Here is a 131,794-nt window from a genome sequence, read left to right as displayed (position 1 = left end):
CTGGAGCAGGGGGAGGGGGAGCCCTGGAGCTGGGGGGGGGGTGCGGTTTTCTGCTCAGACCGTCCATCAGGCCTCGCTGAGGACACGGACACGGGGCCCTGTCATGCCCTGGGGGAGACGGGGCGCAGAGAACCCTAAATAAATAGAGCCCACAGAGCACCCCCTGCCCCCCAGGGGCTGGGAGCCTGGTCCCGAGCCCGTGTGCTGGGCGCCCCAAGCTGGGTGTGGCCTGACAGAGGCCCCAGTATGGAGCTTTGGGGCAAGCAGAGAATTTGCTCGGCCCCAAAGACCCCCCCCAGCAAGACATGCAGCACCCCCCCAGACTATGGCCCTAGTCCCTCACACCCCGGCAACCCCTTCCATGCCCCCCAGCCTATGGCTGAGCCCCCCAGCAACGCCCCGGCCCGCTTTATTCCCAGTAGCACCAGCTGTTCCGGGTTCTGTCCTGTACTGACGCCCCCGTGCAGAGACCCCCCCACCCACCCACAGCGCCCCCAGCCCGGCTGGATGGTCCCATCGGGCCTGGTCTCTACAGGGAGGCTGGGCCATGTTGGACGCCCGAGGCAGGAGCCTGGGAACCTGGCTGGGCCAGGAGGAGGAGGGGCTGGAGGGAGTTTCAGTTTGGGGCTGGCTGGGACATGGAGTGAAGGGCAGATGGGGTTGTCTGGCTCACTGCCCCCCAAAATGGACCCAGCTGAGGGGTCCTGTTCTCTGCACCTACAAGCTCTGTGTTAGACCATGTCCCAGTCGTCTAATAAACCTTCTGTTTTATGGGCTGACTGAGAGTCCCGTCTGACTGCGGAGTTGGGGGGCAGGACCCTCTGGCCCCCCCAGGACCCCGCCTGGGCGGACTCGCTGTGGGAAGCGCAGGGAGGGGCAGAGGAGGCTGAAGGCTCCGAGGTCAGACCCAGGAAGGTGGAGCCGGGTGAGCTGTGTGTCCTGCAGACAGGCTGCTCCCCGAGAGGAGACTTCCCCAGAGTCCTGCCTGGCTTCGTGGGGAGCCGTTCCAGAGCATCACCCGGGGACCCCGTGACACCATGGCAGCGACTGGAAAAGCCCCCGATCCAGCCCGTAGCCCCCTGCAGCCAGAGGGACCAGGACAGCGAGCTCAGACCCCCTGCTCTGGGCCCAGGGCAGGAGAGACGGGGAGGGGAGTGAGGAGCTGGAAATACAACCTGGGCTGCCACTGCGCCAACCTGGGATGGAGAACGGGCCTGGGGAGGGACGGGGGGCAGGACAGAGCCTGGGGAAATGTGGGGAGGAGGACGGAGCCTGTGGGGATGGGGGGGAGGGCAGGACAGAGCCTGGAAGGGGCAGGGGGAGGGCAAGACAGAGCCTGGAGGAATCGGGGCAGGGGGGGAGGGCAGGACGGAGCCTGGGGATGGGTGGGAAGGGGCAGGACAGAGGCAGAGCCTGGGGAGGGACGGGGGGGGGGACAGGGCAGAGCCTGGAGAGGGCAGGGGGTCAGGACAGAGCCTGGGGGGGCCGGGGGGGCAGGACAGAGCCTGAAGAAATGTCGGGTGGGGTAGGACGGAGCCTGGTGGGGTGGGAAGGGGCAGGACAGTGGCAGAGCCTGGGGAGGGATGGGGGGGGGGCAGGACGGAGCCTGGGAAGGGGTCTGTAGCAGAGCGCCCACTGCAGAGCTGTTAATGCAGGGGACAGACTGGGGCCCCATGGGCCTGGCGAGGCGTCTGGGCAGCGCAGCTCCCAGGGGGTCACCCCACGGGTGTGACTCAGGGTCCCCAGCTGAATAAGGCACGTCCCAGGCAGCAGAGCCCCTCGGCCCCTGACTGGGGGGAAACTGAGGCCACATGTCAGGCCTAGTTCCTGCCTAACGGGGCCCGGTGGCAGAGGCGACGCGAGTGTGTGTGCGGGGGAGTCACACGAGATCACACCCCCCCCGATCTCTGCCAGGGTTTATACGCCCTGCCTTGAACCCCACTGTGTACCCCCAGAACCCAGACAGCTGCCCGCCACTATCGACAGTGAGGGGCCGCCTGCCCGGCGGAGCTCTGACATGCAGGGCCAGCTCAGCGTGGAACACGCATGTGCGTCTTAACACGGGCGCACACAGGACCGGGGGGCACCCACATTGTCCCTCACACACACACCCACACACCCCCGGCTTTGCGACCACCAGGCAGCCACCCTGTAACCGCCTTGTGGGTCTCTTTTCATCGGCAAGGGCTACACTGAGCCCCTCAACCCGACACGGGACTCCCCTCCTCTGCCCCCCCCGCAAGGGCAGCCACCTCTGGGGAGGGTGCTGCAGCTTCTCAGCGGGGCAGGGCGGTGCCCCGGCCGGTGCAGAGGCGGGGCTGGGGCCAAGTTCACACCCTGGATCTCTGAACAGGCTCCGGCCCCGTTTGTTTCCCTGGAGCCCCAGCCCAGGAGCAGGGTGCTCGGGGCTGTACATCCCGCCCACAGGCCCCCAGCCCGGTCTCAGACCCAGCCCCACCCCCCGCAGAGGGGATAGTACCCAGCAGAGCGGCTGGGGGCGGGAGCAGGGCAGGGGCGCCCGCCCAGCCCAGCTGCCCGGGGCAGCGGGTCCCTTACCGGCCCCGGGTCCTGCCCTGATCCCAGGCTCCACTCGGCTCCAGCTCCTCTGCCACTTGTGACACGTGCGGCAGGGGCAGGCGGGAGGGGAGGAGCCGCATCGCCCGCTCCCCTGGCAGCTGGGAGCCAGGGCAGGGACCGCCCCCAGGCCGGGACCCCCATCCCATGGAGGGGCTCATTGGTTGACTAAGCGGGGCCGGGGGAGCCCGGATACCTGGGTTCCGCCCCAGCACAGGGGATTGGGGAGGCGGGAAATCCCCGAGTCCCTCCCGCCTGCATCGCCCTGGCTGCTAAAGGGGTGGTGCTGGGTCCCTCGGGGTATGTTCAGTCTGTGAACTCCCCTGGCAGGGATCGCCTCTCGCTGGGTCTGGGCAGCACCCCGGGGCCCTGATCTCGGTCAGGGTCTGGGCAGCACCCGGCATGACGGGGCCCTGGTCTCGGTCAAGACATCTTGGTGCTACGTGTACAAATAAGAATAATGCTTCCTGGGGGTGGCTAAATCAGAGGAAATAAACATTCCCTGCCCGGGATACTGAAGCTTTGGAGCCAGGGAGCAGAAAGTTTGGGAGGGGGTGGGGGACGAGCGCTGCGGGAGATTTAAAACCGACCGTACCGCTTAGCATGGGCAGTGCCCGTGGGCAGCAGAACCCTGCCGCCGGCAGCATGGCTGCTCCAGGGCCAGTATCCGGTGCCTGCCGGTGCCAGCGTGGGCTTGGTGGCCATGCGGTGTTGGTGTGGGGGGAAGAAAAGGGAGGAGGGGAAAGGCTTGGCCATAGGTGGCTGCTCAAGCTGCCCCAAGGCGCTCGGCGTCTCTGGCTTTGAACCCAGAAAGGGGATGTGGGTTCCGGGGGCTTGGTCGCGGGGGAAGCAGCATGTCACCGAAATGCTGCATCCTCCATGACGCCGTCGCCCACATCTGCTCGGCTGGAAAATCGTAGCGGGATTTTCTGTGAACGCTGCCAGGGCACCCGAGGGAGCAGCGGGTACCGAGCCGGCTTGGCAGCCTGTGGCGTGGCCCTGGCTCTGATAACGGGGCCGGGGGGGGTTGCACCTATCGAAGGGGCCAGGTGGGAGGAAATCAGCAGCATTGTTCATGGCAAATGTTAGTGCCGAAGCCTGCCCCGGTGTGGGGGTGACTAGCGGGTGCCCGGGCTGGGAGGCGGGTAAACAGCCACGGGAAAGGGAGCTCAGCCGTGCTCACCAAGGGGAGCTCAGGGACTGGGATCCGACTCTGCCCCGGGGGCTGAGAGAGACGGGCAGGGTGAGCTCCCCGGGGACATGCCCAGCTCCCATGGGCGGGGGACCCATGGGAGCTCCAGGGGTACGAGTCTGCCCTCTGCCCACCCCCCAGTCACTGGGGCGCAGGCGTCTCCCTTGGGCCCGTCCCACGGCCTGTTGGAGCCTTTCCTCTGGGAGTTGGGATCCATCCTTCCAAAGCGCCAGTCTGGGCTCTCCTGAGGCTCCCAGGGTTCCTGCGGGGGTTGCTCGTTAGTAACACAGGGAGCCTAGACTGGCTCAGCTCCGGAGCCGCCCCCCACCCCTGTCTCCTCCCCCCCACTCCGCCCCAGGGACTCTCCGGGGGGCGTCCGCGGTTCCTGTTCTCCTGCTGGCCCGTGGGCCTGAGCCTGCCATAGCTGGTGTTATCCAGGCCCCTGCTCTGCTTCCCAGCCCCCTTCGCATCAGCCGCCAACCTCGGCTCTGTTTTGAATATCAGCCTCTTGGCCCCCAGCCTGGCTGGGACGGGAACTCTGGGGGCGCAGCCGGGGCCGGGGCCGCCTCCTTCCGCCGTAACTCTCCCCGGCGGGTTTATCCACCCGGGCTCACAGCAGAGCTGTGACTTGCCACAGTCCCCGCAACTCCCATCGCAGGGAGGGAGGCGCAGAGACCCCAGTGAACGTCCGCGGGGTGTGCAGAGCCCCCGGGTGCCAGCCCAGAGCCCCCCAAGGGCAGGGGCTCTCAGGTGACCTGTTCAGCCATAGGGAGCCCATCTCCTGCAGGAAAGCCTCTTTTCCTCCCTGTTGTCTGTCCGTCTGTCTGCTGTGGCAGGGAAGGGTTAATCCCCACCCACCCACGCACTCTCACTGCCCTGGCAGCCCTGGCCTGGGGGGGGGGCGTGGAACCGAAGGGGGGCCTAGAACAGCAGCCAGGGCTTCCCAGGCGTCTGGCAGACGGGGCAGGGGTGGGGGGAGCTGTCGCGGCTGCTGGGTCAGCACATGTGCCTTCAGTCAGCCCAGGGGGAGCCAGAAAGTCCCTGGCACGGCTGGGTCCCGATGACTCTCCTGCTGGGCTGCTCCACACCCTTGCTGGGCCGAAGCCCCAGCGGCCAGCAGGGGACATCTATGGGCCCCAGGGCCCCAGACATGGGCCAGACGGAGCCCCAGCCCTTTCCCTGGGGCGGGAGCCCATTGCCACCCACGATGAGGGGACGGAGCCCGGCATCAGGGTCAGCGCCTCCCCAAGCGGGATGGAGAAACCTGCCCTAACACTTCCCCAGGGCCAGCCTGTGTCCCCCCTCCCCGCCAGGCAGAGGATTCCTGCCAGGAGCCAGCGACAGACATCTGGGTCCATGCCCTGGCTGCTTTCCCCCTCGCGAGGCACCTCTGTGTGCCCATGTCCCAGTAGTGTCTGGGTTGCTGTGGGACGGGTAGGTACGAGGGAGTGCAGAGAGCAGGGAGAGGGTGGGGGAGATGGGAGGGGGGCTTGCCTGGGCCTCTGGAGACCAGGACTCAATTCCCAGCTCTGCCCCAAACTCCCTGTGTCTCTCCGTACAACGGGGATAACAACGCCTCGTCTAGTCACACCAGGAGCAATTTGGGTCCGGGGCTGCCTCACGCCTGGTCTGGGCGGCACCTGGAGCAGTGGGGCCTGGATCTCAATGGGAGTCTGGGCAGCGCCTGGCGCGACGGGGCCCTGGTCTCGGCCAGGGTCTGGGCAGCGCCCGGCAGGACGGGGCCCTGGTCTTGGCTGGGGTCTGGGCAGCGCCCGGCGCGACGGGGCCCTGGTCTTGGGGGGGGTCTGGGTGGCGCCCGGCGCGATGGGGCCCTGGTCTCAGCCGGGGTCTGGGCAGCGCCCGGCGGGACGGGGCCCTGGTCTCGGTTGGGGTCTGGGCAGCGCCCGGCGCCATGGGGCCCTGGTCTCAGCCGGGGTCTGGGCAGCGCCCGGCGGGACGGGGCCCTGGTCTCGGCTGGGGTGTGGGTGGCGCCCGGCGCGACGGGGCCCTGGTCTTGGGAGGGGTCTGGGCAGCGCCTGGCGCGACGGGGCCCTGGTCTTGGTCGGGACCTCAGGGTGCTCCCCTAACAGAAAGGGATAAGTGGCTCTCTCCAGATGGGGTTTGACAACCTGTGAACGCAGCAGCAAGGTTGAAAGCGCTTCCTCCCCCGCTGCTCACAGATCTCCTGTGTTGGAGCCTCTGACCCAGCGAGAGCCGCAATTTGGGGCTTTCCGTTTGGATGGGGAGCAGGTGACAATCTCGGGCTGGTTCCTAGGCGGGAGCCGTTTAATTGCACCATGTACACAAGTTCCTCTTTCCCTGAACGGCGCTAGGCAGGCGGCTTCCGTTCCCAGCCACCCCCGTTAGGAGCTGCCTCGGCTTCCTTCACTCACTACAGCGGCCCCCCAGCGCCACGGCCCTGAGCGAGAGCCAGGTGAGCCGGAGCCTTAGTCCCACGGTCACCCTTGGGTAGGTGTCACGGGGTCCCCGGGCGATGCTCTGGAACTGCTCCCCATGAAGCCAGGCAGGATGCTGGGGAAGTCTCCTCTGGGAGCAGCCTGTCTGCAGGACACACAGCTCACCCGGCTTCCACCTTCCTGGGTCTGACCTCGGAGCATTCAGCCTCCTCTGCCTCTCCGTGCGCTTCCCCCAGTGAGTCCGCTCAGGCGGGGTCCTGGGGGAGCCAGAGGGTCCTGCCCCCCAACTCGGCAGTCAGACATGACTCTCCGCCAGCCGGGGAAACAGGAGGTGACGACAGGACGACAGGAACATGGTCGAACACAGAGCTTGTAGGTGCAGAGAACAGGACCCCTCAGCTAGGTCCATTTTGGGGGGCAGTGAGCCAGACAACCCCATCTGCCCTTCACTCCTCGTCCCCAGCCAGCCCCAAATTGAAACTCCCTCCAGCCCCTCCTCCTCTGGGCTTTGTTCCTTTCCCAGGCCAGGAGGTCACCGGATTCCTTTGTTCTCCAACCCTTTAGCTCTCACCTTGCAGGGGGGAAGGGCCCAGGCCATCAGTGGCTACGAAACAGGGTGTCGGCCATTTATGTTCAAACTGGCCCTTTGCTCTGCAACAATTACACCCCCTGCCTTATCACACCACCTAGAGACTTAAGAAATGCCTAGGGGAAACTGAGGCACCCCGACAGTATTCTGAGGAAACATTAAGAACAGTCCCACTTCGTCACAGTAGGACCCTGCTCACATCCACCCTCGAAAGAGATTCCCCTACCTCCGGGCCCCTCTGCCGCCCGGCAGGGTGATGGAGCTAGCCGGGGCCTGTGCCTGTGGGCTCTCGCCTGGCCCACCGGCTTGCCAGCCTGAGCTAACACACAGACACACAAATACACACAGGTCGGTGCCCCCCAGAGCCAATGAGCAGCCCGGTGTCACCCGGGGAGCCGGGACACCCTCAGGGCTGCGAAGGCCTTCGGCTCTAACCAGCCGCTGGCTCAGCAGCGCCCGACGGGGCCAGGCCACACTGGCTAACACCCACAGAGGCCTGGGCGCCCGGGACGGGGCCCGTGGCCAGGGCGCAGAGCACGGGCACCTTCCCACGCATGTGTATCTGCAGCGGGCCCAGCGTCCAGCCCCAAAGTCCACCCTGTGGCCCCCGACTCAGGCCAGCCTCCAAGCTGGGCACCCGGCCTGCAGCGGGAGCCCCGGGGAGCCGAGCTCAGCCCCGCGCCCAGACGCCTGCAGGTACTTTTGCTGCTGGACTTTCCGCACCCAAGTCTGGATGTTGTGGCTTGTTCACCTGTGTGTGTTCCTTTGCCGTTAACCCCTCGAGCGCTGCAGGGCGCCCGTCCTGGGGCCCTCACGCGTCTCTCGGGCTGCCGCTCAGCTCAGGGAAGGGCAAGGGCCTGGCTGCAGTGCCAGGGGGCCGGGGCGGCGTCTGTGCTGGGGCAGTTCGGGGGTCGGTAACTTGGCAGAGAGAGACTGCCCGTGGGCGCGTGGGAGCGCACGGGCTGTGGGTTTGTGTATGCGCGGCACACAGGTGAGCGTGCGCACGCTGCTTGTGCATTCGCACGTGCGTTGGTTCACACGCCTGCGTGTGTGCAAGCGGGCACACAGCTGCAGCTGTCGCTGTGCCGGCAGCCGGGCGTCTGGGCGTGCGGCTGAGCGTGCCCAGCGGGAGGCGTGACTAGGCGGGTGCGTGTCTGCAGGGCAGCAGGTGCATGGGCACACCTGCGAGCGGCTGTGGGCGTCGGCGTCTGCAGGCCGGCTGGCGTGGGCCCACGCCACCCTCACACCTGCCGGGGGGGCTCGGGCCCACCACGCAGCGAGAGACTCAGGCGTCTGGGGCCGAGGCTCCTGCAGGAAGCTCCAGAGCTCCGCGGTTCGATCCCACCCGCCGGCGTTACGCACCCAGGGGCGCAGGTCCCGGCCGTGCGCTGGGGCCCAGCTCCTGCCCCCCGCCGCGGGCTCCCGGGAGTCAGGGGAAAACCCGCGCAGCCTCCGTCAGCCCCGGGAGGGCATGAACCCTGCGGGGGGAGGGGACCCGGCCCCAGCACAGCCACCCGGCAGCTGCTGCGCTCCTCTTTCCAGGAAGCGGGGGCTGCTGTGTGGGCGGTTTCCGGCCGGGGGTGGGGGGCTTTGATCCTGCCCCAGGCACTTGCTCTAGTCTGTGGGCGTCAGGTGTTTGTCTGGCACCGGAGCTCCCGGCCGGCCGGGAAAGGCTGACTCAGCTGCCGAGCAGCCCCGTCACGGGGAGTCTGACGAGGCCGCTGGCTCGGCAGTAACGCCCCCGCCCCCCACCCTTATGGAAAGGTGGGCGCTGCCAAGGGCTTTCCGGGCTGCAGTCCTTCGGCCGCGGGCCCCAGGCAGTAACTAGCATTCTCCTTGTTATGGGGCGGGGAAGGGGCCTGCCCGTCAGGGGCAGAGCTGGAACCCGGGGGTCCTGGCTCCCCCGCTGCTCTAACCCACTACACCCCTCTTCCCTCCCAGAGCTGTAGATAGAACCCAGGAGTCCTGGCTCCCAGCCCCCCACCCCCTTCTCTTCAGAGCTGGCTGCGCTTTAGCTGCTGGGAGCAGTGGGACCCAGCTGGGACTAGGTCTGTGGCCCTCCTGTGCCTGCCACAGCAGACAGCTGAGAGCTCCCAGACCAGGGCAGCCGGGCAGGGTACGTGCTCAGTGGCTCGAGCGTTGGCCTGCTCAACCCAGGGCTGTGAGTTCAATCCTTGAGGGGGCCATTTATGGAGCTGGGGCAAAAACTGGGGATTGGTCCTGCTTTGAGCAGGGGGTTGGACTAGATACCTCCTGAAGTCCCTTCCCACCCTGATACTCTGTGATTCTGTGTGCTGTGCCGGGCCGGGCCAGGAGGGCTGCGGTGAGTGCGGTTAGCAGCAGGCAGGAAGGTGCAATGCACAGACAGGAGGAGACATACATGGAGGGTGTGGGTGTTGCCTGGGGCCTGCGAGTGCAGAGGGCTGGGAGTGTGTGCAGAGATGGGGGTTTGCATGGGGTTGTGTGGCTGGAGGAAGGGGAGGTGGGGCTGTGGGTGCGGGCAGGGGGCTGGGGGGACGGGAGGAGGTGGCAGGGGGGAAATGGGTGGTGGAGGTGGGACACGCTGTTGCAGGGGGCACTGTGGGTGGCTCAGGGTGCACAGCCCCAGCACTTAGAGGCAACCCCTGTCATGGCGTCCCGGGGCGATGCTCTGGAACTGCTCCCCATGAAGCCAGGCAGGACTCTGGGGAAGTCTCCTCTCTGGGACCAGCCTGTCTGCAGGACACACAGCTCACCCGGCTTCCACCTTCCTGGGTCTGACCTCGGAGCATTCAGCCTCCTCTGCCCCTCCGTGCGCTTCCCCCAGCGAGTCCACCCAGGCGGGATCCTGGGGCAGCCAGAGGGTCCTGCCCCCCAACTCCACAGTCAGACGGGACTCTCAGCCAGCCAGTAAAACAGAAGGTGACAGGAACATGGTCTAACACAGAGCTTGTAGATGCAGAGAACAGGACCCCTCAGCTGGGTCCATTTTGGGGGCCAGTGAGCCAGACAACTACGTCTGCCCTTCACTCCATGTCCTGGCCAGCCCCAAACTGAAACTCCCTCCAGCCCCCCCCCTCCTCTGGGCTTTGTCCCTTTCCCGGGCCAGGAGGTCACCTGATTCCTTTGTTCTCCAACCCTTTAGCTCTCACCTTGCAGGGGGAAGGGCCCAGGCCATCAGTGGCCAGGAAACAGGGTGTCGGCCATTCTCTGTGTCCAGACCCCTGCACACACCTGCCCTCTAGGGCTCTGCAACAATCATACATGTATGCATCCGACGAAGTGAGCTGTAGCTCACGAAAGCTCATGCTCAAATAAATTGGTTAGTCTCTAAGGTGCCACAAGTACTCCTTTTCCTTTTGTGACTACAGACTAACACGGCTGTTACTCTGAAACCGATCATACACCCTTATCCCACCACCTAGATACTTAAGAACTGCCTAGGGGAAACTGAGGCACCCCCACACTATTCAGAGGAAACATTAAGAACAGTCCGACTTCGTCACAACCCCACAATAACAAATCACTGCGTGTAGCATCCCAGTGCTCAACCCTAGAATAACATGGGCCCAGCCGGCTTCCCCCGAGGGGCTAGAACTCCCCCTCCCCACAGGAGAACGCAGGCCCTGCCAAGGCTGGAGCCAGCCTGGACGACCCAAATATTGACAGAGGTGGGGGTGGAGTGGTGCTGGGCGTGGCTGGAATGTCCATGGCGGGGCCCCCGATGGTCTGGCCCCTGGGTCACAGGTGGGAATCCAGGCGCTGGCTCCCTGAGCCTTTGGGCTGGAGTCCCAGGAGCAGGGGCTGCTTTAGGGTCAGGATTTATTGACCCTGGTTGCAAACCCGACGCACGGCGAGGTCTGGCACTCGGGAGCACAGCTGAGCTGAGGGGCCTCGGGTTGCCCCCAGGCTGTATTTTAGGGTCCCCCAAAGCATATCCCCAAAGGCCCGAGTGGCCAGATCCACAGCCAGCACAGGCTCCATTCCTCACAGCCCTGAGCACGCCCCACTGAGAGCTGCAGCCCCATCCCCCAGAGCAGGAGCTGGAGGGAAGCAAACAGCTGGGACCTGAGTCCCCTCCGCAGCCTCCCGCAGGGCAGGGCGCCTCGGTGAGGGACATTTTTTGTGCAGAGGAGGAAGTTGAGGCAGCTGGGATCCTGGGACCCCCCTATGCACCCCTCGTTACCAGCCTGATGGGGCGACTGACGCATGGGGCGTGGGCTGGATGCCAGAGACACCCCATCCCTCCAGGCTGTAGCTCCCCGTCCTTCCCTTGTTCAGTTAGCCTGTGAGCTCTACAAGGCAGGGATGAACTTTCGTCGGGGTCTGGGCAGCGCCCGGCACGACGGGGCCCTGATCTCGGCCGGGGTCTGGGCAGAGCCAGACACAACGGCTTCCCCCGGGGTCTCACTCAGAGCCTCTCGGCACTACCAGAATGAGTCACAGATCTTGCAGGGAGCCCCTGCTGGGGCCAGCCGAGAAGCCCCAGAGCCCCAGGGATGCTCCAGACAGCAGGTCCCTGCAGGAATCTCACCGCCGAGCGTGTGGCCCGGGCTGTGTTGCCCTCCTCAAGCAGTGTGGGGAGATAATGAAGGGGTTGGGTTTTGCAGCTGACCACAGCTGGAAACCTGCGGCCCCAGCTGTGCCAGCCCAGATGTTGCTGTGCGAGCAGCAGGAAGTAATTCATTGTACACCAGTGCCCCTGCCCTGCCCTCCCTCGCCAGCCGGCGAGAACTCCAGGCTTGGTGCAGCGCCCCCCACGCTGCTCCTTGGCCAGTCCCACACGTCGGACCGCCCCGGGGCCACGGCCGGGGCGCAGCCAGGGAGGTTTCCAGGACAGTCGTTTCATGGGGGACCCAGGGGGTTCATGAATTGGTGACAGGCCACCAGGCATCTGGGGTCACCTCCAGGTCCGGGCCCCATCACAAAACCAGCCCATACTTGGCCGTCTGCTCCGAGGGGGACTTTGGGGAGCAGAGGAACGGGGGCTGCGGGTCGGGATTGAGGGGCACCAGCCGAGCTGCTGGGGGAGGGGTGAACCCAGGACACTTTGGACCTGGTGTCTGGGGCCCTGATTCTCCAGGACAGGGGGTGGGGGCTGGGGAACGCTCAGTCCCTGGGAAGGCCGCTGAGTGTGTGGGGATGAGCCTGGGTAGGGAGCGTTCCCCTCTCCCTCGCTGGGGCCTTGTCCCCTTCCTGCCTTACCCCCTGCGCGGCCAGGAGCCGCCTCCTCCCCGCCTGGGGTACGGCTCCCTCCCTGCCAGGCAGGCCCAGGAACCGGGACAAGGGGCCGGGAGGGGGGCTAACCCCTGTGCCAGCACTGGCCTCATCCTGCCAGGGACAGGACCACGGGGCTGAACCTGCCGCCGGGGGCCTGACCTGGGGAACCACCCACACCCAGTGCTGTCGAGCCTGGAGGAGCCGTGGGGATTGGGCTGGGGCTGCCAGGATCTCTGGGGGGAAACTGAGCCTGGGGAGGGGGCCCTGGGGCTGCCAGGATGTCTGGGGGAGCCCAGGCCTGGGGGAGCCCTTGGGTGCCTCTCTGCCCCGGCTGGCGAAGGCCCTGGGCTGAGGCTGGGGTCACTGGGCAGGGAGGTGAGGGGAGGAGCAGGGAGGGGAGCAGAAGGTGGGGGAGGAGCGGATGGGGAGGTCAAGGGGGGATGGGAGCAGGAGGTGGGGGGAGGAGTGGACGGGAGTGTGATGAAGTGGGACTGTTCTAATGTTTCCTCTGAATAGAGTGGGGGTGCCTCAGTTTCCCCTATGCAGTTCTTAAGTATCTAGGGGTTGGGATAAGCGTGTATGATAGTTGCAGAGCCCTAGAGGGCAGGTGTGGGCAGGGGTCTGGACACAGAGAATGGCCGACACCCTGTTTCCTGGCCACTGATGGCCTGGGCCCTTCCCCCTGCAAGGTGAGAGCTAAAGGGTTGGAGAACAAAGGAATCGGGTGACCTCCTCGCCCAGGAAAGGGACAAAGCCCAGAGGAGGAGGGGCTGGAGGGAGTTTCAGTTTGGGGCTGGCTGGGGACGAGGAGTGAAGGGCAGACGGGGTGGTCTGGCTCACTGCCCCCCAAAATGGACCCAGCTGAGGGGTCCTGTTCTCTGCACCTACAAGCTCTGTGTTAGACCATGTCCCTGTCGTCTAATAAACCTCTGTTTTACTGGCTGGCTGAGAGTCCCGTCTGACTGAGGAGTTGGGGGGCAGGACCCTCTGGCCCCCCAGGACCCCGCCTGGGCGGACTCGCTGTGGGAAGCGCACGGAGGGGCAGAGGATGCTGAATGCTCCGAGGTCAGACCCAGGAAGGTGGAGCCGGGGGAGCTGTGTGTCCTGCAGACAGGCTGCTCCCCGAGAGGAGACTCCCCAGAGTCCTGCCTGGCTTCGTGGGGAGCAGGTCAGAGCATCGCCCGGGGATCCCGTGACAGGGGGCTGAGAAGGGATGGGAGGAGGAGGTGGGGGGCCGAGCAGGCAGGGGGCCATGGTAGGAGGGGAGCAGGAGGTGGGGGAGGAGCGGGCGGGGGGCCGAGGGGGGAGGGGAGCAGGAGGTGGGGGAGGAGCGGGCGGGGGGCCGAGGGGGGAGGGGAGCAGGAGGTGGGGGAGGAGCGGGCGGGGGGCCGAGGGGGGAGGGGAGCAGGAGGTGGGGGAGGAGCGGGCGGGGGGCGGAGGGGAGCAGTCAGGTGTCTCAGTTCCTGTCTCGGAAGGGAGGGAGTGGGGCTAATTGGAAGCAGACGCCTCCCTCCAAGCGCCGGTTCTTTCCGCCCTCTCCTTGGGGTGGGTGGGGGCCGGCAGCCTGGGCCCCGTCCCAGCGGGGGATTGGGGGGGCTGTGGGGCGCTGCCCGGCTCCGACAGACGCACAAGCAGACACTGGCAGCGCGTCGTCGTCTGTCCCCCGGCACGTTCACACCCAGCCTGGCGGGCGGGGCCGGGGCCGGCGTGTTAGCCCAGGGTCGCGTCACCCGTCCTGGGCCGGCTCCAGGCCGTCACAGCGACTCCCTGGCACGTCCAGCTGGCTCGAGAACTGGGAGCTGCTTCGTCCGCGGCCTGGATGACGTCCCCCAGCCGTGGAGAGCAGCTGGCTCCAGGTTGCCTATCACTCCCCCCTGCCCCTCCCAGCCCCACGGCGGGCACCACAGAACCCTGCCCCGATGCTGGGAGCGTGGGAGACGGCGGCAGAGGGAGAATGGCAGTGCTTGCCCCCCGGGGATGGGCTCAGACCAGCTCGCAGCCGAGTGACCCAGAGATCCATGGGGGCTGAAGGCGTCATGGGGGTAAATGTAACCCCCGGCCGAGCATGTGGTCCACTAGCAGATAACAGCCTACTACTGTTAGCAAGGAGCGGAGCTGCTGCTTTAGCTCCAGGGGTGGATCTTGGTGCTGGAGGCCCTGGCATTGGCCCCAGGGGAAGGGTAAAAGTCCAGCCTTTTACCAGCTCAGTCCTGCCCTCCAAAGCCCGGCTGGCTCCCTCGGCCGGGGCACATGAACTGTCCAGGGCACCGGGTGGCCGCCTTGGAACTCGCGGGCCAGGGCTGGGACTAGCTGTGGGGTCGTGGGGCCACCCCCTCCTGTCCGGAGCCCAGAGACGGCGAGCGCTTCGGGACCTTGCGCAGCACTCCCAGGGCACTGTACAAGTGAGGGACGGCGGGCAGCCGCAGCATGGGGCATCGTGCCCTGTCCTGGGGATCAGGTCCTGCCACGCTGGGGAGGGCAGGACCCCAGCAAAGGGGTCAGGGCTCCTCCAGGATCTGTCTTGTTGTCTGATTCCCGGCTGGGGACTGATGCCCCCGCCACGCGGACAGGGCTGGGCCCGGGCCCCAAGAGCCGCCTGCCTGTTTCAGCCTGCCGAGGGCTGGGGGCCGGGGGGCCCTAAGCGAGGAGCAGAAGGAACGGATTAGGGGCAGGAAATGACAGTCAGACCACCAGCCATGTCAGGCTGCACAGAAATCGTTTTCCCTCCGCCTCCAGCTCCGGGGTTCCAAGGCCAAGCCACGTGCAGGGAGCAGAGCGAGATGGGGCCGGGTCCCACCCGTGGGACGGGGGCGGTTCGGGGGGGGAGAGGGGGAGGGCTCCTTAGCCCGACGCTTTGGGATCCTTGCGGCACCACCCCGAGAGCCTCTCGGTGCGGACGGGGCTGGAGCATGCCAGGCCGCGCGGGAAGCGGGTTCTGCAGCGCTCCCTCGCCCCTGCCATTACCCAGCTCACATGGAATTCATTTGGCACTGGCCAGGGCCTCAACACTTGGGATTTATCTCTGCTTTGCCGAGCGCTGAAGTCAACAAACCCAGACGTGAAGTGGTCCCAGCTGTTTGCAGCCCCCACCGCAATGATCTCACCCCAGCCAGAGCGGTTCCCGACGAGGCGGGGGGTGGGGGGAGAACCGCCCTGACTCTGGGGCAGGGCAGCGGGTTTGGTCGCCAATCATGGTGCGGGGCCGGGGGGTGGGGGCAGGAATTACCAGAGTTCTGCAGCCCCACAAGCGGGGGGGCCAGTCAGGGGGCTGGGCCAGCTCCGCACTCGAATGGGAGAACTCAGCTGCGGGTGCTCTCCCCTTGCAGGCAATGTTGACCCTGGGGTCCTAACCTGGCACCCAGGGTATGGTGCTGCGGGGGTCAGTGTGGGCCCCGTGCTGCGGGGAGCCGGGGGGCTCAGCGGGGGTGCGACCGCAGTGTCCCAGCCTGGCACTAGGGGGGCTGTGCTGCGGGGAGCGGGGGGGCTCAGCGGGGGTGCGACCGCAGTGTCCCAGCCTGGCACTAGGGGGGCCGTGCTGCGGGGAGCGGGGGGGCTCAGCGGGGGTGCGACCGCAGTGTCCCAGCCTGGCACTAGGGGGGCCGTGCTGCGGGGAGCGGGGGGGCTCAGCGGGGGTGCGACCGCAGTGTCCCAGCCTGGCACTAGGGGGGCCGTGCTGCGGGGAGCGGGGGGGCTCAGCGGGGGTGCGACCACAGTGTCCCAGCCTGGCACTAGGGGGGCCGTGCTGCGGGGAGCGGGGGGGGGTTCAGCGGGGGTGCGACCGCAGTGTCCCAGCCTGGCACTAGGGGGGCCGTGCTGCGGGGAGCGGGGGGGGGGTTCAGCGGGGGTGCGACCGCAGTGTCCCAGCCTGGCACTAGGGGGGCCGTGCTGCGGGGAGCGGGGGGGCTCAGCGGGGGTGCGACCGCAGTGTCCCAGCCTGGCACTAGGGGGGCCGTGCTGCGGGGAGCGGGGGGGGCTCAGCGGGGGTGCGACCGCAGTGTCCCAGCCTGGCACTAGGGGGGCCGTGCTGCGGGGAGTGGGGGGGGGCTCAGCGGGGGTGCGACCGCAGTGTCCCAGCCTGGCACTAGGGGGGCCGTGCTGCGGGGAGCGGGGGGGGCTCAGCGGGGGTGCGACCACAGTGTCCCAGCCTGGCACTAGGGGGGCCGTGCTGCGGGGAGCGGGGGGGCTCAGCGGGGGTGCGACCGCAGTGTCCCAGCCTGGCACTAGGGGGGCCGTGCTGCGGGGAGCGGGGGGGCTCAGCGGGGGTGCGACCGCAGTGTCCCAGCCTGGCACTAGGGGGGCCGTGCTGCGGGGAGCGGGGGGGGGTTCAGCGGGGGTGCGACCGCAGTGTCCCAGCCTGGCACTAGGGGAGCCGTGCTGCGGGGAGCGGGGGGGCTCAGCGGGGGGTGCGACCGCAGTGTCCCAGCCTGGCACTAGGGGGGCCGTGCTGCGGGGAGCGGGGGGGCTCAGCGGGGGTGCGACCGCAGTGTCCCAGCCTGGCACTAGGGGGGCCGTGCTGCGGGGAGCGGGGGGGGCTCAGCGGGGGTGCGACCGCAGTGTCCCAGCCTGGCACTAGGGGGGCCGTGCTGCGGGGAGCGGGGGGGGGCTCAGCGGGGGTGCGACCGCAGTGTCCCAGCCTGGCACTAGGGGGGCCGTGCTGCGGGGAGCGGGGGGGCTCAGCGGGGGTGCGACCGCAGTGTCCCAGCCTGGCACTAGGGGGGCCGTGCTGCGGGGAGTGGGGGGGGGCTCAGCGGGGGTGCGACCGCAGTGTCCCAGCCTGGCACTAGGGGGGCCGTGCTGCGGGGAGCGGGGGGGCTCAGCGGGGGTGCGACCGCAGTGTCCCCAGCCTGGCACTAGGGGGGCCGTGCTGCGGGGAGCGGGGGGGCTCAGCGGGGGTGCGACCGCAGTGTCCCAGCCTGGCACTAGGGGGGCCGTGCTGCGGGGAGCAGGGGGCTCAGCGGGGGTGCGACCGCAGTGTCCCAGCCTGGCACTAGGGGGGCCGTGCTGCGGGGAGCAGGGGGCTCAGCGGGGGGGTGATTCCCTTGCGCTCCGTGCTGGTCCAACGGTCACGGGTGTTGCGGGGGGCGATGGGTTGTTCCCACGGGAGCCTTGGCGCTGCTGGTCCCAGAGGAGGCGGCCGGGGGGAGTCACTGGGGCAGAGAGCGGGGCGGCTGTACCCGGAGCCGAGCGCGGAGAGCGCAGGGCTCTTTGCCCCTCCACGGGCTCAGCGAACGCAGCAGCGGCAGGAGACGCACTGCAGCCGAACTCAGACTCCCGCCTCGCCCTTTGCCCCAGCGGGGGGGGCCCTTTCGGGGCAGCTCCGCCTCCGTGGGAACCGGGGGACAAACCTCACAGGGCACAGGAGAGGGCAGGGTCACTGGGCCCCACACTGCCCCTTCCTCCATGAGCCCACGGTCCAGCTGCCCACATGGGTCCAGCAGCTGGCACAGCACTGGCAAGGCCCTGTCTTGCCCACAGCTGGGTGCCCTCTGTGGGCCCCCTGCCCTGGCCGCAGAGGCCCCCCAGGCAGTTTAGAAAGCCCCGAAGAAAGCCCTGGCTGTAACCGCAGCTGGCAAGCCCAGCCCAGACAGGAGACGGGGGGGGAAGCTGCAGCTGGTGAAATCTCAGCTTTCTCCAAACAAACCAGCTAAAATTAGCCCCCCGTGTGCTCCGCTGCACAGCGTGGTCACAGACAGAAATCAGAGCGGGAGCCAGCCGGCCAACAACCTTGCCCAGCAGCCCGCTCCGCGGGCTGGAGGGTGCCACGCGGGGTGGAGACCTCGCTCTGGGCCCAACTCTGGGAAGGGGCCGGGAGCATCCCGCTCTTACCCCTCACAGTCGTGGGCCGATTCCCGGCTGAGGTGGCTGAACTGCAGGCCCCTGGGGAGAGGAGCCGAGATTCTCTTGGACCTGGATTAACAACGGGCACCAGGCCTTCTCTGGGCACCTCACAGCCTGTCCCTGGGATCCGGCGTCCCGCTCAGCTCCCCCCACTTCTAGGTGGACATGACAAAGTGGAGAGGGCTCCAAACCAGCGACAAGAATCTCCGTGGGGAGACTGAAGGGAGAGGCAAAAGACACTCCATCTCGTTAGCGTCTCCAGGACGGGGGTCACAGGCCCGTCTGGCGAAGAGATTTCTGACTGTGGACAGCCCTGGAATCTTGCAGACAAAGCTGGCTGGCGTATTTTAAGAGTGAGAGGCATTAAGTCTTGGAGTAACTCACCCCGGGTGTGGTGGGTTCCCCACCACTCGAAGGCTTTAAATGGAGACTGGGTGCCTTTCTAAAGGAGGGGCTCTCTCTCAGCCAGAGGTTCTGGGCTGGCCGCAGGAGTCACGGGGGTGGATTGCTGCCGGCGCTCTGCAGGAGGGCAGACCAGATGAGCAGAACAGTCCCTCTGGCCTCAGACCCAATGAACATTGGAGGGTGTCACAGCACCGCCTGAGGACTGTGAATCCCGAGATCGGCACACCTCCTCCTCGTTTTCTCACCCTGCCCCCCACCGACTTAGCTCATCCTCTGGCTACGGCTTGTCCTATACACCTGGTGCTCTTTGGGGCAGATCTGTCATTTTCTAGATGTCTGGGCAGCATCCTGCCTGGAGCGACAGGCCCTGAACTCAGTTGGGGTCTGTGCAGCGCCCGGTGTGACGGGGCCCTGGTCTCGGTCGGGGTCTGCGCAGCGCCTGGCATGATGGGCCCCGGGTCTTGGTCGGGGTCCAGGGAGCGCCTGGCACATCGGGGCCCTGGTCTCAGTAGGGGTCTGGGCAGCACCCGGCGTGATGGGGCCCTGGTCTCGGTCGGGGTCTGCGCAGCGCCTGGCATGATGGGCCCTGGGTCTTGGTCGGGGTCCAGGGAGCGCCTGGCACATCGGGGCCCTGGTCTCAGTCGGGGTCTGGGCAGCATCCGGCGTGATGGGGCCCTGGTCTCGGTCGGGGTCTGCGCAGCGCCCGGCGCGACGGGGCCCTGGTCTCGGTCGGGGTCTGCGCAGCGCCTGGCACGACGGGGCCCTGGTCTCGGTCGGGGTCTGGGCAGCACCCGGCGTGATGGGGCCCTGGTCTCGGTTGGGGTCTGCGCAGCGCCCGGCGCGACGGGGCCCTGGTCTCGGTCGGGGTCCAGGGAGCGCCTGGCACGACGGGGCCCTGGTCTCGGTCGGGGCCCGGGGAGCGCCTGGCACGACGGGGCCCTGGTCTCGGTTGGGGTCTGCGCAGCGCCTGGCAGTTTGTCCCTAGCCAGTTGGCCTCTCAGCACTTTTGCAATCGAAACGCTAAACAAATCATCACCACAATGTGGATGTACTGGAGCTGTCCCCAGGGCTTTGTCCAGTCCAGGGTCATTATAATGATCTGATAGTGAGAGTTCACAGTAAGGGTTCATGCAGTTTACAGAGGAAGAGGAAACCACACTGGTGTCAATAGGAATTCTCTAATAAGATGCTGTCAACCGATTAGGTCCCCATTTCTGGTACAGGTCCGGCCAGGCCCCGCATGACTCTGCATCAAAATCCTTGGCATTGTGTCAGCTGCAGAAGGACGCAATTAAAATGCTCCTTGTATCAAGGAGCTGTTTGGAGGCAATTCACAGGCTGGGGAGAGGAGCCGGATTGACAGACGTGGGGCTGACGCCTCTCCAGCGCTGGCAGCTTTTCAATCTGGCCTGGAGGTTTGTTTAAAAGCTCTGCTCTAGTTCAACCAGGCATTAACTCGGGGCGTCCTACGGCTGGCGTGGTGCCGGAGGTCAGACTGGATGGGCCCTGCAATCTAGGAATCTTTGTTCCTGACTGTGTAAGCGTCTGTGTCACCCTCCTGCTGGTGTGCCTCACTTGTGCACTAAAGGGTCCCCTAGAGGGCCAGCTTAGTCTCAGTGAACTCTGGAGATATTTGCCTTAGTGTCCTGCAGCCATGAGTTCCGTAGCTACTTGTGTGCTGGAGTCTAAACAGCTAACGATAGCATGCGGAACGGCCAGGCTGGATCTGACCCCAGGCCCATCTAGCCTGGCTTGTCTCTGACAGCGACCAACACCAAAGAAGCTGGAAGAACCCTACAGTAGGAGATGCAGATAATCTCCCCCGGCCCCCCGCACGTCTAGACGTGAGACCACCTGCTTATCAGACAGCAGCTGGTTTGCTGCACAGCTACCCCGAGCTTCCTTCACGGATCCTGTTTGCCTCATCCACCTGTTACAGCTCGCCATGACCTAGATTATGAGGTGTCTGGGGCAGGGACCGTCGATAGCCCTGGGCATAATAGGGCCTGGTCCTCGGCAGGGGCCCCCGGCTCCGGCTGTGTACAAGTAACAATCCCGCATACATGCGCTGAGTCCCCCGAGTGCTCCTCTACCACCAGGCAGGCTCGGAGGGGCTCTCTCGGCTTCAGGACTTCAGATGCTTCTCGCACAGCAGGGTCCCGCTAGAACACCGGGACGTTCATAATATGGCTGGAGGGCCCTCTGCTGGCGGGCGCTTACTGGAAACCGGGCTGGTCTCCACAGGGAAGTGTCACCGTTTATCCCAGGATAATTAGCCAGGCACAGTTACACCGGCACATGGAGACCTATTCTGGGATAGAAGCGCCCCTCCACAGTTTAGCTTCAACCCCTTCCGAGGTGGCATCGTTCTGTCACTGATACTGACCTGCTTTGTCAGGCGCTCGGAGACCCTCTGATGAGCTGGGCTGCAATCAGAGCAGGCTATGAATTATTATTATTGTTATCCTCAAACAGGGAAATCAGACCAGCAGAATTGTGACACTGCTTAGGGTTACCTGGGGTGTTCAGGGGGAATCACTACCACCTGCTCATAGCGGGGGGAGCCCTGTCTGCCCACCAGAGGAAACTCTCCCCAGCCACCGGCTGGCGGCAATTTTTTTCCTCGTCAGGCGAGCTATTCACACACCCCACTTCGTTACACCCAAGGTCCAGTCCATTGTCTGGACCCCCACAATGAACACGGATCCACCGCCTCCCTGGAAACAGGGCACACCAGTTCAGTGGTGTGGTTTCATCTCAGACCAAGACTCTCCCTTAGCACAAGGCACTTAGGGTTACAATGAATATACAGAAGAGAGCTTGAGAGAAAGCTTCAGATAAAAGCAAGTGTCAGGATTTGGAAACATACGGTGAGAAACTAAGAAAAACATAAACCACAACCTAGAGCCTCTATTGATGACCAAGTGACTGTCTGGTCTAATGAGCTATTTCTCACCCGTGGCTCTGACTTAGGTGCTGCTCCGGCCCCATCCCCACCGGCCCATGCTCTGTGCTCACTCCCCCTGCAGTCAGGAATAGGGTGACCAGATGTCCCATTTTTATAGGGATAGTCCCGTTTTGGGGGGGCTTTTCTTATACAGGCGCCTATTACCCCCCACCCCCGTCCCATTGTTTCACAGTTGTTCACCGTAGTCAGGAAGCAAGGCCCCCTTTCTACAGATGGCAGCTGAGCCCCCCCAGAGCCTCAGTGCTTCAGCCAAGGACTCGAACCCAGGGCTCCTGGCCCATCCTCCTGCTCTGCTCCTACAAGCTTTTCTTCAGACGCACTCAGCTGGGACAGTGACTCTCCTTGTGCCTGCGACCTGGGGTGGCCATTCCTGTGCAGCAGTGGCCAGAGAAATGCTCTGGGTCATTGAATCATAGACTATGGGGTTGGAAGGGACCTCAGGAGGTATCTAGTCCAACCCCCTGCTCAAAGCAGGACCAATCCCCACCTAAATCATCCCAGCCAGGGCTTTGTCAAGCCTGACCTTAAAAACTTCTAAGGAAGGAGATTCCACCACCTCCCTAGGTAACGCATTCCAGTGTTTCACCACCCTCCTAGTGAAAAGTTTTTCCTAATATCCAACCTAGACCTCCCCCGCTGCAACTTGAGACCATTGCTCCTTGTTCTGTCATCTGCTACCACTGAGAACAGTCTAGAGCCATCCTCTCCCCCCTCCCCCCCCATCCCCCACTCCCCCGCTCCTCCCCTCCCCCTCCCCCGCTCCTCTCCTCCCCCTCCCCATCTCCCCCCATCCCCCGCTCCCCAGCTCCTCCCATCCTCTCCCCCTCCTCCTCTCCCCCTCTCCCCCTCCCCTGCTCCTCCCCTCCTCTCCCCCTCCCCATCTCCTCCTCCCCCGCTCCTCCCCTCCTCTCCCCCTCCCCATCTCCTCCTCCCCCGCTCCTCCCCTCCTCTCCCCCTCCCCATCTCCTCCTCCCCCGCTCCTCCCCTCCCCATCTCCCCCCATCCCCCGCTCCTCATCTCCTCCCATCCTCTCCCCCCTCCTCCTCTCCCCCTCTCCCCCTCCCCATCTCCTCCTCCCCCGCTCCTCCCCTCCTCTCCCCCTCCCCATCTCCTCCCCTCCTCTCCCCCTCCCCATCTCCTCCTCCCCCGCTCCTCCCCTCCCCATCTCCCCCCATCCCCTGCTCCCCATCTCCTCCCATCCTCTCCCCCTCCTCCTCTCCCCCTCCCCATCTCCCCCCATCCCCCGCTCTCCAGCTCCTCCCATCCTCTCCCCCTCCCCAGCTGCCCCCTCCCCTTGATGGGCCCTACCCCAACACCTCCCCTCCCCTGTCCCCGCCAACCGGAAGTGCCTCCAGCCCCGCCCCCTAGAAGCCCAGCGAGAGCGCCCCGCCCCCTATACGTCATCGGCATGCGCCGGAAGCGGCTCTGTCTCACCCCCCGCCGCCGCCGCCGCCGCCGCCGTTCCTGGGCGCTCACGTGGGGCCGGCGGCGCCTCTTGCCGGGGCCGGGGCGCCATGATCCGGGCTGGGAGCCGGCTCTGGGGCCGGGGCGCGGCCGCGCGGGTGAGGGGGCCAAAGGGGGCGGGGCAGAGGTCAAAGGGCCCTATGGGGGTCAGAGGGCGGAGGTCAGGGGGCGCTCGGGGTGAAGTGGCCCTGTGGGGGCAGAGGGCACTCGGGGTCAAAGGGCCTGTGGGGGGCAGAGGTCAGTGCGCTCAGGGTGACGGGGTCCTGTGGGGGGCAGAGGGCACTCGGGGTCAAAGGGCCCTGTGGGGGTCAAAGGGAAGAGGTCAGAGGGTGCTCAGGGGTGACGGGGTCCTGTGGGGGGCAGAGGGCACTCGGGGTCAAAGGTCAGAGGGCGGAGGTCAGAGGGCGCTCGGGGTGAAGTGGCCCTGTGGGGGCAGAGGGCACTCGGGGTCAAAGGGCCTGTGGGGGTCAGAGGTCAGTGCGCTCAGGGTGACGGGGTCCTGTGGGGGGCAGAGGGCACTCGGGGTCAAAGGGCAGAGGGCGCTCGAGGGTGACGGGGTCCTGTGGGGGGCAGAGGGCACTCGGGGTCAAAGGTCAGAGGGCGCTCGAGGGTGACGGGGTCCTGTGGGGGGCAGAGGGCACTCGGGGTCAAAGGTCAGAGGGCGGAGGTCAGAGGGCGCTCAGGGTGAAGTGGCCCTGTGGGGGCAGAGGGCACTCGGGGTCAAAGGGCCTGTGGGGGTCAGAGGTCAGTGCGCTCAGGGTGACGGGGTCCTGTGGGGGGCAGAGGGCACTCGGGGTCAAAGGGCAGAGGGCGCTCGAGGGTGACGGGGTCCTGTGGGGGGCAGAGGGCACTCGGGGTCAAAGGTCAGAGGGCGCTCGAGGGTGACGGGGTCCTGTGGGGGGCAGAGGGCACTCGGGGTCAAAGGGCCCTGTGGGGGTCAAAGGGAAGAGGTCAGAGGGTGCTCAGGGGTGACGGGGTCCTGTGGGGGACAGAGGGCACTCGGGGTCAAAGGTCAGAGGGCGCTCGAGGGTGACGGGGTCCTGTGGGGGGCATAGGGCACTCGGGGTCAAAGGGCCCTGTGGGGGTCAAAGGGAAGAGGTCAGAGGGTGCTCAGGGGTGACGGGGTCCTGTGGGGGGCAGAGGGCACTCGGGGTCAAAGGTCAGAGGGCGCTCGAGGGTGACGGGGTCCTGTGGGGGGCATAGGGCACTCAGGGTCAAAGGGCCCTGTGGGGGTCAAAGGGAAGAGGTCAGAGGGTGCTCAGGGGTGACGGGGTCCTGTGTGGGGCAGAGGGCTCTCGGGGTCAAAGGTCAGAGGGCGCTCGGGGGTGATGGGGCCCTGTGGGGGGCAGAGGGCAGGGCGTCGCCCCGCGGGCGGGGAGGAGGGGGCTGCCCCTTTGCGCCCCCCGCCCCGAGCCTCCCTCTCCGGCGGGGTAGCGAAGTCCTCCAGTGCGGGGTTCAAACTCTGCGCTGGTCCAGTTCTGCCAGCCGGGGACCGGCCCTGCTGGCAGCCCCCTCCTGTAGGGGCAGCGTACACGGCAGGCAACCCCCGCTGCTCCAAGGACAGCAGCTGTGGGGCCGAGGGGTGCGATTTCCCCCTCGCCGGGACCAGGGTGGCCCTGGCAGCGCAGCGTTGGAGCAGGGTGCCTGGGGCCGCACCAGTGCGACGTGCGACTCCCACCGCTGCGCCGTTCCCCTCGCTGCTCTGTGCTTGACTCCTCCCTCCCCTTGTCTTTCCTTCCTCTCCAAGGCTCTGTCCACCGTGTCTGGCCAGCCGGGGCATCCCGAGGCTCCCGCAACCTCCCCACGTCTGCAGGATGCCGCATCCCAGGCGGGTGAGTGCCGTTCGTGGTTCTAAAATCCTGCCTCTGCGGTTCCTGTGCCCGGACTCTGTGTGGTGGCCGGGTTTGAGATGATATCGCAGGTGCCATGAGAAACAGAAGTGCAGGGATTGCGCAAGACCCAGACGGCTGGAACAGGCCAGGGGAGCCGGCTGGATTAGTCTCCTGGGTCTGACAGTGGACAGCACTGGCTGCTGCAGGGTGGGGGACCCTGCAGGAAGTAGCAGTGGGATAACCGCCCCCCAGGGGAAGTGTCTTCCAAACCTCCGTTAGAGGTCAGCTCATCCTCTGATGGCGGGGTGGGGGTGGGGAGTTTGTACTGTTGTTTATTTGTATTACAGTAGCACCCGGAGACCCTGACTGTGGTTCAGGGCCCTTGCGGTGATGGGCACCGCAAAGGCCCCTGACAGAGGGTCGGGGCCCACAACGTGCCGGGCGCTGCGCAGACTCAGAGTGAGAGGTGTTCCCCTGCCCCAAAGAGCTCACAGTCTACCGGGGTGGTCAATTATTTGTTGTCACGGTCCACGTTTCTTGTTCAAGATATAGTCAAGGTCCAGACTCCAGATAAAATAATTCAAACATAACAATCATGATAATAAGTAAATAAAAAGATTTTGGGGTCCATTCAGAAGCATCTGGCGGTCCAGATTTAGCCTGCAGTCCGTCTATTGATTGCCCCTGGTCTAAACAGACAAAGGCAAGAGGGGAAACTGAGGCGCAGAGGGGCGAAGGGACTTGCCCTTGGTCACCCAGCTGGGCAGCGGTGGGAATAGGTCTCCTGTGTCTCTGCCCTGTGCCCTCGCCACTAGATCCAGGTGCTGCCTGGTCACTGTTGCAGGTAGACTGTGCTCTTGGGTGTGTTTGGTAGCTCTGGCCAGCGAGCGTAGGGTGGCCAGAGAGCCAGTGTTGCTCTGGCGCTCTGTTGTCTGCTTTGCTGTGTGTGTGATGGTGCCTGGCTGGCTGTTGGAGTTGAATTATGCAGTGGGTTGTGGTTCTGCTGAAGAAGAGCACCTGGCCTCTGCTACCTGCCTTAGCAGAGTGATTTGTTATGTGTTGTCAATCAGGGATGATCAGTTTAACCGGGACGGACTGTGACCATCACGTACCCTGGGCTGAAAATGGGCCAGTTATTCCTGGCCAGAGGCTGCTGTGATCTGCTTGTGGCTGCACAAAGCATGCGGGCTCTGCAGTGGCTGCTCAGACCTCTTTTGTTTGTGTCCCCTAGAAAAGCCGCCCCCGATGACCTCCAGCGCCCCTGTCCTCCGGGATTGCCGCCTTGCAATCCCCTCTCACCGCACAGCCATGCAGGCCTGGGTGGAGTCCCTGAGGCACTACGATGACAGACATGTGGGCCTAGCAGACCTGCATCCCGATGTCTTTGCAGTAATGCCCCGGTACGGTTCAGAGACGCGTCGTCAGCCCGGGGAGTGTCTGGGTTAAGGACGAATGAGCCGTGGCAACACAGGGAGAGAGGATTTTGTTACTGTTGCTGCTGTAACCAAAGTCCAGCTTTGGACAAACGACCTGGGGGCCTGGCTGGCTCAGAGGGGGTTGGGCAAATGGGACACGGGACCATTCCACTTAAGGGGACACCAGCTCCAATTCAGCCCCAGCACAGGGGAAATGGGGCAGGGAACGGGATACGGGACCATTCCACTTTAGGGAAGTCAGGCTCCAAACTGGCCCCAAGGTGGAGGGGGGCTGGCTGGCTCAGGGGGACAGGGGATGGGACATGGGGCCTTTCCCCTCTAGGGGTGCTGGCTCTGATCCGGCCCCAAGTCAGCACCGATCTGAAGGTGTTGTTGTCTCAAAGCTGTTTTCTGGCCTGGGCCCCACAGTCACCTTTGCGCTGAGATAAAGCCAGCCAAACTGAACAATGGGGACAGAACTGCTCTCGGCCCCCCCAGGGGATCACCCAAGTGCCGGCCTTGAGCTTAAACACAGGGATCCTGTCCCCAGGGCTGCTGAGCCGGTCCCTTTGGCCAGGGCTAATTTCAACCCAGAGCAGAGAGAAATCCTGAAACCCTGGGGTGTTCGCTCCCCAATGTTGCTTGTTAAGCTGCCGCTCTGCCCCCTGCTGCGTGCTCCCCAGACACTCAGCCCAGCCTGTGCCAACCCCCTGCTCTCTGTGCTTTCCCTCTGCAGGGTCGACATTCTGCACTCGGTCGCAGTCTGGCAGAGGAACTACAAGAGGATAGTGAGTGTGTACAGAGCCAAGGGGTGGGGACCTGAGAGGAATGACAGCTTCTCAGTCTGAGGAGGGGGCTGGAGAGTGCCCACAGGCCAGTGACACCTGGGTTCTGTTCCCAGCACCAGGAGGGAGCAGGATCTAGTGGTTAGAGGTGGGGGCCTAGGAGTCGGGACTCTTGGGTTCAATCCCCGTCTCTGTGTGGCGTCGGATGAGTCCCTCCCCTGTGCCTCAGTTTCCCCCATTGAGTGGGGGCGTGTTGGGTCAGGCGGGTCCGAGGTGCTCACTCCCGCTGGGCGCTCTGACCCGCACTCTCCTTTCAGAGCTATGCCAAGGTGAAGACGCGAGCGGAGGTGCGCGGTGGCGGCAAGAAGCCCTGGGCGCAGAAGGGCAGCGGCCGGGCCAGGCACGGCAGCATCCGCTCCCCCCTCTGGCGCGGTGGTGAGTGGCTCCCAGTCCTCGTGTGTTCTGCCCCCACCTGGGCAGAGGCCGGCCTGACCCTGACGCCGGGTGAGGGGCAGGGGGCAAACGGAGACAGGGCCCCGGAAGCTGCGTGACTCTGGGCCCTGCTCCTGTTCGTGTGCCAGGGCGCAGACGGGGCCACGGAGCCCATGACTGGTGCTGCCTGGGGGCGCTGCCGCAGTGCGTGTGGGTTCAGCAGGGGGCGGGGCGCCGGGCCGGGCTCCCTGGATGGGGAGTCAGTGCAGGGCAGTGTGGGAGCAGGGGGGCTGCTCAGGGCAGAGCCTGTTGTGCCCCTGAATCTGAGGTGGCCTCCTAGCCATATAGAATGCAGCCTCCTAGCCCCCGCCTCCGGGCACTGATCCCTCCTGACCTCCCGCTGCCTCTCCCTTCCAGGCGGCATCATCCATGGCCCCAGGGGCCCCACCAGCTACTACTACATGCTGCCCATGAAAGTGCGGGTCTTGGGCCTCAAGGTGGCGCTGACGGCCAAGCTCATGCAGGTAGCGCGTGTGCGACTGTCTGTGTACAGGGCCCTCGTGGGCCGCTGGGCTTGTTAGTGTGGGTGGGTGGGTGGGTGGAGTGCCAGGACTCCTGGGTTCTGTCCCGAGCTATGGGACTGGGTTAGATCGGGGGGGAATAGGAACTGGGACTCCTGGCTTCTGTCCCTGGCTATGGGACTGGGTTAGATTGGGCAGGGGGACTGGGAACCAGGACTCCTGGGTTCTGGCCCCTGCTCTTGCCCTGGCCTGTTGTGTGTACAATCCCTTGGCTTGCTCACAGATAGAAGAGGGGTGGGCTGGGGTCCCCAGGATCTCATTCAGCCAGATGCAGGGCCCTGTTGCCAGGCGTTCTGGTCACTTGGTAACTAGGAGGTTGAGGGATTGTGACCCCTTCCTAGAAGGTCCTTTCCTAGCCAGCTGAAGGGGGTGGGTCTGGCTGGCTCAGGGATGGGAAGGGCCTCAGCTGGCTTGGAGTGGGGATGCGGGGGTCACCCTGGTTCCGGGGGATGGTGGCAGGGGGGTAAAGCAGCTGAAAGGTACCGAGTGTGTTTTGTGTTTCCAGGACAACCTGCACATTGTGGATGGCCTGGACATGCCGACCTGTGACCCCCAGTACCTGGCAGACCTAGCGCAATACAGGCACTGGGGCCAGTCCGTGCTGATTGTCGACGTGTGAGTGGGAGTGGGTGGGGGGAGATGCAGCGCCTCCTTCTCTGGCCTCCGCCAAGGAGAACCGTAAATCCCAGACACCCAGCAGAGGGCGCGATCTGGGGGCCTGGCGGGAGAGGAGAGCGCTGGGGAAGAGCGCCCCCTGCTGGCAAGAGATCTGGGAGCGCTGCAGGGGTGGGGTCTGGGGGTAGCACTCGCAGCCTTCCCCAAGAGAAGTGGGGACTGGTCTCCTTGCTGCCCCGTGCCAGTGCACCCGGCTGGCGTCGGCGCTCCAGGCCCTGCTTGCAGCCTGGAGGAGGGTCTCGGGCATGGGGGGGGAGTCCCCGGGGCAGCCTGGGGCTGAGCTCACGATTCCTTCTCTGCCTCTGTTCCAGCAACAAGATGCCAGAGAACATCATGAAGGCAGCAGCCAGCCTGAAAACCATCACGCTGGTGCCAGCCCTAGGTGAGTGCTGGAGGGGGCGGCCCCTCAAAGTCACCACGCTGGCCTCCCAGAGTGGCCCAGGCTGGGGGTGTTCACGAGAGCCCTGGCCTGCGGGACGCGGTGCCTTCCCTCCCTGCTGCATACTGCCCTGTAAGGGGAGTTCGTATTCCTGGCCCTCACCTCGTCCCCCGCCTGCAGTACCGCAAGCACCAGCCCTCCATGACTCTCATCCCGGCGTGGGTGGGGGGAGAATCCCCTCACCCACTGAGATGCAGCTGGCTCTGGGCTGGGGCGTGGAGGCTGTTTATAGAGGGATCCCTGGCCTGGTGTTGAGATGCAGCTGGCTCTGGGGTGGGGAGTGGGGACTGTATGTCAGCACACAACAATGTGCAGAGCCAGAGAGGGGAGGAAGTCCGCAGGGGTCAGGAACCATCGCAGGAGTTGCCATGTGGGCAGGGAGTGCTGGGCTACCCTGCACCGCCCAGAGTCTGGCTGGGCTGGGCACGCCTTGACCCCGCCCTGGGTCTCTCGCAGGTCTCAATGTGCACAGTATGCTCAAGCACGAGACGCTGGTGCTCACGCTGGACACGCTCGCCTTCCTGGAGGAGAAGCTGCTGTGGCATGACTCCCGCTACACCGCCCTGTACCCCTTCCGGCTGCCCTACAGCGACTTCCCCTAGCCCCGAGGGACGGCGCCCGCCGCAGGGAGGCCTCTTGGGCAGCTAGCTCGTTGAGTGAGTTGGCCCCACTGAGCGCATGCGGAAAGGGGACTGGCACCGAGGCAGCTTCCCGCTGCCCTCCCACAATGCAGCTGGGGGCCGCAAAGTGGCTTGGAAGTGACTGTTCGCTGCCCGGTGGACAGGAGAGAGGCTGGGCCGTGCCCTTGGGGGGGGCGGGGGGGGGGGCTGCCTTCTCCTGCTTGCTGGGAGCATGACTGTTAAACAGCCCATCCTGCCGATGCACGGCCATTAAAGAGCTGCCGCTCTTGCACTGCCTGGTGCTGGCTTGTCCTGCCTTCTGTGGGGCTGGGGCGCCAGGGCGCCCGAGCTCAGCGTTCCGGGCAGGGGCTGCCAGCCCAGGGGGGTGTTTTCCTTTTGCCCGAAGGGTTTACCCTAAACTGGGGGAGGGGAGGAAGCGAGCAGGAGCGCAGTCCCCGGGGGGGCCTCACCCCTCGCCCTGCATGTGGCATGTGGCCACGCAACCCGTGTGCTGTGCTGGGGCTGCAGGCCAGGAGCAGCCAGCGCGGGAGCGAGGACTGGTCTGGCCCTTGGGGCTGCCGCGGATGGAGCTGGGTTTGTCCAGGTGTGACGGTGTCCCCGGGGTGCAGCCTGGATTGTGGGAGTGTTGAGCCCAGAGAGACTCTGCTGTGTGACTGCTGATTGAGCAGCCTGGGGTCTCCCCTCTTACCCTGTGATGCTGTTGTCAAGTTACCAGCCTCTGACAGGCACTGCATTTACACAGCCATCCACAAGCAGGGACACGCCCAGCTGCGGTACACGAACGATCTCCCAGTCACTTGAACCAACAACAGAAGGCTCCAGCCAATTCCTCCCCAGCCGTGCACCCCAGAGCTGTTCTGTCTTGCCCTGGTCAGAAGCCTGGCCAGCGTAAGTTCATTACCCAGTCCGCCCCTCCCTCGATGTGGCGAGGACGCGCACCAGCCTTTGTAAAGTGAGCTGAGATTTCCCAAGCTCTTCAACCAAAACACCCTGTTGTAGGTAAAATATAAAGCAGATTTATTAACTGCACAGAGAGAGATTCAAGTGATTACAAGTACCAAGCGTAGAGATCAGAGTGGGTTACTTAAGAAACAAAAATAAATTTGCAGTCCAAGTTCTGCAAGCTAAGCAGGAGATGACTCAAGCCATGTCTCACCCTGACCGATGGTACAAACAGGTCACAGATCCTCAATACACAGGCTGGGACCATCCTCCCCCAGTTCGGTCTTTGCCTCCAGCCGTGTTTCCAGGTGTTGAGTTGTGAGGGGAGTGAGGCCAAGTGATGACAGTCACTTCCCTCCAGCGTGCTGGAAAGGTCTATGCAGTGAGGTGGGAGTTGGTCAGTCCCCGTTGGTCAGGCGTCTCCGTTGCACACAGTCTCTAGGACGGTGGATTCCTTCCTTGATGGGTGTTGATGAGCCATTAACTGCTGTCTGGCTGCTCCCTTGTACCTGAAAGGCTGGCTGTGGGTGTTCGCAGCCTCACAGGGGATTTCAGTAACACACACAGCAGCGTGTCAGACCCTCGCATGCAGTGACAACACGTACAATCCAACAGGTTATTAATGTTCAATGACACCTCACCAGGCGTGCTTAGTACACCACAGATCCTCATTACAAGACTGGGGGATATGTGGTGTCACGGAGTGTGGGGGAGTCCAGGCCCTGCACCCCTCTTCCTGGGATCCACTGAGACTCTCAGCCAGCCAGTAAAACAGAAGGTTTATTAGACAACAGGAACACAGTCCACAACAGAGCTTGTGGGTACAACCAGGACCCCTCAATCACGTCCTTCTGGAGGAGCAGGGAGCTTAGATCCCAGCCCTGGGGTTCCCTGTGTTCCTCCACCCAGCCCCAACCTGAAAAACTAAACCCACCCAGCAGGCTCCCTCCTGCAGCCTCTGTTCACATTCCCGGGCAAAGGTGTCCCCTCCTCCTCCCCCTCCTGGCTCAGGTGACAGGCTCTCAGGTCTCCCATTCCCAGGTCAACACTCCCCCCTCCCTGCTGAGTCACATCGTCACATGTGGGGTCCAGGATGCTACTCTGAGGTGCCGTGTCACACCAGGTACTGCGGGTGCTGGGAAAGGCCATGTCTGTCACGGGTGGGGGGGCTCAGGCCAAGCATAAGGGCTGGCCCCCCTGGGCATGCGAAGGGTGAGTGCTGAGTCTCAGGACCCACCCCCCGCATCACTGCTGGCTGAGCCAGTCTGTCTGCACAGCATCGCTGCCCCACATGTCCCCCAGCCCCTAGGCTTCCCTGCTCTGTGGTGCTACCCACGCCAGGCAGGCGGGAGCCCTGCCCACCAGGCCCCCCAGGCAAAGCTCACAGCAGGGGTGAGGTTAATGATCCCCTGCACCATGAGGCCGAAGGGCAGACCTGTTTCAGGTGCAGGAGGCATGGTGTGTGGGAGACAGACGGAGCATCACGCGTGCAGCCAGGGCAGGCTGGGCAAGCTTTCCACGCAGGGCAGGAGGGCAGCGCCTGCCCGGGGCAGGGTGGAGGCTGGGCTGAGTCATGCCACCTAGAGCTGCACCCACAGTCACTCCCAAGGGCTAGTTCCTCTTGGGTGGGCCTTGTTCCTCATCCGCAGGAGTTGAAGTTTCTAAAGAATTCATGCTCTGGAACCCTTCTGTAAAATACTGATAATGAACAGCGGCAGGTCAGTGCTTAGAAGACCCTGCAATAACCAACTGGTGGGTGAGGAGACCCTATGATAACAAACCGGGGGGAGGAGACCCTACAATCACAAACCCGCCTGTGTAGCATTCACAAGAGGCCCTACAATAACACACTGCTGCCTGCAGCCTGTCCTCTCTGAGACCCTACAATCACAAACCAGCGTGCCGCCTCCAGGCCTGCTCGTGTAACACGCTGGCCCATCGCCCCCCACAAGTGAGATGGGATCTCTCAGGCCTGCAATCGCGCCCTGCTGCCAGCCGGGCCTGGTCGCGGGGCCTGCTCCCGCTTCTCACACATGTTCTGGCAGTGGAGGAGGCCAGGGCTGCTGGTTTCTGTTCCTGGTTGTGCTGTGTCACGCCGACTACTGCTGGAGCCTGGGCAGGCTTGTGGGTACGTCCATGCTCCCTCCAACCCCACCGCCCCTTGCTCAGCTCCGGGGCATCGCCCGCCTCTTCCCCCCCCCCCCCCAGCAGCCGCTCCTGGGGCTTCAGGGAGACCAGTGCGCTGAGCGGAAAGTGCTGGGTCCTTCCTCTGCTGTGTGACTGCTGATTGCAGCTTCCTGCCTGGGTCTGAGCACACGGCTCATGGGAGGCCTTTGGTGCCAGAGTCTGCTTGTGCTTCCCTCGTCTGTGCAGTTACCCCGGATCCTGCCTGGGGCAAGGGGGCAGGAACAGGCCCTGGGTCTGTTTTCTTTGGCTCAGAACCACGATTTCCTGGTGGCTTCTGTGCAGTTTTAAAAAACGTCACGTTCGATGCCATCGTCCTGTCCCCTTCCAGCCTCTGCGTACCCGGCGTTCACCATGCAAGGCTGCCTTGTTAAATTACTGTTAGGTGTATTACGATAGCACCCCCAGCCCCTGGCCAAGATCAGCCCCGTTATGCTGGGCACTGCCCCGACCCCAGCCAAGATCAGGGCCCCGTGGTGCCAGGTGCTGCCCCGACTGAGATCAGGGCCCCATCATGCCGGGCGCTGCCCAGACTGAGATCGGGGCCCCGTTGTGCCGGGCGCTGCCCAGACCAGTGCTTCTCAACTGATTTACCATTGTGGGCTGCATCCACACAATATCCTGCCTGTATGGCCCTGAGGATGTCACGTCGATGGCAGCTGTGTGCTGATTGGGCCACCAGCGGGCCATGGGTTGAGAAGCAGGGGCCTGGAGAGACCGTCCCAGCCCCGGAGAGCTCGTGGCAGGACAAGGCAGGGCCGTTCTCCCCATGTTACAGATGGGGAACTAGAGCCCAGAGAGACTGAAAGGGCTGGATTTTCCCGTGGGCTGAGCCCCCATGCCTCCCCATTGAGCTCCCCATTGACAATCCGGCTCCAGAGGTTGTGGCAGGACAAAGCACTGGGTTCCTGGAGTTGCAGCCCATCTCCCTGAGCACGAGGCCAGAACATTTTAACCTCAGGCAGGATGATCTTCCAGCACCTTCCTTCTGGCAGTCTCAGGCCCCGGGCGGCTGGGCTGGGAACTCCAGAAAGCCAGGTTGGTCGCAGCAGGTCTGGAGTGTCCACGCAGGGCCCAGCCCCTCCCTTCTGCTGCTTTCGGTGCCTGTTTGAAGACTGTTTTTTTCCCCAGAGCAAAGGCAGCCACAGAGAGCAACGGGCCCAGGTTACCACAGCCAGCGCCGTGCACACGACACAGGGCCATGCCGCGGTGGAGGTGCAGAACACAGAGGGGCAAGTCAGAGTTAAACAGCTGGATGTCACTCCGTCTCTCCCCAGAACTGCCTATCTCCATACAAGAAAAGGAGGACTTGTGGCACCTTAAAAACTAACCAATTTATTTGAGCATAAGCTTTCGTGAACTGCAGCTCACTTCATCGGATGCTGTAGCTCACGAAAGCTTATGCTCAAATAAATTGGTTAGTCTCTAAGGTGCCACAAGTCCTCCTTTTCTTTTTGCGAATACAGACTAACACGGCTGTTACTCTGAAACCTCTCCATACAGACTATACAAACCCCTTCCCCCGCCCCTTATACAGACACCTCTGATTCATCATCCGGGCACCTGGCTTCTTACACTGGTGCCCATCACCATTGCAGCTGGGTTTCTGAGGCTGTGTGTAGGGCCATGTGAACAGACTGCAGGCAACAAGTGACCTGGCCAAGGCCAGACTGGAACCCCTCCCCTTGCTCTCAAGGGTGCAACTGGCCTCCTTTGACAGACCCTTGTGTCTGCCTAATGGTGTTAGCCAAGATTTTCACACATCCGGGCCATGTGATGCTGTCATCATGTTTGTTCTTGCAGAAGCTTCTGTGGCAGTGTGTGATAAGAAGCAGCTTTGCCCTTTATTGGTGGTTTTAGAAAAAGAACTCAAGGCTCCCCAACCTCAGGGGAGGGGCTGACCGGGTCCTTTCCCTCACCAGGGAAATGCAGCCACCTCTGGGGTGGAGCACGACAGCTGCACAACAAGACTGCCCCACAGTTTGGGACAGGAAGTGAAGTAGAAGCCTGTATGCAGCTGAAGCCAAAGAGAGGGGGCTGAGTTAGAGCCAGGACATCTGCCCGGGTGGAAAGGTCTCGGATACTTCACTGCCTTTAAGGGGTCAGGGCATGGATCAGCCACCCTGTCTACCCTCCTACTGCTTCTCACCCCCGGGGAGGGGGGCAGCATCTGGCTCCCCCAGGGGTGCACCACAGGGGTGGGGAGGTCGCGTCCCCTTGAGAGGCCGGAGGCATCGGCACCATGGGGATTGAGTTGCAGTTTGGGGAGACTGGGGGCTGATGCCGCTTGGGCAGCATAAAAGGGGTGGAAATGCCCCCTACGAGTCACCTCCCAGCCCAGTGTGGAGTGGACATACAGGCCTGCACCCAGCTCCTGGTGCGGGAGGCAGAGGGGTGCACGGCCAGCACGCACGGTGCCCAGTCTCTGCTCCCCCGGGGCCCGGGGGAAGCAGAGGGTCAGAGCAGCATTGAGTCTGCGGGGTGGGGAGTGCCAAGGTGGCTTGAACCCATCTTGTGCCAGCCCCAAGGAGCAGCATCACTGGGACCAGCCTGCCTGTGGGCCTCGAGGGATTGCCCCTAGCAGCTGGGCTGGTCGCTCGCAGAGAGCAGGGAGAGCACGCCAGGACGTGGGGCCCACCGCGGAGCAGGAAGGGGTGGGGCCTGCCCTGCGGGTGGACTCGGCGCACAGGCCCGCTCCGCTCCAGGCGCACGGTTCTCCTGGTGCAGGATGACAGGTCGCTGCCTCTGTCTTGGCCTGACAACACTGGCTCTGCTCTGCTGCCTGCCTCTGGGTAAGCTGCGAGGTCTCCGCTCCGCTGGCAGGGGGCTGGCTGGAGCTCAGGCCGCAAGGCTGGGGAATTTGAAGATGAGTGGTCGAGCGTGGGTTCAACCTTCTCTTCCCAACTTGCCCGTCGTATCGCGGTGCCACACGCCAGAGCCGCTGAACCTGCCTGGCAGGTGCCAGCTTGTGCCTTTGGCTCTGGAGCCGGGACGGGGTAATTTGGAGAGGGGCACCAGGACCTGGCTGGAACTGCAATGTTGTCACAGCTCGCACTGTGCACAGACGGGGTGAGGCGAGCCCTGACGGGTGCCTCCCACAAAGCAGGGGCTCCGAAGGGCTAGACCGAGCGCCCCACGGGCTGCGGCTGATGCTGCAGGGGAGGGAGCATCAGGGCCGGCCGGGCGGCCGGCTTTGAAACACAAACCCTGAGAGTAGCAGAGACGCTCCCAGGCTGGTAAAAGCGTTTGGCGGAGTGGCTCTGTGTTGGCTGCGGGCCCCTCCCAAGCACTAGTGATGGCTGGAGATTGTGATTCTCTGCACTGGGGAGATTGATGGAGCATATTCTGGTAGCACCCACCAGCCCTGGCTGGAATCGGGGCCCTGTTGTGCCAGGCACAGCGCAGAAGCAGTGTGAGAACCAGTCCAACTGCAACAAGCTCCCAGAGACTGAAGGAGGAAAACAACCCCATAAAGGGGAAATTACTTCTCCTAGGTCAGGCTTAAGGCAGGAAACAGAACCTCCTGCTCAGCACTCTGCCAGCTGGCATGCTGCCCCGTGGGCTTCCAGCCCCCGTTCCTAACCCGAGCCCGGGGGAGGCTAAAAAGTTAATATTTTCAGACCCGTAGGTAAGACCCAGATCTGATTGGTGGGTTACAGCCGAGCCACAACCCTTAGCTTTGACTCGTTATTTGTAATGATTTTATTCTTGGTTTCTTTGTAACGTTACCACCAACCCCCCCAATTTACAAAGAAAGGCCGAGCCGTCCCTGGGATGCGACTGGCAATTTTCTGCTGGGTCTTGCGTCACGCTGAGTGAATCAAGTTTAAACAGCTTGGGGGGAGGTCCGTTGGCGTGGAAATGCCAAGTCTGCATATTGGTGTGGGATGTCTGTAGCATCTCTCGCTGGGCAACAGGGGCAGTGTAGACCTCAGAAGTGGGCTGAGCATCAAAGGACAATTTTAAACTATGTGCCAGACAAAAAGGGACTTTGGGGATAAGAAAAATTCAGTGGGTTTCCCACAAAATAGCTGGGGATGGGTGGGAAGCAAATTCCCACCTGCAGACCCAACTTTCAGAGGCTACGTCCTGAGCAAAGAATCACTGTCCAGCTGACTAGCTGTTCCCAGACTCTGAAGACCAAAGACCCGAGCGGTGTACAGGGGAGATTGACCTGTCACTCGGGTGCTTGTTGTTCTGAGTGTGGGGTGGGGCTTGCAGGACTGCATGGGGTGGTCTCCAGGATGCTTGTGCCGGTCCTTTCGTTTCTCTGTGTCTTCTCTGTAGCGCTTTCACCTGCAGAATAGCAGCGCTAGGAAGGGCCGGGGGAGTAGCTTGTATTTGGGGCCAAGACGCCTATGACAGGTTCCCCCTGGGGTGCTACCTGGAACTGGGGTACCACTGAGCCGCCCTGACCCACCAGCCTGGCCTCCCTTTACACTGTACTAGCCTGCCAAGCCCTCTCCCAGGCTCCAGCCTGCACTTTACCAGCACACATACAAGTAGGGACACACCCAGCTGCAGTTACCCCAGAGTGTAAACCCAAAATGATATTGTCTTGCACTGCACAGAGAAATGTACAGTGCAAGCTCATGAAATTTGCCCCCTCCCTCAATGTGGAGAGGAAATACACAACAGTTTTCTGCCCCGAGTTATTACACCCACACACTGGTTTTAGACAAAACAAAAATAAGTTTATTTAATACAAAAGATAGATTTTAAGTGATTGTAAGTGAAAGCAAATAGAGCAAAACAAATTACGTAGTAAATAAACAAAACTGCAAACTGAATTTAACACACTCGATAGGATATTAATGAGCAAATTCTCACCTGAGTGATAAACAGGCTGGCAGATTCTTAAGGCACAAGCTGCCTTGGCTTTCTCAGGTTTTCACACACAGGCTAGAAATCACTTTAACCTGGGACCATCATTCCCCCCCGTTCAGTCTTTATTCATCAGGTGTTTCCAGGTGTGGTGTTGTAGGGAGAGTGAGGTCCCCCCATGATGTCATTTCCCCCTGTCACGGAGTCCCAAGGCGATGCTCTGGAACTGCTCCCTAGGAAGCCAGGCAGGACTCTGGGGAAGTCTCCTCTCGGGGAGCAGCCTGTCTGCAGGACACACAGCTCACCCGGCTCCACCTTCCTGGGTCTGACCTCGGAGCATTCAGCCTCCTCTGCCCCTCCGTGCGCTTCCCACAGAGAGTCCGCCCAGGTAGGGTCCTGGGGGGGCCAGAGGGTCCTGCCCCCCAACTCCGCAGTCAGACGGGACTGTCAGCCAGCCAGTAACACAGAGGTTTATTAGACCACAGGGACATGGTCTAACACAGAGCTTGTAGGTACAGAGAACAGGACCCCTCAGCTGGGTTAATTTGGGGGGGGGGCAGTGAGCCAGACAACCACTCTGCACTTCACTCCATGTCCCCAGCCAGCCCCAAACTGAAACTCCCTCCAGCCCCCCCTCCTCTGGGCTTTGTCCCTTTCCCGGGCCAGGAGGTCACCTGGTTCCTTTGTTCTCCAACCCTTTAGCTCTCACCTTGCAGGGGGGAAGGGCCCAGGCCATCAGTTGCCAGGAAACAGGGTGTCGGCCATCCTCTGTGTCCAGACCCCCCCGCACACACCTGCCCTCTAGGGCTCTGTGACGATCATACACCCTTATCCCACCACCTAGATACTTAAGAACTGCATAGGGGAAACTGAGGCACCCCCACACTATTCGGATCTGATGCCCGAGGAGCCGGGACCCGAGTGCAGTGCCCTTGCTGGACCACAGGGCGGGGGGGCAAACACAGGTGAAGTTGCCCTGAACTGTGACCAACACTTTGCCAGGCATGTTGCCCCCTTGTGCATCCCTGAGGCAGGCTCCTGGGGATAAAACAGCCCAGGGCCCAGCTAATTAACGGCTGTATCACAAGGCGGGAGGAGGGGGGTGAAGGCTGCCAAGGCCCCCCCAGATCTGGTATTTCCTCACGCTCTGGGGCTACATGCAGCTGTCACCCCACCCCCAACCCCCAACCAGCCCTGCAGCTGGAGCCGCAGGCCGATGCCCCAGAGGGAGGCCTGGGCTGTGGGGCCAGCTGCTGAGCCTGGGAGGTCCATGGGGGGAGCCTGGTCTGGCCCATGTGGTGTCCCCAGAGGGCTGCTGTGGCCACGTGGGCTGGGGGGAGCCTGCCTGATTCTTGCCCTGCTCCCCAGTGTACCTGGACCCATGCGGCCTGAGCATCGTGCCCAAGGAGCCGGCGGTGGCGTTCCGGGGCCACGTGGTTCTGAACTGCAGCAGCACCTGTTCCACTCTCGCCCACCTGGGCTGGGAGACGTCGGTGCCGAAGGTGACAAACGAGGGACCCGGCTGGGCGTCTCTGCACATCTCCAGCCTCGCGGTGTGGGACCTGGAGCCCCAGTGCTACGTCACCTCCACGAACATCATCGAAAAAGCCAGGCTCCACGTGTACCGTACGCTGAGGGTTAACCGCGCGCTCACTCGCCCCCCCAGCGCCGCCCCTTCCCGGTGGGGTGTGCCCAGTGCTGCGGACGGGATACGGGGCATGGGGAGGGGAAGGACTTTTCCAAGAACTAGAAGTCAGTACAAAGAGTAAAACCCAGGAGTCTGGATTCCCAGCACTCTGCTCCCAGCACCGGCTCCCCCCACAGCTGGGAACGGAACCCAGGAGTCCTGCCTCCCAGCTCCCTCTGCTCTAACCACCAGCCCCCACAGTCCCCTCCCACCCCTGGGAATGGAACCCAGGAGTCCTGCCTCCCAGCTCTCTTTGCTCTAACCACCAGCCCGCACTGTCCCCTCCCAGCCTGGGAATGGAACCCAGGAGTCCTGCCTCCCAGCTCCCTCTGCTCTAACCACCAGCCCCCACAGTCCCCTCCCACCCCTGGGAATGGAACCCAGGAGTCCTGCCTCCCAGCTCTCTTTGCTCTAACCACCAGCCCGCACTGTCCCCTCCCAGCCTGGGAATGGAACCCAGGAGTCCTGCCTCCCAGCTCCCTCTGCTCTAACCACCAGCCCCCACAGTCCCCTCCCACCCCTGGGAATGGAACCCAGGAGTCCTGCCTCCCAGCTCCCTCTGCTCTAACCACCAGCCCCCACAGTCCCCTCCCACCCCTGGGAATGGAACCCAGGAGTCCTGCCTCCCAGCTCTCTTTGCTCTAACCACCAGCCCGCACTGTCCCCTCCCAGCCTGGGAATGGAACCCAGGAGTCCTGCCTCCCAGCTCCCTCTGCTCTAACCACCAGCCCCCACAGTCCCCTCCCACCCCTGGGAATGGAACCCAGGAGTCCTGCCTCCCAGCTCCCTCTGCTCTAACCACCAGCCCTCACAGTCCCCTCCCACCCCTGGGAATGGAACCCAGGAGTCCTGCCTCCCAGCTCTCTTTGCTCTAACCACCAGCCCGCACTGTCCCCTCCCAGCCTGGGAATGGAACCCAGGAGTCCTGGCTCCCCGGACACCAAGCACAGTCTTTACAAGAAGGCAGAGCCCCTGGCCTGTTATATGCAGGGAGAAGCTTCAGGAAGGTCAATTCCCCTCTGTTTCCCCCTCCCCCCTGCACAGGATTTTCACCCCCCGAGATCCACCTGGGAGCTGAGATGGTGGCTGGTCGCCAGGAGCAAATCACCTGCAACGTCTCCAGCCTTGTGTCCGGCTCCAGCCCCTCCGACATCAACGTCACCCTGAGCAGCGGGGGCAGCACCCTCAGCGAGAGCCGCGGCAGCCCAGCCGTGGGGTACAGCTTCGTGGCACAGCCCACGCAGCACGGGCAGGAAATCGTGTGCCAGGCCTGGCTCCGCGTGGGCCCCCAGGTGCTGAATGACAGCACCAGGGCCACCCTGCAGGTCTGGGGTGAGGAGCTGTTTGGTTACTGCAAGTGGGGATCAGTGCGCTAAGTCCTTAGCGTGCAGCTTCCTGACCATAAGAACTTCAGAGCGGCCAGACTGGGTCAGAGCAAAGGTCCCTCCAGCCCAGTGTCCTGTCTGCCGGCAGCGGCCAGTGTCAGGGGCCCCGGAGGGCATGACGAGAACAGGGAATCTCCCAGTGATCCATCCCCTGTCGCCCATTCCCAGCTTCTGGCAAACAGAGACTCGGGACACCGTCCCTGCCCATCCTAGCTAACAGCCATTGATGGACCTATCATCCAGGAACTTATCTCATTCTTTTTTGAGCCCTGTTATAGTCTTGGCCTTCACAACATCCTCTGGCAAGGAGTTCCACAGGTTGACTGTGCGTTGTGTGAAGAAATACTTCCTTTTGTTTGTTTTAAAGCTGCTGCCTTTTAATTTCATTGGGTGACCCCTAGTTCTTGTGTTATGAAGAGTAAATAACACTCCCTCATTTACTTTCTCCACACCAGGCATGAGTTTACAGACCTCTGTCATAATCCCCTTAGTCGTCTCTTTTCCAAGCTGAAAATTCCCAGTCTTATTAATGTCTCCTCATACAGAAGCCGTTCCATCCCCCTCATCATTTCTTTGTCCTTTTCTGAACCTTTTCCAATTCCACTAGCTCTCTTTTGCGATGGCGTGACCACATCTGCACGCAGGATTCAAGGATGAATACTGGATTTGTACCATGGATTTCTATAGAGGCAATGTGACATTTTCTGTCTTATGATCTCTCCCTTTCTGAATGATTCCCCACATTCTGTTCACTTTTTTGACGACTGCTACCCACTGAGCGGATGTTTTCAGAGAACTCTCCACTGTGTCTCCCAGATCCCTCTCTTGAGTGTTTACAGCTAATTTAGACCCCATCATTTTAGAGGTATAGTTGGGATTATGTTTTCCAATGTGCATTACTGTGCACTTATCAACACTGAATTTCATCTGTCATTTTGTTGCCCAGTCACCCAGTTTTGCGAAATCCTTTTGTAGCTCTTCACTGTCTGCCTGGGACTTAACTCTCTTGAGTAGTTTTGTATCATCTGCAAATTTTGCCACCTCACTGTTTACCCCTTTTTCCAGATAATTTATGATTATGTTGAATAGAGCTGGGCCCAGTACAGACGCCTGGGGGACACCGCTATTTACCTCTCTCCATTCGGAAAACTAACCATTGATTCCTACCCGTTGTTTCCTGTCTTTTAACCAGTTACTGTTCCATGAGAGAACCTTCCTTCTTATCTCGTGACAGCTTACTTTGCTTATGAGCCTTTGGTGAGGGACCTTGTCAAAGGCTTTCTGAAAATCTAAGTACACTGTATCCACTGGATCCCCCTTGTCCACATGTTTGTTGACCCCCTCAAAGAATTCTAGTAGATTGGTGAGGTGTGATTTCCCTCCACAAAAACCATGTTGACTCTTCCCCAACAAATTATGTTGATTTATGTGTCTGACAATTTTGTTCTTTATTATCGTTTCAACCAGTTTGCCCGGTACTGAAGTCAGGCTTACCGGCCTGTAATTGCCAGGGTCTCCTCTGGAGCCCTTTTTAAAAATTGTCATCACATTAGCTCCCCTCCAGTCATTCGGTACTCAAGCTGATTTAAATGATCAGTTACAGATCACAGTTAGTAGTTCTGCAATTTCACATTTGAGTTCCCTCAGAACTCTTGGGTGAATCCCATCTGGTCCTGGTGACTTGTTACTGTTTAATTTATCAGTTTGTTCCAAACCTCCTCTATTGACACCTCAATCTGGGACAGTTCCTCAGATTTGTCACCTAAAAAGAATGGCTCAGGTTTGGGAATCTCCCTCATATCCTTGGCCGTGAAGACCGATGCAAAGAATTCGTTTAGTTTCTTTGCAAGGACCTTATTGTCCTTGAGTGCTCCTTTAGCATCTCGATCATCCAGCGGACCCACTGGTTGTTAGCAGCCTTCCTGCTTCTGATCTATTTAAATTTTTTTTGCTATTTCTTTTTGAGTCTTTCTGTGACCATGGAAATAAGAAACAAAATTACTTCCCACAGCCAGGGATAGAACCCAGGAGTCCTGGCTCCCAAGACCTGCCTATAACTACTAGACCCCCCCTCCCTTTGCAGCAGCCCCAGCAGGGTTCCCTTTTCTGATCCCACCCCGAGCTGGGACTCTGACCCTGGAGGCCCGACTCCCAGCACTGCACCCACAGTAGTGCCAGGACAGTGATACCCATCGCCCCCTTGGCAGGGCGGCCAGGAGAAAACCGGGGCAAGCCTGATGGTGTGGGGCACATGGGTGGGAGGTGGGGATCAGCCCCCCCCAGGCCTACTCCCAACCGGCCCATCCTTGCTGACCCCTGCCCTCCCCCTGCCCTTCCAGCCCTGCCCCACAGCGTGAAGATCTCCGTGGAGCAGCTGGAGTTCAGCGTCGGCGCTAACTTCACGGTGCGGTGCAGCGCTGAGGGGAACCCCCTGCCCAAGCTGCTCTGGGATCTGCCCTCCAACGCCAGCGTGGAGCTGTCTGACTGCCGCCGGACGGTGACGGTGCACTCGGCCCAGCGCGCCCACAGCGGGACCTACCAGTGCCTGGCACAGAACAGATACGGGGCCAGCTCAGGGCACGTGAACATCAGCATAGGTGCGGGCAGTGGTGTCCTATTGGCTTTCCCTGGCCATTCCTCCTTCCCGGCCGCGTGAAGGGCTGAGCAGGGGGTGCGGAAGCTGCACCAGACCCCTGGGGGCCAGGGCTCCTTCCTTCCCCTCTGCGGAGGGGCTCCGTGCCACCCCCAGAGCCGGGCCCAAGGCTGGGAGCACTGTCCCAGCTTGGGACCCGGAGCCACAGGCTCCAGGCCTGCCTCGGTCACTGGCTCCCTCGTGACGTGTCTGTGGGTCCTGGCGGTGGCTATTCCTTGGGCCGGGGGGTGGTCTCTGTCTGGGGCAGGGTCCCCAGCCCTGCCGGCTTGGTCTGACCCCCTTCTTGTCAGGGCAGACAGCAAGGACTGGCTGGGGGCCACCGAGACAGGGCTACCGTGTCCTGCAGTGCCCCGGGAAGGGCGGCTGGGGACGGCAGGCAGAGAGGCTCCCAGGCCCTGTGTGTGCTGGGGGGCAGCTCAGGGGCACCCAGGCCCTGTGCGGGGGGAGGCAGCTCAGGGACACCTGTGCCCTGTGGGGGGGGGGAACAAAGGGGCACCCAGGCTCTGTGGGGCTGGGGTAAGGGGCACCCGGGCTCTGGGGGGGAGGGAGGGGGAGAGGGAGGCAAGCTGGGGCTCCCCCCTGACTCCTGTTTCTCCTGCCTACAGTTGAGCAAAGGCCCGGGATCATGATAGTCGTAGCTGTGCTGGGGGTGATTTTGGTTCTCGGCGGCGCAGGCCTGTGGCTTCTGAGAAGACGCTTCATGAAGTCGTAGCTGCGGCCCGGGGCAGCTGCGGTCCAGGGCTGCCCCCGCCAGCCCACGGTGGGGAGGGCGACTCAGGGCAGGGGGAAGCGCTGGGCAGTGATGGGCCTGAAGCTTTGGGTGAGGCGAAGGAGGAGCCCAGAGGTGTGCGAGCCTGTGACGAAGTGGGACTGTTCTTAATGTTTCCTCCGAATGTTGTGGGGGTGCCTCAGTTTCCCCATGCAGTTCTTAAGTATCTAGGGGGTGGGGTAAGGGTGTATGATCATTGCAGAGCCCTGGAGGGCAGGTGTGTGCAGGGGTCTGGACACAGAGAATGGCCGACACCCTGTTTCCTGGCAACTGATGGCCTGGGCCCGTCCCCCCTGCAAGGTGAGAGCTAAAGGGTTGGAGAACAAAGGAATCCGGTGACCTCCTGGCCGGGGAAAGGGACAAAGCCCAGAGGAGGAGGGGCTGGAGGGAGTTTCAGTTTGGGGCTGGCTGGGGACATGGAGTGAAGGGCAGATGGGGTTGTCTGGCTCACTGCCCCCCAAAATGGACCCAGCTGAGGGGTCCTGTTCTCTGCACCTACAAGCTCTGTGTTAGACCATGTTCCTGTCGTCTAATAAACCTCCTGTTTTACTGGCTGGCTGAGAGTCACGTCTGACTGCGGAGTTGGGGGGCAGGACCCTCTGGCTTCCCCAGGACCCCGCCTGAGCGGACTGGTTGTGGGAAGCGCACAGAGGGGCAGAGGAGGCTGAATGCTCCGAGGTCAGACCCAGGAAGGTGGAAGCCATGTGAGCCCTGCAGACAGGCTGCTCCCAGAGAGGAGACTTCCCCAGAGTCCTGCCTGGCTTCATGGGGATCAGCTCCAGAGCATCGCCCGGGGACTCCGTGACAGAGCCCGAAGCCCTCACTGCGGGGGACTGGTTCTGGGGGCCGGTGGGGTCACGGCCCTTTCCCTGATGTGCCCCGGCTGGTGGGCTGGGACCGAGCAGAGGAGCCAAGCCAGGCCGCAGCTCTCCAGGGTGTCTCGCCCCGGTGCCCGTGTGCACGCGTGTCTGGCACAACAGGGCGTGTGCGAATTTCAAAATTTCACCCATTCCAAAAATCTGATTTTTTTAATTTGAAATTGTTCCATTTTGAGCCCTGCTGAAGAAACACTTGGAAATTTCAGTTCTTTTCAGCTTTCCCCAGTTCCAGCGTTTTTCCTGGGCCCTGGGGCCGTTACATTTACCGCGGGGCCAGTCCAGACGCCCAGGTCACACCATGCTCCCCCGTGGCTCACGTTGGTTCTTGGTTTTGATGGGGTCAAATAAACCGACTCTCTGGGCACCTTCTGTTCTGTGTGCGGCTCACGACCCCCCACCCTGGAGCAGCCCCCGTGGGCACCCATGGAGGAGTTAGCGCTTGGCACGGTAAAGCACCAAGCCTGTCTCAGCTCCGGGCATTAGTCATTGTTAATGACGCTTAGTATTGCTCACGGGCGTTCGAGGGGCCCCGCAGTGGGACACGGGCCCTTTCCCTTGATGGTTGCTGGTTTGCAGCCAGCCCCAGCTCATTAGGGAGCTAACTCGTCTGTGTCCCCTGCATGGAACGAGCTGGGGCGTTTGGGGTGGGCGCAGCTCAATTCTAAGCAGGGCAGGAACCTCCCGATGTTGGTGACCCTGAATCATTCAAAGTCTAGATTAAAACCAAACCCAGGCACCACGAGCCAAATCCAGCCTCAGGCCCCTGCACCTCTGAGTAGCCGCTGCTGATTCTTCCGCTTTGGGCAGGGGTGGCACCGATTGGCACCAGTCTACGTGGCATACCCAGAAAGGAACTGCCCCTCTGTCGCCCGTGCACCTGGAAAGGGCAAAACCCTTCCCAGAACAGAACAGCGATGGGCTGGGAATCATGGGAAGGGACCTCGGGAAGTCCTCGAGCCCACGTTGGAGAGGGGGCAGGGCAGGGATCCCGTTTGGCATGGCAAGGGGGCTACAAGGCTTGCACTGGAGGTGCAGATGAGTCAGTGTGACAGAGGGAGGGAGGGGAACAAGGTGTGAGCAGAAGGTCTAAGGCGGCTGTGCTGTATCCCTGCCCCACACGCCCAACCGAAGGGGACTAGCTCAGGACTCGGAGTCAGGTGAAAATGACCCCGTCTGGGCCTGAGCCGGCCCTGCTGCTGGCTGCCGGCTGGTGAGTCTAACCGCTCCAGCCAGGCTGGGCGCAGGAGCCGTTTGCTTCTTTGCAGAACTCCAGAGTAGATCCAAGTCTCTTCCTAGCTGGCAGGATGAACACAGGGAGGTGGGTAACGTACCGAATAACGCAGACTCACTAATAATAATTCCCTGATAGCAGCGGTGTCTGAGGACCTCAAAGTGCTGGGCAAACTATTGTACCATGAAAGTGATCATGAAATGGTGGCGTTCACGATTCTAAGGAATTGTAGGGGGGAGAACAGCACAATACAGACAATGGATTTCAAGGAGTTGGACTTTACCAAACTCAGGGAGTTGGTGGGTCAGACCCCATGGGAAGCAAGTCTAAGGGGGAAAATACTGGAAGCCATTTGGCAGTTTTTCAAAGAGACATTATTAAGGGCACAAGAGGAAACTATCCCACTACATAGGAAAGACAGGAAGTCTGGCAAGAGACCACCCTGGCTTACCCAGGAGATCTTCAGTGATCTGAAACTCAACAAGGAGTCCTACAAAAAAGTGGAAACTTGGTCAAATGACAAAGGATGAATATAAACAAATAACACAAGTATGTAGGGACAAAATTAGAAAGGCCAAGGCACAAAACGAGATCAAACTAGGTAGGGACATAAAAGGAAACAAGAAAACATTCTACAACTACATTAGAAGCAAGAGGAAGACCAAGGACAGAGCAGGCCCGTTACTCCGTGAGAGGGGAAAGACAGTAACAGAAAATGTGGAAATGGCAGAGGTGCTTCATGACTTCTTTGGTTTCAGTTTTCACCAAGAAGATTGGTGGCAACTGGACGTCTAACATAGTGAGTGCCAGTGAAAATGAGGTAGGACCAGAGTCTAAAATAGGGAAAGAACAAGTCCATACTTACTTAGACAGGTTAGATGTCTTCAGATCACCAGGGCCTGATGAAATGCATCCTAGGTTGTTACAAGGAAGAGGGAGAAAAATTGTTCTTCTTAACCTCTGAGGATAGGACAAGAAGCAATGGGCAGAAATTGCAGCCAGGGAGGTTTAGGTTGGCCATTAGGAAAAACTTCCTGACTGTCAGGGTGGTGAAGCACTGGAAGAAATTGCCCAGGGAGGTTGTGGAATCTCCATCACTGGGGGTTTCTAAGAGCAGGTTGGACAAATACGGATGGTCTAGATAATACTTAGTCCTGCCTTGAGTACAGGGGACGGGACTAGATACCTCTTGAGATCCCTTCCAGTTCCATGATTCTATAGTAAACAGGTTTGCTTGGTCCTGCCTCAGCACAGAGGGCTGGACTCAAAGGTCCTGCCAGCCCCCACCCCCACCCCCCTGTTTTGGGTTCTGGGATTAGTGACAAGCCCTGGCAGACTGTGTCCATCTTGTCCCAGGCACACACGTAGCTCCTCGTATTTCCATAGCACTGAACAGGTCATAGCTACACACATTTCTGTACAAGGCAGATCCATCGAGTGGCAGGAAGCCGTCATGGGTGCAGAGGATACGACCTTGGTCCAAGTTTCCACTCCCTGTAGTTCGTATGAACAGTAGAAAGCCAACCCAAAGGTTTGAAGCCGTAAACACAGTGGGGAAAAGCGTCTGTGAAGGCAGGATCTGCTCTGCACATGCTGGCGAGCGTGCCAACAGGAGGGAGTTTGCATGGCAAGAGGGCACAGGAAGCAGGTTAGAGCAGGTGCTTCAAACTGTTCAGCATCTTGCGGATTTTCCTCCAGTTTGGGGAATCTCTAGGGTTGGGTCCAGGGAGGTTTCACTGAGGGGAAAGAGAAAGGTTTTGTTTATAACTTCACACCGTGCTCCTCTTCTGCTGGCATGTACCAAGCCGGCAGGGCAGTTACACCCACATCCTGGAGGGGAAGCCTTGAAGTCGGCTGGCACAGAGCAGCAGGGTTCTGTGTCCAGCAGCATTTCCTGGAAAGAGCGGCCGCTCCCCGCATTAGCAGATATGCCCCAGCTTGGTTCTCTTCTAAAGGAAATAACCCCCAGTCCGAGCACCCCGCAGTGCCCCAGCAAGGTTCATTCCCACTGTGCAAAGCCAGGTTAATCCTCTGAGCCTCCCCTGGGTGAAGCAGATAAGGGATAAACAAGGATTGCTGCACCTGCCACTGGAATGCAGCTGCCTCTGGGGTGGGGATGGCAGCAGTTTAACAGCCACAGGGCAGTGCTGCTCAGGGAATGCCCGCACGGTGTGGCGAGGTGTGCACTTCTGGGGTGAGACACAGGAGGTGTTTAACAGCCATGCAGCCCTGCTGCACAGGGCTCACTTGCCCAAAGCTGAAATGCACCCATTTCTGGGGTGGGACATGGCAGCTAGATAACAGGTGCACAGCAATGCTGCCCAGGGAGCGCTCTCTCAGCGCTGAGATGCAGCCAGCTGGGCTCCAGGAGGTGTTTCCCGGCTGCCCTGTGTTTTGGGACAGGAAGTGATTTCGCTGCAGGGATGGGGCTTGCGGGGCCTGTTCAGGGTCCTGCCCTGTGGGGATCTCACCAACATTACTCTCAATGGAGGGAGTCCTGCAGCAGAGGGCAGAGGCAAGGGGCTGGTGCAGACGGTGGAAAGCCCACTGAAGCCAGCAGAACGGTCAGTTCACCGCAGCTCGGGCTCTGGCCCATGGGTATTCAGGTGCATCACAGCCCGGGGCCCACAGTAACTTCTCACACGATCCCGCCCCACGGGCTGCTCTTGCGGGGCCTTTAGGGGTTTTGGGGAGACTGTGCCTGCAGCATCCCCGAGAGCCCTGCTGGTGCCCTAACGAGTCCTAACGAGCCCCTTCTCCACCCTTCTGTCTCTTGCGTCTGGCCGCCCCTCCCCAGTGCACCCTGTGGCATGAGGATCGTCCCCCAAGGCCCCGCCGTGACCTTCGGGAGCGCCTCGGTTCTGAGCTGCTCCAGCTCGCGCACCCGTCACACCCGCCGGGGCTGGGGGACATCGGTGCCGAAGGTGCCGGCTGGGGGGCCCTGACTGTCCACAAAGTTGAGACGTGGACCCTGGCGCCCCTCTGCTTCGCCAGCTACGGGGGGCACGTGAACATCGCCTCAGCAGGGATCCACATTGATCGTAAGCGGCCGCGTCTGGGGCTAAAGCTGGGTTAGCGGCTCGACACCACGCGCCCTCCCAGGCTACACTCCCCTCCCCCACACACCCTGCAGGGATAGCATGCTCCGACCCCCATCCCCGCCGGGCAGGTAGGGTCCAGATATTACAGACAGGGAAACTGAGTCACAGAAGGGCAGGCCTGTTTCCAACATCTCACAGCAAGCCAGCGTTTTAGCAATGGAAACCAGGCGTTCTAGAGTCCATTTTCCGCTCTAACCACTAGTCCCCACTCCCCTCCTAGAGCTGGGAAAGAACCCAGGAGTCCTGGCTCCCACCCTCCTGCTCTAACTCCCTAGACTCCCCCCGCTCTCCCAGCCCTGCCCCACAGCCTCTCCCCGCTGACCCCGGGTGCTGTTTAAAATACATGCTCAGATCTGCACTTCTTGCTTCTGAGGCCTATTGAAAGTGATAAAGAGTGAACCTTGGCAGGTCACAGGGTTTGCGATTGAAATTCCTACTGTGAACGTGCTTCTGACTAATGCTTTTATTGGAAATCATGGACACGCCACATCTGATAGGGGCAAAGGCTGTGAATCAGCAGAGAAACGCCGGCCGGGAATGCGCCGCGTATCGCTACTGGGCTTGGGATCCCCCGTCTGACCTGCTGGGTAACCCAGCGATTCCTGCACGGAGCCCAGCAACGTGCGGTTGAACCTGAGCAGGGTCTTCGCCTTCTTTGTATTTTAGTAGTGCCTGGGAGCCCCAGCTGTGGCCCAGGCCCCCATTGTGCTGGGCTCTGTAAAGTTTACTAGGTGTATTACAGTAGCACTTAAGAGCCTCAGCCGTGGCCCCGAGCCCCCGTCATGCTGGGTGCTTACGTTATTTATTAGGAGTGTTACAGTAGCACCTAGAGCCTGTCACAGAATTGTAGACTAGCAGGGTTGGAAGGGACCTCAGGAGGTATCTAGTCCAACCTCCTGCTCAAAGCAGGACCAACCCCCAATTTTCGCCCCAGATCCCTAAATGGCCCCCTCAAGGATTGAACTCACAACCCTGGGTTTAGCAGGCCCATGCTCAGACCACCGAGCTATCCCTCCCCGCCGTAGAGCAGCCCCCCATTGTGCGAGGTGCTGTACGTTGTTTATTAGGTGTATTACGGTAGCACCTTGGCCCGCCCGTCATGGGCCAGACACAGAGCGAAAGGCAGGTCCCTGCTCCAATGCGATGATGCCGTTCTGGTGTAGGACCCCGTTCAGGGACAGCCTGCGTTGCCAAGAAGGCCCTGCCTTGAGTGGGCTGGGCGATTTAAAGAGGGACAGGCAGCTGGGCAGGTGCAGGCTGCAGCTGCCTGGGAAAGGGCTGGGAAAGCTGGAGAGGGCAGGGCAGGGCAAGGCAGGGCAAGGCAAGGCAAGGCAAGGCAGGGCAGGGCAAGGCAAGGCAAGGCAAGGCAAGGCAAAGCAGGGCAAGGCAAGGAAAGGCAGGGCAGGGCAGGGCAGGGCAAGGCAAGGCAAGGCAAAGCAGGGCAAGGCAAGGCAAGGCAAGGCAAGGCAAGGCAAGGCAGGGCAAGGCAAGGCAGGGCAGGGCAGGGCAAGGCAAGGCAAGGCAGGGCAGGGCAAGGCAAGGCAAGGCAGGGCAGGGCAAGGCAAGGCAAGGCAAGGCAGGGCAGGGCAGGGTAGGGCAAGGCAAGGCAAGGCAGGGCAGGGCAGGGCAGGGCAGGGCAAGGCAAGGCAAGGCAGGGCAGGGCAGGGCAAGGCAAGGCAAGGCAGGGCAGGGAAGGGCAAGGCAAGGCAGGGCAGGGCAAGGCAGGGCAGGGCAGGGCAAGGCAAGGCAGGGCAAGGCAGGGCAAGGCAGGGCACCCAAATTGCTAACGGTGATGCTCTCTCTCCCCAGCTCCAGAGGACTGTCCCGACCAGTTTGTTTTGTGGGTTTGAAGTTTGGGAGCTTGGAGCCTGGGCCCTGCGGGGAAGCCCTTATGGACCATACGTTGTGATGAGACCTCGTGAAGGGAGACACGCTGTTTTGTTAGTTTGCTTTGGCTTCCCCGGGCCCAGATCTGCTGGTGACGCCCCGTGGGGAATGGCGCTTGGGCACACCTGCAGTGCCGCCGTGGGACCGCCCACGGATCACAACCGTGTTCATTTGCCTTGTCGGGGGCACAAGCCAACTAGTGCCCGGCGCTAGCAAATAAGTTCCCCGAAGGACAGATTGTTCCATCCTTGCCCACCAGGGGGTGCTGCTGCACCCTTGCCAGGATACAGGATGAGCTGGCGGGGTCTGGCCTAGTCCCGTGCGACGCGTTAACTATAAAGCACGGGGCGTGCAGTGCTAATAGCTCGTCTCCAGCGCATCTCACAGGAAGGCTGAGTCCTTCCCGGGCCTGGAGGGACCCCTGTGATCACGTGGTCTGAGCTCGGGTACAGCGCAGGCCTCAGACCTGCCCCTGCAAGAATTCCTCTTTGAACTAGAGCCGAGCTTTGAGAAAAATATCCCATCTTGGTTTCCAAATTGTCCGTGAGGGGGAATCCCCCACTCCCCGGGAACCTTGTTCCAGGGGTTCATTTCCCCTCTTGTGAAACATTTATTACCATTTCAGAGTAGCAGCCGTGTTAGTCTGTATTTGCAAAAAGAAAAGGAGTACTTGTGGCACCTTAGAGACTAACCAATTTATTTGAGCATGAGCTTTCGTGAGCTACAGCTCACTGCATCGGATTACCATTATCCTTGTTGTACAGGTGGGGAAACTGAGGCACGGAGCGGCAACTCACCCAAGGTCAGACCTGTGGCAGAGCTGGGACTAGGACACATATCTCCTGCGTGCCAGGCCAGCGCACTACCCATTAGCCTGCACGGCCTCTCTGCAATACAGTACAGGTGCCAGGCGTGTATAGAACTGTCCGGCTCATATCTCTGCTCTGATGGGCTCTCGCCCCCAGCTCTTCATCCCGGACTAGGGGAATGTGGGAGGTAAGCTACGGCTCAGGAACGGGCGGCCATCGGGGCTGCAGCTGCCTCCACCTGACTCTGAGCAACCTGGGACGCGGTTACCCACCCGCCCACAGCCTGCCTGCGAGGAGCAGCTGGCTCCCACTGGATTCCCCTCCACCCTCCCGGCCATCTGCTGTCGCAAGCCAATGAGCTCCTGGGCCACCTGGGGTGCACTGGGATGTGAGAGGGCTCGGGCTGTGCAATCCGCAGCCGGGCTCCTGGAGGCTTTGATGGGGCCTGAGGCCTGACCCTTGCCAGCCTCCGGGAGATGGCATTTGACAGGCCTTTCTCACCGCTAGTGCCAGGCGTCCTGTCGCCACGTGGGGCAGCAGGCAGCTGGAGAACAGTCAAGCCACGCAGCAAGCTCCTGTCCATGCGGAGGGGCGGCGGTGACCCCGAGCCACGACGGGGGCCCCTCACGCCGAGGTTCTGAGGGGAGGGCACCAGCTGCCCACATCGATCTGACCTGAATTCCCACCTTTCGTTCACTTCACACAGGCCTCCGAACACGAGCAATCTACTAACTGGGCCGCACGTCCCAGTCCCCATGGCCCTGAGCCACAGTCCCCTGCCCTCGGGCAGATTAGAGCCCATGCCCCCGAGGGGGGAGAGGCCCTTGCGTCCCATTCCTGGCCCCCTGAACCCACCTTCAAGCTACCCGTAACCCCCCACCCGATAGTGACACCGCCCCCCTTGTGCAGTGAGTGCAGGTTACGTCTCGCTGAGGGCAGTGTGGGCTGCTGGGGTGGGTGTAGGGCAGGGCAAGGGGCTGTGCAGAGCCGCCGGCAATGCAGAGCAAATGTTGTGACTCTTCTCGGGGGCGGGGGGGGGGATTTCCCAAGATTGTCCCAAAGCCGATGTCTGTTTGCTGGCTCTATATTTAGCCGGGAGGCCTTGGAAGACATCCCCTGGCCACAGGGAATTCCAAGAGGGGTAGGCTGTGTCCTGTATGACTTCCTTTCTGTTCGCTGGAAGAAGGTGAAATGGCTCACGGGGCGGGGGTCAGTGTGGGAAGTTCTGTGGAGCAGCCTGAAAACGAACATTCTCTACATGTGAATCAAACAGGCAGGAACAGGTCTCGCTCCGGCTGACGGAAGGGTTTGCTTTCGATTCGGAGTGATAGTAACCCTTTTCTTTGAAAGGAAAGGGAATTTCGAGCTGAAAAACTGAAACCGTTCCACTTTCTCAGACTTTTGGTTTCTTTTATTTTTTGGTTTTTCTAAAACAAACCATGCGGCGAGACTGGCCCGAAGTCGCAGAATGCCTCTGGGTCACCCAATCTGTAGCTTTCGCCGGGAGAAGGGTTTGGTTGAAAAATTTTGCCCAGTTCTATTGGCCCCTTATTTGCGGTGAAAAACTTTCCCACACACCTCTCCCCTGCGCCACCACACAGTTACCGGAAGAGTAAAAAATGTGCCCAGAACGAATAATGGGACAGCTGCTCCGCTGACATGCGGGGAAGGCACTGGCTGCCCGAAGTCACTCGGAGGCTCGCTGTTGGCCCCAGGATATCACCGAGTGATCTGACCTCTTCTTTCCTTCGCTTTAGAATTGTAACAACATTCAACCCCCTCGCGCTGCCCCCGGGGGTCATGGCCAACTGGGTGAGAAAGTCTGGTCTGGATTTGTTAAGACTATTGGTCTGAGCAGGGGCCTGGGTGCCAGGACTCCTGGGTTCTATTTCCAGCACTGGGAGGGAAATATTGTCTAGTAGTTAGAGTGTGGGGGCCTGGGAGTGAGGACACCTGGGTTCTACTTTCAGCAGAGGGCAGGGGAATGGGCTCTTGTGGTTAGAGCAGGGAGGGCTAGCGTAGGTGCCAGGACTCCTGGGTTCAGTTTCCAGCTCTGGGAGGGAAATGGGGTCCGGTGGTTAGAGCAGGGGCCAGGAGACAGGACTCCTGGGTTCTATTTCTCGCACCAGAAAGGGGATTATGGTCTAGTATGCTAGAGCAGGGAGGCCTGGGTGCCAGGACTCCTGGGTTCTATTCCCAACTCCGCTACTGACTTACCATGTGGCTTTGGGCCTCATCTGACTTCCCCCTATGTCAACCAGAGACAAGAAGCCCGGTCTGTCTCCCCGAGGTGCCCTGAGACTCGACTTGCGGATGTGCATGAAAGCTCTGGGGTCCTGGCAGGTGCAGCCCTACGAGGGGTGACGTGTTCCTAGGACGTCCCCCGGGAGATCCAGGTCTCGCTCCGTTCTCTGGGCTGAAGGCTGGATTGGCCCCGGCTGGCCACTGTCCTAGGCTGAGGCAGCCAGGAGGTGAGTCGCTCATTCCACACCCTTCGAGGGTCAGTTTCTAAAGCCAGCCGGCTGCTGTAATCAGCCGCCTGTCCCTCTGCAAGGGGGACCTCCGACGCCTGGTCTACCCTTAACAAGGCTGACATGGCCACGGTGCTCAGGGCCTCCCGATCGCCAGGGCTGTGCCAACCTAACCCTCTGGAGCAGCGATGGCCTGGTCGACAGGTGAATCCTTCCTCCGGCCCAGCTGCTGTCACTGGGGGAGGTAGAACCCCGCTCTGGCTGGGTGTGTCCCCGCACTGGCGCCCTCACGACGCCCTGTGTGGACAAGCCCCAAGTCTAGAGCCGTCGGAGGACGGAGGCTGCCCCAGAGCCGGGAAAGCAAACTAGCCGCTGCTCAGGCTGCATTTGACCAGCCAGTCCCAGAGCTGGGAGAAGAACCCAGGAGTCCTGGCTCCCTGTGCTAATGGCTGGACCCGCCCAGAGCTGGGACTCAAACCCAGGACACCCAGCGCCTGCTCCAACCACTAGGCCCCTCTCCCTCCCCTCCCAGAGCTGGGGAGAGAACCCAGGAGTCCTGCCGCTCTTTCCCCCCCTCTCCAAGCTGTATGTGTGGTGGTAACACCCCCTCCGCCCACGTGCAGACACAAACGGAGTTAACCCCCTGCCTGCTGGACAGAATCCCTTGTGTCTTACACAGTTTCTGCTATGGGGGCGGGGAAGGGCCATGACCACTGGCACCACCTCGCCTTCTGTCACGGAGTCCCCAGGCGATGCTCTGGAACGGCTCCCTACGAAGCCAGGCAGGACTCTGGGGGAGCCTCCTCTCTGGGAGCAGCCTGTCTTCAGGACACACAGCTCACCCGGCTTCCACCTTCCTGGGTCTGACCTCGGAGCATTCAGCCTCCTCTGCCCCTCCGTGCGCTTCCCCCAGCGAGTCCACCCAGGCCGAGTCCTGGGGAAGCCAGAGGGTCCTGCCCCCAAACTTCGCAGTCAGACGTGACTCTCAGCCAGTCAGGAAAACAGAGGTTTATTAGACGACAGGAACATGGTCTAACACAGAGCTTGTAGGTGCAGAGAACAGGACCCCTCAGCTGGGTCCATTTTGGGGGGCAGTGAGCCAAACAACCACGTCTGCCCTTCACTCCTCGTCCCCAGCCAGCCCCAAACTCCTCCAGCCTCTCCTCCTCTGGGCTTTGTCCCTTTCCCGGGCCAGGAGGTCACCGGATTCCTTTGTTCTCCAACCCTTTAGCTCTCACCTTGCAGTGGGGAAGGGCCCAGGCCATCAGTGGCCAGGAAACAGGGTGTCGGCCATTCTCTGTGTCCAGACCCCTGCACACACCTGCCCTCTAGGGCTCTGCAACAATCATACACCCCTATCCCACCCCCTAGATACTTAAGAACTACCTAGGGGAAACTGAGGCACCCCTACAGTATTCAGAGGAAACATTAAGAACAGTCCCACTTTGTCACACCTTCCTCCCCCATCGCTGTGTTTATTTATATGCCGGGTCCGGCTGCCCACATGGAAACCCGGCCTCCCCCGGGCCACAGAGTTGGGTGCACAAAAGCCCAGGAAATGCCAATGGCTCCGCAGTTCCCTGGCACTGGCCTTTGTGCCCCGTCAGATCCTACGGCAGCTCCACGGACTGACCCGACCTCTGCAGACTGACACGGGGGGCCCGGAGCTGAGCCAGACGCTCCAAGGATGGACACTGCCAAATCGCCGACATCGAGGGCTTACAAACCAATCATCGGGCCCCCCAAAAATCCCCAGGGTGACTTAAAAACCATGAGATCATTAAACCAGTCACCGCTCTGGGGACTTTAAAGAGCCGCCCGGTGCTGGGGCCACGCAGGGCTTGGGTGTCCTAGCAGCTGCGATGCTGGCGAGTGACTGGTTTTCCCCGATGAAACCTGGACCTGTCCTGTCTGCACGTGACTCGGGGAGGGGCAGGGGGGTCAGTCGGAGAAGCGCGGTAAGAGTTGGCAGCGCTGCGGTTCTCTCTTTGGGCTCCATGGTAACGCCTCGTTCATCCTGGCCCACAGAGCGGGACCTGGCGCGCCCAGCGGGGGGGTCCGTGGGTGCTCTGAGAGGGCTGTGGGTGCACACGGCTAACCAGGCATCCGGGCCTGAGCGGAAACAACCTGGCACGTCCCAGCTTTGCACTGGCAATCCCAGCTAGGAGGCAACCACAGGCTGGGATGGGGAGGGGGGTGATAGCTGGGGGAGGGAGCAGGGCGGGAATGGGGGTGTAGTGGGGTGGCTGCCCCACTCCTGGGGAACAGGGATTAAAGGCAGCCAAGCTAGGGTGATTGGGGAAGCAGCCACAGCTGGGGCCAAGCTCAGTCGGAGCCCAGCTGCCCCTGATAAAAGAGCTGTGAGCTCAGGGAACCTCGGGCAGCTCCAGCTCGGGCTTGGGCTTGGTAACCCCCCAGGCTGAGGCCTTGACAAACACCTATGCGGGTCCTGGGGCTGCAGAGGGGCAGCCCGGGGATAGGCAGAGGCAGCTGGTCTGACCCCTTGCCAGTGATGAGTGGCCCTTACAGACTGCGTCTGCCCCAGTGAGCGGGGGCTAGATGACAACTGGCAGGAGCCATTGAGGCAAGGTGAGTTTAGAGGGTTGGGGGGTCCCCTGGGAGGGGAACCCAGTGTGTGGGGGTGCTGCTGGGGCAGATCCCCGAGGTAAAGGGCACTGGGGTCCAGGAGGGACACGGGGCCAGCGGCAGGCATGCTGTATGCTGGAAAAGAGCTAATTCCCAGACGACAAGCAGGAGGCGCTGCACTGGTGAGTTAGCGATCTGCTATGGGGGGATGATAGCTGGGGGGGCCAGTGTGACGAAGTGGGACTGTTCTTAACGTTTCCTCTGAACAGTGTGGGGGTGCCTCAGTTTCCCCTATGCAGTTCGTAAGTATCTAGGGGTTGGGGTAAGGGTGTATGATCGTTGCAGAGCCCTAGAGGGCAGGTGTGTGCAGGGGTCTGGACACAGAGAAGGGCTGACACCCTGTTTCCTGGCCACTGATGGCCTGGGCCCTTCCCCCCTGCAAGGTGAGAGCTAAAGGGTTGGAGAACAAAGGAATCCGGTGACCTCCTGGCCCGGGGAAAGGGACAAAGCCCAGAGGAGGAGGGGCTGGAGAGAGTTTCAGTTTGGGGCTGGCTGGGACATGGAGTGAAGTGCAGACGTGATTGTCTGGCTCACTGCCCCCCAAAATGGACCCAGCTGAGGGGTCCTGTTCTCTGCACCTACAAGCTCTGTGTTAGACCATGTCCCTGTCGTCTAATAAACCTTCTGTTTTCCTGGCTGGCTGAGAGTCCCGTCTGACTGCGGAGTTGGGGGGCAGGACCCTCTGGCTTCCCAGGACCCCGCCTGGGCAGACTCACTGTGGGAAGCGCACGGAGGGGCAGAGGAGGCTGAATGCTCCGAGGTCAGACCCAGGAAGGTGGAGCCGGGTGAGCTGTGTGTCCTGCAGACAGGCTGCTCCCAGAGAGGAGACTGCCCCAGAGTCCTGCCTGGCTTCATGGGGAGCCGTTCCAGAGCATCGCCCAGGGACTCCATGACAGCCAGCAGGCCAGGGCTGGGGGGAGACCCGGCCCATGGCAAGTGGGCCTGGTTCCGGAGCGGGGCTGCCAACAGTCCCGTATTACAGGGAGGTCCCTTATTTCTCCATCTCAGCGCTGCAGGCCCGGGCAGGCGTTGCCAAGCCCTGTGAAAAACAGCCATGTTCCCCCGGCCAGGGGTGGGCGGGCTGAATGCGGAGGAGGGGGTGCTGGGGCTGCCTGCAGGGGAGCCTGGCACTGGGCTAGGGTGGCAGGACCAGGCCTGAATCTTACGGAGATGGGGTCAGAGGCCTGGACTCGGGGGGGCTTGGGGTGGGACCCCAGGATTTGGCCCCAGCCTCTGTGTGGGCTGAGGGCAGGGTCTGGCTGCCTCATTCAGTGTGACAAACAAGCCATAATGGAACCTGCCCCCCCAGCCCCGTATCCTGCCTGGCATGGCCATGTTCCTGTTTTCTCCATTTGAAACTCTCCCTGGGCCAGGTGTCCGGGAAGGTCCCTGTGTGGGCCTGGGGTCGGGGCGCGCCGGCCATTTCCTGGAACGCTTGTGGCCGAGGCTCATCAGCCTGGCCCGCGGCAACGGAGAAAGTGTCAGCAGCGGGCCGGGGGAGAGGAGCTGGGAGCCGTGGGCTTGGCAGACCTGACTCACTTCCCCATCTCCTGGTGGCAGAGCGTGAGTCAGTCTGTGCAATCGGGTGCAGTGACCCAGCCATGCTTATCTGGTAAACCACAAGTGGCTAGAAACCCCATCGCCGGGGGCCCAAGTTTGGTTCGATGGATTCCTGGAGGTTTCGTCTCACGGCATAATTTTGAATGAAAGATTAATCTTCAATTCCTGGAGACTTCTGGAGCCTCTGGTCTCTGTCTCCATACCCAGCCAGCTATCAATCTGCCTATCCATCCCCCTACACTCCCGCTATCTGTCTAGCTCTCTCTGTACACACCTTTCCCACCCACTGTGGAGGGGTGGTGTACGTGGCATCAGGAAGTGCCTGGCGGATCGGACCCTGTACGTCAGGCATGCTGAGGCAGGCTCCCGGCGGGCGCCGAGCCGGGCCTGGTAGGGACCGTGCGGTATTTAGAGCCTGCTCTGTTCCCACGCCCATTCATGGGGCTGAGTCTCCGCACCTCGCAGGGGTGAAATCAGGAGCAGTGTGCTGGAGACACGCGGGCGTGCGGGAGGCTCAGTGGGGGACGGGGACGGGGGGATGCTTCAGCCTGGCCTGGCCTGGCTGGGCTGACCCGCAAGGGCTCCCTAGTTCTGAACTCGACTGTCTCCCAGCGCCATTGGGCAGTGATACACAACAGGGGACCAGCCCCCAGCTCTGCCCACGTCCCTGCTGCAAACGTCGCAGTTTGCGGGGCTGCCCTGCCTCATACGGGGACACGCCTTCGAGCTGGGGGCTGGCGAGAAACACAGCACGGAGCCAGGGCTTTGCGGGGGCACAAACCCTGCGCTGGGCAGGACGGGGTGAAAGAGCAGCGGTGGCTCCATGGAGGTCTGGAGGAAGGGCCTTAGGAAGGGGGAAGCCCAGCTGGCTGGGGCAGCGCTCACGGGCGCTGGAAGGGGCAGATCCTCCTGGAGCCCCTGCCCCCGCCCATCCCTGTTGGTGAGTCCTCGGCTGGTGGGTCTGTCCCACATCCTGACCCGGTCAGTGCTTGGTGCCAAGAGAAGCCATCGCCGTGGGTTGGGCTGCTGGACCCGGACAGTGCGCTGCATGGGGCAGGGCACAGAGGTGTGGGTGCTGGCTGGCCAGGGTGCCCTCCCTCCCAGGCAGGCAATGGCCCCTTGGTCCCCACCCCTGTCCTCCCCTGCAGAGAAATGTAGCTGAGGACCGAGGCTGCTCAGACAACCAGCCTGCGAGTGGCAGGTGGGCCGGGCCCTGGCCATCTGCGCTTGGACTCCAGCGAGAGCTGGGCTGCGGGCACTGGACTGTTACAGGCAGTGGGCAGCCCGTGGCCAGCTCCGGTTCCTGTCCTTGGGGGATGTACGGCAGCCCTGGACCGGGTGCACTCCCATAGACTCGGCCGAGGGCTGAGCCTCCTGCACCCGGATGGGTGTAGATGACTGCCTGGCCCAGGCCTGGACCTGGGCAGTCCCGGGCCTGTCTCACCCCCGGGGGTGCCAGGAGAGAGCAAGCCTGTGACAGCGTAGATCGGTGTTATCATCCCTGCTTTGTAGGTAGAGAAACTAAGGCACAGAGGGTCAGTGAAATAGAGCCCAGGAGTCCTGACCGCCAGCCCCCTGCACTAACCACTAGCCCTTGCATCCCGCCCCTGGTTCCACGGGCAGACGGGATTTAAGCGCCGGCGGCACTGGGACCTAGCTGCGTGCTGGCCCTGCGTTCCTGGTGTGCCTGTCAGCCTAGCATGGTCCCAGCAGCACGAGCCAGGCCAGACGGAGTTCAGTGCTCGGCTCCTGGGGCAGGCCAGGGATTTCGCACGGTGCCTGGAACCTTCTGAGCCCAGCCAAGCATTGCCCTCAACCGCGGGAACCCGACCTTCCTGCTGCCTGCCGGAGGGAGAGCTGCACGGCGTGGGGCAGGAACCCGGCTTTCAAGAGTCCTTCAAGCTTTTTATCCAGATTCCAGCCCCCAAATAAATCCCTTCCTGTGCCAAACTACAGGAGCCGATTGCAGCTTTAGAAAGACCCCCCACTCGCCTCCAGCTGGGGCCCTTTGCCAGCCACAGGGAAGGCAGCCATGGGCCTGACACCATCAGCAGCCGGCAGCACCCATGGAGATAGCCCCCCATCCGCTGCTTCTCGGGCGATCCCTGGGGAGGGCTGCACTCCACGGCCCAGGGGAGGGGATGCTTTGCCGGCTGGCTCTGCAGCAAGCTGAACACCTCCAGGCAGGCTGGGTCCTTCCATCAGCGTGCCGGGCAATGGCCCATGCTGAGTTCATTCATAGATTCCCTGGGCTGGAGCCCCCTGGCCCAGCCCCTCGTGCAGGCATTCGCACTGGTGCAAAGTCTATGCCAAGCACAAGGAAAACTTTGTGCTGCTGGGAATGACCGCGTAGGGAGCAGGGCGCCCAGGAATTGGGCAGACGGGAGCTTTGTGATCATCTGGTCTGACCTCCAGCAGAAGCTGCAATTCTCACCTAGTCACGGGCCTCCCATTTCTGAAGTGGGGAGGTGTCACGGAGTCCCTGAGTGATGCTCTGGAACTGCTCCCCATGAAGCCGGTCAGGACTCTGGGGCAGTCGCCTTTCTGTGAGCAGCCTGTCTTCAGGACACACAGCTCAAACAGCTTCCACCTTCCTGGGTCTGACCTCGGAGCATTCAGCCTCCTCTGCCTCTCCGTGCGCTTCCCCCAGCGAGTCCGCTCAGGCAGGGCTCCTGGGGAAGCCAGAGGGTCCTGCCCCCCAACTCCGCAGTCAGACGTGACTCTCAGCCAGCCAGTAAAACAGAGGTTTATTAGACGACAGGAACATGGTCTAAAACAGAGCTTGTAGGTGCAGAGAACAGGACCCCTCAGCTGGGTCATTTTGGGGGGGGACAGTGAGCCAGACAACCACGTCTGCCCTTCACTCCATGTCCCCAGCCAGCCCCAAAACGGAAATTCCCTCCAGCCCCCCTCCTCTGGGCTTTGTTCCTTTCCCAGGCCAGGAGGTCACCGGATTCCTTTGTTCTCCAACCCTTTAGCTCTCACCTTGCAGGGGGGAAGGGCCCAGGCCATCAGTGGCCAGGAAACAGGGTGTCGGCTATTCTCTGTGTCCAGACCCCTGCACACACCTGCCCTCTAGGGCTCTGCAATGATCCTACACCCTTACCCCACCACCTAGAATACTTAAGAACTGCATAGGGGAAACTGAGGCACCCCCACAATATTCAGAGGAAACATTAAGAACAGTCCCGCTTCGTCACGGGAAGGAGCAGCAAAGAGATGGCTAAACTGAGGGCTGGAGGAAATGCCGTACAATGGAGACTTTAGTATCGGGGGAGCCGTGTTCGTCTGTATCCACAAAACCAATGAGGAGTCCAGTGGCACCTTAAAGACTAACCGATTTATTTGGGCATAGGCTTTTGTGAGTAAAAATCCCAGTGGTTTTTTACGCATGAAAGCTAATGCCCAAATAAATCGGTTAGCCTTTAAGGTGCCACCGGACTTCTCATTGTTTTAGTGGACACTTAAAGCACTCGGTCGGTGTCGCGGCTCAGAAAGCCGCTCGAGAGGTGAGCCGGTCACGGGAGGCCCTAAGGGCTCTCCAAGTTGTGGACCAAAGCAGAGCAAGAGCCAATGGCTAACGTTAACACCAGACAAAGGCCAGTTAGAAATAAGGCCCCCATTTTCCCCAGTGTGATTCCCTACTGGACCAAACTCCCAAGGGGCATAAGAACGGCCATCCTAGGTGAGTCCAAGGGACCCTTTAGCCCAGTATCCTGTCTTCTGACAGTGGCCGGTGTCAGGTGCCCCAGAGGGAATGAAGAGAACAGGGAATCATCCAGTGATCCATCCCCTGTCGCCCATTCCCAGCCTCTGGCAAACAGAGGCTGGAGACATTCAGAGCATGGTGTTGCATCCCTGGCCACCTTGGCTAATAGCCCCTGATGGACCTATCCTCCAGGAACCTATCTAGTTCTTTATTGAACCCCGTTATAGTTTTTGCCTTCACAACATCCCCTGGCAAGGAGTTCCACAGGCTGGCTGTGTGTTGTGTGAAGAAATACTTCCTTTTGTTTGTTTTAAACCTGCTGCCTGTTAATTTCATTTGCTGACCTCTCGTTTGTGTGTTATGAGAAGGAGTAAATACCACTTCCTGGTTCACTTTCTCTATCCCAGGCATGATTTTATAGAATTCTCTGTCTACTGATGGCTTTGCATCCTGCCAGAGCCTTTCTGGAAGATCTGCTCTAGCCAAACACCAGTGATTGGGCTCTGTGCAGGGGAGGCCGGGGAAATTCTCTGGCCCCGGGGCCATGCAGGAGGTCAGACTAGATCCATTCTAGCCAACTCCTACATTCGCTTACCAAATCTGCCAGGCTGGGAGTTTCACATGAACCTAAGGGAATAAGGCGCCTAATTCACTTGGCCCCCCTTGGGGACCACAAGTCACCCCGCAGGCAGGGCAGCAGCCAAAGGAGATGCAGGGAGTGCAGACGCCGGTGATACCTGGGCATGGGGCTGGGAGCTGAGTCGGCACAAGCAGCCAGCAATAGAAGAGGGTTGCCAGCTTGCGAAGGGATCACACAGCTGGAGGTCATGAGCTCTGCAGCAACCACACACAGGTGCGTGGGAGGCAGAGGGCTGGGCAGGGCCGCTCCCCGCTGCTGGCTCAGCCCCTCCGCTGGGACGCCTGGTGCTGCAGCTACAAACAGCCCCTTGGGCCAGGACTGGAGACGCCTCCAAAGTGGGGTGACGCTTCCCTTCCCCTGCCAGCTTCCCCATTGCCCCGCTCTTCACCCCAGGGTGCCTGTGTCAGAACCATGGGGGGAGCCTAAATTCCTCCTGACCTGTAAGGGGTTAAGAAGCTCAAGTAACCTGGTTGGCACCTGACCAAAGGAACCAATGGGGACAAAAGATACTTTCAAATGGCTGGGAGAGGCTTTGTTTTGGGCTCTTTGTTTCTGTGTTCCTTCGCTGGAGGGACTGGACATCAATCCATGTTCTCCAAATCTTTCTGAACACATCTCTCATACTTCAGACTTGTAAGTAACAACCAGGCAAGGTGAATTCATTTACCTTTGTTTTCTCAACTTGTGAATTTTCCCTTTGCTAGAGGGAGGTTTATCCCTGTTTTGTTGTAACTTTGAAACTAAGGCTAGTTCCTCTGGGCTCTTTGAATTTTCTGCTACTCTGTAAGGTTAACTACCAGCCCAAGTTTACAGAGGTGATTCTTTTACCTTTTTCTCTTTAAATAAAATCCTTCTTTTTAAGACTCTGACTGATTTTTCCATTGTTCCAAGATCCAGGGGTTTGGGTCTTTGATCATTTTGTAACCAGTTGGTTAGGATATTATTCTTAAGCCTCCCCAGGAAAGGGGGTGTAAGGGCTTGGGGGAATATTTGGGGGGAATAGGATTCCAAGTGGTCTTTTCCCTGGTTGTTTGTTAAATCACTTGGTGGTAGTAGCAATCCCAAGGCAAGAAAGAAATCTGTGCCTTGGGGAAGTTTTAACCTAAGCTGGTAAGAATAAGCTTAGGGGGTCTTTCATGCGGGTCCCCACATCTGTACCCCAGAGTTCAGAGTGGGGAAGGAACCTTGACAGCCTGCGTCCTCGAGCCTTCCTCCTCGATGGATTTTAACAGATGGGGACCTAAGGACCAGAAAGGTTAAATGATTTACCAAAGGTCACACAGGAAGTCGGTCACCCGCCCAAGTCTAGGCCATCCTTTCCCAGCCCCCGGCCGTCTCCTCCCCACACACCCCTTGGGCACCCCCCACTGCCTCACAAGGCACGTCCCCCCATTGCTGGGACGCGTGGGGTCTGGTGGGAGGTGTGGAGAAGACTGTAACGGATGGGGCATGGGTGTGGGTGTGTTTGGTGAGGGTCTGAGAGAGGGCAGGTGCAAACAGCTCTTGCTAGTCTCGCTTTAGGACCAGGCTGGGCCTGGAGCTGAGCAAAAATCCCCACGTTTTCAGCTGTGTTGCTAAACCAGCATTTTGTAAACACATATGGGGAGGGAGGTAGGAATTGTGCTGATTCGGGCAAAAGCTGTTAGCAGCTTGGCAAGTCCCCAGCGTCAGTGCCCTGCGGGGGGTGCAGCTCGGGAAGGGTCACGGACAGCACGCTCCTAACCCTGTGAGCTGGGAGGAAAGGGAAGCTGTGAGGGCAGCAGCCAAGCTCATCTCATCCCCGAACGTCCCTCTGGGGCGCAGAGCCAGCTCTCCGAGCGTACAAGGGCTGAGGTGGGGGAGGAAGGCCTGGCTTGGGCGGGTGCGTGTTATAATCTGTGTCCAGACAGCACGTCCTTTCCAGCAGGCTGGCCCCGTTCGGCCCCAGCGTCTCAGCAGCCACGGGGCCTTCCCAGGGTTGTTACCCCTCGGAGGAGAAACTGACACTGCAAGCCGGGTCTATTCCTGGTGCAAGTAGAAATCATTTCTTGCTGGTACTGCCCTCATGAGAGGGACACAAAGGGGAGCACGTGACGTCCCCCCGTGACCCTCCATGTGATTCCTCCCCAACCCCAGCCTGGGGCCCCCACACTCTCCCCATCCCCTCCGACTCCCCCCCTTTGTATATACAACATCAACATGCTGAATAACTCACTTCCCCCGCCCATATGTAGTATTCAGTCTGTTTAAATGGAAGATGGGAGTTGGCTGAGGAGCCATTTCAGCATATGTAGGACTTGTTAAAAGCAAAATTTGAAGTGGAACTGCATCTTAAACTGCTTTATGGTATTGTACCCAAACGTTGCATTTCAATGGGGGATTCAACTTCCTTTGTACGAACAGAACAGACTCCTGAAACTCTTATCAGCCCACAGAAGTGGGCCATACTCATGCCAATAGCCCCATTCTCTTCAATGGGATTGATCAAATGATTAAGGGTTTACAGGACTAGGTTCCAAGGTTGTAAATTGTTCTGGATGAAGCTGACAAGGACTGAGCTGTCAGATCAGAAGGAGCTTCATTCGAATAGAGGTGGGCAGATGTGTGATACGTCTTAGCTCTGTTGCTAAGATGAGGAACATACTTTCAGCAAAGTTCTTGGCAGATTCCTGAGGCGGCTGGTTTAAGGCCGTCAGTGTCCAGCATTATCATCTTCACTCATAGTTCTCTCACCCACAAAGCTGGAAAATGAGGCATTTGTTTTCTTTGTGTTGCTGCTCCAGTTCCAATTAACAAAATGCATGTTAGACTAGTTTGGCTGCAAAGAAGAGTTCTCGGTACACTGGGGACAACACCTGATTCCCATCAGGCTGCGGAACTGGGCTGACATCAGAATCCAAACATCGTCTGGTCAGTGCAAGCCGAGGCATTGCTCTAATGATTTGGACTTGATGTGATGCAGTATGGATGTCATGGATAATTCAGACCAATGGGGAGAAACAGAATAAAAAACACTGTTTAAACACCTTCTGTCCCCCCTGTGATGTTGCACCCCATAATGCTTTATAGAAATATGCTTATGAGTGTAAATATGACATAACTGGAATGTGTTTTGTGCTGGAAATGCCATGTAACCTATCTCTGCAAAGGCTATGAACTACTGGATATGTTCATCCTATTTGTATGCATGTGTCATTTTTGTGTTCGAAGTTATGAATATTGGCTGTGTACTTGTTTGATTTTAAGTCGCCTCAGTGATGCAGTTGGTCAGCTGCTTGAGAAAAGACTATTCTCAGTAAATGCCCAGTCAAGAAACACTTCACTGACAATGGACCTTGAGAGACACCAATCCACATCTGGGCTTTCCTGGGGACATTCAAACTAACTTGTAAAAAATGGCATCAGCCTGCAAACTGAGTCATGCACGGACATGTGACTTGCCCATGTGAGTCCAAAACTCCATCTTGTAGCTGTGATTCTGCATAGGAAAACACAAGGGGTTTCAACCCACAAAAGAGACTATATAGGGCCCTGGGAAACCCCTCCATTTGGTCTTCAGCTGGCTCCAAAGATAGCCTCTCCACCCCAAAGAGATGCCTGAAAGAAACTGGAACAAAGGACAGTAACTACAGGGGTGTGAGAGATTGCTGGACCCAGACTAGGAGGAAGTCTAGTCTGTAAAAGACACTTATTGGAACATCTCTGAGGGTGAGTTTTACCTGCATTTAGTTTCTAACTGTATTAGGCTTAGACTTGCGTGTTTTATTTTATTTCGCTTGGTAATTTACTTCATTCTGTCTGTCATTTCTTGGAACAACTTAAAACCTACTTTTTATATTTAGTAAAATCACTTTTTCCTTATTAATTAACCCTGAGCAAGCAATTAATTCCTGGGGGAGCAAACAGCTGTGCTCTATCAGTGTTATAGAGGGCGAACAATTTGAGTTTACCCTGTATAAGCTTCATACAGAGTAAAATGGATTTGTTTGGGGTTTGGATCCCACTGGGAGCTGGGTATCTGGGTGTTGGAGACAGGAGCACTTCTTAAGCTGTTTTCAGTTAAGCCTGCAGCTTGTGTGGGACGTGGTTCAGACCTGGGTCTGTGTTTGTAGCAGGCGAATGTCTCTGGCACAACCAGGCAAGGCACTGAAGTCCCAAGCTGCCAGGGAAAACGAGCTCAGAGGTAGTCCCAGCACATCAGGTGACAGTTCCCAACCCAACACCCTCCCCTCTCCACCCCTCCCCTCTTGAGGACTCCTGACCAAACAGCACAATACATATGCTAACAAACTTAAACCAAGCCTTTGTTTAAGTTTGTTAGTATGTGTATTGTGCAGTTAAAGCCATTTAAAGAATGAATGCTCTCCCTAGCCTGTTCTGCTCCTTCAAGGAGCAGAGTGCAGCCCCACCGCCACCTCCAAGTCTTTCCAGTACCCCGTATCCACTAAAAATCTCTTCCCGGTACTACGTATGGGAGGCGTAGTGGGGAGGCTGCCCCACTCCAGTGGGCAGGGGTTAAAAGCAGCCCTGGAGAGGGCTGCGGCTAGGAAAAGCGGTGAGAGTCTCACTCCAGCCGTGGAGAGAGAAGCACCTGGCTGCCTGGGAGCTCAGGGGGCCGGGAGCAGAGCAGGGCTGGGGAAAGGCCAGAGGAGCTGGGGAGCTCCAGCTTGGTAAACCCCCAGGCTGAGGCCTTGCTAAAGGCCTAAGCAGGGACTGGGGCTGGGAGGGGCAGCCCGGGGATAGGCAGAGGCAGCTGGCCAGAGGCAGCCCGGGGATAGGCAGAGGCAGCTGACCCCTTGCCAGTGATGAGTGGCCATTACAGACTGCGTCTGCCGCAGTGACTGGGAGCAAGATGACGACTGGCTGTAGCCACTGAGGCAAGGTGGGTTAGAGGGTTGGGAGTTCCCCTGGGAGGGGAAACCCAGCATGTGGGGGTGCTGCTGGGGCAGAACCCTGAGGTAAAGGGGCTCCGGGGTCCGGGAGGGACACGGGGGCTTCAGGCAGGTGAGCCACTGGCCAGCAGAGGGCGCTCCAAGGCTGGAATCGAGCTAATTCCCAGGACGACCAGCAGGAGGTGCCGCACCGGTGAGCCGCCGATCTGCCCTACTTGCGCTCCTGCTGGTGATGGAGAACGCACGCCCTGTGGGAACGAGCCGCAGCGGGCCGTGCCTGGCCCCTACATCCCCACCCCTGCCCCTCCAGAGAGCTCTGTGCCCCAGCTTTCTCTCACAGCTCCTGCCTCCAACACACAGCAATCGATCGCCTAGCCCCAGGGCAGCCCGCCAGCCCACGCAGCTCCGCTCAGAGCTGCACGCAGCCTAGGGCCTTGGGCAGTAGCTCCCCAGCTGATTTTACTACATAGCCAGGCTTGATTGCTCATTCTGTTGGGTCTGAAGGTGGGGGGCGGGTACCCAAAGGCTTTGTAGAGGTCTGGGATGATGCCATCAGCCCCTCTCCTGTTCTTCGGCCTGTGTTCTCCAGGAGGCCTAGGCTGTGTCTACACCAGACACGCTACATTGGCACAGATGCAGCAGTTCTCCTGGGGCTGGGGTGAATCCACCTCTCCGAGGCAGCAGCTAGGACGATGGATGATTTCTCCCCTCAGCCTGGCCCTGTCCATGCTGGGACTTAGGTCGGCGTAACGCATGAGTGATGCAGTGAAGCTGACCTGACTTCTTGGTGTAGACCGGCCCTAGTCCTGGGTCTCTCCTGGCCTTAGCAGCTGTGGCTGAGGCTAGTTCTGAGGGCAGCAGCCGCTCAGCTCCTTGCTTGGCTCGAGCCTATCTCAGTCTGTGTGTGCCAGGACGGGCCCGGTCAATTCCAGGTACCCGGCTCCAGGCTGATAATCTCCGTGGAGATGTGGCGGTTTGCTTTGGCGCTCCAGCCGATGTTTGCGGTAGAGGAAGAAAAGTCCTCAAGAGCTTCCTCTTCTGCCAACCCGATCCTGTCCCCGCCCCGGAAAGAGTGGCAGGAACCTTGGCTTTGCACTGGTGCCAAGAGGGTGTTATCATGGCTCACAAGCAGCAAAAGAAAAGGAGAGGGAGCAGGACTCCTCGGTTCTCTTCCCAGCTTTGGGGCGGGGGAGGCTAGTGGTTAGAGCAGGGGGCTGGGAGCCAGGACTCCTGGGTTCTCTCCCTGCCCTGGGAGGGGAGTGGTATCTAGTGGTTAGAGGAGTGCGGCTGGGAGTCAGGACTTCTGGGTTTTATTCTCAGCTTTGGGGAGGAGGGGTCTAGTGGTTAGAGCAGTGTCTTTCAGGAGGTTATTTTGCATTTTAAAACCTGGGGTGGGGGGAGGTTCTTACAGCTTCAGCTGGGTGGTGGAAGCCCAGGGTTGTCTTTTTGTGCTGGTAACAGGAATTGTCCGGGCTGCTCCGAGTCCAGCGGGGTGGCGGGTGCCCAAAGGCAATGTGCAGTCGGGTGGGGGGGGTGTTGCTCCTTCGGGCACCAAGCAGTTCCAGCCCCAGCTTCTTCGATCATGGGAGCGACTCGTTTCCCTGACTCCCTGAGCCCTTCCATCCCAGCGGGGGTGAGAGCTGGCAGCATGTCAAGCCCCCGCCCCGCTGCGCTACAGGCCCTGGCATGCACTGCTGAAATTAGCTTGGGATTAGGAAAGGAGGCCCAAGGTCTTCACGAGAACGCAGGCTCACGACTTGCCTGTCAGGATCGTTGCTCCTTCCCACAGGAGACAGCTGCAGTGACTCATATGGCAGAGGCAGAGCCAGGGAGAGAACCCAGGAGTCCTGGCTCCCAGCCTCCCAGCCCCCAACCCCCCCCCCCCCCCCCGCTCTAACCACCAGACCCCACTCTCCTCTCAGAGCTGGGGACAGAACCCAGGAGTCCTGGCTCCCAGCCCCCCTTCCCTAACCACTAGACTCTGTTCCCCTCCCCAAGCTGGGGGGAGAACCCAGGAGTCCTGGCTCCCAGCCCCCCCCCCGCTGAGACCCACCAGACCCCACTGCACTCTCAGAGCCAGGGAAAGAACCCAGGAGTCCTGGCTCCATTGCTCTGACCCCAAAGCCCCTGTAACAACGTGGACATTTTCTGTAATATTTTCGTGCCTGAGCGGCCAGGCCCCGGCACCGCGACCCGCGAGAAAAGGAGGCTTAAGCAGCTGCTCCGGGTGCTGAGCAAGAGACCGGGGGGTCATGTAACGGGCCGGCAGCACGTGGGACCTGGGCCGGGCTCCGCAGGGCCAGGACGATGGCCTAGGAGGTGTCAGGAGGCCGGGGATGAGGACGGGCCCGCAGAGGGGCTCAGCAGCTCTCACAGGGGCTGACAGAGTCGGAGATCCAGCCCAGACGGACCCCACGGCGGCTTGGCCGGGCGGAGCCCTGGCTCGTCCGCACGGACCATGTGTCTGATCCTTCGCTGCTCTGCGCCAACCTGGGGCCTTCCCGGGCCGGGGGCTAACGAGCCCATTGCTGATTGGGGGCCGCGGCCGGGGTTCGCTGCCAGTCCTGGCTGAGCCGCACTGGTCCCGGCAGAGGGGCCAGGTCTGTGCCCAGGCGTCTGGCTCAGCCAGACCCGCCGGGCAGAGCTCACGGGGGGCAGCAGGAGGGCTGGGGCCCAGAGACGAGGCCGTGGGGCCGTGTGGTCAGACCTGCAGGAAGAGGGGGTCCCCTGGGGGCTCTGGCACGGCGAGGGGCTCCTGCCTGGGACGGCTGGAAGACAGCGCGTAGCTCTGAGCCAGGGATCCATGTATGCGTAGCCAGAGCTGCTCTCCGGCAGCCTCGGCTGGGGGCCGGCACCTTCCCCCTGCAGCTTGGGCTTTCTCCCTACCCTGCTTTCCCTCCCCCATGCGGCGCCCGCCACCAGAAACCCCCAGAGCTGCTGACTTCCTCTCTGGCGGCGTAGGGAGCTGTGTGGGGAGCTGTGCGCAGCAGCCTCCGGACTTTCCCAGCACCAGCCCACCCCGGAGAAAGTGCTGCGGCCATTGGCGAGGCCTCCCGCCCCCCGAGCGCTGGGAGGAGCTGGGTGCTCCGTGCTGGTCAGCGGCCCAGGCTGGGGCTCGGAGGAAATGGACCTTGCAGGAGTCCAAGCAGCGGCTCTATCCGCTGCATTCCTGGCGGGCCCACGGGAAGCCGGCTTTGTGCGGGCGAGCGCGAGGACTAGGGCATGTGGAAGCCGCAGGGAGAGGCGGAGCGAAGCGAGCCCAGAGAAATGCCAGCTCCGGGCAGCACCTCGACCAAAGGCAGCTGTGAGCAAAGCTCCCCGGTCCCTGCCTTGTTTCTCCCCCGCCCCGGCACAGAGGGAGCCGTGGAATAATCCCCCATGCCCGGCAGGATCCCTGTCCCCATTCCGGAGCTTCCTGAGGAAGCAACAGCTGGGAAAATCTGCAGCGGGGAGCCGAGCCTCGAGCCAGCGAAAGGGCGAAGGGCTTGTGCTGAGGGCCTGGAAGGAACAAACTCCCAGGCCCCCGTGCACAGGCTCTTGTGCAGAGCAACAAGGATGCCGTGTGTTGCAGCCATCCGGAGCTGCTGGCTTCAGGCGCCGGGAATGTTGGTGTCTGTTTCTGCACGGCCGAGCCAGCTGGAGTTGCAAAAGCAAACAGCCCTCTGCACCGCACATCTGCACCGCACATCTGCTCCTACACGCTTACCAATGTGCACACCTCCACCCAAACGCACGTATGGCCCAATACCCACCTTCGCACAAACAAACTCACCAGCACAGCTGCTTTCATGCTTACCAGGGGCGCCGTTTCAGATTCTGGTGGGGAGGGGCAGCTTTGCCCATAGGCACTTGAAAAAACTAGTGTTCTGGCAGAGAACTTAGCTGACAGGAGCCCTGGATCTAATTCCTATAGAAAAGAACAAAGAGTCAATAAATATTAGACCCATTCAGCCTTAACACTAACATGTTCTGACACCTCGTGGCAAGTCACCTAAGGGACACTGGTTAGGTTTAAATATTTAAAGTTTATTCTTACTTTGTTACTAACTCTGCAGACAGAGAGACTCTGTCAGGACTCCTGGGTTCTATCTCAGCTCTGGGAGGGGAGTGGGGTCAAGTGGGTTACAGTGGGGGGCAGATACATCTGGGTTCTATATCAAAACGGCCACACTGGGTCAGAGCAATGGTCCATCTAGCCCAGTGTCCTATCTTCCGACAGCGGCCAGTGCCAGGGGCCCCCGAGGGAATGAACAGAACAGGGAAACATCCAGTGATCCATCCCCCGTCGCCCATTCCCAGCTCCTGGCAGACAGAGGCTAGGGACACCATCCCTGCCCATCTTGGTTAATAACTATTGATGGACCTATCCTCCATGAACTTATCTAGTGCTTTTTTGAACCTAGTTATGGTCTTGGCCTTCACAACATCCTCTGGCAAGGAGTTCCACAGGTTGACTCTGCGTTGTGTGAAGAAATACTTCCTTTTGTTTGTTTTAAACCTGCTGCCTGTTAATTTCATTGGGTGACCCCTAGTGATTGCGTTATGAGGAGTAAATAACACTTCCTTATTCACTTTCTCCACACCAGGCATGAGATTATAGACCTCTGTCATACCCCCCCTTAGTCGTCTCTTTTCCAAGCTGAAAAGCCCCCGTTTTATTAATCTCTCCTCACAGGGCAGCCGTTCCACAATCCCTAATCACTTTTGTTGCCTTTCTTGGTACCTTTTCCAGATCCCATATACGGTATCTTTTTTGAGATGGGACGACCACATCTGGGCGCAGTACTCAAGGTGTGGGCGCACGATGGATTTATAGAGAGGCAACAGGATATTTTCCGTCTATTATCGATGCCTGTCCTAATGATCCCCAGGGCTCTGTTTGCTTTTTGGCTGCCGCTGCCCACTGAGTGGCTGTTTTCAGAGGACTCTCCCCAAGATCTCTTTCTCGAGTGGTAACAGCTAATTTTAGACCCCATCATTTTATACGTAGAGTTGGGATGATGTTTTCCAATGTGCATGACTTGGCATTTATCAGGTGTCCATGAGGCCCAGGGTTCTCCCCCCACCGTTGCAGAGGTGCGGCTGCGAAGCCTTTGCCGGCCCTAGATGAGGCTGCATTGCAAGCCGGTCTCCTAGCTGAGAGGGAGCCAAGCGAATCCTGGGGCTGGACATAGCTAGAGGGGTGTGCGTAGGGACCGAGAGAGTGGGATGGCAGGGTAGAGTGACAGAATGTGGGGGAGTGGGGGGATGGGTAGAGGGGGATGGGGGTGGATGGATGGTCATAGGCTTGGAAACTAGGGGTGTGGGGGGTGCTGCAGCACCCCCAGGTTTTGTGGGGAGTCCCAGCTGCTGGCCCCATGCCCAACGGCTCCACACCTGCCCCCAGCTGTGGCCCCAGCCTCGGCCCCCTTACCCTATCTGTGTCCCCCCCTCCTGGAGCCTCAGTCCTGCTCCTGGCCCCAGCTCTAGAGGACGGTGAAGGGTGTGGACAGGGGTAAGGGGGGGTGCAGCTCAGCACCCCCACTCTAAAAACTGTTCCAGCACCACTGCAGATGGATGGATGGAGGGGGGATGTGGATGGATGGACGGATGGCTGGAGGGGGATGGATGGAGAGATATGGAGGGGAGGGAGGGTTGCAGGGGGAGGTCTGGCTGTCTGGAATGAGGAGGCATAGGGAGGGATGGAGGGGGATGGATGGAGGGCGGGCTGGCTGGGATGAGGAGGGATAGGGATGGAGGGGGATGGACAGATGGATGGAGGGCTGGCTGGCTGGGATGAGGAGGGATGGGGATGGACGGATGGATGGAGGGACGGAGGGGGATGGATGGAGGGCTGGCTGGCTGGGATGAGGAGAGATAGGGACGGATGGATGGAGGGGGATGGACGGATGGAGGGACGGATGGATGGAGGGGGAGGGCTGGCTGGGCTGAGGAGGGATAGGGAGAGATGGAGGGGGAGGGCTGGCGGGGATGAGGAGGGGGAGGGAGAGATGGAGGGGCAGGGAGAGATGGAGGGGGAGGGCTGGCTGGGCTGAGGAGGGGCAGGGAGGGATGGAGGGGGAGGGCTGGCTGGGCTGAGGAGGGGGAGGGAGAGATGGAGGGGCAGGGAGGGATGGAGGGGGAGGACTGGCGGGGATGAGGAGGGGGAGGGAGAGATGGAGGGGCAGGGAGGGATGGAGGGGGAGGACTGGCGGGGATGAGGAGGGGGAGGGAGAGATGGAGGGGCAGGGAGGGATGGAGGGGGAGGGCTGGCGGGGCTGAGGAGGGATAGGGAGAGATGGAGGGGCAGGGAGGGATGGAGGGGGAGGGCTGGCGGGGATGAGGAGGGATAGGGAGAAATGGAGGGGCAGGGAGGGATGGAGGGGGAGGGCTGGCGGGGATGAGGAGGGGCAGGGAGGGATGGAGGGGGAGGGCTGGCTGGGCTGAGGAGGGATAGGGAGAGATGGAGGGGCAGGGAGGGATGGAGGGGGAGGGCTGGCTGGGCTGAGGAGGGATAGCGAGAGATGGAGGGGCAGGGAGGGATGGAGGGGGAGGGCTGGCGGGGATGAGGAGGGATAGGGAGAGATGGAGGGGCAGGGAGGGATGGAGGGGGAGGGCTGGCTGGGCTGAGGAGGGGGAGGGAGAGATGGAGGGGCAGGGAGGGATGGAGGGGGAGGGCTGGCGGGGATGAGGGGAGGTGTAAGATTATCTGCACAGTTACTCTCAGCCTGCCCAGGTTTCTCTCTCCGGAGCCAAAGGGGGTCTCCTCACTGCGTGACGCCCTTCTGCACCCAGAGCTCTTTTCCTGGCGAATTCCCACCCGAGCTCCCCTGAAAGGGGGCTAAGAGTCTGGAGATTCGGGGAAAGTACGAGTCCCCACGGGAGTCTGCAGCAAAGGGAAAGGGGAAGTGTTAGTTCACAGGCTTTCATGTGTCTCTCAGTGTTTCCGGCACTGCACACTCACGGCCAAAGCAGAAGCCCCTGGCTTTCCCCTCCCACCCGGACTTTCCTGCCTCTCGGCTCATACGGCTCCCCTGCCCTGGCCATTGATAAACCCTCGCACACCCCTCCCCTGTGCCATGGCGGGGGCAGGCGGAGCAGAGCGCAGCTCCATGTGAGGCTGACATCAGAGACAGTTAAACCACAAACCAGCCCCAAAATAACCCTGAGCACACGAGAATTTCCCCAGAACACCAGGCCTTCCTCTCGCGCTGGCCTGCCTCGGAGCCCGGGCTGCCAGTGCGCCGGAAGGGCCCGGGGTGCCGTGGAGTCACCCAGCCGCAGCCTGGCCTCCGTCAAAGGCAGGAGCACAAAGCTGCGGGCTCCAGCGGGACTGAGGGTGGGGCGGGCGCAGGAGTGAGACTCAGGAGACCTGGGTGCTATTCCCAGCTCTGCCCCTGCCCTGGGGCAAGTTCTTTCCCCTCGCTGTGCCCTTGTTTAGACTCTAAACTTTTGCGTGCAGGGATTATCTCTTATTGTGTGTCTGGGCAGCGCCCGGCGCGATGGGCCCTGGTCTCGGGTGGGGTCTGGGCAGCGCCCGGCGCGACGGGGCCCTGGTCTCAGTCGGGGTCTGGGCAGCGCCCGGCGCGACGGGGCCCTGATCTCGGGTGGGGTCTGGGCGGCGCCCGGCAGGACGGGGCCCTGGTCTCGGGGGGGGTCTGGGCGGCGCCCGGCGCGACGGGGCCCTGGTCTCAGTTGGGGTCTGGGCGGCGCCCAGCAGGACGGGGCCCTGATCTCGGTCGGGGTCTGGGCAGCGCCCGGCGCAACGGGGCCCTGGTCTCAGTTGGGGTCTGGGCAGCGCCCAGCAGGACTGGGCCCTGATCTTGGTCGGGGTCTGGGCAGCGCCCGGCGCGACGGGGCCCTGGTCTTGGTTGGGGTCTGGGCGGCGCCCAGCAGGACTGGGCCCTGATCTTGGTTGGGGTCTGGGCAGTGCCCGGCGCGACGGGGCCCTGGTCTTGGTTGGGGTCTGGGCGGCGCCCGGCGCGACGGGGCCCTGGTCTTGGTTGGGGTCTGGGCGGCGCCCGGCGCGACGGGGCCCTGGTCTTGGTTGGGGTCTGGGCGGCGCCCGGCGCGACGGGGCCCTGGTCTTGGTTGGGGTCTGGGCGGCGCCCGGCGCGACGGGGCCCTGGTCTTGGTTGGGGTCTGGGCAGCGCCCGGCGCGACGGGGCCCTGGTCTCGGGGGGGGTCTGGGTGGCGCCCGGCGCGACGGGGCCCTGATTTCACTACTATAATACCAGTAATAATGACCCTAATGACCTGCTTTGCCTAGTTAGTTGTCATCTTCGTGGCAAGCTGGTGTCAGTTTGGGAGCATTGGGCGGCTGGGGCAAGCATCTCTCAGGCCCAGGCCGCTAGGCAGCAATGCGTAGCGGCCATTCGGGCCCCGTAACCCCGCAGGCTCCTCCGCCCGAGATGGGAGGGCTCGCTGCGGGGGCAGGCTGCAGGATGACGTAAAGGGGGGAGGTGTGGGGGGGTGAGGGGTGTGCATGTGGAGGGAGGGGGGAGAGGGAGAGGGGTGTGTATGTGGGGGGAGGGAGAGGGGTGTGGATGGGGATGGGTGGGGGGAGGGAGGGAGGGGTGTGGATGGGGGTGGGAGGGTAGGGGTGGGGGGCGGGAGGGGTGAATAGCTGATCCCATACACTAGGAGCTAACGGAGGGGCACCCAGAGGGGCGGAACGCTGCACCAGGTCTGGAAGAGCGCTGTTTACTTTGGCAGAGCAAAGGGGCGTTAATGTGAGGGGGAACCGGCCCCCGGGGAATCCCCTGTGCCGGGGGCCCCCTGCTCAGCCTGGAGCTCCCAGCCCCTGGTTTAGGGCACAGCTCGGGGCTGTAGCGGGACACCCTGCACCACGGCTGTTCCCCGCTTTCCAGGGCTTGTGGGGAGCAGACTGTGAGTTAGAGCAGCCCTGAGGCTGCTCTGTGGACACCAGGAACCCAGCGGGGCTCAGAATACAGGGCATGCAAATGAGGTTTAAATCCACTTCTCGCACTCCAGCCCCTGCCCCAAACACAAGAACAGGAAAGCCAAGAATCTGGCTCTTGGATTCTGACCGTGAATCCACGGAAACACTCACAGCGGGGGAGGGGGGAAGCTAATCTGGGGGATTCTGTGGGGAGCGCTGGGTCCATGCAGCCCCCCTCCCGCCCCACCAAGGCCCAGCCGCAGCCTTGAAGCGCCAGGACGTTACAGAACAGGTCACAGTTGTGGCCATGCCCCCCCCACCCCCCCCGCCCCCCTGCATTGGCTCTAGAGGACTCAGAATCTGGCACGTCCCAGGCACTGGCCGCAGCGCCAGGGTCCGGGAGCTCCCGCCAAGGCACAGCCGCGGGCGCTGGGGAAAGGCTGGGGGAGGGGAAGCCGCCAGGAAGGGGCGGGTGATGGATGGAATTTCAGGGCAGATGTGTGGGGACCCCGCACTGCCTCTGCCCCCCTGGAAGTAGGGTCTGAGCTGCCCAGGATTCCCACAGCAGATTCCCAAAGGCTTAGCCGCACCCCCAGACGGGGCAAACTTCCCAAAACTCTGTTGCCATTTAGCTGCCTAAATAAGCAGCCAGATTTTCAGACTCGGCCGCCTCGGTCTGACCCTAGTGACCAAGCCAGGGAGCTTTTCTGAGCAGCCTTCTTGGCATGTGCCTAACTGGGCACTGGGCAGTCTGAAAAGTCCGCGCCAAACGGAAATGCAGCCAGCTCTAGGGTGGAATGCAGCCAGCTCCAGCCCTGCTGCCCTGAAATGGCAGGAGGGGAGTTTAGCTATTTAACAGAGCCAGGTTAAGAGCTCGTTATGGGGGGCGGGGGTTGTGATCACCGTGGGCGGGAGCTTGGTTTAAAGTGTGATCCTGAGCCCTGGTTTTTAGGTGCAGCGTTTTGGAGAACCCCCTGGGGAACGTGGGCTTGTTTCGTCTGTGCAGGAATGACTCTGATGAGCTCAGCCTGGAAAAAGGAAGCGAAACCCCCTGGTGCTAATGCCCAGGCCAGGCATCCCCAGGCAAGGCTCTGACACTTCTCCATAAATGGAAGAAATGCCTGGCAAATGCACAGGTCCAAAGATCTGAGGCATGCCCCGCCCTGCCCGGGCCCCCCTCTCCTGTGCAGTGCGGATCAGCTCAACTAGGACCCAGGAGTGGGACGGGCACTCTGGGGGAGAAGCGGGACTTTCAAATGAGGGGGAGGGGCCCCTGAGACTGGCCTGGGCTGGGGGGCCCTGGCACATAGGCCCCGCGCCTGCCTTGCTCCCAGCCCCTGGTGTAGGCAGGTCGGGCTGACAGCACACGGTGCTGGGGAGCAGGGCGGGTCAGGCTCTGCGCTGGGTCTCCGGAGGCCTGGGTTTGATTCCCAACTCTGCCACAGACGCCCTGTGTGACCTTGGGCAAACCACTGCATCCCGCCAGGCTGAGCTCCCCACCTGTGACTGGGGATAATGATCCTTCCCTTGTCTCCGAGCGTGAGCTCTTGGGGCAGGGGCTGTCCCTGGCTGGGCAGTGACCGGCCTGCTGGGGCCCCGATCTGGGTTGGGCTCTGGGCAGTGCCCGGCCTGCTGGCGCCCTGATCTGGGTCAGGTACCTTAATACAAACAATGAGCGAATGGATTCCACAATGTTTCCTTTCTTTGAAGGCTCTGCTATCTCCAGCGATGCTCAGCGTCCCAGAGGCAGAACAGGCTGCCTGTCTATCCCACAGCACCACTTCCTTGCTCCCGGGTGTCCAGCGGGAGGGTGTCATGTGCACTCGGAGAGTCACGCAGCCCGGCCCTCTGGCCTCCCAGCATCGCAAAGGAAAACAGCACACGCAGACAGCCCCATTTCTCACTGCAGAGGTGTTTTAAGCCAGCGATGGAGCTGTCAAGCCCTGGTAAGGACCCCCAACACGTGTGCACCATTCTGACAGGACAGCAGAACCAGAGTCAGGAATGGGAGCCAGGTGTCCTGAGCCCCGGCAAAGTGCTCTGTCCACTAGGCAACACGGACTTGCTTGTTGTATTACCCTGTTTTCCAGATGGGGAAACTGAGGCACAGAGCGACTCAGGGACGTGCCCAAGGTCACATGGGGAGTCGGTGGTGGAGCTGCAAACTGAAACCAGCTCGCCCCAAGTCCCAGCCCAGCACCCTGACCACAAGGCCAAATGGTTCCCCCCCACTTGGCTGCAGAGAGTTTTGCTATATTTATATGCTATAAATACTCGCTTGTCCCTTGCTCAACCCCTAAACCACAAGGATGAAACGAGACGCCGCAGAGCGCCGTCGACGTGAGTGTCACAGCGCGCACTCACCCTGCAGCCAAGCTCAGGCAGCCGGCGGGGGGTGCGGCAGCCGCGGGAACGCACACGGGCGGGGTAAAGGTGACCCTCGGGGGCGGGGGGTTAGATGCGCGGCTGGCGTTTTACACGCGCGTGCGTGGCAGGGTTACATTTTATTGTTGTTCATGCAGCATCCGGAATGGGCCCTAGTTCTGACCGGGCCTCTGAGTGCTGTCATAAGGAAAAAACAACAGCACCCACAGCCCCTTGCCCTCCGTAGCATCCATCTGTCTGTCCGTCTAGATTATTATAATTATTTATTTGTGTGTTTGTATCTAATTTATTTATTTGCATTACTATCAATCCATCCACCCCCTCTATCTATCCATCTCTCCCCAGACACCCCCTCTATCTATCTGTCACGGAGTCCCCGGGCGATGCTCGGGAACTGCTCCCTACGAAGCCAGGCAGGACTCTGGGGCAGTCAACTTCCTGGGAGCAGCCTGTCTGCAGGACACACAGCTCACCCGGCTCCACCTTCCTGGGTCTGACCTCGGAGCATTCAGCCTCCTCTGTCCCTCTGTGCGCTTCCCACAGCGAGTCCGCCCAGGCGGGGTCCTGGGGGGGCCAGAGGGTCCTGCCCCCCAACTCCGCAGTCAGACGGGACTCTCAGCCAGCCAGGAAAACAGAAGGTTTATTAGATGACAGGATCATGGTCTAACACAGAGCTTGTAGGTGCAGAGAACAGGACCCCTCAGCCGGGTCCATTTTGGGGGGGCCAGTGAGCCAAACAACCCCATCTGCCCTTCACTCCTCATCCCCAGCCAGCCCCAAACTCCTCCAGCCCCCCCACTCTGGGCTTTGTCCCTTTCCCGGGCCAGGAGGTCACCGGGTTCCTTTGTTCTCCAACTCTTTAGCTCTCACCTCGCAGGGGGGAAGGGCCCAGGCCATCAGTGGCCAGGAAACAGGGTGTCGGCCATTCTCTGTGTCCAGACCCCTGCACACACCTGCCCTCTAAGGCTCTGCAACGATCATACACCCTTACCCCACCCTCTAGATACTTAAGAACTGCATGTGGGAAACTGAGGCACCCACACACTATTCAGAGGAAACATTAAGAACAGTCCCACTTCGTCACACTATCTATCTGTCCCCAGACACCCCCTCTATCTATATATCTATCTATCTACACCCTCTCTCTCTCTCTCTCTCTCTCTCTCTCTCTCTCAGCCATGTGCAGGCAGAAAATTTGCAAAAGCAGCTGTTGATTTTGGGTGCCGAGCCAGGGCCGAGCACTGGGCCGCTGTCAGTCAGACCCCTTTACGCCGTCTCAAGCTGGGCTCCCTAGATCGTGAGGAGGCTCCTGGCACCTGCTGTGGGGTTTGATCCCCTCTGGAGCGAGTGCAGGGGTTCATCCGACCGTTCGGGGGTGAGGAGAGTTGTGTCAGCATCTAGACCAGTATCTGTGATGGGGGGAGGGGGAAGTGGAGCGTATAGACCTATGAAAGGTCAGGGAGGGGGAGAGACCCAAGGTCTGGTGGGGGGGTACCCCCTGGTTCCATAGCAAATAAGGCCCCTGCTGCAGCGTGTGTGTGGGGCTTGGGGGGCATGACTGGACTGGGAATCCTGGCAGTATGGGATGGGTAAGCCACTATATTGTCCCTGTTGCTACATAATCAATTGTCAGGGCTCTGTCCCAACCAAGCCAGCCCCCCTGGAGGGCACCAGGGCTGGGGGGCTGGGGGACGGGGGCTGTGTGCCTTTCCCTGGGAAACCACGCCTTGGAAAGCCTTAGAAAATCAAAACTCCCTCAGACAAAGCAAGGCTGGAAATCCCCTCCTCCAGCACAGCCGAGAAAGGCTGGGGCTTCCGGGAACTGCACTGAACTCTGGTCTAAACATATAAAGCGGCTCTCAGTTAGCTCATTCAGCGCCTGCCGTCCCCACAGGACCAGCCCAGCTGCTCCCCAGGGAGGGTCCATCCCCGGAGCCCCCAGGAAGGGTTTGCCGGCAGTACCATGGCTCAACCTGTCCCTGTCCTGCTCTGGGCCTGGTGCGCACTGACAGCTCTGGCAGGTAAGCGGCCTGACCGATCACCTCTCCTGCAGCCCCCTGGCCTGGCGGGCGCTGCCCGCTGCACCCTGGCACCACAGGGTTTGGCTGGGTGGATCATGGAGCAGAAGAGGGGGGGTGTGTGTGAGACAGAGAGAGAGACTCCCCAGTATTATACTCTGGGTGTGTGCACGCATCTCCCAAAGTGATGCTTGTGCCGAGAAGCAAAGTGTGTCCCCAGTGTTCTATCCACACAGTGTGTGTGTGAGTCCCCAGTGCTTACACTGTGTGTGTGTGTGTGTGGGGGGGGGGGGTCTATGTCCCTAGTGCATATACTATGTATGTGTGTGTAAAAGTTTCCAGACCCACAAGTCAGATTCCACTCTTGTGCATCCTGCTGTGACTATGCCCCCTCCCCTTACTCCGGAGTGACTCTGGATCGATGCTGGCAAGCTGAGATTGGAATCTGCCCCTGTGCGTGGGGCTGATGAAGGAGGCCTGACTCCCAAGTGCGAGGGGAGCGCTGCCCCCATTGGATCTAGGAGTGTTTCAAGCTCGCTTTGCACGGGGGTCAAATGCATGGCGAGCCAGGCTGGGAGGTGGGGGTGGGGAAATCAGCCCCTAAATCTTTAGCGGGAATCTAGGGGCCGGATTCGACATGGACCTGGCAGGCTGGAGCGGTCGCACGCTGCAGGGAGAGAAAGTGCTTTTCCTCCTCCTGGCACACCCGCCGCTCGCCATTGTTCAGCTGGCGGGGGGCCTGGGCCGGAGCAGGACTCAGAGGGTTGGAACGCGACACGAATAGTTTAGGGTGGTTAATTATGAGGCCAAAACTCCGGTCCCTCTTGGAGCAAAACTCCCACTGGAATCAACAGCATGTTTTCGCTAGATGAAGGACACAGAGTTCAGCCTGTTGAGTATTAAACCCAGCCGCTGTGCAGGGCCAAGTTCTGCAGGGGGGTTACAACAGGGACACGCTTGGCCCATTCTGTTTATTCTGTGTCCTTGCCAATTTCATATGATGGGCTTGGTGCCCGGCGGATGTAAGTCAGCGTCGTGCCACTGAAGCCGAGGGAGCTGGGTTGATTCCCACTGGCTGAGGATCTGACCTGGAATTCTTTCGGGGGGGCTGGGGGAGCCGGTGAAAGGGGAGACCGGGCTCCTGCCCTGGGGTAAGTGGCTGCTACTGCAAGCGAGGGCAGAGTCCGCCGTGGACGCTCTTTGGAATTCCTGTGCCCAGCGGGCGCGACTGGGCGGGACGAAGCCAGGAATTCCCCACTCCCATGACCCGGGAAAGCAAACAACTCAGGCCCAGGGCTCGGCAGATTGGTGCAAAGCCGCAGGCCTCGCTCGAACCCCACTGCAGCTGAGGGGCAGAGTGCAGAGGTGAGGGGGCGCCTGGCGGGCGTCCGCATTCAGCCAGGTTCCCGGTAATCTCGAGAGAGCGGCGAAGGGCTGCTGGCAGGCTCTGAGCGCTGGGAAGGAGGGTGGGGATATTCTCCTGGTTCCCCTGCACAACGCTCGCCGGCCGAGCTCCTCCTGCCCGGGGAAAGGCACGGGCAGGAGCGGGGCCTCGTTAGCACCACGTGGTTCTCTGGAAAGGGGCTGCAGAGCCCAAGTGCTTCCCCGTCACTCCGGTCCTCGACTGCGCCTCAGGCCGGGAGCTAACCGAACCCGGGCCCCTTTCCAAAGCGAAGGGGACGCTGGGGCCTTCGCTCAGCCAGCTCCTGGCCAAGAGCAGCGGCTAGGTACGGCCCCCTTCGGGCCGCAGCGCAGACCCCCAGCCATGTCCAGCCAAACCACCCTGCACCTCGGCGAGGATCGGGCCCCGCCAGGGAAAAGGGGCTGGGCTCACCCTCTTGTGCTGTGTGTCTCGCCCGCTGCTTTGCCGTGTGCGTGCCCCGGAGGCACAGCGTGACGGATCCGTTTGCCGTTCCAGGGGCCGTGCGGGGCTCGTTCGACGTGAGCGTTTTGCCAGAAGCTCCCATGGTGGCGTACGGGGGGGCCGTCTGGATAAACTGCAGCACCACGTGCCAGGATCCTGACGTCAGGGGCAGCCTGGAGACCTCGCTCACCAAAACCGACGAAAAAATTGGCCCCGGGTGGGTGGCCTTCCTCCTCAAAAATATCACGGAGTGGGCGTCGGCCCCCCAGTGCTACTTCAGCTGCCGTGGCCGTGTGAAGGTGGTGTTTGCAAACATCTCCGCTTACCGTAAGTGCCGCTGGCTCCCAGCTGCAGGGGTCTGGGGCGGCTTTTGTGCCACGGAGACTTTCTGGGTGCAGGGTTGTGCTAGAGAAAGGGGAAACTCGCTGGCAGAAAATAGGGTACAAAGCTGTGATCTGGCCCTAGGGCAGGGGACTGGCTGGCTCGGGGGGCAGAGAATGGGACACGGGCCTTTCCCCTCTGGGGCCACTGGCTCCGCTCCATTAAGCCAGGCAGCACCGGCGAGTAGTTACCCTCTGGCGGCCGTTGGGTGGAACGAGTTGGTGGGTCTTAGTCCGGTTCCTGGCAGGGCAGGAATCCACATCCCAGCCCCCTGCCCCACTTAGAGCTCCTGCCAGCCGGTCAGTGAGATGGCTTGGCTCTCGCTGCCAGCAGGGCCCCCTCTGGGGCAGGGCCCTGCTTGTGGGGGAGCTGCCCTGCGGCTCAGCCGGCCTGGGGTGCAGGAATGCACCTTCCAGGCTCTTCCCCCAGGAGGTGGCTTTCAGCAGCACCCGGGTCTAGGGGATCCAATTAACCAACCTTCGGGTCCCTCCCCCTCTGGTTCCAGGGGCGCCGGAGCGGGTGGGGCTGGAGCGGCTCCCGGAGCTGGAGCTGGGCCGGGCCTATAACCTGACGTGCCGGGTTCTGAACGTGGCGCCCGTCAGGCACCTCACCGTGACCCTCCGCCAGGGGGGCCGGACCCTGCACACGGAGACCTTCCAGAACCGCACCAGGGCCGGACCCGACGACGTCACGGTGACCAAGGAGATCACCCCTCGGCGACGGGACCACGGGCAGGAGGTCACCTGCCACACAGCCCTGGACCTGACGCCGCACGAGCCGCACTTGGAAAACAGCTCCTCTGCGGTGGAGCTCAAGGTTTATGGTGAGTTCCTGCATGCCCCGTGTGCCGTACACACCGCTCCGTGCACCAGAGACCCTGCTCTGTCCTCCGTGCACCGGAGACCTGCTTTGTGTGCCAGACACACCGCTCCAGGGGCTGGCAGTTCAGGGGACACATGGGCTTTGTCTGACTGCCCAGCTCCCTGCACCCCCGCCAACATTCACACCCCCACAAAGGGGCAACAAATGCTCCCTGGCCAGGATGGAGTCTGTGCTGTCCTGGGCCCGTCGATGCCGGTCCCAGGTTGGGGGCTGAGATCTGTTCTCCCAGGTGGCTGAGATTTCCGGGGCTACCCCTTTGGGAGCTCCCCTAACGCCGACTGATGCGGCTCCTGCTCTTTGCACAACCAGAGCGTGAGGTCCCACATCACCCTGCTTGCGAGTTCCACCCGGCCCCACCAGGCCCAGCTCCCCGCACCCTGGGGCTGGCTTCTGACATGCCAAACACAGGGAGCACCCGTGGAGGGTTTACAGCTATCTAAAGGGATGCCACCCTTCTCCCATGCCCCACATCGAGGGGGGACGTGTCGTCACATTGCCAAAGCGCTGGGGGTGGGGACTCAGGGCCGAGGGTACTGTCCGAGCCCAGGGAGGGGCACCTCGCCCACCCATCAGAGGGAGGGTTCCTAGGGGGTGGGTTGTCTCACCCCCGCAGCATGGAGTTCCCCGCAACACCCAGTCGCTCGGGAGGCATCAGGCTCATGCTTCCCCTTTGGGGTGATGGTTTCTTCCCCTTTTTCAACCTTCCCCTCCACGTGCCTCGTCCCCTTCGGGGCCTGGCCTGGCCGGAGCAGAGGATGGCAGAGCGCGCTCGGGGCTGCTACGGGGCTTTGGTGACAGCAGGGTGTGGAATGGGCCAGGAAGTTCAGAGATGGGTCCATTAGATGGGCGGGGGTACAGGGATGGAAAGAGAAGTGTGTGTGCACAGTTTGGGGGTGGATAGGAAGATACAGGGGTGCAGTCTGGGCAGGGGATGGACAGACAGCTGTAGGGGACAGTGGGGGGATAGAGAGAGACGAGATGGGGCTAGAGGACTAGGAGGGGGGACAGCACAGGGCTAGATAAACAGGTTGGTAGTTAGATCCGGAGCAAACTGCATCTCAGCCCCCGATCTCACTGCATCTCTGGATTTCTTCGCTGGGTCCCAAGTGGGTCCTTTGCTGATGTTTCCCTGATGCCCCGCGATGGTTTTTCTCACCTGCTGCAGCTCTCCCAGAGGAGCCCCAGCTCCAAATCTCCCACCATATAGAGGTGGGCGACAAGGCGACCGCCCGCTGTGACGTGACCAAGGTCTTCCCTGCCGCTGGAGAGGCCCGGTTCACCCTGTCCTTTGGGGGTCAGCGCCTGAACTTCACCGTCACCACATCGAATGACACGGCCACAGCCCAGGGCGAGGTTCGGTCCCTGTCCGCAGGCGAGCGCCAGCTGACCTGCACTGTGTCCGTGGGGCCCGTGTCCAGATCCGCAGGGCAGAGCGTTCTCGTTTACAGTGAGTGTCTGGGGGTCTCCCGGCCACACCCAGAGCGGGGCGTGCCCAGATTTCGGGGGCTCGGCAGGTGACGTCTGCACTGTGGGCCAGGCTGGTGCAGAGGCTGGGCAGATCTCTGTGGGTTCACCTCCCACGGAGGCTGGTTTCAGTTCACGTCGGTTCCTCCCCCTGGACTTTCCACTGGAAACTCAGCCCCCTGGCCCAATTTCCCACGGGCCCCCCGGCCCCAGATCCCCTCCCTGCTCCCGCCCCCAGTCCTAGCCTGGCTTGGGACTTGTCTCCCGACAGACCCTCGGTGGGGCTGACCTGGCTCCCCTTCCACACGGGTGCTCCACTGAGCCAGGGATGCTCCCATCAAACCATTCAGATCACCGCGTCCGAGCAGCTGCGTAGCCCAGGCCAGGGAATTCCTCCCAGCGACTCCAGAGAGTAAGAGCCGCGCTGGGCTGGAAGGGGAGTGGGCAAGGCCACCGAGCCCCCCGCCATGTGGAGACTGGGGTCAGTCTGCCCCTGGCCTGGCCTGCCCCGCTAGGGAGTGGCAGGTTCATGCCTTGACGCACGGCATGAGGAGCGGGCGCTTCCAGAGAACGGAGCCCTCACCGGCCGGAGCTGGAGGGGAGATGTGGGGGGAGCCATGGGGATTTAGGTACCAGTCCATGCATGGAGCAACTTTCAGGAGGAATTTGGGCCCACGTCCTCAAAGGTACTTAGGTGCCTAACTCCCATGGGATCTGGGCCTAACTCCATTCGGGATCTGGGTGTTAACTTGAATGGGCCAGGTATGTCCAGTGCCCCAGCTGGCTTCGACCCTCTCACGCGTCCGATCTCGAGGGAAGCGTCCTGCTGGGGGGGGGGGGGCGGCGGGCAGCCCCTCGGAGGGGGGATCAGCAGCCGAGGCCAAACTGCAGCTCTGTCCTGGTCCCTTGCAGGTCTCCCTGAGCCCATCCTGGAGATAACTGAGTCCCAGACCCACGTTAACAGCAGCGTCACCGTTACGTGCCGTTCTCCTAAAGCCCACCCCCCGGACGTCCTGCTCCAGCTCAGAGACGCCAAGCGAGTCCTGGTCCGCAGCGCCCCCGCCCAGCCCCTTGTGGACTTCCCGCTGACGGCTGGCGAGGAAGACAACGGGAGGGAGTTCACGTGTGAAGCAAGGCTTGCCTCAGCCAACCAAACCGTGAAACGCACGTCTGCCAGGCTCACTGTCGTCTGTGAGTGCAGGGGCTGTCTTAGGTGCTGCTCCAGCCCCTCACCACGGCCCACGCTCTGCGCTCACCCCCCTGCAGTCAGGAAGCAAGGCCCCCTTCTCAGAGATGGCAGCTGAGCCCCCCAGAGCCTCAGTGCCTCAGCCAAGGACTCGAACCCAGGGCTCCTGGCCCATCCTCCCGCTCCGCTCCCACAAGCTTTTCTTCAGAGGCACTCGGCTGCTCTCCTTGTGCCTGCGACCTGGGGTGGCCATTCCTATGCAGCAGCCGCCAGAGAAATGCTCTGGGTCCAGTCAGTTCTTAGCATTAGGGTATCAGGGCCCCGTCGTGCCGGGCGCCGCCCAGACCCCAGCCCAGACCAGGGCCCATTGTGCCAGGTGCTGCACAGACACAGTCCCTGCCTCAGGGAATGTTCCCAAGCTAATGAGACGAGCCAGCCGCAGGAAGAATCCCTCGCCCCATTTTACAGATGGGGAACCTGAGGCCTTCTCGTGACTATTGGGCTTTGCCCCAGGGCCAGGGTCACACCAGGCAACCATGACAGAGGCAGGGCTTGACCCCTGAGCTCCCAAGTCCAGGCTGTTGCCTTGCACGCAGGGCCCCCTTGCTGCCCCAGAGCAAGGCCTGCTGGAGCCAGGCGGGGCAGTGGGGAGAGCCCAGCGAGGAGGCACGTGTGGCAGGGGAAAGACGCCATCCTTGGCAGCAGCCCCGGGGGCAGGCAGGAGATGGGGCTACACGGCACTGGGCAGCGTAACCAACTGCCCCCTCTTGCTTCCAGACGGGCCCAGGATGGACGACTCCGGCTGCCCCAGGGAGTGGACCTGGAAGGAGGGGACGGAGCAAACCTTCTCCTGCCAGGCACAGGGGAACCCAGAGCCAGCCGTGGAGTGCAAGAAGGACGGGGTGCCCTTCAGCATCGGGGTGCAGCAGCAGGTCAGGAGAGAGGACGCCGGGACCTACCACTGCGAAGCATTCAACAGCTACGGCTACGCCAGCCGGGATGTGACCGTCCACGTGGAGTGTAAGTAGCCTTTGGTGGATCCTCCAGCAGGCGACCTGGAGGGTAGGCTTGCAAAAGCCCCAAAGAGATTTAGGAACACAAGTGAATGGGTCTCTTAGGTAAAATCCCATTGGCTTTCCATGGGATTTAGGAGCCCAAACGGCCCCCAAAGCCACGGGGGCTCAGTATGGGGTTCCGGGCTGCCATTCTCCGGCCTGGTGGCCTGCTGGAGGTCAGACTGGCCGGCCCAGTGATCCCGTCTGGCCGTTCCATCGGTGTGGCTTGTACTCTGCAGGCTCGTCCAGGGCACAGCTCCCCACCCCCAGGCTCAGGGGGTGCGTCCTAGCATCACTCCCACCCTGAAGAGAGTGGGGATGGGTCCAGCATCCTGCAGCCTGGCGGTTTTCAGGTTCATCTCTGTCCCAACTCATCCTCCTACTAAATTATGTGTAATATGGCAGAACACTGACCGAGACCAGGGCCCCGTCGCACCAGGCACTGCCCAGACCCCAGCTGAGATCAGGGCCCCGTCGCACCAGGCACTGCCCAGACCCCAGCTGAGATCAGGGCCCCGTCGCGCCGGGCGCTGCTCAGACCCCAGCTGAGATCAGGGCCCCGTCGCGCCGGGCGCTGCCCAGACCCCAGCTGAGATCAGGGCCCCGTCGCGCTGGGCGCTGCTCAGACCCCAGCTGAGATCAGGGTCCCGTCGCGCCGGGCGCTGCCCAGACCCCGACCGAGATCAGGGCCCTGTCGCGCCGGGCGCTGCCCAGACCCCGACCGAGATCAGGGCCCCGTCGCGCCGGGCGCTGCTCAGACCCCAGCTGAGATCAGGGCCCCGTCGCGCCGGGCGCTGCTCAGACCCCAGCTGAGATCAGGGCCCCGTCGCGCCGGGCGCTGCTCAGACCCCAGCTGAGATCAGGGCCCCGTCGCGCCGGGCGCTGCTCAGACCCCAGCTGAGATCAGGGCCCCGTCGCGCCGGGCGCTGCTCAGACCCCAGCTGAGATCAGGGCCCCGTCGCGCCGGGCGCTGCTCAGACCCCAGCTGAGATCAGGGCCCCGTCGCGCCGGGCGCTGCTCAGACCCCAGCTGAGATCAGGGCCCCGTCGCGCCGGGCGCTGCTCAGACCCCAGCTGAGATCAGGGCCCCGTCGCGCCGGGCGCTGCTCAGACCCCAGCTGAGATCAGGGCCCCGTCGCGCCGGGCGCTGCTCAGACCCCAGCTGAGATCAGGGCCCCGTCGCGCCGGGCGCTGCTCAGACCCCAGCTGAGATCAGGGCCCCGTCGCGCCGGGCGCTGCTCAGACCCCAGCTGAGATCAGGGCCCCGTTGCGCCGGGCGCTGCCCAGACCCCAGCTGAGATCAGGGCCCCGTCGCGCTGGGCGCTGCTCAGACCCCAGCTGAGATCAGGGCCCCGTCGTGCCGGGTGCTGCCCAGACACAGCGTGAGAGACAGTCCCTGCCCCAGAGAGCTCACCATGTAAACAGGCAAAGAGTGGAAGGGGAAACGGAGGCACTGAGCGCATGAGTGACTTGCCCAAGGCCAGTGGCTGAGGCGAGTAGAACCCAGGTGTCCTGAGTCGCAGCCCACTGCCCGCGGCCCTGCCCACTAGGCTGAACCAGCTCTTAGTCCTCCTCGGCCTCGCTCCTTCTGTAACAGATCTCAACGTCCTGCTGTTGGTCCTGGTGCTGCTCGCCGTGACCGCTGCGGTGACTGGACTCGGCGTGGGGATCTACCTGTATTACCGCTCCACGAGAATCCGCAAGTACCGGCTCAAGCAGAAGCAGGCCAAGCCGGCCGAGCAGGGCAAGCCGGCCGAGCAGGTGAGCCTGAACGGGGCCGCGCAGAACACACCTGAAGTGGAGCACAGAGTCTAGGCCCGGACTGCAGGACTCGGAGCCCTGGGGCTCCTCACTGCTGCTTTCCCCCTTGGCCCATGGGGAGGCCCCCGTTAGCCCTTGGGATGCTGGGCAATGCCACGGGACTGGGGGTTCATGGCCTCTGCTCTGGCAGCACGGGGCCCTCCCTTGCACACACCCGCTGCTCTCCGCAGAGCAATGATCAGAGGGAGGGAGGCGTCTGGAGCAGGACAGACACCCCCAGGATGTCTAGGCCTGGAATCTCCCATGTCCTTGGCTGGAGGGACGTCTGGCTGCAGCTGAGATCTGCCCCGCTGGGGAAGCAGGTGGCTGGGAGACCCCGGTCCCAGCAGGAAACGCCTAGTAACAATAAAGTCGGAACAGTTGTGCGGGGAGGGGAACAGCGCTAACGGCCGCCTCTAACCGCTTCTCCCAGCAATGGGGAAGGCGCCTCCGAGCCGCACACAAGCTCTGCCCCAGCTGGGGAGGCAGCCGCCCAGGTCACGACGCGGAGAGACCCACGGGATCACTGTGAAAACGGTTCGACACTAATGAGACGGGCTTTGGGATCGCCGGGTCTGTGCAACTGAGACGGGCCATGGGGTCCGTTACTCGCATCAGCTGAATGGCAAGACCCTCTGTCCCCGCGTATCCCCAGCCATGGAGAGGACTCAGGGGCACCAGGCTCCCTCTCCTGTGGGGGCTGAGCCGGGCGCGGCGTGGCAGGGACCCCGGTACAGGGGCCGGGAGGTCAATGACGTTAATAACTGTGGAAGCGAAAGCCCCAGTCAGCGTGAAGAGAGAGTAAGGGAGAGACTCTGGCAGGGGGCGAAGGGACCTGTTCGTATGACCCAGGCAACCGCTGGTACATTCCCCTGCGGGACTTTTCCCACCACGTGGCTTGTTTGCTGTTGTCAAGGGGCTGGGGAGCAGCTGGCCCTGGAGCCAGCAGAGTTAAAGGGTCAGTGGCATTTGCAGAGTGCCTCGGGGCCGGGATTGCCAACAGAGCCCGGCGCGTTTGGGCGGCATGGAGCTCTCGGGCCAACCCGGCGGTTCTCGGGGCGCCTCTCTGGGGGCTGGCTCTGGGGCGCCCGCCCGGAGGCTGGGTGCTGAGCCCCTGGGACAGTCCAGCCTTTCAGCACGTCACCCCTGTGCTGAGCCCAGCAGGTCAGGCCCGGGGCAGAGAACAGAAGCAACCAGCCCTGGAGGCTCTGCCATGCAGGGAATCGATCAGGGGCCCTGTGCTGGAGTGATCCGAGGACCGGGGGGTCCAGGCCCCACGCTACAGAGGGGAAAATTCCCGCTCTAGCCCCACTCTGACAGCCCTGAGCCGTGAGTCAGACTCACCCGCCCAGCAGCTGGGGGAAGGAGCCGCTCAGAGCATTGGCCCAGCCCCGCCGGCGTCCTGCCAGGTAACGCCGTTTTGCACTGGGGTAAGTAACAGCACAAGGTGCAAGGCAGAGACCCGGCCCCCGCGACGCCCTGGAGCAGGCCCCGGGCACCTGGCAGCTGCCACACTACAAATGAGAAGCAGCCCAGAGGCCTGGGGTGATGGGAGCTTTGCCGACAGGGAAGATTGTCCACCTGGGTTGAGCCAGGAGCTAAAATCACGGAGACCCCAGCGCGGGCCGGCTAAGGAGAACGAGGCTGTAAAGCACCAACGGGGCTGGTCCTGCTGGTGCAAATAAAGGGTGTAAATATTGTCAGCGTGACCCGCCAGCTCCCCGTGCCGTTACTGGGGCGGGTGGCCGGAGCTGATCAGAACAGTGCTCCTGGCAACCGTGCAAGCGTGATCCTTCATTGTTCACGTTACACAGAGCCCTCAGCCAAGGGCCCCATCGCGCCGGGCGCCGCCCAGACCCCCCCAAGACCAGGGCCCCGTCGCGCCGGGCGCCGCCCAGACCCCCCCCAAGACCAGGGCCCCGTCAGGCCGGGCGCCGCCCGGACCCCCCCCGCCCCCCGAGATCAGGGCCCCGTCGGGCCAGGCGCCGCCCAGACCCCCCCCCCCGAGACCAGGGCCCCGTCGCGCTGGGCGCCGCCCAGACCCCCCCCCCCAGACCAGGGCCCTGTCGCGCCGGGTGCTGCCCAGACCCCCCCTGAGACCAGGGCCCCGTCGGGCCGGGCGCCGCCCAGACCCCCCCCCGAGACCAGGGCCCCGTCAGGCCGGGCGCCGCCCGGACCCCCCCCGGCCCCCGAGACCAGGGCCCCGTCGCGCTGGGCGCCACCCAGACCCCCCACAGACCAGGGCCCCGTCGCGCCGGGTGCTGCCCAGACCCCCCCTGAGACCAGGGCCCCGTCGGGCCGGGCGCCGCCCAGACCCCCCCCCCGAGATCAGGGCCCCGTCGGGCCGGGCGCCGCCCAGACCCCCCCCCGAGACCAGGGCCCCGTCGCGCCGGGCGCCGCCCAGACCCCCCCCCGAGACCAGGGCCCCGTCGCGCCGGGCGCCGCCCAGACCCCCCCCCCGAGACCAGGGCCCCGTCGCGCCGGGCGCCGCCCAGACCCCCCCCCCCCCGAGACCAGGGCCCCGTCGCGCCGGGTGCTGCCCAGACCCCCCCCCGAGACCAGGGCCCCGTCGCGCTGGGCGCCGCCCAGGACCCCCCCCCCCGAGACCAGGGCCCCGTCGCGCCGGGCGCCGCCCAGACCCCCCACAGACCAGGGCCCCGTCGCGCCGGGCGCCGCCCAGGACCCCCCCCCCCGAGACCAGGGCCCCGTCGCGCCGGGCGCCGCCCAGACCCCCCCCGAGACCAGGGCCCCGTCGCGCCGGGCGCCGCCCAGACCCCCCACAGACCAGGGCCCCGTCGCGCCGGGTGCTGCCCAGACCCCCCCTGAGACCAGGGCCCCGTCGGGCCGGGCGCCGCCCAGACCCCCCCCCGAGATCAGGGCCCCGTCGGGCCGGGCGCCGCCCAGACCCCCCCCCCGAGACCAGGGCCCCGTCGCGCCGGGCGCCGCCCAGACCCCCCCCGAGACCAGGGCCCCGTCGCGCCGGGCGCCGCCCAGACCCCCCACAGACCAGGGCCCCGTCGCGCCGGGTGCTGCCCAGACCCCCCCTGAGACCAGGGCCCCGTCGGGCCGGGCGCCGCCCAGACCCCACCCCGAGATCAGGGCCCCGTCGGGCCGGGCGCCGCCCAGACCCCCCCCCGAGACCAGGGCCCCGTCGCGCCGGGCGCCGCCCAGACCCCCCCCCGAGACCAGGGCCCCGTCGCGCCGGGCGCCGCCCAGACCCCCCCCCCCGAGACCAGGGCCCCGTCGCGCCGGGTGCTGCCCAGACCCCCCCCCCGAGACCAGGGCCCCGTCGCGCCGGGCGCCGCCCGGACCCCCCCCAGACCAGGGCCCCGTCACGCCGGGCGCCGCCCAGACCCCCCCCCGAGACCAGGGCCCCGTCGCGCCGGGTGCTGCCCAGACCCCCCCCCGAGACCAGGGCCCCGTCGCGCTGGGCGCCGCCCAGGACCCCCCCCCCCGAGACCAGGGCCCCGTCGCGCCGGGCGCCGCCCAGACCCCCCCCCCGAGACCAGGGCCCCGTCGCGCCGGGCGCCGCCCAGACCCTCCCCCCCGAGACCAGGGCCCCGTCGCGCCGGGCGCCGCCCAGACCCCCCACAGACTAGGGCCCCGTCGCGCCGGGTGCTGCCCAGACCCCCCCTGAGACCAGGGCCCCGTCGGGCCGGGCGCCGCCCAGACCCCCCCCCGAGATCAGGGCCCCGTCGGGCCGGGCGCCGCCCAGACCCCCCCCCGAGACCAGGGCCCCGTCGCGCCGGGCGCCGCCCAGACCCCCCCCCCGAGACCAGGGCCCCGTCGCGCCGGGCGCCGCCCAGACCCCCCCCCCGAGACCAGGGCCCCGTCGCGCCGGGCGCCGCCCAGACCCCCCCCCCCCGAGACCAGGGCCCCGTCGCGCCGGGTGCTGCCCAGACCCCCCCCCGAGACCAGGGCCCCGTCGCGCTGGGCGCCGCCCAGGACCCCCCCCCCCGAGACCAGGGCCCCGTTGCGCCGGGCGCTGCCCAGACCCCCCCCAAGACCAGGGCCCTGTCAGGCCGGGCGCCGCCCGGACCCCCCCCAGACCAGGGCCCCGTCACGCCGGGCGCCGCCCAGACCCCCCCCCCCGAGACCAGGGCCCCGTCGCGCCGGGTGCCGCCCAGACCCCCCCCCGAGACCAGGGCCCCGTCGGGCCGGGCGCCGCCCAGACCCCCCCCCCGAGACCAGGGCCCCGTCGCGCCGGGCGCCGCCCAGACCCCCCCCCGAGACCAGGGCCCCGTCGCGCCGGGCGCCGCCCAGACCCCCCCCCCCCCCGAGACCAGGGCCCCGTCGCGCCGGGTGCTGCCCAGACCCCCCCCCGAGACCAGGGCCCCGTCGCGCTGGGCGCCGCCCAGGACCCCCCCCCCCGAGACCAGGGCCCCGTCGCGCCGGGCGCCGCCCAGACCCCCCACAGACCAGGGCCCCGTCGCGCCGGGCGCCGCCCAGGACCCCCCCCCCCCGAGACCAGGGCCCCGTCGCGCCGGGCGCCGCCCAGACCCCCCCCGAGACCAGGGCCCCGTCGCGCCGGGCGCCGCCCAGACCCCCCACAGACCAGGGCCCCGTCGCGCCGGGTGCTGCCCAGACCCCCCCTGAGACCAGGGCCCCGTCGGGCCGGGCGCCGCCCAGACCCCCCCCCGAGATCAGGGCCCCGTCGGGCCGGGCGCCGCCCAGACCCCCCCCCGAGACCAGGGCCCCGTCGCGCCGGGCGCCGCCCAGACCCCCCCCCCCGAGACCAGGGCCCCGTCGCGCCGGGTGCTGCCCAGACCCCCCCCCCCGAGACCAGGGCCCCGTCGCGCCGGGCGCTGCCCAGACCCCCCCCCAAGACCAGGGCCCTGTCAGGCCGGGCGCCGCCCGGACCCCCCCCCAGACCAGGGCCCCGTCACGCCGGGCGCCGCCCAGACCCCCCCCCGAGACCAGGGCCCCGTCGCGCCGGGTGCTGCCCAGACCCCCCCCCGAGACCAGGGCCCCGTCGCGCTGGGCGCCGCCCAGGACCCCCCCCCCCGAGACCAGGGCCCCGTCGCGCCGGGCGCCGCCCAGGACCCCCCCCCCCGAGACCAGGGCCCCGTCGCGCCGGGCGCCGCCCAGACCCCCCCCCCGAGACCAGGGCCCCGTCGCGCCGGGCGCCGCCCAGACCCCCCCCCCCGAGACCAGGGCCCCGTCGCGCCGGGCGCCGCCCAGACCCCCCCCCCCGAGACCAGGGCCCCGTCGCGCCGGGCGCCGCCCAGACCCCCCCCGAGACCAGGGCCCCGTCGCGCCGGGCGCCGCCCAGACCCCCCACAGACTAGGGCCCCGTCGCGCCGGGTGCTGCCCAGACCCCCCCTGAGACCAGGGCCCCGTCGGGCCGGGCGCCGCCCAGACCCCCCCCCGAGATCAGGGCCCCGTCAGGCCGGGCGCCGCCCAGACCCCCCCCCCGAGACCAGGGCCCCGTCGCGCCGGGCGCCGCCCAGACCCCCCCCCCGAGACCAGGGCCCCGTCGCGCCGGGCGCCGCCCAGACCCCCCCCCCCGAGACCAGGGCCCCGTCGCGCCGGGCGCCGCCCAGACCCCCCCCCCCCGAGACCAGGGCCCCGTCGCGCCGGGTGCTGCCCAGACCCCCCCCCGAGACCAGGGCCCCGTCGCGCTGGGCGCCGCCCAGGACCCCCCCCCCCCGAGACCAGGGCCCCGTTGTGCCGGGCGCTGCCCAGACCCCCCCCCGAGACCAGGGCCCTGTCAGGCCGGGCGCCGCCCGGACCCCCCCCAGACCAGGGCCCCGTCACGCCGGGCGCCGCCCAGACCCCCCCCCCCGAGACCAGGGCCCCGTCGCGCCGGGTGCCGCCCAGACCCCACCCGAGACCAGGGCCCCGTCGGGCCGGGCGCCGCCCAGACCCCCCCCCGAGACCAGGGCCCCGTCGCGCTGGGCGCCGCCCAGACCCCCCCCCGAGACCAGGGCCCCGTCGCGCCGGGTGCCGCCCAGACCCCCCCCCCGAGACCAGGGCCCCGTCGCGCCGGGCGCCGCCCAGACCCCCCCCCCCGAGACCAGGGCCCCGTCGCGCCGGGTGCTGCCCAGACCCCCCCCCGAGACCAGGGCCCCGTCGCGCTGGGCGCCGCCCAGGACCCCCCCCCCCCCCGAGACCAGGGCCCCGTTGTGCCGGGCGCTGCCCAGACCCCCCCCCCGAGACCAGGGCCCTGTCAGGCCGGGCGCCGCCCGGACCCCCCCCAGACCAGGGCCCCGTCACGCCGGGCGCCGCCCAGACCCCCCCCCCGAGACCAGGGCCCCGTCGCGCCGGGTGCCGCCCAGACCCCACCCGAGACCAGGGCCCCGTCGGGCCGGGCGCCGCCCAGACCCCCCCCCGAGACCAGGGCCCCGTCGCGCTGGGCGCCGCCCAGACCCCCCCCCGAGACCAGGGCCCCGTCGCGCCGGGTGCCGCCCAGACCCCACCCGAGACCAGGGCCCCGTCGGGCCGGGCGCCGCCCAGACCCCCCCCCGAGATCAGGGCCCCGTCAGGCCGGGCGCCGCCCAGACCCCCCCCCGAGACCAGGGCCCCGTCGCGCCGGGCGCCGCCCAGACCCCCCCCCCGAGACCAGGGCCCCGTCGCGCCGGGCGCCGCCCAGACCCCCCCCCCGAGACCAGGGCCCCGTCGCGCCGGGCGCCGCCCAGACCCCCCCCCCCGAGACCAGGGCCCCGTCGCGCCGGGTGCTGCCCAGACCCCCCCCCGAGACCAGGGCCCCGTCGCGCTGGGCGCCGCCCAGGACCCCCCCCCCCGAGACCAGGGCCCCGTTGCGCCGGGCGCTGCCCAGAACCCCCCCCCCGAGACCAGGGCCCTGTCAGGCCGGGCGCCGCCCGGACCCCCCCCAGACCAGGGCCCCGTCACGCCGGGCGCCGCCCAGACCCCCCCCCCGAGACCAGGGCCCCGTCGCGCCGGGTGCCGCCCAGACCCCACCCGAGACCAGGGCCCCGTCGGGCCGGGCGCCGCCCAGACCCCCCCCCGAGACCAGGGCCCCGTCACGCCGGGCGCCGCCCAGACCCCCCCCCCGAGACCAGGGCCCCGTCGGGCCGGGCGCCGCCCAGACCCCCCCCCGAGACCAGGGCCCCGTCGCGCCGGGCGCCGCCCAGACCCCCCCCCGAGACCAGGGCCCCGTCGCGCTGGGCGCCACCCAGGACCCCCCCGAGACCAGGGCCCCGTCGCACTGGGTGCCGCCCAGACCCCCCCCCCCCCCCCGAGACCAGGGCCCCGTCGCGCCGGGCGCCTCCAGACCCTGGCTTATATTGAGGGTCGATCGTGCCCAGTTCCTCACTGATCCCAACCAGGACCAGGGTCATATTGTGCTGGGCGCTGCAGAGACACACAGCGCGGGACAGTCCCTGCTTCACGGGACTCACAAGCTAACTGAGGAAGGGGCAGGAGGGGAAACTGAGGCACGGAGAGACCCCCCCCCCCCCGCGAGGTCACCGGCAGAGCCCGGAATAGACCCCCGCTCCTGGCTCACTCGGCTTTCCACCACCAAACCGCATTGTCCGCACCCGCAGCCCCCCCTAGTGATGGCATGGGGAGCTGCACCCCATGCCTGAGAGATTGCGAAACTCAATCGCCCCCTTGTTTCAGAGCAGCCGCCGCGTGAGTCTGTGTCCGCAGAAAGAACAGGAGGCCTTGTGGCACCTTGGAGACGAACACATTTCGAAGAGCATAAGCTTTTGTGGGCTACAGCCCCATGCATTGGGTGCCCCTTGTGTGGTTTCTGCCCTGCCCGGAGCCCGTTAGACTGAACGCACGGTGCCCATGGCTCACGGTACGGCTGCCCCAGCCCCACTCCATCCCTCCCGTGCTACCCGCGCTGCCCTTCCTCCAGGGGCGTTTGGCACCTGCCCTGGGAGTCTGGCGAGACCCCAGCATGACTAGTGCAGAAAGCGGTCGCTGCCCAGCAGGGGACAAGAGGGCTCACGACAGGCAGAGGGCTGCAGCTGGCCACTGCAGCAGGAGTGGATTCACACCAGCATGTTTCACCCCCTTCCCTGCACCACTGGGCAGCGTCACCATGCTGCTTGCAAACAGCTGCCACGTTCCAGCTCAGAGGTGGATGCATCTCAGTGGTGGGTGAAGTCACTCCACCCAGGAAGGGTTGTCTAGGGGAATGACCTAGTGGTTAGAGCACTAGCCTGGGCCTCAGGACAGGTTCAGGTCCTGTCTCTGCCATAGCTTCCTGGATGGTCTGGGCCAAGTCTCTGTGTGCTTCAGTCTTCGCATGGGCCGTAGTGAGATAACAGCCCTGCCCTGGCTCCTGGGGGCGCTCTGCAGAGAGGAAGGAGGAGCTGCCTGGATCCCCGGGCAATGGGGGCCAGAGCAGGGCGGGAGCTCCGAGCCCAAACTGAGCATCCAGGGGCATTGCCATGAAGGTGCTAAACGTCAAGGCATCCAGCGGCTCGGGTGAGATCCAGAGCCACACAGAGCGGTCACCAGCACACTCCCTCCCGGGCTAGCAGGGAGCTGGTCCCAGCACACACGTGTGTGCACACATGCAGCCGTTGTGGGGAGGAAGCAGCAGCTGGGGAAGAAATGAAAGTGAAAGGCGTGTTGCCTGCCTGCTCTGCCAGCCGGAGCCCTGGGGGGGTCGGGGGGGTCGGGGCCATGAGACACACGCTTGCCAGCACAGCCAGCCCTGAGCCTAGCAGAGCTAGGACATGCCTAGGACATCCGAGCCCTGGGGTGGGGGGGCGAAGGGGAGGGGAATGGGCTCTGGGCAGGGACAATTAGGAGCCAGGCCCCCCAGGGGGGAGCAGAAGGTTTAACCCCCACAACCGAGCAGTTAAACCAGCCATCATCGTGCCAGGAAAACATCGGGCGAGGGGTTTGCAGGAAGGCGTGTGGCGCGCTGAGCGTGGGGGCCTGGCGCCCGTGCAGCCAGGCCGTGGGGATGGGTTTATGCCCTGGCGTGTACAGAAAACTGGGCTCAGATCCGGCCGCTCCCTCTCACAGCCGGGCGCTGAGCAGTTACGTGGGGAGAGCCCCTCCCAAGCCAGGCGGCCAGTGGCCAGGAGAAGGCAAGGCTGGCCCAGGCAGAGGGAGGGTGTGATGGGTTGGACCCCCCCCTTCTGGAATGTCACCTCACGTACTGGGGTTTCACTGAGCCCCTTCTGCTCCACCAGGTTCCCTCTCCCTGCTTTGAGAATTAGGCTCTCTGGCCCCTGTAGCACACACGGGTAGGGCCACAGCCCGCTGCAGACACAGACTGAAGTCCGCTCTGGGTGAGAGGACTCCCCCAGCACTCACGTTGTCAAGGCTGAATCCCCGCTCTGTCACTCTGAGTGCAGGAAGTGGGGGCCCGCAAGGCTCCAGCTTCTCTCTGACCTTGGCTTGGTAAATGCTGCCACCACCCAAATGCAAAAAACCCCTTTGAGCCCAGGAAGGCGCACTTGGGAATTCCTCCCTGGGGGGCACCCTCAAGCCCTTTCACCCCCCTCCGGGGAAGAGCTGAGAACGAAAACAAAGGAAATCAGCTATGGCCACCAGCTAATCAAACAACCTGCACATGCCTCGCAGGACACCAACAGCCCCGGTCCTGGTCTTAAAACAGTTAAATTTTATTAAAAACAAAAAGAAAGAAAATCCATCTGGAACTGAGGCTTTTGCTAGATTTTAAAGAGCAATTCCAAAAATCAAGCACCCAAAGTAGCTTTCTTGGGGGTTCAGCTTAAAGGTTACAAGCAAACAAAAGCATCTGGACTTAGCACAGAGGAGTCCACAAGCCAAAATAAGAAATAAACCTGATAGCGTCTAACTAAACATTCCCTGTCCCAATTTTTTTCTTTTAGGTATGGAAAATACTTGTTCATACCTGGTTCAACCCTTACACGGCATTTCTGCTTATAGCATCGCTGCTCCGTGTCCCTGCAGCCCAGAGAACAACAGACAAAGGGAAGTTTCTTTCCCAATGTAAAAAGTTCTACCTTCCCATTGGCTCTTTTGGTCAGGGGCCCACTCCCTTTTCTTTTACCTGGGGGCTTGTTAACCCTTGGCTGCTAAAGCAAGCAGAGAACAGGCCGAGTGGGATTTTCCAGCTAACTGGCTGGCTAGTATCCATAAGGGAGCTCACCCACCCTTCATTTATCACACACATGCACACTCCTTTTGGGAGACAAACCCAAAATAATACTGTCTTGTGCTGTATAGAAAAACTGGCACAGCGCAAGTGTAACACCACAGACCCCAGCCGCGGGGTTGAACCTGGGACCTCTGGAGCTTAGAGCAGGAGCCTCGACTGCCTGAGCTAAAAGCCAGCTGCCCATTAAGGACATTCACTCACCTCTCTCGCTAGGCGGTCTTGGTGCCACTAGCTGGGCCAGAACCCCACCCCCAGGAGGTGTGTGCGTTACACCAGCTCATGAAAATCCACCCTCTCCCTCAAGGTGAGGAGAGATGCGCATGCCTTCTTGCCCCCCCAGGTAGCAATTACATCGACTGGGTTTACTAATAAACAAAACCAATGTATTGACTACAAGAGGCAGATTCTAAGTGGTTCAAGGAATAGCAAACAGAACACAGCAAATCACCGAGCAAGTGAAACAAAACACGCAAGCTGAGCTTAACACACTCGATAGGTAGGGTACAAATTAGCAAATTCTCACCCTGAGTGATAAACAGGCTGGCAGAGTCTTAAGGCACAAGCTGCCTTGGCTTTCCCAGGTTTTCATACACAGGCTAAAGCTCTTAGCCTGGGGCCAGCACTTCCCACAGTTCAGTCCTTGTTCCTCAGGTGTTTTCAGGTGTGTTGTTGTCAGGAGAGTGAGGCCCTCACATGTTGTCATTGTCCCTCTTTTGTATCTCCCCCCCACTTGCTGGAAAGCTCTTTTGTCATGACCCCCAGTCTAGAGCTGTCTCGGCGAGGTCTCTATTGCACACAGGTCCTGGGGTGACCCTTGTGCTTGGTGTATTTCCTCAATCAGCCACCAACATCGTTTGGCCTCATCCAGCGTAGCACATTGGAAATACAGAGACATGGTCAATACTCCCAGCTCCACCTACGAAAATGCTCCATGCACACCCTTTGGATAAACACAGTCAGTAAATCGTAACCTTTCCCATGACATCTCACCAGACCCATCCTGCATAAAGTATCTCTCTGTTATGCCTTATTCATATCATAACCATATTTCGATGAAGAATACGGGGTGTAACGTCACAGACGCTCCCAACTCTGCAGAGCCAGGAGCCAGCATGCTCTGAGAACCAGCCTTTCACAAAGCCAACTGGAACAAAAGCTGGTCGCCCAGAACCTGGGGGCCCAGCTGGCCGTGAAGGCCGGAGCCCCCCACAGCAGGGGGCAGGCTGGGAGCTGCTCCAAAGGCCATGGGTAACTTGTCTTAGAAAAGGGCTTTTATCCACGCTAGAGGGGTACAGCCCACGGGGTGGCAGGAGGGTTAGTCTCTGTCACTGGCCTGTGTGGCTCCCCCTCGCTGGGTCGGCTCTGGCTCTGGCTCGGCTAGTAACTAAAGTTTGAGTTGGTTTTACCCCGGGCAGGGCTCTGGGGCACCCACTGGGGGGGCCGGGGTGAGCTGGTAACAGGGGGCTGGTTTCACGCATTGGGGGGACGACCCAGAGGGCGACGGTCTGAGTCTCTGGTCGGTCAGAACTCGCGGGGGGGGAATGGAGTTGGGGAGACTCGGTGTGGGGAGCTCCATGCTGTCGCACGGCCGCATAGCGCCAACCACTGGTGTGTCCCCCCTGCCCCCAGGCGTTTGCCCTGGCTGGGGCCGCAGCGCAGCCGGTTGGTGGGAGCCCCCAGGGCACTCCCAAGGGCACTGCCCCGTGATGTCTGCGGCAGCCAGAGGTCCAGTGCGGTGTGGGCACACGTCCCCGTGCGGGTTTTCCCTGAGCCGGTGGCAGGGCGGCTGGGGCGGCCGCCAGGGACGGCGAGGGAGCACCGCGCCCAGGGCAGTCCGCTGGCTGAGGGCTCCCTGAGACGTCCCTTATCTCACCCAGCAGACGGCAACGCACACGTTCCCCCCGCGGTGGCTGCACCCTCAGCCCTCCATTCCAGCCAGCACCACCGTCGCCAGGGGTAAGGCTCCCGGGATCTCGCCCCGGCTCTGGGAGGGGAGCGGGGTCTAGTGGTTAGAGCTGGGGGGGTTGGGGGCTGGGCTGACCTCTAACGAGCGGGGATCAGGAGGGACCTGTCCCCACAGGGTTCCCATCACTGCCTCCTGCGGCCGGTCTGGCAGCGGGGGCTGGAGCAGCTGAGGCTGGGCTCTGCTGCAGACCAGACGCTGGGCTAGACGGGCCCTGGGCTGAGCTGCCCTGCGCATCATCTCCTCATTTCCAGCTGCAGCGGCTCAGTCCCCACCGCCCCGCCCCTCCTCGCAGCCCAGGGCGCCCCGGCAAGGCTCCCGTTGGCGTCAGTGGGCTTGGACCCGGCCCCACGGTGCCGATGGAAAACCCAAGCCCAGCTCCCCCAGCTCCTGCTCTCTCTGTCCCTCTCTCCTCAGCTATGAGACCCCAGTGGCTCCAGCATCCCTCTCCCGGGGGCTGCCTGACATGGCTGCTGCTTCTCCTGGTGCTGCCAGGTAAGTGACCCCCCACACCCCCCGGCTCAGGCTGTGTGTCCCCAGGGAAATGCTAGCGGGACCGGCCTGGGCTGGGAGCGCCCCACTGGCAGCGGTGCTGACATCGATTTGTTTTACTCATTGTAAATGAAGGTGCCTTCTTATAGGATCACTAGGAGAGGAGTGGGGCCTAGTGGTTAGAGCAGACAGAGGGGCTAGGAGCCAGGACTCCTGGGTTCTCTCCCCAGCTTTGGGAGGGGAACGGAGTCCATTGGGTAGAGCAGAGGGGCCAGGAGCTAGGACTCCTGGGTTCTCTCCCTGGCTCTGGGAAGGGAGTGCGGTTTGATGTTCTGCTTTCTCAGGTCCACTGGGCTGTGTCCCCCAGAGGTGTAGCCACAGCGTGACAGACCCGCTTACCATTTCAGGGGCCGCGCGGGGCTCGTTCGAGGTGAGTGTTTCGCCGGCAGCTCCCGTGGTGGCGTATGGAGAGTCCGTCTGGATAAACTGCAGCACCACGTGCCCGGATCCTGATGCCAGGGGCAGCCTGGAGACCTCGCTCACCAAAACCGACCATAAAAGTGGACCTGGGTGGGTGGCCTTTCTCCTCAAAAATATCACAGAGTGGATGTCGGCCTTTCAGTGCCAGTTCAGCTGCCGTGGCCGTGTGAAGGTGGTGTTTGCAAACATCTCCGCTTACCGTAAGTGCCGCTGCAGGGGTCTGGGGCGGCTTTTGTGCCACGGAGACTTTCTGGGTGCAGGGCTGTGCCAGAGAAAGGGGAAACTCGCTGACAGAAAATAGGGTACAAAGCTGTGATCTGGCCCTAGGGCAGGGGACTGGCTGGCTCGGGGGGCAGAGAATGGGACACAGGCCTTTCCCCTCTGGGGCCACTGGCTCCGCTCCATTAAGCCAGGCAGCACCGGCGTGTAGTTACCCTCTGACGGCCGTTGGGTGGAACGAGTTGGTGGGTCTTAGTCCGGCTCCTGGCAGGGCAGGAATCCACATCCCAGCCCCCTGCCCCACTTAGAGCTCCTGCCGGCCGGTCAGCGAGACTGGGCTTGGTTTTCACCTGTCAATATCCAAGAGTGGGCGTTGGCCCCTCTATATGTTACTTCCCCTGCAAAGGGCAGCCGTGAAGGTGTCGGTTTATCGTAAGTGACTCACAGAACGGGGCTGCTGGCCGGGGTCTGGGGGCAGCTTTCACGGGGTGCATCCCCTGCTCTGTAGGGAGTCCTGGGGTCTCTTATGGGAGAGGCCATGCTCTGACCCCCAGCGGTAGGTGAATCGCCCCTGCCAGGCCCTCCCCAGCTCGGGTCCAATGTGGCGACTGGTGCCCAGGGAAAGTTGCCGGTGACACAGGGCTCCGGCCACCCCCTGAAAGAGACAGGCGACCCCCGGAGGGGTGTGGTGGGAGAGGTCAGCCCCCCCTGGGGCATGGGCGGGAGGTTCTGCCAAGGTCCAGGGAACAAGCGGACCCAGGGAGAAGCAGCGTTTGGCAGACGGCTTTCAGCTGCCTCCTCCCTCGCAGCAGGGCAGGCAGCGGCTGCAGCCTCCGGGCCCCGCAGGGGAGCCGGGCGGCTCCTGTCTGGAGGAGGGAGATAAGAGCTGCCTGAAGGGGAGAGCCCGGGGGCAGTTTGAAACGCAGCCCAGCCGGGAGCAGCTACCGAAATCGGGACGGTCCCCGTGTTGGATTCCTGCCCTCAGGCTGCCCGTGACTCCATGTCTGTCGTTCCAGGGGCGCCGGAGCGGGTGGGGCTGGAGCGGCTCCCGGAGCTGGAGCTGGGCCGGGCCTATAACCTGACGTGCCGGGTTCTGAGCGTGGCGCCCGTCAGGCACCTCACCGTGACCCTCCGCCAGGGGGGCCGGACCCTGCACACGGAGACCTTCCAGAACCGCACCAGGGCCGCGGCCGACGACGTCACGGTGACCCAGGAGATCACCCCTCGGCGATGGGACCACGGGCAGCAGGCCACCTGCCACGCAGCCCTGGACCTGAGACCACGTGGGCCACTCTTGCAAAGCAGCTCCTCCGCGGTGGAGCTCCAGGAGGCTGGTGAGTTCAGGCTCACGCTGGGCCGTGGGGACCAACCCGGTGCTGGCAGCTCAAGTCGCACATTTAACGGGATGTGGGTCAATTGCTCCTCTCCCCCAACCTCAGAACACTGAACTGAGGGAAGGAGCCAGGCAGGGAATCCCGCTCTAAAGCCAGGGCCAGGCTGGTCTCATCTGGCACGGCCCCGGGTGGCCCCCGGGAGAAGGCTACGTAACCCACGCTAGTGCCCTGCAGCGGTGTCCCCATCCAGGGGGTGCAGCATATACAGAAGTTTACAGGTCTGCTGCAGCTGGTTGCACAAAGCCAGGTGTTTGTCACAGGAAATGTGGGAAAAATTCAGGGTTAGTTTGGTTTTATTTTCATCAAAATGTACGTTTAAAAACAACGCAAACGGAAAAAGTTCCATCTCCGAGAGCGAGTTTTGGCTGAACGTGCCTGAGGCCCAGCCTCCTCTCTGCACTGTCTCACAGCCGGCTTGTGGAAACACCGAACACCGAACAGCCCCGGCCGAGATCGGGTCCCCCCTTGTGCCGGGCGAAACCCCTGCATGAAAGGAGGAAGGGTCAGGTTTTTAAAAGCATTTGGGCACCTAAAGATCCAGACAGGTGCCTAGTGGGATTTTGAAAATTGCTAGAACAGGGAGGCTCCTAACTCCCATTGGTTCTCTGGGAAGGTTGGGCATTGTGCACCTACTAGGTGCCTATCTGCATCTGTAGGTACGGAAATATCTTTACAAGCCAGCCCTAAATCCATTGGAGCGAGGCAGGCTGGGTGCTCAGAGCTGGACTGGCTGCTAGATGGGGACAAGCTCCACGTTGCCTCCGCATGGCCCAGGATCTTCCCTGGCAGCCCGGTGGCAGCGAGACTCCTCCTGAATTCCTGGGGTTGGTCTCGGGCCCGACTCGGGGGCCGCAGTGAAAACACCGGGGCCGTATTTTCATTTTGTTTCTTTTACCAACATCATTTACCGACCCTGCGAGGGACATTCAGGGGTGTTTTGCAGAGAGGGAATTTAACCCTTTTCTGTCTCCTTTTCCAGAGAGCCCCACGGCTAAAATCATCGCAATCACGGCCATCGCCACCGTACTGGCCATGCTGCTGGGAATTCTGGCCTGGGGCCTGGCTCGGCGGGGCAGGACCCGGAGAGAGGCAGGGCCGGAGCCTGGGGAAGCAGCGCCAAGCTGGACGGATTTCGAGATGGCCCAGGCCAGCGCAGAAGATGCCCCAGCCGAGGGAGGCAGCTTGAATTCTGCTGAGGACGCTTCCCCATAGAGCAGACGGCGGAGCTCAGCCAGGCAGTGGGCTCTGCGCGCTGCCAAGCGATGTCGCTCACACAGGAGAGCACAGAGACTGTGGGACGGGGGCCACGTGCTGCGCAGGGCAGGTCGCATGCTTCTAGTTCATGTTGCCAGGTGCTCCCCGGTTTCCCATGTGCCTGCCTTTGCCAGACTTCAACCTTTCAGGCTGAAATGTGCCGGGCCAGGTCTGCTCCGGGCTGGGCTTTGTGTTGAAAGTCTCTGTAGAAATGCTTGAAAGGGAGACTAGGCAGAAATACATCGCTTCGGCTGTGCTAAAAAACCTTCTTGCAGCTATTCAGTGGAGAAGCGCTCGCCCTCAGGACGGACCTTGTGCTGTGGCTGTGAAAAACCACCCACGTCTGGCCTGGTTCGGAGCCGCCGCGCACACGCTTAGCAGGGCGCTGCGGGCTCAAGCGGCTCCTGTCACAGCCTCAACGGGCAGGCCATGGGCATTGGGGATCTAACGCCTGGTGGGGAGCTGCAGGGGATCCAGTGGCTCTGGGCAGTGGTGTTGGTTCAGGTGAATTTCCCATGTCTGGGGAGCGGCTCTGGCTGGCCGAGCATGGGCGGCTGCTCTGGCAGAGGATGGCACCTGGTATGGCGCGTGGTGAGGAACGTCCCAGGGCACCGAGTCAGCATGTCACCCATTGTGGGGGAGAAAGGCTGGCGAACGCCTGGAAGGGGCATTGGGGAGAGCTGGCATCACGGCGGCCCTGGAGCACCTGCCCTTCTGCCAGGACAGCTGTGGGTAGAGGGTGGCATCCACCGGCGGACACTGGAGAGAACTCAGCTCGTTCCATGCCAGGGCCATAGCCAGGGCTCGCACGGGAGGCAGTGTGGCCTAGTGGGTGCGGAGCTGGGCTGGGACTCGAGAGCCATGGCATAGTCCTGGCTTGGTCCCAGGCCTGCTGGGGGACCTCAGGCAAGGCACGTCCCTGCCCACCCATGGGCTGTTTAGCCTGGGAGCTCTTTGGGGCAGGGGCTGTCTCGTCTCGCTCTGTGTCTGTAGAGGACCCTGGCATGGAGCAGGGCTGGCAGCATATAGTCCCGTGCCAGGTGCTTTCCCGTGCCCCTTGGCTGTCTTCCCAGCTGATCCATTCAGTGAACTTCCTCCCTTGCTCCTCATTGTCCATAAGTCTGGGAAGGAACAGCCCAGCGCAGGCAGCCAAAGCAGAGCCCAGCCCTTCCCGTGGCTGATTAGAGGTTCAGGGCTGAAGCCGGCTGCTCAGGGAGGGGGCGCATCGTGGCTGAGCCTCTGTGGGGGACAAGCGATGCAGCCATGTTGTCTGCAAACATCAGGAAGATGGAAACTCCAGGAACCTTCGCCAGGCTCGCCCAAGGGACAGCGCTCCTGGCCTCAGCCAGACGGGATCTGGGGACCAAGGCACACGCCCAGTGGTGCCATGGACACTTCCCAGCTTAGGCTGCTCAGGGCCTGACTCCCAAGGGCCGGCACTGGGGCTGGCCAGAAACAAGAATTCCATTTTGCCAAAACTGTCACAGTTTCCAAATTGTGCTTCCGTCTGCCCTGGCACGGCAAGGAGCCCGCGCGAAAGCTGCATGAACCAACACAAGAGAGAATCAGACAGAGAAGTGTGTAGGGGGTGGACGGACAGACAGAGGGGCGCATAGGGGGATAGGCAGACAGACAGGTGTGTAGGGGGAAGGACGGACAGACAGGTGTATAGGTAGATGGATGGTGTCATGGAGTCCCCGGGCGATGCTCTGGAACTGCTCCCCACGAAGCCAGGCAGGACTCTGGGGAGCCTCCTCTCTGGGAGCAGCCTGTCTGCAGGACACACAGCTCACCCGGATCCACCTTCCTGGGTCTGACCTCGGAGCATTCAGCCTCCTCTGCCCCTCCGTGCGCTTCCCCCAGCGAGTCCGCTCAGGCAGGGTCCTGGGGGGGCCAGAGGGTCCTGCCTCCCAATTCCACAGTCAGACGTGACTCTCAGCCAGCCGGGGAAACAGGAGGTTTATTAGACAACAGGAGCATGGTCTAACACAGAGCTTGTAGGTGCAGAGAACAGGACCCCTCAGCTGGGTCCATTTTGGGGGGCAGTGAGCCAGACAACCACGTCTGCCCTTCACTCCATGTTTCCAGCCAGCCCCAAACTGAAACTCCCTCCAGCCCCTCCTCCTCTGGGCTTTGTTCCTTTCCCGGGCCAGGAGGTCACCGGATTCCTTTGTTCTCCAACCTTTAGCTCTCACCTTGCAGGGGGGAAATGCCCAGGCCATCAGTGGCCAGGAAACAGGGTGTCGGCCATTCTCTGTGTCCAGACCCCTGCACACACCTGCCCTCTAGGGCTCTGCAATGATCATACACCCTTACCTCACCCCCTAGATACTTAAGAACTGCATAGGGGAAACTGAGGCACCCCCACACTATTCAGAGGAAACATTAAGACCAGTCCCACTTCGTCACAGATGGACAGTCATGCAGAGGGACAGACAGATAGAGAGGGGGATGGACAGACAGTCCAGTGCATAGGGGGATGGGTGGACAGAGGGGAGCGTAGGGGGATGGATAGAGAGTTCTTTGAGGTGGTCAATAAACATGTGGACAAGGGGGATCCAATGGACATAGTATACTTAGATTTCCAGAAAGCCTTTGACAAGGTCCCTCACCAAAGGCTCTTAGGTAAATTAAGTTGTCATGGGATAAGATGGAAGATCCTGTCATGGATTGAGAACTGGTTAAAGAACAGGGAACAAAGGGTAGGAATAAACGGTAAATTTTCAGAATGGAGAGGGGTAACTAGTGGTGTTCCCCAAGGGCCAGTCCTAGGACCAATCCTATTCAACCTATTCATAAATGATCTGGAGAAAGGGGTAAACAGTGAGGTGGCAAAGTTTGCAGATGATACTAAACTGCTCAAGATAGTTAAGACCAAAGCAGACTGTGAAGAACTTCAAAAAGATCTCACAAAACTAAAAAAAGCAGGACATGTGGCACCTTAGAGACTAACAAATTTATTTGAGCATGAGCTTCCACTGAATGCATCCGATGAAGTGAGCTGTAGCCCACTAAAGCTTATGCTCAAATAAATTTGTTACTCTCTAAAGTGCCACAAGTCCTCCTGTTCTTTTTGCGGATACAGACTCACATGGCTGCTACTCTGAAACCTGTCACAAAACTAAGTGACTGGGCAACAACATGGCAAATGAAATTTAATGTGGATAAATGTCAAGTAATGCACACTGGAAAAAATAACCCCAACTATACATACAATATGATGGGGGCTAATTTAGCTACAACTAATCAGGAGAAAGATATTGGAGTCATTGTGGATAGTCCTCTGAAGACGTCCAGGCAGCGTGCAGAAGCAGTCAAAAAAGCAAACGGGATGTTAGGAATCATTAAAAAAGGGATAGAGAATAAGACAGAGAATATCTTATTGCCTTTGTATAAATCCATGGTACACCCACATCTTGAATACTGCGTACAGATGTGGTCCCCTCGTCTCAGAAAAGATAGACTGGCATTAGAAAAGGTTCAGAAAAGGGCAACTAAAATGATTCGGGGGTTTGGAACAGGTCCCATATGAGGAGAGATTAAAGAGGCTAGGACTTTTCAGCTTGGAAAAGAGGAGACTAAGGGGGGTATGATAGAGGTCTATAAAATCATGAGTGGCATGGAGAAAGTGAATAAGGAAAAGTTATTTACTTGTTCCCATAATATAAGAACTAGGGGCCACCAAATGAAATTAATGGGCAGCAGGTTTAAAACAAATAAAAGGATGTTCTTCTTCACTCAGCACACAGTCAACCTGCAGAACTCCTTGCCTGAGGAGGTTGTGAAGGCGAGGACTATAACAGGGTTTAAAAGAGAACTGGATAAATTCATGGAGGTTAAGTCCATTAATGGCTATTAGCCAGGACGGGTAAGGAATGGTGTCCCTAGCCCCTGTTTGTCAGAGGGTGGAGATGGATGGCAGGAGAGAGATCACTGATCATTACCTGTTAGGTTCATTCCCTCTGGGGCACCTGGAACTGGCCACTGTCGGTAGACAAAAAGAAAAGGAGGACTTGTGGCACCTTAGAGACTAACCAATTTATTTGAGCATGAGCTTTCGTGAGCTACAGCTCACTTCATCGGATGCATACCATGGAAACTGCAGCAGACTTTATATACACACAGAGAATATGAAACAATACCTCCTCCCACCCCACTGTCCTGCTGGTAATAGCTTATCTAAAGTGATCATCAGGTTGGGCCATTTCCAGCACAAATCCAGGTTTTCTCACCCTCCACCCCCCCACACAAATTCACTCTCCTGCTGGTGATAGCCCATCCAAAGTGACCACTCTTTACACAATGTGCATGATAATCAAGTTGGGCCATTTCCTGCACAAATCCAGGTTCTCTCACCCCCTCACCCTCCTCCCAAAAACCACACACACAAACTCACTATCCTGCTGGTAATAGCTCATCCAAAGTGACCATTCTCCCTACAATGTGCATGATAATCAAGGTGGGCCATTTCCAGCACAAATCCAGGTTTTCTCACATCCCCCCCACCCCCATACACACACAAACTCACTCTCCTGCTGGTAATAGCTCATCCAAACTGACCACTCTCCAAGTTTAAATCCAAGTTAAACCAGAACATCTGGGGGGGGGGGGGGAGGAAAAAACAAGAGGAAATAGGCTACCTTGCATAATGACTTAGCCACTCCCAGTCTCTATTTAAGCCTAAATTAATAGTATCCAATTTGCAAATGAATTCCAATTCAGCAGTTTCTCGCTGGAGTCTGGATTTGAAGTTTTTTTGTTTTAAGATAGCGACCTTCATGTCTGTGATTGCGTGACCAGAGAGATTGAAGTGTTCTCTGACTGGTTTATGAATGTTATAATTCTTGACATCTGATTTGTGTCCATTTATTCTTTTACGTAGAGACTGTCGGTAGACAGGATACTGGGCTGGATGGACCTTTGGTCTGACCCAGTATGGCCACTCTTATGTTCTTAGGGGAATAGGGGGACGGACGGACGGCCAGAGGGTGGGTGTAGGGGGATGGACAGAGGGACAAATGGGGTGTAGGGGGACAGACAGGGCCCTGAGGGGACCGAGGGGGGTGTCAGGGTGGCTAGGCTGGGCTGAACAAGGACTGACTGAATAGCTTAGCTCTCAGTGCTGCACACCCCACCCTGCCCTCTTCCACTTACCTCCCTGCCCATTGCCCACAGAAACCTGCACGCCAGAGTGACCCCCCCTGCCAGCCGGGGACAGGAGCTTTCCCAACCCAGTGCCCCCCTGCCCATGCTGGAGGAGGCCGCCTGGTGCCAGAGCAGCCCGGAGCCTCCATCGAGCAGGGCTCTGGGAACACCCGGCCCAGCTTTCCCTGAGCATCCTCATGCTGGAGTCAGAGCTGGTGCCTTGCGGAGGGCTGGGGTTCCCGTGGGACTGGCCCGGGGAGCCCCATTTGCTGATGGGCTCTGCACTAGGGTCAGGGACCAGCACTCGGCCAGGACTGGTCCTAGGGCAGCGGTTCTCAGACTTTTGTCCTGGTGACCCTTCCACACAGCAAGCCCCTGAGTGCGACCCCACCCGGTATGTTAAAAACACTTTTTTATATTTAACACCATTATAAATACTGGAGGCGAAGTGGGGCTTGGGGTGGAGGTTGATTGCTCGCGACCCCCCATGTAATAACCTCACGACCCCCTGAGGGGTCCCGACCCCCAGCTTGAGAATCCCTGCCCTAGGAGCTCAGCCGGGGGCAGGCAATGTTGAGACAGGCCCCGTTCCATCCTTTGCAAGCAGCTGTCGGCTCCCAACAACCCAAATGGGAGCTGCCCTCCTTGGGCGACCCAGCTGGCCCCTGTTCCACTGACTCCGAGGAGAGTCCTGCGGTGGGCTAGGGCAGTGGGGCAGGGAGAGCCAGCACAACAGGGCCCTGGTCTCGTTTGGGGTCTGGGCAGCGCCCAGCACGGCCAGGCCCTGATCTCGGGTGGGGTCTGGGCGGCGCCCAGCATGACGGGCCCCTGGTCTCAGTTGGGGTCTGGGCAGCGCCCGGCGCGACGGGGCCCTAATCTCGGTTTGGGTCTGGGCGGCGCCCGGCGCGACGGGGCCCTGGTCTCGGGGGGGGTCTGGGCAGCGCCCGGCATGACGGGGCCCTGGTCTCGGGGGGGGGGTCTGGGCAGCGCCTGGCACGACGGGGCCCTGGTCTCGGGGGGGGGTCTGGGTGGCACCCGGCATGACGGGGCTCTGGTCTCGGGTGGGGTCTGGGCGGCGCCTGGCGCGACGGGGCCCTGGTCTCGGGTGGGGTCTGGGCGGTGCCCGGCGCGACGGGGCCCTGGTCTCGGGGGGGGGGGGTCTGGGCAGCGCCCGGCACGACGGGGCCCTGGTCTCAGGGGGGGTCTGGGAGGCGCTTGGCACGACGGGGCCCTGGGTTCGGTCGGGGTCTGGGCGGCGCCCGGCACGATGGGGCCCTGGTCTCGGGTGGGGTCTGGGCAGCGCCCGGCACGACGGGGCCCTGGTCTCGGGTGGGGTCTGGGCAGCGCTTGGCACGACGGGGCCCTGGTCTCGGGGGGGGTCTGGGCAGCGCCTGGCGCGACGGGGCCCTGGGTTCGGTTGGGGTCTGGGCGGCGCCCGGCACGACGGGGCCCTGGTCTCGGGGGGGGTCTGGGCAGCGCCCGGCACGACGGGGCCCTGGTCTCGGGGGGGGTCTGGGCAGCGCCCGGCACGACGGGGCCCTGGTCTCGGGGGGGGTCTGGGAGGCGCTTGGCACGACGGGGCCCTGGGTTCGGTCGGGGTCTGGGCGGCGCCCGGCACGACGGGGCCCTGGTCTCGGGGGGGGTCTGGGCGGCGCCCGGCACGACGGGGCCCTGGTCTCGGGGGGGGTCTGGGCGGCGCCCGGCACGACGGGGCCCTGGTCTCGGGGGGGGTCTGGGCAGCGCCCGGCACGACGGGGCCCTGGTCTCGGGGGGGGTCTGGGAGGCGCTTGGCACGACGGGGCCCTGGGTTCGGTCGGGGTCTGGGCGGCGCCCAGCACGACGGAGCCCTGGTCTCGGTCGGGGTCTGGGCAGCGCCTGGCACGACGGGGCCCTGGTCTCGGTCGGGGTCTGGGCAGCGCCTGGCACGACGGGGCCCTGGTCTCGGGTGGGGTCTGGGCAGCGCCCGGCACGACGGGGCCCTGGTCTCGGGTGGGGTCTGGGCGGCGCCCGGCACGACGGGGCCCTGGTCTCGGCCGGGGTCTGGGCAGCGCCTGGCACGAGGGGTCCCTGGTCTCGGGTGGGGTCTGGGCCGCGCTTGGCATGACGGGGCCCTGGTCTCGGGTGGGGTCTGGGCGGCGCCTGGCACGACGGGGCCCTGGTCTCGGGTGGGGTCTGGGCGGTGCCCGGCACGACAGGGCCCTGGTCTCGGGTGGGGTCTGGGCAGCGCTTGGCACGACGGGGCCCTGGTCTCAGGTGGGGTCTGGGCAGCGCTTGGCACGACGGGGCCCTGGTCTCAGGTGGGGTCTGGGCGGTGCCCGGCACGACGGGGCCCTGGTCTCAGGTGGGGTCTGGGCAGCGCTTGGCACGACGGGGCCCTGGTCTCGGGTGGGGTCTGGGCAGCGCTTGGCATGACGGGGCCCTGGTCTCGGGTGGGGTCTGGGCGGTGCCCGGCACGACGGGGCCCTGGTCTCGGGTGGGGTCTGGGCAGCGCTTGGCACGACGGGGCCCTGGTCTCGGGGGGGGTCTGGGCAGCGCTTGGCACGACGGGGCCCTGGTCTCGGGTGGGGTCTGGGCAGCGCTTGGCACGACGGGGCCCTGGTCTCAGGGGGGGTCTGGGCAGCGCTTGGCACGACGGGGCCCTGGTCTCAGGGGGGGTCTGGGCAGCGCTTGGCACGACGGGGCCCTGGTCTTGGCTGGGGTCTGGGCAGCGCCCGGCACGACGGGGCCCTGGTCTCGGGTGGGGTCTGGGCGGTGCCCGGCACGACGGGGCCCTGGTCTCGGGGGGGGTCTGGGCAGCGCCTGGCACGACGGGGTCCGGTTTCACTCGGAGCGCAGGGCCCTGAGTCCAGCGGTGCCCAGCTCTCAGCAGGGGCGTTCCCCCGGCCGCAGGAAGCGGGGAAACCCGGACTCAGGCGCCGGCCAGTTCTCGGGAACTCGGGGGCGGGCGCCCGGGCTCCTGCGCTGCGCCGCGCCGCGCTCCCTCCTCCGCCCGAGACGAAGCCCCCGCGCCGCCAATCCCGAGCCCGGCGCGGCGCGTCCTCAGCCATGCGGCCCCGGCAGCTCCGGCCCCCGGCTCCCGGGCGCTGCCTGCCCCTGCTGCTGCTCCTGGCGCTCCCAGGTACGTCCCCGGATCGGGGCCCGGCGCGATGCCGGCCGGGAGGGGCTGCGAGCGCCGGGCAGCCGGGCGGGGTCGGGACCGGCCCACGTGCGGGGTCCCCGCCACGGCCTCTTCCCCCCACCCCGCCGCCCGTGCCTGGCCGGCGGGGGGCCCCGAGAGGGAGCCAGTCCGGCCGCCGGGGAGGATCGGGGGGGCTGGTTCGGCTTCTCCCGCTAGGTTGTGCGGGAGGTGGTGGGTACCAGTGGTTAGAGGGGGCGGGGTCTGGGAGCCAGGACTCCTGGGTTCTCTCCCCAGCTCGGGAAGGGAAGTGGGGTCTAGCAGTTGGGCGGGGGGACCCCTGGGTTGTAGCTCCGGCTCTGGGAGGCAGGTGGGGGTAGTGATGGGGTCACTGGGAGTCAGGACTCTGAGCTACCCTGGAACTTCAGGCAAGTCCCGTCACTTCTCCATGCCTCAGTTTCCCTCCTGGTGAAATGGGAACAATAATGTTTGCAAAGTGCTTTGGGATCTTCGGGTGGAGGGCGTTGGACAGCCACGGCGCCGTTACTGTCCCGGGGCTGAGCGTGGATTCTAAACACCAGGAGATGCTGCCCTGACCCTGGTGTCCTCTGGCTTCTGCCCCTTCCTCCGAGGCTCAGCGCGACGGGCCCGTTTGCCATTTCAGGGGCTGCAGAAGAACCCTTTAACGTGAGCGTTCGGCCGGAAGACTCCGTGGTGGAGCACGGCGGCGCCATCTGGTTAAACTGCAGCACCACGTGCCAGGATCCCGGTGCCAGGGGCGGCCTGGAGACCTCGCTCACCAAAGCCCAAGAAAAACGAGGTCCCCGGTGGGAGGCCAGAGAGCTGGTTAATATCTGGGAGTGGGTGTCGGCCCCCCAGTGCTATTTCTTCTGCTACGGAAAAGTAACTCGGGCATCTGCCCACATCACCACTTACCGTAAGCGACTCACGGAAGGAGGCTGCTGGGGGCTGGTAACGGGGGCTCTGTGGGGTTGATCCATTCCTGTATGGGGAAGCCCAGGTTGTTTCCTGGGGAGGCAGGAGATGAGCCATCAGAGTAGAGACCCCCCCCACCCCGGAGCAGACGGGATCATTGTGTAGTTCTGGGGAAAGAAGCTGGATCGGCTTCTCCAGAGAGTCCGGACTCAGTTTAGCCTCATAGCAGCACAAACTTCCCCTGAGTCCACAAACACCATCCCTACCCAGGGGCTTGCCCTTCACTGATGGGACCCCTCCCACCAGGGTTGGTCTCAGAGGCTCATGCTGCCCTCAGCCTGTCTGTAGAGGTTGCCGATGAGATGCCTGCATTGTGCCTGGCATGAAGATGTTTTGCGATGTGGGGACCCGTTCAGTTGGGAACCCACACAGTCCCACCTTTCCCCTGCTCCTGGAATGCCCTATGGGGCCAGCACAAAGATCCTATGTCCATCAGCTGGCGTGGGGGTGGGATCAGGGCAGGGGGATGCAGCCAGCTGCAGGTGCTGTCTCTTGAACAGTGCAGGCAATGCAGTGGGACAGGCTGCAGAATTCGGCCACGCCCTGGAGGATCCCAGCGCAGCCCCATGTTGGATTCCCTGTCCACTTCAGCTCCCTGGTGACAGGCTGTCTGTGTCTTTGTGTCACTCCAGGGGCGCCGGAGCGGGTGGGGCTGGAGCGGATCCCGGAGCTGGAGCGGGGCCGGGCCTATAACCTGACGTGCCGGGTTCTGAACGTGGCGCCCGTCAGGCACCTCACCGTGACCCTCCGCCAGGGGGGACGGACCCTGCACACGGAGACCTTCCAGAACCGCACCAGGGCCGCGGCCGACAACGTCACGGTGACCCACGAGATCATCCCTCAGCGACAGGACCACGGGCAGGAGGTCACCTGCCACTCAGCGCTGGACCTGAGACCACTCGGGCAGCTCTTCCAAAACTCCTCCCCTGCGGTGGAGCTCAGGGTTTTTGGTGAGTGCCGATTCACTAGCCCCAGCCTCTCGGGCAGGCCCTTCCACGGGTGCAGAGCGGGTGCCCAGTGCCGACGCTCTGATCAGGAATGGGGCCCAAACCACAGGGAAACAAGAACCAGACCTTTGGCTCGCCTGCCTCTCGTCTGAGCCACCCGTTCATGCTCTGACAGCTGCCGGGTCTGCGGGAATTATAATCCCGTTAGCGGGAGTCTATTAATAACTCTGTGATGAATCCCCCAGCCGGCTCCCTGCCTTTGTCTCCAAGCTCTGGGCTATGGTGGAGCTGCAGTGGCTGCTTGACTCGCCGCTTTTCTCCTGCTGCTGGGGCGAGCGATCTGTGAGCTCACCTGGGTGTTTTCAATCCGCTACAAACCCTCCTCTCAGGGGAGAGAGGAAACACCAGTGCCAGCCCGTGGGCAGGACAAGGCGGTCACAGGAGGTGTCATTCACCACCCTCTGCCCTGCTCAGGGGTGCAGTGCTGACGAGAACGGGCCACGCTGGGTCAGAGTGAGGGTCCATCCAGCCCAGGGTCCTGTCTCTGACAGGGTCCGGTGCCAGGTGCTTCAGAGGGAATGAACAGAACAGGGCAATTATCAAATGATCCCTCCCGTCATCCCGTCCCAGCTTCTGGCAGCCGGAGGTTTAGGGACACCCAGAGCATGGGGTTGCATCCCTGCCCATCCTGGCTGACAGTCACTGTGGGACCCATCCCGCAGGAATTACCTAATTTTGTTTTGAATCCTGTTATTCTTTTGGCCTTCACAACATCCCCTGGCAGTGAGTTCCACAGATTGCCTGTGCACTGTGCCAAGTGGAACTTCCCTATGTTTGTTTTTAATCCTGCTGCCTAGTAATGTCATTGGGTGACCCCCGGCTCGTGTGTTACGTGACGGGCTGGGAGCTCTCGAGACAGCCAGCTATAGAGGAGGGATCAGGTTTTCTCAATGGGACGATGCTGGAATTGGAAGCTCTCAGGCCTCGGTCCTGATCCCACTGCAGATCTAAGGGCAGATCCTCAGCTGTTCTGTGACTGTCGGGCCCCTGGGTGGCCTCCCAAAATCACTAGTGGTGTTTGAAAAGCTTGGCCTTAATGTGAAAGTGAGGCAGCGGTGGCAGGGTGGGAGGGGGCATCTGGGAGCCAGGACTCCTGGGTTCTATCCCTGGCTCTGGAAGGCAGTGGGGTTAGAGTGGGGGGAGCTGGGAGTCAGGACTCCTGGGCTCTCTCTAGGAGGTGAGTGGAGGCTAGGTTAAAGCAGGGCAGGAACTGGGTATCGGGACTCCTGGGTTCAGTTCCCTGCTCTGCAACTTGCTGACTGCGTGACCTGAGGTAGGTCATTTCCCCTCTCTGCACCTCCCATTTCCGCACCCACCTCCAGGGGCAGGGGCAGGGGCAGGGGCGAGGTGAGAATGGCAGAAGGTTTGTAAAACATGGTGAGGCCCTGTGTCATTGTGTCCGGATTTGGAACTGGAGCCTGGGAGGAAGTGAGACGCTCTCCCAATAGACATTGGCTGCGTTACTACTGGGTGTATTACGGTAGTGCCTGGAGACCCCGACCGCGATTGGGGCCCGCACGGGGGTGGGCGCGGCCCAGACCTCCACCAAGATCGGGGCCCCCACGGGGGCAGGTGCTTCCCAAACCTGGAGAGCCCTTACCCAAGGATTTCACAGTCTAACTAGACAGAGGGTGGCAGGGTAAACAGAGGCAGAGAAAAGGGAAGGATTTGCCCAAGGCCGGTGGCCAAGCCGGGAATAGAACCCAGGTGTCCTGAGTCCCAGGCTGCTGGTCTGTCTACTCGGCTACCTGCCTCTGAACGTTTCCCTGATGCCCCGCGATGGTTTTTCTCACCTGCTGCAGCTCTCCCAGAGGAGCCCCAGCTCCAAATCTCCCACCATATAGAGGTGGGCGACAAGGCGACCGCCCGCTGTGACGTGACCAAGGTCTTCCCTGCCGCTGGAGAGGCCCGGTTCACCCTGTCCTTTGGGGGTCAGCACCTGAACTTCACCGTCACCACATCGAATGACACGGCCACAGCCCAGGGCGAGGTCCGGTCCCTGTCCGCAGGCGAGCGCCAGCTGACCTGCACCGTGTCCGTGGGGCCCGTGTCCAGATCCGCAGGGCAGAGCGTTCTCGTGTACAGTGAGTCTCTGGATTATTCCCCCTGGGGTGTGGGCAGTGCTGGGGCTGATCCTGCAAAGAGCTGCGTGCTGGGTGGCCCTGGCCCGCCTCTGCCCCCTCTCTGCAGACGAGCCGTGACTTCAGCCCTGTGTCCAGTTCCAAGGAAGGAGCAGAGCTGAGCTGCACCAAGCCAGGGCTCTGTTCTGGAGAGGGAAGCAGTCGCTCTCCCTGCCCGCTATGCGCGGGACTTTTCCCTGGGCGTGTTCCCTGGTTAATCATAATTGCATTGATTGCTAATTGATCCCGATGAATGAGCTGGGAGTAGCAGGGCTCTTGTCCCAGAACCAGCGGGCTCCGTCTCTTCTAGGGACCCGTGCGATGCTTGCCCCACACACTCACACCGAGGGCAAAGCCAAGCCTTGGTGATTTTTATTAGAACCGCTGATAATGCCCACAAAGCTCCAACCCACACAACCAGCTGGGGTTCACCCAGCCCTGGCAGTAGTACTTCCCCCCTTCCTGGAGGACCTGGTGGCGAGAGACGAAGGCCCAGCCCTGCCTCTGGCAAGCTGAATGAGTCCAATGGGCCAGGTTCCCAGCTCCCCTGCTAGACCCTACTCTCTCTCCTGGCGCTGGCCAGAGAACCCAGGAGTCCGGGTTTCCAGCCCCTGCTCACACCACACCAGCCTGGCGCAATAACCCAGGGCTCCCCAGACTAGTGGAAATGGGGTTTCTTTGCAGCGGTGACGTGAGTCACATGTTAAAAATCACCCTGATTATTTCACAGCAGCTTTGCCTCGGTCCCCTGCAGGTTTCCCTCAGCCTGTCCTGGAGATCGACCAGCCACGGGCCCTCGTGAACAGGAACGTGAGCCTCACGTGCTGTTCCCCTCCCTCCCAGCCCCCCGGCACTACGCTACAGCTCAGAGACTCCGAGCGAACCCTGGCGTCCGGGCACCAGCCCTGCCTGCAGCTCACGCTGACGGCCCGCAAGGGAGACAACGGGAGGCAGTTCACGTGCGAAGGGAACCTCGCCCTGGGCAGCCATTCCTTCGTAAAGAACACGTCCGCCCAGCTCATCGTCCTCTGTGAGTCGGGAGCGGTGCCGATTTGTGCACAGACCCCACCTCTTCTTCACCACGGGGGGAGTGCCCATGTTCCTGCCCCTGCACGTCCCGCGGTTACTGACACCAGGGCAAAGCCTGAGCGGGTGGCATCTTACGCCCTCCTACCGGGGCCCCTGGGATGGTCACACTGGAGCATCTCAAAACCTTCAGTGCCTTTATCCTCGTGCACCCCTCTGAGGCAGGGCCGTGCCATTATCCCCACGGGGTAGGTGGGGAAACTGAGGCACGGGAAGCCTGGCAGAGGAGAGAGTTGGGTCCCTAACCATTGTGCCATCCAGCCGCCTGGTTGTCTGCCCATCTATGCTCTGTCTGACTGGCAGCCTCAGCAGTGGAACCCACATTGCTGTCGCACCTCCCGGGCTTCCTTATAAACCCTCGTTAACAGAAATTAATAGGGACACAGAGAGAGATGCTGCCAGACAAACCCATTTGCACTCCCCATCAGCCAGTGAGGAGGGAGAGGCTGCACAAGTGTCTGATGATACAGAATGGAGTTGAGAGCGAGCCGAAGGAGGGGAGTCTACTGGTTGGAATGTGTGTGGGGGGTGGGATGGGGCTGGGAGTCAGGACTCCTGGGTTCTATGCCTAGTTCAAGGAGAGGATTGGGATCTGGTGGGTTAGAGGAAGGAGGCTGGGAGCCAGGATTCCTAGCCTATGTTCCCAGTTCTGCTATAGACACACTGCGTGGCCTTGGGCATGTCTCTTCCCCTTTCTGTGCCTCTGTGTTGACTGCAATCATTGAGCAGGCTTGTGCTTGGCACCTCATGCAGAAAGCCCCTGGCTGGAAGTTGGGAGCTATGGCACGAGGACTCGCAGCTGGGGTTATTATTGGCCACAACCCAGTAGCCTTGCAGTGTGCAAGGCCTTTGTCTCTGCGAAGCACTTAAGGGCGTGCCTAAAGCTTTAGCGTGTGAGCAGGTCCCATGGCCCAGGGCAGGTGCCGAGATGGGTGGACACTGACGTCCGTCCCTGTTTGGCACGGCACTTGAGCCCGTGCTTCACTTTCTCAGCACACACCGGCGGGACTGACGTGCTCAATGTTCGGCACGTGCTCCGGGGCTGTGCTGTGTGGGGGCTGCAGTCCGAGTCCCAGAGCTCCCACCAGGAGACCTCTCGCCCCTCCACGCACCCATTGCCCTGCCGCTGGGGCCCTCGGGACGCAAAAAGTCCAGTGACCTAGGTCATTGATCCTCCTGCCACCCTGGGAGAGAGCAGAGCGTGATGGGCAACGACTCGAGTTCTGTCTCTCTGCACTTTTGGATGAGCCCGAAATGGATGAGTCTAGTGCCCGAGTCCCCGGACGTGGCTCGAGGGGACGCTGCGAACCCTGATCTTCAGGGCTGGCGGGAGCCCAGCCCGAGCTGTGGTGTGCGAATGGGACATGGGGCCTTTCCCCTGCAGGGGATGCCGGCCCCGCGTCGAGAGGGGAGTGGACAGATCAGGGCGTTCAGACGGAGCGAAGGCGTCATGCTCATCAATCCTTCCCACGCCAGCCTTACTCTTCTCTCTCTTCCAGACAAGCCTACGCTGGACGAGTCCGGCTGCCCAAGTCACCAGACGTGGCTCGAGGGGACCCAGCAGCAGCTGGCCTGTGAAGCCGATGGAAACCCGACGCCGGAGGTCTCCTGCCGCAAGGGCAGCCAGGTGTACAATGCCGGCAGCGTGCAGAACGTCACCAGAGGCCACGCGGGGGTCTATCGCTGCAGTGCAACCAATGTGCACGGGACGGCCAGCAGGAACATGACAATCCATGTCGAATGTAAGGGCAGGGATCGCAGCCTATGGAGGCCCTGGGGAGCTGATGGCCCCACGCAGCTGGGCTCCCCAGTGTCGGGTGCTCGTGGCTTCCAGTGCCTGGCTAGAAGTGACGCAGTCCCAGCAAACGCAAGACGGGTCAGACGAAGGGGGAGTGCGTGATTTCCAAGATTCCCCTTTGCTTGGGGGACTGGCTGGCTTGGCGTATGGAGAATGGGGGATGCGGCCTTTCCCCTCCAGGGGGTGCCGACCCCAACCCACCCCAGGACATGGCTCAGGACAGGGAATGGGACAAGGGGCCTTTCCCCCACTAGGGGGTCCGTCTCCAATCTGGCCCCAGGTGGAGAGGAGGAGTTCTCCTCCTCTATCGTCCCCAGACTGATAGCGACTGAAGAGTATCCCCCTCCGACAGTTTCTCCCTGGGCCCTGTATGAATGAGTTTGCCCCCACCCCACCCCTCAGGCAGTAACCTTGTCAGAGGGGCCAAGTTCTGAATGGGCCCCTGTGACGAAGTGGGGCTGTTCCTAATGTTTCCTCTGAATAGTGTGGGGGTGCCTCAGTTTCCCCTAGGCAGTTCTTAAGTCTCTAGGGGGTGGAGTAAGGGTGTATGATCATTGCAGAGCCCTAGAGGGCAGGTGTGTGCAGGGGTCTGGACACAGACAATGGCTGACACCCTGTTTCCTGGCAACTGATGGCCTGGCCCTTCCCTCCTGCAAGGTGAGAGCTAAAGGGCTGGAGAACAAAGGAATCCGGTGACCTCCTGGCCCGGGAAAGGGACAAAGCCCAGAGGAGGAGGAGGGGCTGGAGGGAGTTTCAGTTTGGGGCTGGCTGGTACATGGAGTGAAGGGCAGACGGGGTTGTCTGGCTCACTGCCCCCCAAAATGGACCCAGCTGAGGGGTCCTGTTCTCTGCATCTACAAGCTCTGTGTTAGACCATGTTCCTGTCACCTTCTGTTTTACTGGCTGGCTGAGAGTCCCGTCTGACTGTGGAGTTGGGGGGCAGGACCCTCCTGCCCCCCAAATCTGATGAGGTTCAACAAGGACAAGTGCAGAGTCCTGCACTTAGGACAGAAGAATCCCATACACCACTACAGACTAGGGACCGAATGGATCGGCAGCAGTCTGTAAGGACCTAGGGGTGACAGTGGACGAGAAGCTGGATACGAGTCAGCAGTGTGCCCTTGTTACCAAGAAGGTCAATGGCATTTTGGGATGTATAAGTAGGGGCATAGCCAGCAGATCGAGGGACGTGATCGTCCCCCTCTATTCGACATTGGTGAGGCCTCATCTGGAGTACTGTGTCCAGTTTTGGGCCCCACACTACAAGAAGGATGTGGATAAATTGGAGAGAGTCCAGCGAAGGGCAACACAAATGATTAGGGGACTGGAACACATGACTTATGAGGAGAGGCTGAGGGAACTGGGATTGTTTAGTCTGCAGAAGAGAAGAATGAGGGGGGATTTGATAGCTGCTTTCAACTACCTGAAAGGGGGTTCTAAAGAGGATGGTTCTAGACTGTTCTCAGTGGTGGCAGATGACAGGACAAGGAGTAATGGTCTCAAGTTGCAGTGGGGGAGGTTTAGGTTGGATATTAGGAAAAACTTTTTCACTAGGAGGGGGGTGAAACACTGGAATGCGTTAGCTAGGGAGGTGGTGGAATCTCCTTCCTTAGAAGTTTTTAAGCTCAGGCTTGACAAAGCCCTGGCTGGGATGATTTAGGTGGGGATTGGTCCTGCTTTGAGCAGGGGGCTGGACTAGATACCTCCTGAGGTCCCTTCCAGCCCTGATCTTCTATGACTAGGGACTGGCGCTGCAGATGCCCTCGGGAAGTAGGGGTCTGAGTGTGAGATGCTGTAAATGGGCAAGCACGGAAACCGGCTGGTCACGCTTGTCATAGGCTGTCAGGGTCGGTTCTCGCACACCGGGTAACATCCGTGCCTTTCTGCTGTGCACCACGCTCCTAATTAATTCATCAATCCCAGTCCAGCTTGGGGATCAGAGGTTTCTCTCCGTGACTCCAGACCCCGAACCTAACCTCCGGCCCATCTGCCTTCCAGATAAGCCGTCAATGGACGAGCTCAGCTGCCCAAGTGCCTGGACCTGGGTCAAGGGGATGCCGCAGGCGTTCTCCTGTGACGCCGATGGCATCCCAGCCCCAGAGGTCGTGTGCACCAAGGACGGGGTCTCGTACCGCCTGGGCCAGGGGCTGGGCCTCAAGGACCCCATGGGCACCTACCAGTGCAACGCCACAAATCCTCACGGCTCGGCTACGAAGACGGTCACCATCACCCTCGAATGTGAGTTTACAGCCTGGCAGGTAGAACTGCCCTCGCGGGCCAGGCTGGTGCCTGCATCAATCCCCATCCCTGGGCCAGTCCCACCCCTGCCCCCCAACCTCCACCCAGGGCTGGGCCGGTCTCCATTGGCACCCTCCCTGGCCGGTCTGTGGGTTACTGTACCGGGGCCCTGCCCACGGGCTCCGGGGCGGTTTGCGAGGGGTTTCTCTTTGCACTTTCCCAGCACGTACACAACAGCGCAGCCCGTGTGCACAGTGAATTCCAGCTCTGCCTCGGCCCTCCCGGCAGCCACGTACAATTGTCCGCTTGCCTCATCCAGCAGGTGCTTGTGTCACGGACTCCCAGGACTGGGAGGAACCCCCTTCGGTGTGACTGCCCTTCTCGGGGGGCCACCTCTCTCGGGGTTAAGCCATAGGCCTCTCCGCCTCCTGGAGCCGCACCTCTCGGAGCCTCAGCCCGCCTGTCTCTGCCGTGGGACCCCTCAGGGAGTCCCCTCGCTCTGGACCCCCGGGGCCTCCGCTCCCAGAGGGAATAATGCCCCCACCCCCCCGTTCTCTAGACCAGAGTGACGCTCAGCCAGGGTAACACAGGAGGGTTTATTGAGCGTTGAACCCAGCACAGGAAACTCTCCGGGCCTCAGGCCTGGCACCCCTCAACACAGCACATCCCAGTCTCCCCTGCACCCAGGGGGGCTCTGCCTGCCCCCTCTCTCCAGCCCCAAGCCCCCCTGCTTCCCAGCTGGGTATCTGATGTCATCGGCCCCAAGCCCCCCCTCTGTCCATTGTCTTCTCTCCAGGTGAACAGGGTCGCCTGGGCCCCCTCTCCCCTCTTCTGTCCTCTGGCCCCTCTGGCTGGGACCGGCTGGTCAGGTCACCGGGGTCCTCTCCCCGCAGCCCATTGTCCCCCCACTGGCCAGACCCGGCTGGGACTCCTGAGCTGGGCCTCCCGGTCACCTGTCAATGGGGTCTCCATTCGCCAGGCCAGTCACTGGCCCTGTGTCCCCACAAACCCCCTCTCCCACCACCTCGTAAAACCAGTAACCCCCAGGGAAACTGAGTCCCACTCCCTCTGCCTGCAAACCGTTGAAAACAACGAGAAACCGCCCCGCTCCCTCACAGCTCGTCTGCGGCCCTGAGAGCAGAGCGGCCCGGGGCCCCTCTGTTACAACAGCCGTTGTGTCGGGGAGCTCGGCTCTGAGGGCGAGGCGCTGCTCCAGAGACAATGTCTCTTTTGGCTGCCGCGTGGCCGCTCCCCGGTTACCCTGCCCCTGCCTGGACTAGGAACCTGGCGGTCGAAAAGGTGGCCCAGCAGGAGCGCTCGGCCGGGGTTCACCTAACAGAAAACGGAGCTGCGGGCTGGGGGAGCCGTGGGGCTTCTTTGAGGTACTGAATAGTGGGCCCTTGTTCTCTGCCTTCCAGACAAGCCCACCATGGACGAGTCCAGCTGCCCCAGTACCCGGGCGTGGCTGGAGGGGACCCTGCACACCCTGGCCTGTGAGGCGGACGGGATCCCCGTGCCCCGCGTCCCATGCGCCAAGGAGGGAGCAGCTGACGAGTTTAGCGGCGAGCGGAACGTGAGCCGGAATGACTCTGGCACCTACTGGTGCACGGCCATCAACCGCCACGGGTCGGCGAGGAGGGCGGTCACCGTGCGGGTGGAATGTGAGTCCCGATCGTGCGCCAGCGTGGCACAAGACTGCCCGGGCCTGGCTCGCCCTACGTGTGACCCTCAGGCTGCGCGGTCAGCATAGGGGGTGGGAACGGCTCCCTGAGAATCCCCCTCCCGGACAGGTGCCCAGCTGGCATAAAGACCCTGCTCCCAGCCCCCGGCATATGGCATTGGGGCAGGTCTCTGGCCTGTGCTCCGCAGGAGGTCAGACTAGGTGATCCTGTCTGGCCTTGGAATCTGTGAATCTGGCGCGTGGCTGGAGCACACGGCCGTGCAGTATCTGCTGCTCCCCAGGGGCCACAGGGCGCAGAGTGTGAGTTAGAGCAGCCCCAAGGCTGCTCTGATTCACCCTGTGGGCTGGGCGAGAGCCCTGCATGACCCCAGAAGACAGGCAGCACAAATGGCTCCTGTTGCTGTTGCCACACCATTACAGCAGAGCCTACGGGCCCCAGCCATGGAGCAGGACCCCTGTGTGCAGGGAGCTGTACATTATTTGTTAGGTGAATTACGGCAGTGCCCAGGGCCCCATGGCGCTAGGGGCTGCACAGACACAGAATGGAGTAACAGCCCCTGCCCCAGCGAGCTCAGTCTCAGCCAGTCCCTGCCAGAAGCGCGGGAATGGAGCAGCTGGGACTCCGGCCCAGTGCGTGCAAAGTGCAGCTGCTCTGATTTTGGGCTGGTCCAAGCACAGCAGGGGGAAGCTGACCCTGGACATTCCTAGACGAGCCCAGCCTCCGCACCCGGCCCCGTGTTACAAACCGCACGGAAATTACTGACCGCGAAAGAAAGTTCAGAGTCTCGTGTACTTGCCGCTGCTGGCTCCATTTACTGGCCCCCTCGTCTGCTCCCCACCTGATTCCCCTGCGCCGGGCCTGGCTCGCGAACACTAGCCGGGGGGTCCCCCGGGTGTCGGGCCCAGCTGCAAAGTGCTGAGCTCCTCGCTGCCTGGGGCAAGGCAGGAGGGCGAGCGCCACCGGGACGCTCCCAAGACGGCGCGCTTGCGGCCGATTCCCCTCCCGCTCGCCCGGCGTCCGTCACACCAGCTCCGCCCAAAATGCTTCTCAAAGAGAGAGCTAAAACCGATCACAGCCAGAAGGAGAACCCAGCAGGCCGGGGAGACACGAGCTGGGGTCTGGGGCGGAGGAGCTGGGGGGGGGCTGGGTTATCAGTCGCCGCGCCAGCGCTGTACAAATGGCCGCAGGGCCCCGGAGCCGGTGTCTGAAGGCTGCTCCCCACTGCAGCTCTCGGAGCTCCAGCCGGAGCCGCAGCGTCTACACGGCCATTTCGGGGGCCGCAGCACGAGCCCGTCCCTAGCCCCGTAGACGTTCCCTGGGCCCCGGCGCTGGGCGCTGCACGCGGCCAGAGGCCATTTCACCTGCCAGCCAGTGGGGCCTGTTCTGCCTCCCTCAGCGAGGTGACGGGGCCCGTCCCCGGGATTTCCGCCCGGGACGGCGCCTGGCAGCTGGGACCGGCTCCCCACGCAGGGTTCTGTCTGAGCAGCAAAGCACGGTACGCTCCTTGCTGCCGGTCAGGCGTTTCTCCCCCTCGAACCCGTGCGGCTCTCACCTGCGCTGGAGCCGCTCTTCCCACTTCCCTCACCAAGCCAGAACCGGCCACAGCGTTCCCGGCTCGGTCTCGCCGGGGTAAAATCGCCTCCCTGCGCCTGTTTGCACAGCCGAGGGGCCGTCAGCCCCGACCGTCACAGCATCGCACCGGGCGCTCCTGGCCAGCTGCTCAGCCAGTGTTAGCCCCATTTTATGGCTGGGGAAATTGAGGCAAATTGGGTGACGGGTCCAAGCTCACATGGGGCGTCTGTGGCAGAGCCAGGGTTTGACCCCAGGGGTCTGCCCTGCTGCTGAACACAGGGAGGCTCTACCAAAGCTCAGAGGAGAAAGCTCCTGCTCACAGATGGAGAAGTGGGGGGGCGGGGGGGTCCGGGGCTGGCTGAGCAAAGGGAGCCAAGAGAGAGGTAGGATGGCGCAGTGGTTAGTGCACTAACCTGGGACTCGGGAGACCTCAGTGCCATCCTTGCACGGCCTAGGGCATCTCTCGGTGCTCCCCCACGGCACGGGGCGGTATGTGGGCGAGCAGGGGCCGCAGAGGGACCCGGGGCCACATGGCTGCTCAGTGTGTGACCTTTCTCTCTCCAGACAGGCCCGTCGTCTTGCTCCTGGCCGTCAGCCCTTCTGCCACCGTCCCACGCGGCGCCAACTTCAACATTAGCTGCCGTGCCGAGGGCTCCCCGGCGCCCGCCTACCGCTGGACCGTGCCCCCCGCCCCCAATGTCCACTGCTCGGCCGATAACAGCACCGTGAGCGTGGCCGGCGCCGACAGGCACAACCGCGGCGTGTACGTCTGCAGGGTCTCCAATGCCCATGGGCAGCACCTGGGCCGGCTCCAAATCCAGGTGACAGGTAGGGACCGGAGGGCGAGGACGCCAGGGAAGGGCAAAGTGTGTGTGTGGGGGGGGGGGACAGACCCCCTCTGGGGTTCCTCAGTGTTCTGCGGCAGCCCTGGGGGGCCACGTTCCCTGCCGCACGGTGGGCGAGGAGGCAGGACCTGGGGCGAGTCTCTGCTGGCTTTGTAACAAGCTGCCTGGCGGGGGGGGGCTGGGGGTCTGTGCGGGGACCCAGGCAACCTGCCGTCTATTCCCAGCTCCACTACTGGCCTGCTGAGCAACCCTGGGCAAGCTGCAGCCCCACTCTGTGCCTCGGTTTCCCTTCCCCACCTCTGCCCTGCTGTGTGACCTTGGGCATGTCCCTTCCCTGCTTGATGCCTCTGTCTAGCCTGGAAGCTCTCTGGGGCAGGGACTGTCTTTCCTCCTGGAGCCTAAGCTGCGTGTCCCTCCCCCCCGCCAGATAACAGACTCATTGTTGCCGCCCTGACCGTGGGGGTGGCCGTCCTGCTGCTGGGTGGGGCGGCCGGGTTCGTCTATTACCTCAAATCCACCGCCTGCAAGAAGGGGGAGTACAACGTGCAGGACGCCGAGAGCTCCTCCGAAGCCACCTGCCTCGGCCGCGACAGTGCCGTCTACGGGATACAGCTCACGCAGACCTGAGCCGGCCGGCGGCCGGAGCCGCGAGCACGGGGGCTGCTGGAGGGGACCCGACGGTGCGTCCCTGGGGCCGGGGCGCTGGCCGGACCGGCTGGTTTGTTTGTTTGTTGTTGCATCCGTCCTCGGGCCACTTCAGAAGCTCCTGCCAAACTGTGTTCTCTGGCCACCCCCGGCCTGCCTCCATACAGCCACCTCCGGGGGCAGCTGCTGTCCCTGGGCTTCCTGGCTCGGATCTGCTCCTGCCTTTTCCCTTCCCCAGCCCCACCCTGGAACTTCCGGTTTGTCTCCGCTCCAGAAAGCTGGTGTCTTGCCTTAAATATCCGTTCTCCGGCTTTGGGAAATGGGTCATGAGCTGGCCCAGGCCCGGCAATGATTGTACTGAAGCACGCGGGGTCAGGGGTGTTGCCTAATCCAGCGCCTGGCTGGGCGGCGTGTGCAGGGGAGAATGGGTACGTGGCCCGCTGGGATCTGAACGTCTAGGTCCCAGTTTCCCACCTGGGGGGGCAGGAGCCACCAAACACAATCGGGCCTGCGGGGAAACAAATGTGCTGGGTCTCTGTCCCCCGGCTAGCAGGAATGGGCCAGTCTGTCCTCAGGTATAAGAACATACGACCGGCCAGACTGGTCAGAGCAAGGGTCCATCCAGCCCAGTGTCCTGTCTGCTGACAGTGGCCAGTGCCAGGGGCACCCGAGGGAATGACGAGAACAGGGAATCGCCCAGTGATCCATCCCCTGTCGCCCATTCCCAGCTTCTGGCAAACAGAGGGTAGAAACACTGTCCCTGCCCATCCTGGCTGGTAGCCATTGATGGACCTGTCCTCCAGGAACTTTTCTAGTTCTTTTTGGAACAGACAGAACAGCTGGGGACCAGCATGGTTCATGTGTCTTGCCAGGAACTGCGCTGAGACCCAGCAAACTCGTTTCATCGCGGGCCACTAAGTTTATGGTCTGAGCGCCCCATTACCCCTGTCAGTCAGCGTTTGGGTGCAGATCACCCAGGCTGCTCCTGCTCCCGGGTTAGTACAGCCACAGCCTGTTAAACTTCCCTTCCTGTTGTCACGGAGTCCCCGGGTGATGCTCTGGAACTGCTCCCCGTGAAGCCAGGCAGGAGTCTGGGGAAGTCTCCTCTCGGGGAGCAGCCTGTCTGCAGGACACACAGCTCACCCGGCTTCCCCCTTCCTGGGTCTGACCTCAGAGCATTCAGCCTCCTCTGCCCCTCCCTGCGCTTCCCACAGCGAGTCCACCCAGGCGGGGTCCTGGGGAAGCCAGAGGGTCCTGCCCCGCAACTCCGCAGTCAGACGTGACTCTCAGCCAGCCAGTAAAACAGGTGGTTTATTAGATGACAGGAACATGGTCTAACACAGAGCTTGTAGGTGCAGAGAACAGGACCCCTCAGCTGGGTCCATTTTGGGGGGCAGTGAGCCAGACCACCCCGTCTGCCCTTCACTCCATGTCCCCAGCCAGCCCCAAACTGAAACTCCCTCCAGCCCCCTCTCCTCTGGGCTTTGTCCCTTTCCTGGGCGAGGAGGTCACCCGATTCCTTTGTTCTCCAACCCTTTAGCTCTCACCTCGCAGGGGGGAAGGGCCAGGCCATCAGTGGCCAGGAAACAGGGTGTCGGCCATTCTCTGCGTCCAGACCCCTGCACACACCTGCCCTCTAAGGCTCTGCAACGATCATACACCCTTACCCCACCCCCTAGATACTTAAGAACTGCCTAGGGGAAACTGAGGCACCCCCACACTATTCAGAGGAAACATTAAGAACAGTCCTGCTTCATCACACCTCTCTCAGAGACAGCCAGGAGACACCCCCCCCCCCCGACATCTGCCCCCAGCTCGCAGAGGTTAGTGAATTCTAGCACTTGGCTGGCTTGCTCTTTATGGGCCCTCAGGTGGTGGAAATCAGCCATAGCTTCACTGGAGCCAAGGGGGCTAGAGCCCCAGCTGGTGGAAATCAGCATCGCTCCATTGACCCAAACTCTGACTCCAGCGTGAGTTGAGTTTGCCGGGTGGTGCTGTCACTCACGCCAACATCCTGGCCCGTCGAGCTGTCCTTTAGAGGCAAAGTAATGCCCCAGCACGTTTTGTATGATGGTTGTGGGGCAGAATTAAAACAGCAACACCCTCCCCCCCCCCCCCGCCCGCCCGGCCACCCACATCTCCCACTTCCAAGGGCAGGATGCCAAAGGAAACCTGCAATGGCCAGAAAAAAAGTCTGCATCTGCAGGCTTTGCGCAGGATTGTACCAGAACAGCCGCTGTGGATGTCGGTCTTGTTGTGCTTCTCTCCAGGCAGTGTTAATTACCAGCACAGACTTTGTTCTCTAGCAACTGACAAATTTAGCACATCGGCGACAGCCCCACGGCTGAGCTGCAGAGAAAAGCTGCTCCCCCTCGGCACACGCCTGGCAGGAGACACGCGAAGCAGGTGGGAAAAGCAGCTTGTAGGGTAGCGGGCTGCAGGATGCCAAGCTGCCGGCCTCGGGGGCTGTGGGACTTAATGTTGCTGCGCGCTCAGCAAAGCCGTGTGGTGGTCTGGCCAATCGGCTAGGTACTGCAAGCCGACGAGCGCGGGCCAGACCCGCCGCTGGCACCAGTCAGCATCACGAATGGGTTACGGTGGGATCCCCAGTCACAGCCCAAGGCCCTATTGTGCAAGGCGCTGTACGTTATTTATCAGGGGTGTTGTGATACCGTCGCTCCTGTGCCAGGACACCCTGCACTAAGTGCTGCACAGACACGGACCTGCCGCGGTAAATCCTGGCGCCATGCCGCTTTACGCCAGCGGACGATCTGGCCCGTAAACATAACCAGCCTCTCGGCCCTTCAAACGCTTGTGATTGTCTTTCACTTTCAAGGCAGGTTTTATCGGTTTTTCGAGACCCCGGGGCTCGTTTTTCATCCTGTTACATGAGCGGAATGTCTGAGTTTATTTTTTGGACTGGCCAGAGCAGCTCAGACCTGGGGGGGTCCATCCAGCCTGTCCTGGCTCAGCTCACCCAGGCTGTGCGATTCCCAGGAGGGGCCAGCGATGGGCTATTCTGCTACTGGCAAATTCTCTCCCTGCCCACCCTGGGTTCGAGGAACCCCAGCTTCCCTGCTGAGGATGTTTCCGCTAGAGCATTCAGCGGGGCCGGCTCCCAGCCAAGCCTGGTGTTGGAGCTGCAGACAGCCAGGCTGGTCTCATCACCAGCTGGGCTCCTGGGCTAAGGAGCGTGGTGCTGACCTGACCTGGAGCTAACCCACCGCGTTCGCCAGGGAGCCACTTCCGGGGACATTTCCAGCAGCAGGTGGCCGGAGACGCAGCAGCAGATCTGACTCTGGTTCAAACCCACGTTGCGCCTGCCGGGCATGTGAAGCAGCGAGGGGAAGGAGAACGCAGGGAGCTTGAAGCCACCTTTGCACTCCCTGTTTCCCCCCCCCCCCGCCCCTTGGTGTAAGTGACACCCTGCTTCCCATGCCTACCTGGCATGCTGAGAATCGCTGTGGGGCCCACGCTGCTACGGCCATACACTCCGTCTGTCCCCGCCACCAGGGGCAGGCACGGGGTCGAGCCCTTCTGCTATCTCTGCACCTGCCGGGGCCCCCCTGCCCCACAGGGGATTGCTAAAGGGCTGCTTCCACCCCCCTCCCCCCCCCGTAAGGCCCCTTTGTGCGGTGGCCTGCGCATCCCCGAGAATCAGGCTGTGGGTCACCTGAGCTTCCCCTCCCCCAGCTGGCACTTTGCAGAGGGTTTACACAGGCCTAAAGATCCCTGTCCAACCGCAAGCGACAACTGGAATGTAAATAACGAAGGGGTTCGGCGGGGGCGAGTTTCGGCCATGAAAATGGGCCCTTCTCTGAGCGCAGCTGGCCCAGCTGCGAACTTTTCAAGGGCTGTTTTCAAGTCGAGTTTTTAGCTGCTTTTGTATGGTTTTGTCTAGCGCCCCCACAGCACCAGCTTCAGGAGCGGGCCTGCGTCACGGCAAGCCGGCAGCCTCGCTGCACTGTAATTAATGTTCAGCGAGGACTTCGTGTCCCCCGCCCCTGCATGTGCAATATGGCGTGAGAGGTTTCCTTCCTGCGCAGGACGACAGCCC

General features: G+C 62.3%; 4 protein-coding genes across 5 annotated transcripts; all 4 read left to right on the top strand.

Annotated features, from left to right (window-relative positions):
• Window positions 1–22,601: 22,601 nt before the first annotated feature.
• On the top strand, window positions 22,602–29,722 carry MRPL4 (mitochondrial ribosomal protein L4). Of its 2 annotated transcripts, XM_077838778.1 has the most exons (9): window positions 22,602–22,744; window positions 24,394–24,478; window positions 25,710–25,878; window positions 26,630–26,681; window positions 26,996–27,113; window positions 27,528–27,634; window positions 28,197–28,306; window positions 28,678–28,748; window positions 29,262–29,722. In XM_077838778.1, the coding sequence occupies exons 1-9, from the start codon at window positions 22,697–22,699 to the stop codon at window positions 29,405–29,407; spliced, it is 906 nt and encodes a 301-aa protein (XP_077694904.1). In that variant the 5' UTR covers window positions 22,602–22,696; the 3' UTR covers window positions 29,408–29,722. The 2 variants fall into 2 exon arrangements, with proteins under 2 accessions (XP_077694904.1, XP_077694905.1); XM_077838779.1 differs by lacking the exons at window positions 22,602–22,744; window positions 24,394–24,478 and adding an exon at window positions 24,608–24,759.
• Window positions 29,723–35,236: 5,514 nt separating this feature from the next.
• Window positions 35,237–44,438, top strand: LOC144277590 (vascular cell adhesion protein 1-like). The gene is made up of 5 exons (XM_077838481.1): window positions 35,237–35,364; window positions 38,765–39,022; window positions 40,128–40,415; window positions 42,808–43,065; window positions 43,727–44,438. The coding sequence occupies exons 1-5, from the start codon at window positions 35,301–35,303 to the stop codon at window positions 43,831–43,833; spliced, it is 975 nt and encodes a 324-aa protein (XP_077694607.1). The 5' UTR covers window positions 35,237–35,300; the 3' UTR covers window positions 43,834–44,438.
• Window positions 44,439–45,191: 753 nt separating this feature from the next.
• Window positions 45,192–107,048, top strand: LOC144277915 (uncharacterized). Its single transcript, XM_077838936.1, has 13 exons — window positions 45,192–45,215; window positions 48,797–49,040; window positions 82,896–83,168; window positions 83,728–84,045; window positions 85,270–85,551; window positions 86,481–86,759; window positions 87,532–87,774; window positions 89,406–89,617; window positions 101,564–101,642; window positions 101,731–102,144; window positions 102,549–102,821; window positions 103,857–104,174; window positions 105,214–107,048. Exons 1-13 carry the CDS (start codon window positions 45,192–45,194, stop codon window positions 105,444–105,446), a joined length of 3,192 nt encoding a protein of 1,063 aa, XP_077695062.1. The 3' UTR covers window positions 105,447–107,048.
• A 4,625-nt stretch (window positions 107,049–111,673) lies between these two features.
• Window positions 111,674–127,719, top strand: ICAM5 (intercellular adhesion molecule 5). The gene is made up of 11 exons (XM_077838935.1): window positions 111,674–111,694; window positions 113,523–113,751; window positions 114,413–114,685; window positions 115,377–115,694; window positions 117,554–117,835; window positions 118,626–118,901; window positions 120,457–120,699; window positions 122,754–122,993; window positions 124,412–124,654; window positions 126,812–127,075; window positions 127,520–127,719. The coding sequence occupies exons 1-11, from the start codon at window positions 111,674–111,676 to the stop codon at window positions 127,717–127,719; spliced, it is 2,589 nt and encodes an 862-aa protein (XP_077695061.1).
• Window positions 127,720–131,794: the final 4,075 nt, after the last annotated feature.

Source organism: Eretmochelys imbricata, chromosome 20 (genome assembly GCF_965152235.1).
Source record: "Eretmochelys imbricata isolate rEreImb1 chromosome 20, rEreImb1.hap1, whole genome shotgun sequence".
Lineage (NCBI taxonomy): Eukaryota > Metazoa > Chordata > Testudines > Cheloniidae > Eretmochelys > Eretmochelys imbricata.
This window is presented reverse-complemented; position numbering and strand designations above follow the sequence as displayed.

What these genes read in the sequence shown, in the direction of transcription:
- MRPL4 (XM_077838778.1), top strand. Translation starts at nt 22,697, where the DNA reads ATGATCCGGGCTGGGAGCCGGCTCTGGGGCCGGGGCGCGGCCGCGCGG. An exon ending in AGAGGAACTACAAGAGGATA is followed by an intron (nt 26,682 to 26,995) that starts GTGAGTGTGTAC and finishes CTCTCCTTTCAG; the next exon opens with AGCTATGCCAAGGTGAAGAC. An exon ending in CACGCTGGTGCCAGCCCTAG is followed by an intron (nt 28,749 to 29,261) that starts GTGAGTGCTGGA and finishes GGTCTCTCGCAG; the next exon opens with GTCTCAATGTGCACAGTATG.
- LOC144277590 (XM_077838481.1), top strand. Translation starts at nt 35,301, where the DNA reads ATGACAGGTCGCTGCCTCTGTCTTGGCCTGACAACACTGGCTCTGCTC. An exon ending in GCTCTGCTGCCTGCCTCTGG is followed by an intron (nt 35,365 to 38,764) that starts GTAAGCTGCGAG and finishes CCTGCTCCCCAG; the next exon opens with TGTACCTGGACCCATGCGGC. An exon ending in AGCCAGGCTCCACGTGTACC is followed by an intron (nt 39,023 to 40,127) that starts GTACGCTGAGGG and finishes CCCCCTGCACAG; the next exon opens with GATTTTCACCCCCCGAGATC.
- LOC144277915 (XM_077838936.1), top strand. Translation starts at nt 45,192, where the DNA reads ATGGAGGAGTTAGCGCTTGGCACG. An exon ending in AGGAGTTAGCGCTTGGCACG is followed by an intron (nt 45,216 to 48,796) that starts GTAAAGCACCAA and finishes GCCCCTCCCCAG; the next exon opens with TGCACCCTGTGGCATGAGGA. An exon ending in GGTGGAGCTCAAGGTTTATG is followed by an intron (nt 84,046 to 85,269) that starts GTGAGTTCCTGC and finishes CACCTGCTGCAG; the next exon opens with CTCTCCCAGAGGAGCCCCAG.
- ICAM5 (XM_077838935.1), top strand. Translation starts at nt 111,674, where the DNA reads ATGACGGGGCTCTGGTCTCGG. An exon ending in TGACGGGGCTCTGGTCTCGG is followed by an intron (nt 111,695 to 113,522) that starts GTGGGGTCTGGG and finishes CCCCGGCCGCAG; the next exon opens with GAAGCGGGGAAACCCGGACT. An exon ending in GGTCACCGTGCGGGTGGAAT is followed by an intron (nt 124,655 to 126,811) that starts GTGAGTCCCGAT and finishes TTCTCTCTCCAG; the next exon opens with ACAGGCCCGTCGTCTTGCTC.